General features: G+C 28.4%; 1 protein-coding gene across 1 annotated transcript; it reads left to right on the top strand.

Moving 5' to 3' along the window:
* Window positions 1–35,065: 35,065 nt before the first annotated feature.
* On the top strand, window positions 35,066–142,433 carry Tnks (tankyrase). The gene is made up of 28 exons (XM_067287967.1): window positions 35,066–35,372; window positions 47,738–47,962; window positions 52,026–52,234; window positions 52,965–53,059; window positions 53,727–53,793; window positions 57,567–57,753; window positions 57,851–57,972; window positions 58,433–58,524; window positions 63,157–63,235; window positions 65,644–65,815; window positions 67,119–67,195; window positions 71,651–71,802; window positions 73,299–73,365; window positions 74,422–74,520; window positions 74,634–74,727; window positions 75,353–75,478; window positions 86,239–86,348; window positions 93,837–93,959; window positions 97,855–97,920; window positions 97,993–98,102; window positions 119,723–119,978; window positions 136,864–136,981; window positions 137,796–137,884; window positions 137,972–138,046; window positions 138,251–138,434; window positions 140,434–140,542; window positions 140,976–141,132; window positions 141,249–142,433. The coding sequence occupies exons 1-28, from the start codon at window positions 35,183–35,185 to the stop codon at window positions 141,312–141,314; spliced, it is 3,516 nt and encodes a 1,171-aa protein (XP_067144068.1). The 5' UTR covers window positions 35,066–35,182; the 3' UTR covers window positions 141,315–142,433.
* The last annotated feature ends 1,746 nt before the right edge of the window (window positions 142,434–144,179 follow it).

The raw sequence follows: 144,179 nt of genomic DNA, 5'->3' as shown, positions 1-144,179 counted from the left end.
GAGAATTCGAGGTTCAGTGTCTTATCCCGGTACCGTTTTTCCTGTTAACAAAGAAGTCAATTACAGTGCACAATGGTTGTGACCCTGTTGAAACCTGACTTTCGAATTGCTAGATTGACAACAATCCACGTAGGGGTCATTTTCTACCCGGTCGAAACAACACGCGCTCCTTTATTCGGCCGAGAAACAACAAAAAGTTTTATCTCAAACAACGATGATGTGTTTAAAAACAATTGCCCACGTTCATGCCGGAGATTTTGCTTTATTTATTTACATTTTAAAATTATTCTACGAGTCTAGAATCGAAACACAGTAGAATAAAATCGTAGTTACGTTCCGAAGCGCTAGAGGGAGTCGTAGATTTGGATCCGAGTAGCGAGAGAGAGAGAAAAAAAGAGTACTTTACACCCCTTGGAAACGATTGTAATAACTTAATATCTCTAAGCACGTGGTCAAATACAGGACGTGACGAAAGGCAACGCCGAAAGGACGATTTCTAAAATTAACGAGAGGGGAAAAAACCTGTAGCGGATCCAGAATGATGGTTTGATATTCCTTAATTGTTGCGTCACTGCCGGAAGGTTGAGAGAAAAATGGCGGGCGTGGAACGATAGTCTAGCGATACTACTTAACGAGGTGTTGGCAGCTCGCGCTATCTCGCAGTCGATCGGTCGGCCATAATGGCGAAGGCTTAGAGTTTGCTTCTTGACCTCCTTCCTTACACGTATGGTCATGTGATTTGACTGATGGCGGTTGAATATCTGATGGAAATGGAGGCGAACACGTCGCGAAAGGCGGGAAGATTCGCAGTTCCCACGAATTACAGCAATCTAGACGTCAAAAAGTGATGTTTATCATTAAAAAAAGCGAACAATGCATCATTCAATGAACGAACAAAGATCTTTTTTCTCTTCTTCCGCAGTTGAAATGATGGAAACAAACTGTTTAATGCCCAGATTATTAAGTGTAGTAGCGATTAGCCTTTTATTTGTTTATTTAGGATGTGTTCTCTAAATCGTGAAATCATCTACAATAGCTTTGTTTATGTCAATAGATAATCCGTTTTTAAAAAGGGAGTGATGATTTATATCCTATTGTTTTCATTTTCTGCTTATATATATCACTAATAAACGATTATAAGGCGCATTAAAGTTCTTATCCCCTTATTTTAAGCGATCGTATTTAAACTGTACAACTTTAAATTAACTATATTATCGATCAGGGATGTAAAAATTTATTGTTTAATCGTGATTAAGTGAGTTTACTATGTTCTCCCCTGTATTCATATAACACAAGCTCTTGCCACAGATCTTAAAGAACATTAACCTCACCACAGTGGCGTTATCCTATGAGCAAAAAGGGCCTCCTGTGATGGGGCCCAAACCGATATTTTATAAGAAGACATTCCCCTAAAAATTCCCCCGAAGAAAAATGCCTGAAGTCAACACTGTACAGTACAAGGGGCCACATTATCAAATTAATTATTAAAATATTCATATTTTTAATTACTTCCTATAATTAGGAAAATGAAGGCCACGTGTCAGGCTTTGTTTATTTTAGGCCATATTCACAGATATCTGCTAATTAAATTAATTTTTAACTAATGCATTTTTAATTAATATATATTTGGGCATTCTGGAATCAATTTTAACTTTCATTTCATAATCATAAACACAGCCTAAGTTATAAACAATATTACTAGTTAACAATTCTTATCAGATGATCAGCAATTAAATTTACTTTATAACTTAATTAAGAGTAATTCGAGGCAGCAGCCATTAATTAAAAACATGTATTTAATTGTGACTTCAATAGGCTATTTCTCCTCTTAGCATACGCTAAGCTGAGAATATACATAATTTGATCTTGAATAATACATTACTGGCCACTTTTGTGTATTACAATTTCAATAATTCCTAAGTCCTCACTTAGAATAAGTCCAAAAGTAAAGAAAATAATTTCAATTTTGTATAATTATAAATGGATAAACTGTGTATTAACAGAAGAAAGAAAAGATTTAAGACAAAGGTGTAGCCTTTAATTGTATAAAGTGTGATTCATCTCTTATAATAAACATAATTTAAAGACAAAACACTGAAATTTGGAGTCTTCTTAGGATATTTTTTCGTACACTTTTGAAAGCAATTTTATATAATTAAACGAGGAAAAGACCTTTGAAAAAAGACAATGACTCCATTAGTGTTTAATTGTTTTCTTGTGTATTAAGAAAACTCCTAATTATTTTTGTGTCTTGCAAATGTTGTATATTTTCAATTTAAATTTTCATTATTATATATATATATAATAATGAAAATTCAATACGAAAATATTAATTAAGCCGTGTGTTAAGCCGTGTTATATATATATATATATATATATATAATACATCTTCACACATAAACACAAACAGACATACATATGTCTGTATTTAAATCCTTTAAACAGAAGTTAACAATCTATATTAGGGAAATTTTATTAGTTGTTCATTAATAACAACCGTTAATTAAACTGTAGGCCTATTTAATCTCTGGCGGCGGCACAAACATTTATAAAAATTATACATTTAAAGCAGATATTGCGTGTTGACGAGAAACCTGTAAATAAAGGTCGACTCCTAGTGAAATTGTACATAATACTGTACTTAATATGGATCTTGTATTCATAAAATTCGCATAAAATGCCCACTTTACCCCTACAATAATGTAAATAACTTTTAAATTCTTCACTAAAATTATTTTGACACATTTCACACTTCTCACGTCTTTCAAATTTACATTGTACTTTACTTTATAATGCACAATTATCAAGTTTAAGGTATTCATGCACAAGGACGTTTCGATTGTACGTAATTCTCACGGAAAACAACGTACAATAGTGGTCCATAATACAAAAGATGAAACATGGACGGAGAAACGAGTGCCAAAAACGCTTAACACATTTTTCCAGGGTGAATATCAGGTGAAAAACTTCGTATAATAGTGAAGGAAACTTAAAGAACAGTTATTAAAACTGCACTTCTGTATCCTTCACCATTATCTGAAGTTTCTCGTTTAATTTAATTTTATTGTTTATTATTTATTTTTTTTATAAAAATATATTTAAAATGGCCTAGAACTGAGAAAAATGTGTTTTAAATTTTATCTTAATTTTTTTCCTATTGTGTAAAAATTTCACCTTTCTGTGGGAAAATTTTTTCCGATGGCGCCATCTTCCGGAATAAAAATTTATTATTATTGATAATATTTAATTTAAATACGTGAGAACATACTGAACTGAGAGATAAAATTATATATTAAAAGTTTTTATCATAATTTTTTACTGGTTTTATATTTTTAAATATTAATTTATTTTCCTTCCTTCATTGTAAATTGTAATAAGTTAAATAAATAAAATGAAAATTTATCGTTTTTGTTTTCGGTCATATTTAATTTATAGATTTAAATTTTATACATTTTTCTTAAAATTGATTACGTGGCGCCATCTGAAAAGCAACAGCGGAGTTATTGACATAAAGGGCCAATTACACTTCTGACATCTATCGGCAGAAATGTAAAGTACACATATATTTTTATTGAAAAAATAATATATACAGTATATACATATATTATTTTCTAACTAATAATAATCTCTTTGAAGTTAATAATTATTTACGTTGTCTGCATTGATAGTGTTAAAGCTTTATTTGTGTTCTATAGGCTCTCTATAGCTCTGTTAAGGTCCCAACAGCGTCATTCACATTGCAATTGTACTCGAAATGTCTGGTATTTGTTTAGAAAAACCATATAATACCAAACAGCCTGGTTCTCTAACTTAATTAAAGTTTAAAAATTATATTGTGTTACAGATATGAAGTAGGTTTAAATAGCAATACAGACATATTAAAATATAATAAATTTTAAAAATTAAAAAAACTTACTCAAAGAAAAATGACATCGTCGGCGATTTTCCTTTAAATCAACGTCCTTATATTTATTATTTTTTCTTTTTTTTGTTAAACAAAAATGCAGCCTTGTTCATATCCATAGAAAAAGCCTCAACATCATAATTTGAACGTGCAAACTTCGCCGTTACCATCTTGATACTCCCTTTCTCGTATGTATTGCGGGTTTCTTCTGTATCTACGGGTATTAGTGGGTGCCCGGGGCATGATTTTGTCCACCCTCTTTGAAGTTTAATACAGAGGTTGCGGCCGTCGTTTTCAGCCCAAAACGTGTACGTCGGACGTTCGAGCGCCGCCATCTAGCAATTCTAGAAGGTTGATAATGGCTTTGGTACGTATAGCCTGCGAGTAGAAGATCGGCTTAAACTTCTTCATTTTTTTGTGTTTGGGGTTAAAATTATGACGTATTTTATTAAAATAATGATTATTTAAGCATTTACGGATAATATTGTAAAGAAACAGACGATTTTAATCCAGAAATTATTTAATTATTCAAGTTTTTTGCAAGTGATGTGAAGTGCCTATAGAATTTATATATATTTGTCTTCATAATAGCTTATCATAATTTTGTAGGAGTAGGTTTGTTTTTTCGCAGCATCTTCTACCATCAAACAGCGTAATACGTTTGTAAATTTTCTAAAAATAATTTTCCGAGCTGCTTTCGGATTTCCATAAGCACTACAGTAGAGCATCGATTATCCGACCCCCGATCAACCGTCACATCGATTAACCGACCGCGTTCTAGTCGGCAAATTCAAATGTCCGCTAGTGATGTGGCGCTACAATATTTGGCTGTCTTGGCTACTTTAATATTATTTTTGTTAAATTTTTGCATGTTTTAGCTGGCAACACTGGCTCGACCATGAAAGGGAGGCCAGTATTTAAACCAGGCTTGATTTTCTATTTTTGACTTTATTTTTGTATTTATTTCGTTCAAATAAAGAAATAATTTAACGATGATTATTATTTTTAAAAAAATTGTTAGGCTTAACATTAATGAAAATTCAACGCGAAGTAGGTTAATAGCGATATACTAATATACTAATACACTATACTAATAATGTGTTTTTTCATACTTTTCGGTTATCCGTTTTTTCAGTTATCCGACCAACCTCAGTCCCCAATTGAGTCGGATAATCGATGCTTTACTGTACTTCCCTCGACAACAGTATGAAGTAGTCCTATCGTACGGTAGGAGACACGACGCTAATTAAAAATAATTACTTAGTGTTATTAAACATCCTATAATAGGATCCTTTAAAATAGTTTAATTTGTTTATTTACCTTCGCCGGTTACATTCCTCGTCGTTTAACGTTTCCACCATTTTTCAACAATATCCCATGAGTCAGTGCGCGATGTTCACGCCGCGCATTGAGTCATGGGATATTGTTGCGAACGTGAGCCGCAACGTATTTTACTGGGATTCAAACATCAAACGTGTACTTTTGTTTGCCGTACAAGTTCAACTTTTGAACATCCGCCGCAATCTCTCTAATAGCTACTGCACCTTTTCTTGAAAATTTTCTGAAATTTTGCAGGGAGGTTTGCGTATTAGGATATTGATGTTATTAAATTTTGGTGGTTAAAGGTTAAACTTCAAAGAGGTGGAAAGATAGAGGATGATCACTTGTCATATTTTGAATGGGGTCGGACTTAATGAAGATTTTACTTCTTATTAGCATTTGCAATTTGTTATTTACATATATAGAATTTACATATATTTGCCTTCATAATAGCTTATCATAATTTTGTACCCCAAAATTATGCTTTTTTCATTTTAAATAATTAATAATGTAAAAGGTTTCTAAATAGATTCTCATACTGATAGCACCATATACAATTTTAAACTTTACCCGGAAAAGTTATGCAACTCGTTGCTGGAGTTTTTTATCCTTACAAACGTGAGACTGCTACGTAAGACTTCGTATTAAGACCGTAAATGATGTTTTAATAAAATCATAAACATCTCAAAATAATAATAATAATTTTTTCCACAAAATGAATAAAAATTTAATAAGAGCCAACTATTCAAACCAATCCGGATAAACGGGTTTTGACTGTAATTATAATTGCCAATAATCATTCATTCTCGTCCTATCTTTAGATAAAAAAATAGCTTTTTAATAGTTTAATGTCTTAAAGACGAGTTAATAAATAAACTTTAAAAATTGTATATTATCTTTACATTAATTAATGCATAGTACCAATAATTTTATAACGAGGAAATTCACATAAACATAAACTGGATCGGGTTTTAAGGAGTTTAAACTCCACCGGGTACATTACTGCCTCGATGTGCCTCGAAAATTAAATCTATGGAGTTGTGTGCTGCGTAAATTCCCGTAAGTTGTGTTTGGATTTGCAAATTCAGTTTAGCAACACATTTGTTTTTAGATGCCAATATTGCTCTCTCGTATATCCATTTGTGGGTTATGAATTGAGTGTTATCAAATTAGTATCCGGATCTTCATTCAATTTGCCATCACCGAGACGCAAAAGTTGTTAACAAAATACTCTGCATATCTATTTCCCAATGGATAAGCCCTGGTATTCGTTGAAAGGGACAACTTTTTAGGGATGATGCCTTTAGGCACACACTAATTAAGATTAAATTTAATAACTCCTGATTAGTTTATTAATTTAATTAATTGAATGCCATAAATATGCATATTTTTATGGCCTTTTAAGGTCGTGACATTATGTAAGGGCCGAAGAGTGGGAGATTTTTCCCGTACACGAAGAAAACTTAGGGGATCGTCGTGGTTCCTATCCCTATAAATTAATGTTTTTTTATTTTTTAAAAATAAAAAATAAAATTTTAAGGCTGTTTTTTATTAATAAAGAAACATTCTTTCATCTGTTCAAGAAAAAATAATAATAATAAAAGGAAAAAGAGCATACTCTAGCCCTGGTCCATACATAGGCTACTCTCTATGGCACTTCCTAATGCCCATTACTAAAGATAGCGCTATTAAGATAACAAATAAATAAACAAATGCATTTTCAAATATATACACAGTATTTTATTTCACAAATTTATACAAAAATTTCTTATAAGCTAAATTAATCTTAATTTATGAAATTACGAACAACAACAACAAAAATATTGATGTGACTACCTTACAGTTATAATGAAATTATTACAGAAATTGCTTTTAGCTTTAGGTATAATTAAATTAAAGTATCTACAACCGTGAAGCAGATAATAGCCCTGTTGTAGATATTTTAATTAATTTAATTATAATGAAGTTTGTACTGTACAAATTATCTTCCTTATTAAAACATTTATCAATCATGGAATTAATTTTTCAAATTAGAAAAATCTATAAAAATAGTATAAATATGTCAAATTGATAAGAATATCCGAAGATAAACAGAACCACATCAAAAACCTTTGAAGTATTCAGTATATTTATTCATATTCCATGAAATTTATCTGATATAATTTATATCTTTTATTACAAATATTATTATATACACATTTATATATTCAATTTTATTTCAATAATGCACAGTTTTGTGATTAATATACATTTATCAATATATTATTCTAAGACGTAATAACCAAAACTTAAGGACTGACGACATTTGTACGGGAATAAAACTGTAAATGAATGCAGACAAATGTGGCAAAAACTGCATTACCCGACGTCTAACACATAACAATACAAGACAACTTGCAGGATTCTACAAATTAAGGCATTAAAAGTAAGTCTTTAAAAAAAAGTAGAGAGCAAAAATGGGCAATTGCCTGGGTCTTCCACCAACAGGAAGCCCGAACCAATCTTTTATAAGATAATATTTTACCCGAAGAAAACTGCCTAAAATCAACACTGTATAAAGGGCTCCCAATTCAAATCTGCCTGGGTACCATAAAGCTAAAATGCGCCACTGTGAAAATGATACATAAAGCAGTTGGATATGGTTTATGAATGGATGCTTATCAGTATCCAGGCAGAGAGACCTGTCAATTTGGAATAGGTCCACTTCCAATTGTAATGCTGCCCTCGTGAGTCGTTATCAAGACTTTTTCTAGTTACCGCCGCTAGTAATTGTGTTCGTCCTTAGATTATGGACATGTATGTAATTAATTGCCTTATAAAATATCGATTTTTGAAATTTCAAGTAATTCTCTTTCATGCGTTTTAATTACCTTAGAATAATTTATCTTTGTCCTATAAGCAGAAGTATTGAATAATTAATTGCTGGATTACATCTCGTGTCATTTTCATAAAAGATTAATTTCTCAAATCAAGTAGAAATCTATTTATTTTGCACCAATATAATTAAGTAAGTTGTCACTATACTTATCAAGGTTAAAATCAAACCCCTTTTTAATACAAATGCTTTCCAAGCCGTAATTTCGGGTAAACGATCCGTCAACGCTATGAGTATATTTTGAAAAACTTCTTGCTTCGATGGATAAAAATTGATTTCTTTAAAGAGTTTGCAAAGTCTTGCATTGCCATTCTGAGCAGAAATCGTAATATTACCCGCTGCTACAGTTAAAACGAAAAATTGAGCTAGATCGAATATGGTTTTGATCATTATAAATACAGCTAAATCCGAACAGGCCCATTGAACTTCTAAAATTAAACCATAGATATTAAATACGGTGTCGAATAAAAAGGTGCCACACCACCAAAATATCAATCCAGAGTAAAATTCTTCGATTCTTCCGGTTATTTCTTTTAATTTAAAATAACGTTTCAAATAACTTTCCATGACTTTAACTGCTTGCGATTTATCTAAAAATGCTGCTTCTAACCTCATACGATTCCTATCAAATAACTTGCTTAAAATCATGCATAAAGACACAAATATTAGGCAAAGATGTGCTCGACCTATTAAGAACCAATAAACGTACCACGTGACGTCTAGAGTAAAGACAACAACGTAAATCACGTTAAATTCGTCTACGGTGATATTCATGTGAAAAAAACATCCATTTGAGCCATAACGAACGAAATTCAATATGGCTTTGGATGCAGCTCCAATCAACGCTATGCCAAAGCACCAAATGATTATAATTAATTTCATCAATGTCATACGTACAGAGATGTATTCAGAATGAAGAAGATCGTGATGGCGATTAAAAATGTCTTTAAGAAAAAGCCATATAAATTGGCGATTGTTCCTAAAATGCAAGTAAGAACAGAAAACGACTAGCGTGACAAATTTTTCTGAAAAAATTTCTAGCCACATATTTAAAGGGAATTTTGCTAATGATGCTAATCCAATTACCTCAGCGCACGAACGTGCAATAATTATGATGCCAACGGCATAAATACATTTCGAATTTGACGAACATTCAAAGTTTAATCTAAGCATTTTTAAAGACTGCAACATTGGACTCAACACGACTTTAATTATACTTTTCTGTACGTCTTCTGAGATCTCTCCTTCCATAGAAACGGATACAGAAGAGCCCCAGTCATTGTCAATTCTATTCATTTCCATTCTCAAGATTTTTTTTACGTATCTAAACCACGTTTTATCCAATTAAGATTTTCAAATAAATTTTTCTTCTAAAATAGAAATTTTGAGTGAAACTCCAATATAATCGAGTCACAATTCTTATAGAAGGCTCTTTGGCACGATATGCGTAAATTCGAGACAAATTTAATATGCCTAGGAAAATAAAAAAAAATCTGCTACAAACTAGAAATATAATTACATATTTATATTATTTATTCATTTAAAAATATAGTATTAAATATTTAATGTTTTTTTAGATAACATAACTAATTACTCTCTATTCCAATAAATCGACGCCCTGAAAGCCCTCTTGCAATTGGTTATATAACAGCACAAGGAAGAACATGGAACATCATGGAAGAAGTTTCATCACAAATGCTATATGTTACTGTAAAGCTATCTCTAAGCTGTAAATTTGTAAAGTCATCTTTATCTATCTGACATTGATCAATTACCACACTCAATTTGTGATTTGCGAAGAAACTGTTCTTCAATGTTGTGACATCGTAATTCCGCGTGCTAAATTTAATTACCACAGCACTCTGGCTTTAAGATCCGTCGATTTCTTTCGCAACAGAATATATTTTCTAAAATGTATTTTCAAAAAATCTCACCTTCGTAAGTACCAGGCCAGAAAGTTTTTGTAATGTCAGATTTTACAACTGATATCCACGACAACGTACAGATAAAAGACTAATTACGTAAATTATTAACTATCCATTATCGATTTCTTTAATATTGATTATCGATATAGCACTCGAGTCTAAATAAGACACTTGTTTCACTTATATTTAATTATTTTTTAAAAAATGCAAGCATAAAATCGATTAATTCTTGATTTTTTATTTACAGTACTTAAATATATAAAGATCTGTTTATATTAAATATATTTGAAGCGTTGTTAAATTTAAAATAATAAATTTTACATTACAAATATATATTATTTATTAATTATAACAAATAGAGTAAAATAACTTAATATTTCAAAAAAGTAAACTGTTTGCAATGATTATTAACCATTAAAATACTATTTAATATGAAATACTAATGATAAAATCAGTATTCGTTTTGACATGTAATCAATACTTCATACTCGTTGCTTGAAGTATTCATAATCGAATGTTTACAATTGATTATATTGTTACTACTATACAAGGTGCATAGGAAAGTCCCTTTAACCAGAAAATTCTTGCGAACGGAGAGAGCTACAGCTATGCAAGTGAGGTAACGGTATAATAAAGCGACTATGCCCGACCAAATGCTAACGACAGCAACGCCACTAGTGGCAAAATTTGGAAGATAGGTAGTGCAAATCGAAAATGAAAACAGGTTGTCAATGAGCCTTCGCAATGTTTCCGGACAGATGATAAAACGAAGCTTAAAGTCTCTTAGTTATCTTTAATATAAACTGAATCAATACAAACTGGACAGGTACAAATCGTCATCACAACGTGTAATACGTAGACGCCATTACCCTTTTTCCCTCCAGCCCCGATCCAAAAACGTTACATACGCGCCCCTGCCAAACATACACTTTTTTTTCTGCACTAATACGATTGATACCGAACACAGGTAGAGCAAACTTCCCAATTAGAAAGTTTTAGAGCATCAATCTGTTTTCGATTTGCACTGCCTATCTTTCAAATTTCGCCACTAGGGGCGCTGCTGTCGTTTGCATTAGGTCGGGCATAGTCGCTTTACTATACCGTTACCTCACTTGCATAACTGTAGCTCTCTCCGTTCGCAAGAATTTTCTGGTTAATGGGACTTTCCTATGCACCCTGTATAGCTGTAAGCGTAAAAATTTAATAAAATATTAATATTACACAAATTTTTTATGTTTGTACAAATATACAGTACTTTTGTCAATATTTGACCTGTTGAAGGTATTTAAAAAAGCGTCGTGTAGACCTTTGATATAGAAAATTTCCCGGCTGTTTTAGGACATAACAAGTAAAAAGATGGCCAAGTTTTTTACAATTTTGGACTCAGAGGATCTTGAAACGTCGAGAAATACAAAACATTCGGGGTTTTTCTTTGTACAGTACGTATGGATGTTAGTGTGTGCGGGGGGGGCACGATTTCGTTTCCCACATTGAAACTTAATAACTCCTGTGTCTTTTGTCGAAAATTTCTGAAATTTTGCAGGGAGGTTTGCGTATTAGGAGATTGATGTTATTAAATTTCGGTGGTTGGTTAAAGAAGATGAAAAGATAGAGGATGGTCACTTATCATATTTTGAATGGGGTCGGACTTAATGAAGATTTTATTCCTTATTAGCATTTGCAATTTGTTAATTAAACTCATCAGTACCCCAAAATTATGCTTTTTTCATTTTAAATAATTAATAATGTAAAAAGTTTTTAAATTAATTCTCATACTGATAGCACCATACACACATTTAAACTTTACCCGAAAAAGTTATGCAACGCGTTGCTGGAGTTTTTTTTTTATCCTTACAAACGTGAGATTGCTACGTAAGACTGTACGTATTAAGACCGTAAATGATGTTTTAATAAAATCATAAACATCGCAAAATAATAATAATAATTTTTTCCACAAAATGAATAAAAATTTAATAAGAGCCGACTATTCAAACCAATCCGGATAAACTGGTTTTGACTGTATTTACAATTGCCAATAATTATTCATTCTCGTCCTATCTTTAGATAAAAATATAGCTTTGTAATAGTTTATTGTCTTAAAGACGAGTTAATAATATACAATTTTTAAAGTTATTTATCTTTACATTAATTAATGGATAGTATCAATAATTTTATAACGAGGAAATTCACATAAACATAAACTGGATCGGGTTTTAAGGAGTTTAAACTCCACCGGGTACATTACTGCCTCGATGTGCCTCGAAAATTAAATCTATGGAGTTGTGTGCTGCGTAAATTCCCGTAAGTTGTGTTTGGATTTGCAAATTCAGTTTAGCAACACATTTGTTTTTAGATGCCAATATTGCTCTCTCGTATATCCATTTGTGGGTTATGAATTGAGTGTTATCAAATTAGTATCCGGATATTCATTCAATTTGCCATCACCGAGACACAAAAGTTGTTAACAAAATACTCTGCATATCTATTTCCCAATGGATAAGCCCTGGTATTCGTTGAAAGGGACAACTTTTTAGGGATGACGCCTTTAGGCACACACTAATTAAGTTAATCGACAGGTGTCGGCAAGCTAACCAACAACAATCAGTATTTATTTATGATTTTTGCTAACAAGATGATGCTAGATGTAAAGGCAGCAAGTCGGATGCAGAAGCTCTATATTATCCCAACATTTCGGAGTACTATATAGCTTAGTGTCTATTCTAAGATCTAAATAAACTTTGGTCCAGATCGGTTTAAAAACAAAGATTTATATAAAGGACAAACTAACAAGAATTGATTTTTATTTTAATATATTTTATATAGGTTAATAAGTTCAAATAAATTTCTGATGACTGCTCCTCATTCATTTTGTCAGACAAATCTAATGCATTCTATACTTAGACTTATATTTTAATATTATATAACTAGCAGATAAGTCCGGCGTTTCTCGGGCAAAACGTAACGATAGCGAAAGTTAAGATTATTACATTATAGCCAATCTTACCCGTTTTTACAGAATGCAAAAATTAGGCCCCCCTGTTTCCAGACTGACTAGAGAATTTTTAGATGGGTCTAAAAATATGTTCGATTTCCCGCAAAAACGCAAAAAACCACATCTGCACCTGTAAATCTTGCACGTCGCTTTCTCTTAACACTTTCATTCTTAACACTTCAATTGTTAACTCTTCCATTGTTAAGGAATACACTTTTTTCATTCCCACGTGGTACCCTACTAAAATGCAGTTAAAAATAAAAAAAATTGCATCTAAAATAGTACAGTAGAAGCTGAGTTCTTTAGGATAAGCCTTAATCCTTTCTCTCGCCCCCGCAGGGGGGAATTTCGAAAAATTCCTTCTTAGTATACATTCTCGTGATGTACTCTATTAAAACGCAGAAAGCCTCATCTAAAATAGTATAATAGAAGCCGAGTTATTCACGGTAAGCCTTACTCCTGTCCCTCTCCCCGCGGGGGGGGAATTTCGACATCTATACAATAATAGGTATATAAAAACACGCGCATATTCGAATGAAACGTTGTGTCAAAATTTCAAAGCAATCGGAGAAAAACTTTCGGAGATTTAAGATTTTGAACAAATGAACATTTACATTTTTATTTATATAGATGTTACCGCTAAAGCTCGAAAGCCGTTAATGTGTACTGTACATTACTTAGTTAATCTCCAGATTAACTAGGGTGATCCGTTAAAGTTGCAAAAATTGTTCCATTTCTCAAATTACCTAGGTAATGTGCAGAGTATCTAGGTAATCCGCGCATTACCTACCAGGCACTCGGTAAAGTGAAAATAAGATCTTTGCTGGAACAACCGCAATGTTTCTGTACGCTTAAATTAACATAATGTTATTTATTTAATTTTCGATATCTAAAGAATCAAGTTAATAGAATCAAACAATCAACAAATCAGTTGATAGAATCAATCATCAATCAATCATCAAAAAACTGGGTTAAATTTGAGATACGTATACAGTCATTGCCGCACAGTGGGGACCCACGTTCTAACTTAACCTAATCTATTCTAATAAATTACCAATGATTTGTTAATTTATTAGAATAGGTTAGGTTAGGTTAGAACGTGGGTCCCTACTGTGCGGCAATGACTGTATACATATCTGAAATTTAACCAAAAACTGTAATACAAAAAAATCAAACGGTTTAAAATATTATTACAATTAGGGAAATGTATTTGCAAAACATATGATAATATTGTGCTTACTTATTAGCGCAATCTAAAGATTGGTGACACTTTGAATTGCATAGCAATTGTGTTCCAGCAAAGATCTTATTTTCACTTTACCGAGTGCCTGGTAGGTAATGCGCGGATTACCTAGATACTCTGCACATTACTCAGGTAATTTGAGAAATGGAACAATTTTTGCAACTTTAACGGATCACCCTAATTAATCTGGAGATTAGCTAGGTAATGTACACATTAACGGCTTTCGAGCTTTAACGGTAACAATGCAATTTATGCAGAATTTAATTTAACAAGATTTCATTTATGCTTTTTAATATAATAATTAATTTCCAAACTGTATGATATTCTAAAATAAATTTTAAGAAATATAAAAATGTCTGTATGTATCAGATTAATAAATAATAATAACGTTAACATTAATTTTCAAAAATTTAATGTAAAAATATGCATATTTATGACCTTTTAAAGTCTAGACATTACGTTACGGTCGGAGAGTGGGGATTTTTCCCGAAAACTTAGAGGCTCGTCGTGGTTCCTATCCCTATAAATTAATGTTGTTTTTTCTAATAAAAAATAAACATTTTAAGTCTGTTTTTTATTAATAAAGAAACATAAATGCATTTTGAGATTTATATATGGTATTTTATTTCACGAATTTATACAAAAATTTCTTATAAGTTAGATTAATCTTAATTTATAAAATTACAAACTACAACAACAAAAATGTTGATGTGACTACCTTACAGTTATAATAAAGTTTGTTTTGTACTGTACAAATTATCTTCCTTATTAAAACATTTATCAATCATGGAATTAATTTTTCAAATTAGAAAAATCTATAAAAATAGTATAAATATGTCAAATTGATAAGAATATCCGAAGATAAACAGAACCACATCAAAAACCTTTGAAGTATTCAGTATATTTATTCATATTCCATGAAATTTATCTGATATAATTTATATCTTTTATTAAAAATATTATTATATACACATTTATATATTCAATTTTATTTCAATAATGCATAGTTTTGTGATTAATATACATTTATCAATATATTATTCTAAGACGTAATATACACATGTGACCAAAACTTAAGAACTGACGACATTTGTACGGGAATAAAACTTAAATGAATGCAGACAAATGTGGCAAAAACTGCATTACCCGACGTCTAACACATAACAATACAAGACAACTTGCAGGATTCTACAAATTAAGGCATTAAAAGTAAGTGCTTTAAAAAAAAGTAGAGAGCAAAAATGGGCAATTGCCTGGGTCTTCCACCAACAGGAAGCCCGAACCAATCTTTTATAAGATAATATTTTACCCGAAGAAAACTGCCTAAAATCAACACTGTATAAATGGTCCCCAATTCAAATCTGCCTGGGTACCATGAAGCTAAAATGCGCCACTGTGAAAATGATACATAAAGCAGTTGGATATGGTTGATGAATGGATACTTGTCAGTATCCAGGCAGAGAGACCTGTCAATTTGGAATAGGTCCACTTCCAATTGCAATGTTGCCCTCGTGAGTCGTTGTCAAGACTTTTTCTAGTTACCACCGCTAGTAATTGTGTTCGTCCTTAGATTATGGACATGTATGTAATTAATTGCCTTATAAAATATCGATTTTTGAAATTTCAAGTAATTCTCTTTCATGCGTTTTAATTACCTTAGAATAATTTATCTTTGTCCTATAAGCAGAAGTATTGAATAATTAATTGCTGGATTACATCTCGTGTCATTTTCATAAAAGATTAATTTCTCAAATCAAGTAGAAATCTATTTATTTTGCACCAATATAATTAAGTAAGTTGTCACTATACTTATCAAGGTTAAAATCAAACCCCTTTTTAATACAAATGCTTTCCAAGCCGTAATTTCGGGTAAACGATCCGTCAACGCTATGAGTATATTTTGAAAAACTTCTTGCTTCGATGGATAAAAATTGATTTCTTTAAAGAGTTTGCAAAGTCTTGCATTGCCATTTTGAGCAGAAATCGTAATATTACCCGCTGCTACAGTTAAAACGAAAAATTGAGCTAGATCGAATATGGTTTTGATCATTATAAATGGAAATAAATCCGAACAGGCCCATTTAACTTGTAAAATTAGACCATAGATGTTAAATACGGTGCCGAATAAAAAGGTGCCACACCACCAAAATATTAATCCAGAGTAAAATTCTTCGATTCTTTCGGTTATTTCTTTTAATTTAAAATAACGTTTCAAATAACTTTCCATGACTTTAATTGCTTGCGATTTATCTAAAAATGCTGCTTCTAACCTCATACGATTCCTATCAAATAATTTGCTTAAAATTATGCACAAAGACACAAATATCAGGCAAAGGTGTGCTCGACCTATTAAGAACCAATAGACGTACCACGTGAAGTCTAGAGTAAAGACAACAACGAAATACACCTCGTTAAGTTCGTCTACGGTGATATTCATATGATAAAAACATCCATTTGAGCCATAACGAACGAAATTCGATATGGCTTTGGATGCAGCTCCAATCAACGCTATGCCAAAGCACCAAATGATTATAATTAATTTCATCAATGTCATGCGTACAGAGATGTATTCGGAATGAAGAAGATCGTGATGGCGATTAAAAATGTCTTTAAGAAAAAGCCATATAAATTGACGATTGTTCATAAAATGCAAATAAGAACAGAAAACGACTAGCGTGAAAAATATTTCTGAAAAAATTCCCAGCCACATATTTAAAGTGAATTTTGCTAATGATGCTAATCCAATTACCTCAGCGCACGAACGTGCAATAATTATGATGCCAACGGCATAAATGCATTTCGAATTTGACGAACATTCAAAGTTTAATCTAAGCATTTTTAAAGACTGCAACATTGGACTCAACACGACTTTAATTATACTTTTCTGTACGTCTGAGATCTCTCCTTCCATAGAAACGGATACAGAAGAGCCCCAGTCATTGTCAATTCTATTCATTTCCATTCTCAAGATTTTTTTTACGTATCTAAATCACGTTTTATCCAATTAAGATTTTCAAATAAATTTTTCTTCTAAAATACAAATATTGAATGAAACTCCAATATAATCGAGTCACAATTCTTATAGAAGGCTCTTTGGCACGATATGCGTAAATTCGAGACAAATTTAATATGCCTAGGAAAATAAAAAAAAATCTGCTACAAACTAGAAATATAATTACATATTTATATTATTTATTCATTTAAAAATATAATATTAAATACAGTGAATTCCTCTTAATTGGAACACCGGTTAATCGAGGCAGCCGCTTTATTGGGCCAAATCTTAAAGAATGGAAACCAAACTAATAAATTAATACATAATCGCTTAATTGGGACAGTAGCAGAAAACGAATTTAGCAATTTTTGATATATCTTAGGGATCTTCGGAAAATATGTAGGCGTTACGTACACTAATGTCGTGTAGGCCTAACGATTGGCGATTTTGTCTTGCTCGGGGAGTTCGGTTTTTCCGGAGGGGGTCAGCATAGCGGGATGTATCACACGGAGGTTTCGTCTAAGACGGACCTGAATGCGAGTTACTGACCCTGCTCTGGATTGGACCGGACGATCCCGTTAAGAGCGAAGAAACAAAGGTCGCCGGACAATTTTTCGAGGTCTCTCCACTGAGTTGGAAGACAGCTAGACTTCCCTTGGAAGATATTGTGTTCATAATTACGTCTAGATTCAGACAGCAACCATCCGATTGTTGAGACCAGCATCGAGCTGGCGGATTCTACGGATACTCCCGCCGAAGTGTCCAATCTCCAAGTAAAGGAATCTGCGCAAAGGAAGACCGTAAAATGACTTTTGGACGAACCCTTTTTTCATCTCCATTTTTAGTTAGAATGTGTTCTAACTAAAAAGAAAGAAAGGAAAAATTGTTCGATCAGGAATGAATCGAATGCTCAACTCTTGTATACGTCACTGCTAATATTTGACAACATTAGCATTATGCGAAACAGTTATCTATCGTCGTGAGTCTGGCAAATTTATAGTACAAATATTTTCTGTATTTTGGTTTAATAAAGCATTGAAATAGGTACCTACTTATTTATTTACCTACGTATTACATATTTTATTGTAGAATTTATTATTAGTTCGTTTAATTGGGGAAGCCGCGTAATTGTGCCAAAATGGATTAGTCCCAACGTGTCCCAATTAAGCGGAATCCACTATATTTAATATTTTTGAGATAATATAACTAATTACACTCTAATCCAATATATCGACGTCCTGAAAGCCCCTTTTGCAATTGGTTATATCCAGTGGTGATATTCAGCGGGTTCGCACAGGTTCGCCCGAACCCGTTGTTAAAATTTTCAGTTTTCCGAACCTTGTTAAACACACGGAACATTTCTCAGTGGTTTTGTTTTTTTTTTAATATATTAAAATATACGTATTATACTCCGTAATACTACTAGAGCCTTATACCCCGTTCGCACCGAGCATTTCAATCTAGATTGTGAGCAAGGTCGGGGACTATGCCTTGGTACGATCTCTCTCGACCGTTTCAATCTCGACCGAAACGAGGTTTAATCGCAATCGATTCAAGAGAGTTCTTGAAACTAGATCCAGTCGTAAGAGAGATCTCATAATCTCACGCGCGCGAGATAATACAAGATGGCTGTGGAATACGTGTAGGGCTATGGCCAGCGAAATAAAAAGAATATTGTATTTCGAGAGATGATGACATCTGTCTATTATCAGCAGTGCCAGTCGGGGTGAAAAATTTCTCTGCCTAAAATAAAAAAAAAAGAAAAAAGGTCGACAGCACTAATATACTATTGTTACCTGGTCTTCGCCCAGGGCCCCTTACGTTCCAAATACGCCACTGATTATTAGATATATCGCAAGAAAAGGTATTGTATTTATTTCTAGCCAAAACTTCCATTTCGTTTGTTGGTGATTGTCAGGGAAAAATTTTCTGCTAGCGAACCCTTTGTTAACTATTTCGAATATCACCACTGGTTATATCACACACATCATGGAAGAAGATTCGTCACAAATGCTACATGTTACTGTAAAGCTATCTCTATTTACTTGACATTGATAAGTTTGCACTAATTGCCAGACTCATCTTCCATTTTCTGATTTGAAATCCTACTTGCAATAGTGATCAAAAGACAAAAACTTTATTACTTCACAACACAAGATGTACAGTTTCGTCACAAATGTTGCGTATTAGTAAGTATAAAGCTATCTCTAAGCTGTAAATTTGTAAAGTCATCTTTATCTATCTGACATTGATCAATTACCATACTCAATTTGTGATTTGTGAAGAAACTGTTCTTCAATGTTGTGACATCGTAATTTCGCGTGCTAAATTTAATTACCACAGCACTCTGGCTTTAAGATCCGTCGATTTCTTTCGCAACAGAATATATTTTCTAAAATGTATTTTCAAAAAATCTCACCTTCGTAAGTACCAGGCCAGAAATTTTTTGTAATGTCAGATTTTACAACTGATATCCACGACAACGTACAGATAAAAGACTAATTACGTAAATTATTAACTATCCATTATCGATTCTTTAATATTGATTATCGATATAAGTAGTAATCAAATGAGTAGCACGAATCACAAAATTTTCGAGTAAATAATTTTTAGACTTACCTTTTATAATTTTTCAGATTATTTCGATTGTCAAGTAATTATTTCGATCACAAAATCGTGAATAACAATCGTGAATAACAAATATTTCCTCCGTCCACCCGGGCAGATATCCACGACTAAATGTTTTACGTATTTTCGAAATTCGAACGAAATCACCAATATTAAATTTAAATTTACTTTTTCTTTTTATACCATACAGCCTATCAAAAATTGAACCGTAATGCAAAAGACCGACTTTAGATGGAGCAATCCCGATACTTCTATGAAAACTATTATTTTATAAACTATTATTATATCCTTTTACAATATCGTTATCAATATATTGATTAGGGTTTCCCATTTCCCGGTCTTTTGCTTGTCCCGCGATTCCGGGATAAAAGTGAACTGTTTCCCGGGATCCCGGGACAAAATTAATTATTTTTAAGATATACAAAATATCATGAAATCAAATGATATAATTATTTTTCGTTTTTTAAAGTAATTTAATACGTTCTGCAACCTCCAAAATCATATTAATAATGCTGTGCAAGATATATATTAAAAATTACCTTTGAGTTACGTAGAAATTTTCACAAATAGAAAAAATTTGGCTTTTAATGTTTGCTGGAAACTGCTATACAACAACAAAAAATGACTTTGAATTGAGTTGAAAATTTAAAGAAAAATGAATTTAGATCAAACTTCTAACTTAAAATGTAATTTTTAATTTTTTAAATAAAATATAATACAAAATATTGTAAATTTTTATAAGATTTTAAAAAGCAAAGATGGTCAATACTTCGATCACTCAATCTAATTTATATTTTAGTAATGAAAAGTCTTGCTAACGAGAATGCCTTTTCCGATTCAATTGATGTGATTGGAATCGTGTTTAATGCATTTAAGAGAAGACAAATATTATGTGTTTTTCACTTGTATCCTGAAAGATTTCTAGTTCGTTTTCGAGATTGTAGTACTTCTTTTGTTCTCTAGTGTTCTTGATTTGTCTACCTCGACTGCTTTAATAGAAACATCATAGCCTGATAATTCGGCAGTTCGTTTGTCTTTAATAATCAGATTATGAAGAAAAACTCCATACTTGCTGACTTCGTACTTGTTCGTATCCCTGCCCAATTTGCACAACTTGGCGTTACGCAGTCATTGAAGCTACTGGGCATGGTTAAAAATTAAGACAGCATAAGCACAATTATTCCAGATATTACTGGTAAAGAATTTTGAGAGTTCTGCCACAAATAAGCTACGTATTGATTATTGACCATTTGTGACGTGCCATAACGAGCAAAAATTAAAAAAAAAACTAATAAGTAGGTTTAAAATTAATAAATACGAATGTATTCTGACAGTTTATAAGTTAATTATACTTTCTATTTGCAAAATTTCCTCAACCTTAACGTAAAATAAGAAAAAAGTGAATTTTAAGAAATTTGAGAGATTTCCCGGATAAGAAAAATTTCCCAGGATATTTCCCGGGTTAAAAAGACAACCGTGATTCTGGGATCCTGGGATCCTGGTTGTCTTTTAGGGTTTCTCAAACGGGATCCCGGGATTCCGGAATCCCGTTTGAGAAACCCTAATATTGATAAGAATTACGATAAGCAAACAATCTATATATTTTATTTCGTAAAGTTTTATTTAATCTCTCAACCACTGAAGCTTTAGTATTCGAATAAGTCGAATAATGATAAATTTTATATTTTTTAAACAAATTTTTAACTAACCTATTATAAAATTCGGTTCCTTTATCAGTTTGAACATTTTTAGGAATATTTCGTTTAAAAATAATTTGAAATGCTTCCAAAACAGACTTAGGATTTTTATCCTTTATTGGTACAACGTAACAATATTTACTAAATACATTGATTATTGTTAATAAATATTTTATGCCGTTATTATATCTAGAAAATTGCTTTAACACAATTAAATCGGCTTGCCATAAGTCGTTTGGATAAAAAGCTTTAGTTTTTCTTCGCGAATATTTAACTCTTACAGGTTTATGCAATGAATAAGCAGGCTGAGAAGACAACCATTTTTCGACAGTAGATCTCGATAAATTAGAAGCTTTAACTAGTTTACTCACTCCTCCGAACGATGCAGAAGATTTAGGGTTATAGTATATTGATTTCAATAGTTTCTCCATTCGGGACTCTTCTTCCTCTTTTTCGATGACTTTTTCCACTGGTAAAATACTCTTGGAGAAATTGTAGAAAAAATTTCTTCGGGACATTCAACTTGTATCGGTTGATATCTCGGCTTTTCGCCGATTTCGGGTAGAGTTGCCAAACTTTTATTTCCTATCCACTCTCTAGGAAAATTTAATTTTCTTACAGCTTCCCAAAACACGTTAAAACCAACCGAAGAAAGAGGTGTTTTTCGATTTCTCATTAAATGGGATAACAGATCAATTATATGACTTCCTACAACTGGAGTGCCCCTAACTGTTAATTCACCTTTTGTATCCCATCCATAGTCATTTTGTCTCAGTTTGTCGATTAAATGAGGAATGTATTTTTGATATAGCTGCGGTACAGATATAGTTATTTGTTTAATAAATGCGTCCTCACCGTTATCGTCAGCAGCAGGTTTTTCTTCGGGTGGTTCCGGCGGTTTTTCATCGGGTATAACAGACACTCTGACCGGCTCTTTCGGCTTATGGACGGTTCTCCGATATCTCGAAATCAACTGACTTAATAATTTAATTTTACTATCGTCGGATAAATCGGTACTCTCGAGTAATTCTTCGATATTATTTCCAATTCTTATTTCAGGTTTAATTTGATACGCCGCTAACAATTCAGGAGGAACCAGAGCCATCTGTTTTGCCATTAGATTATTTTTACTATTACTTTACCAATTAATCTTCCTGCCATAGACAAAAGTGGTGCCAGTAGAAGGGGAAGAAATCCACCAGATTTTGATTAACCAAAATTTTTTTCTTGGTATTTAAAGGAACGTGTTTTTCACTTAATTTTCTAATTATTTTTTTATATTTTCGTAATTTATGAACATTAGCGGGTATATTTCCTCTCCGCAAATTATCGCATATTTCGCACAAAACTTTAACTTCTTTTAATATTGCTCTTTGTTGAGAGGGGGTAGTTTTGGCTAAAAGCGCCAGCATATGATAATTTTTGTTTACGTTCTTCATTTTATCGGTAAGTATATCCAAAAAATACCTTGTTTATCCGGAAAATACGAATCCCGCACCGAAAGTTTCTTGTCTGTTTTAGGGTGAAAATCCAATAACAAGTAACCAAAATCTTTTTCTGTCGCTTTTTTTATACGCGTCCATAAAAAAATTACATTTTCCTGCAGAAGTTTGCTTCCCCAAACAACTTACTTGACTTTCGTCACGATTATTTTTAAACAAAATCGAATAATGGGCATTTAAAGTTATATCTCTCATAATTCTATTTTTGGGAAACAGATTTTGCATTATCAAGATCACACTTACATTATAATGGTGAGACTCTGTCGCAAACAGGAACGCAGTTTTTGAACTAAGTTCGTGCATCAAATCATCAATTACTACTAAATCCCATCCTTGCACAGATTCAGGTAAGCCATACATAAATGTAATATCTTTTTCGTCTCGAAAAAACGGCAGATATTCAGAATAACACCATAAAATTTTCTTTAACTGTTTTTCATAAATTTTACAACGAATAATTTTTCTTACTAGCGTAGTCTTTCCACACTGCGAAGGTCCCGCAATTATACAGTTTCTCGGATGTTTAAAATACATATCAATCGATTTTATGAACTTTAGTAAATTTATAATGTCTCGATCCGCAATTTATCTCTCTAAATATTAGTATATTCTTTTTATTCTTTTCAACATAAACTTCTCTCATAACATCTGAACATTCTTCGAACGAATAATATAAATTATTACTAACTTCATTAATTTTTCCATCATCGTCCATAATTACAAAACCAAATTTTCCATCTCCTTTCCATATTTCTCCGTTAACTTTAAAATAACGCAAAACAATAGGAAAATTATCAGGAATATCGAAAGAAAAATTATTTACCGCAGCAATGCAGCTATCCAGTGACTTGTACAAACGAGGAGAAACAGAATAATTTCTGTTGCCGTCGTAGGTAATAATAAAACTGTATGCTTCCATGACCGATCCTGGCGTTAAAATAAATTCTAACATATCTTAAAAATTAATTTATATCAAAATCCCACCAATCGGAGTTTTTATAATCTGAAAAGATAAGTCTAAATATTATTTACTCGACAATTTTGTGATTCGTGCTACTCATACATGTTATCCTATGAGAATTTTTGTGATTAGTGCTACTCATACATTATATCGAATGGGAATTGTGATTCGTGCTACTCACACATGTTATCCTATGAGAATTTTTGTGATTAGTGCTACTCATACATTATATCGAATGGGAATTGTGATTCGTGCTACTCACACATGTTATCCTATGAGAATTTTTGTGATTAGTGCTACTCATACATTATATCGAATGGGAATTGTGATTCGTGCTACTCACACATGTTATCCTATGAGAATTTTGTGATTCGTGCTACTCATTTGACTACTACTGATATAGCATTCGAGTCTAAATAAGACACTTGTTTCACTTATGTTTGATTATTTTTTTTTTAAATGCAAGCATAAAATTGATTAATTCTTGTTTTTACAGTACTTAAATATATAAAGATCTGTTTATATTAAATATATTTGAAGCGTTATTAAATTTAAAATAATAAGTTTTACATTACAAATATATATTATTATTTATTAATTATAGTAAATAGAATAAAAATAACTTGATATTTTAAAAAATAAACCGATTGTAATGATTATTAACCATTAAAATACTAATTAATATACAGAATAACACCATAAAATTTTCTTTATATAATCAATATTCGTTAAATTTTTTTTTTATATAATCAATATAATCAGTATTCGTTTTGACATATAATCAATACTCCATACTCGTTGCTTGATGTATTCATAATCGAATGTTTACAACTAATTATATTGTTACTAATATATAGCTGTAAGCGTGAAAATTTAATAAAATATTAATATTACACAAATTTTTCATGTTTGTACAAATATTATTTTATCAATATTTGAACTGTTAAAGGTGTTTAAAAAAAGCGTCGATCATTATAACAGAAGTAAAAAGATAGCCAAGTTTTTTACAATTTTGGACTCAGAGGACCTTGAAACGTCGAGAAATACAAAAAATTCGGGTTTTTTTTTTTTCGTACGTATGGATGTTACTGGGTGCGGGGAGCACGATTTCGTTTCCCACATTGAAACTTAATAACTCCTGTGCCTTCTGTCGAAAATTTCTGAAAGTTTGCTGTTTATTAAAATGATTGATGCTATTAAAGTTTGCTGATTAAAGGTTGATGGAGTGAAGAGATAAAGGGGGTCGTGTGTATCTCCAGTAGGGTCAGACTTAATGACGATTTTACTTGTTATTAAAATGTACAATTTTTTATATAACCCATCCCTACCCTTAAAACTAAGATTTTTGCCATTTTATAATAGTTAAAAACATATCGTATTTTATTTAAAAACTTTTTAACAGATGGCGTCACCAAATGTTTCCGGGAAAGTTAAGCAACTGGTTGCTGGGTTTTTTAAAATGCTATATAAAAACTTTAGAAGATCAAGTTTTCTAAAATGTTATCTTTCATCGTTTCAGAAATTCGTTATCTTTTAAAAGATAATTAAATATGATCTACTTTGGTCTTTTCTCGCATTGATTAATATAAAATTTATAGGCTTATTAATTTACATCAAGTATAATTCACTCGTTATATTTCCTGTATAAACAGTTGGAAATAGCCTACAAGTAGTCAATTAGAAAAACCACTGAATACTGGTAGTTTGATTCGCGGATTCCCGCTTGATCAGCTGGCTAGCCTCATGGAATTTCTCTAGTTTTCTTCACGTGTCTAGCACATAAATAAAGGCCAGTTTTCCATAGAAAGTCTTCTCGAGTGGCCCCTTCTTGGCAGATCGTTTATGTGTTGCTTTGTCATATAGACTTGTACCATCAATCTAATCCTGTCACGGATATGGGTTCCGTCACTCACCACCTGGCTGCTTCAATATGGGCATGATAGAACACACGATGGACCTGAAAAAAGTCATGGTGCCCACAGGTTGTAAGTAGTAAATAATACGTATATGTTTTAAAATAATATTTAAGTTTCTGCATATTAAAAATTGTAGACAGTACTGTACAATGAATTATTTTTTCAACAAGTTTTCGAGTTTAATCATGGATAATTATCAAATTTTCTTATATATAAATAGCGCTTGACCATTTTATACATAAAAAGATTATGAAGAACGCTACAAATTTTTTCACTTATTCACAATTGAATTTTTTATTCAATGATTCTATTATAATTATAATTACTGTATAATTAAATTATGAGTAACCAGCTATCAAATTATCATTCATCAAGCAATTTTTTTCTGAATTAATCATGTTTATTTTTCTATATCGTCATTATTATGAATAAATTCCAATGAAGTTGTAAATTTTATTACAATTTTGTTAATTTATATTAATAGTCAAATTGTAGATAAAATGACAAATTCTTTCAAAATTAAGAACTATCATTTCTCTAAGTAGAAATGATAGTTTGATAATTCACGTGAATACAAATTAGAATAATAAAAAATACCAGGACTTGTTTTTAAAATTTTTTATCACAGAGAAATTAATATGAGTTCTTCTTGAAATCGTAGTTACCAATATGTTTGTACTGTACTGTACATGCTCTGTACTTCTAGAGTAGAATTAAGTCCCGAGACTGTTCCATAAATATTACCTTAAACTTAAAATTGGATCTGCAAATGAAACAACTACGTGGCAGGTTGTTAAAGCGTAAACATTAGATAATTGAAATAATATTTAATTCTAGTAATTTCGTTCGTCCGATGGCTATTTTATGTTTAATAATTTGAAGACAGTTCGCTCAAACAGAGATCACCATTTTTAATTCCGTGTTTAAGACAATACAGTTTCGGCGACCGACCTTTCCTTAGAGGCTACTAGCCGCCGTAATCGCTAAAAAAGTCTTTTTTAAAACACAAATTTTCCAATTAAAAATATAAATTTTTAAAAAATAGGAATTGGTGACATACGAACATCTTGTTTAATCCATCTAACCTTCTTGGGAAGTTTTCAGCTTTATATCCACTAAGTAGTAAGCGCTGGAAAATGTAGATGCTGGAAAACCTCCCTCTGGTGACGATATTTTACATTTTCTTTCGTAATTTCGTTCGTCCGATGGCTATTTTTATGTTTAATAATTTGAAGACAGTTCGCTCAAACAGAGATCACCATTTTTAATTCCGTGTTTAAGACAATACAGTTTCGGCGACCGACCTTTCCTTAGAGGCTACTAGCCGCCGTAATCGCTAAAAAAGTCTTTTTTAAAACACAAATTTTCCAATTAAAAATATAAATTTTTAAAAAATAGGAATTGGTGACATACGAACATCTTGTTTAATCCATCTAACCTTCTTGGGAAGTTTTCAGCTTTATATCCACTAAGTAGTAAGCGCTGGAAAATGTAGATGCTGGAAAACCTCCCTCTGGTGACGATATTTTACATTTTCTTTCGTAATTTCGTTCGTCCGATGGCTATTTTTATGTTTAATAATTTGAAGACAGTTCGCTCAAACAGAGATCACCATTTTTAATTCCGTGTTTAAGACAATACAGTTTCGGCGACCGACCTTTCCTTAGAGGCTACTAGCCGCCGTAATCGCTAAAAAAGTCTTTTTTAAAACACAAATTTTCCAATTAAAAATATAAATTTTTAAAAAATAGGAATTGGTGACATACGAACATCTTGTTTAATCCATCTAACCTTCTTGGGAAGTTTTCAGCTTTATATCCACTAAGTAGTAAGCGCTGGAAAATGTAGATGCTGGAAAACCTCCCTCTGGTGACGATATTTTACATTTTCTTTCGTAATTTCGTTCGTCCGATGGCTATTTTATGTTTAATAATTTGAAGACAGTTCGCTCAAACAGAGATCACCATTTTTAATTCCGTGTTTAAGACAATACAGTTTCGGCGACCGACCTTTCCTTAGAGGCTACTAGCCGCCGTAATCGCTAAAAAAGTCTTTTTTAAAACACAAATTTTCCAATTAAAAATATAAATTTTTAAAAAATAGGAATTGGTGACATACGAACATCTTGTTTAATCCATCTAACCTTCTTGGGAAGTTTTCAGCTTTATATCCACTAAGTAGTAAGCGCTGGAAAATGTAGATGCTGGAAAACCTCCCTCTGGTGACGATATTTTACATTTTCTTTCGTAATTTCGTTCGTCCGATGGCTATTTTTATGTTTAATAATTTGAAGACAGTTCGCTCAAACAGAGATCACCATTTTTAATTCCGTGTTTAAGACAATACAGTTTCGGCGACCGACCTTTCCTTAGAGGCTACTAGCCGCCGTAATCGCTAAAAAAGTCTTTTTTAAAACACAAATTTTAAACACGGAATTAAAAATGGTGATCTCTGTTTGAGCGAACTGTCTTCAAATTATTAAACATAAAAATAGCCATCGGACGAACGAAATTACGAAAGAAAATGTAAAATATCGTCACCAGAGGGAGGTTTTCCAGCATCTACATTTTCCAGCGCTTACTACTTAGTGGATATAAAGCTGAAAACTTCCCAAGAAGGTTAGATGGATTAAACAAGATGTTCGTATGTCACCAATTCCTATTTTTTAAAAATTTATATTTTTAATTGGAAAATTTGTGTTTTAAAAAAGACTTTTTTAGCGATTACGGCGGCTAGTAGCCTCTAAGGAAAGGTCGGTCGCCGAAACTGTATTGTCTTAAACACGGAATTAAAAATGGTGATCTCTGTTTGAGCGAACTGTCTTCAAATTATTAAACATAAAAATAGCCATCGGACGAACGAAATTACGAAAGAAAATGTAAAATATCGTCACCAGAGGGAGGTTTTCCAGCATCTACATTTTCCAGCGCTTACTACTTAGTGGATATAAAGCTGAAAACTTCCCAAGAAGGTTAGATGGATTAAACAAGATGTTCGTATGTCACCAATTCCTATTTTTTAAAAATTTATATTTTTAATTGGAAAATTTGTGTTTTAAAAAAGACTTTTTTAGCGATTACGGCGGCTAGTAGCCTCTAAGGAAAGGTCGGTCGCCGAAACTGTATTGTCTTAAACACGGAATTAAAAATGGTGATCTCTGTTTGAGCGAACTGTCTTCAAATTATTAAACATAAAAATAGCCATCGGACGAACGAAATTACGAAAGAAAATGTAAAATATCGTCACCAGAGGGAGGTTTTCCAGCATCTACATTTTCCAGCGCTTACTACTTAGTGGATATAAAGCTGAAAACTTCCCAAGAAGGTTAGATGGATTAAACAAGATGTTCGTATGTCACCAATTCCTATTTTTTAAAAATTTATATTTTTAATTGGAAAATTTGTGTTTTAAAAAAGACTTTTTTAGCGATTACGGCGGCTAGTAGCCTCTAAGGAAAGGTCGGTCGCCGAAACTGTATTGTCTTAAACACGGAATTAAAAATGGTGATCTCTGTTTGAGCGAACTGTCTTCAAATTATTAAATTTAATTCTAGATTAGTACAGAAGCAAAGTATTAGATGTAACTACTCACAAAAATTATAAACATAATTGTTCATTAAGTATATCAGAGTGCAATTCTCGAAGGATCACTCTTTGCAACGAATTCTCTGCACCCAACACTCGCCTGTCCGACTGTCTTAAAGCGTTTCATTGCGAACCAAAATCCCACCAGTGGACGAGTCGATAAACCATTGGCGATTCGCCTCGCCAGCAGGTGTTTTCCGGGTTTTCTTCACGATAGTAACACCTAAGTAGGGCCAGTTTCTCACAAAAGATCTCCCGGAAAGCGTACTGAAAAGTATACCTACTGAAGTCTCAGGCATTGAAGTAGGCATCGCCTAGATATCGTTTTCTGAGATCGGTATCTGCTCTAGTGGTAGGTTATTGAAGTCAGGAGTGAGAACTTCTGATACCATTAAATTTGAAGAAGTAGGGATTGATCTACATGGCTATATTGCAATTTAACCTTGACCAAATAATTACAAATATTTTAGCCAAACGACCTCAAATAGCATGATAATATACCCAAATCACCTTTTGACCGTAATCTCTCGTCAATTAATTTGCAATTTAATCGGAATAATTACGTTTCCACACCATCTACATTTGATAATTATAAGTGGGGCATGTTATAACGTGTTAAACTTAATGCATATTGTTGTCACCAGCCCACACTAAGCGTGCTGCTTTTCCAATTGCTGGAAATCTAATATACTGTACTTCTCAATAATCTTCAGTAATCGTCCTTTTACACTTGCCCAGATAAGACTCAACGTAAAAGACAAAAAAAATTTTTAAATGTTTACATATTTATCAATACTTACCTACCGTATATCAAAATTTTAAAATTTGCAACAACACATTAACCACAACGCATCTATCTATGACAAAACGGTGAGATATGTCATAGAAGTAAGTGCATGTAAAATTACAATGTTGCCAACTGACTAGTGTTACAACCTGCTACTGTTGCAACCAGTCTTGGTCTTTCTCCCTACAATTCCAAATAAAATCAATTGCTTTTAAAGATAAAAAGATCTTTAAATTAAATAAATCACATCTTTAAAAATATTAAAATATTTCGAACATTGTAATTTGAAAATTAAAAAAAGCCAGCAATGAGTTGCGTAACTTTCCCGGCTGTTATGAGATTTTATTTTTAAAAATAATTTTTATATTATTATTTTAATAAATAAAATTGTGCGTGGAGCTATCTGTTACGAAATTTTGTTATAAAGACCCTTTTATATTTATAATCGCTATAAAATGGCAAAAAGCATGATTTTGAGGGTAGAGACGAGTTTCATAAAAATTGTAAATATTAATAACGAGTAAATTCTTTCATACTGTCATCAGCTTTGTTTACTTAGCTGCTCGTCACCTAGCTGCGTCAATTGTATTTAGAATTCTATTGATATTAGTCTCCGATACTATCAGGATTTTATGCGTGTCTCCAAACACGGCAAACTTCAATAGAGTTTTGGATTCAGAGATCATAAATAGCAAAATTCAGCTATCTCTGAACTGCCCTCATAAATGATGAATAGAACAGTGTAGATTATTGTAAAAATATAAGATGTTTTATTATTGTATATTTTAAATTAAATATTAAACAGTGTCTCGCAGACTTAAGTAAGTATTTTTGTTTATTTTTATATGATCACGATTAAAAAGTAAAAATGAAAGTGATTTTATGATATGTTCTGATTTATTATTTAAAGCAAATGTCTAAAGATTTTTTCTAAAATAATTAGTTTTTCAGAGAATGATAGACATAGGTAAAAATATAAAAGTAATTAATAATAATATCATGTCTTTTCTATGACATTATTAACTCGTATTTCATAAAATAATGTAGAAACATCTGAACTGATTTTATCAATATTAAATAAATCGATTTTTTCAAAAATTATGCAAGAATGAAAGTAAATTAAATCATCTGTTTTTTTAAAAAAGTTCATTTCTAAACTGTATATTAGCTGTAATGTTATTAAATTTTTAATAATGCTCCAAACAAATCAAAAACTGTCTTATTCTTTAATTAACTTTTTTATAAAACTTTTTAAAAATAATAGTTAACCTTACCTATTCATTGTAACTTAACCAAAAAAAAACATCACTTAATACTTATGTTTACCTTGCTCTAAATAAATTACAGCGCTAAAAAAAGAATTTCTTCTCACGATGTTGTAACTAGGTCAGCATAAAAGCAAGTTTTTAAGTATTCACGCAAGTCTCTTATAGTCGTTATCACTTTCTTTAATCAAAACTTTACTGCTGGAAAGATCGACACATTTTTAATGGAAAGTATTTTAAAATATTTTAAAATATTTTCTATTAAAAATGTGTTTATTTTGATGATGTAATATTAAACTATTAACATTACAACTGTATTTTCATATATGTAACAATGCAGTATGTTATATAGCCTATATTTGAAAATACAGTAAGATATTAACTGTATAGCGTATACTATAGTTATATATAATTGAGGTTTGTAATACTTTTATTATAATTTACTATATATTTTTTTCATGCTTAAATCATTAAACAATGGACGAAACGAAACGAAAACTAAGTAAAGAACAATATTATATATTAAAAAAGATCTTACATGTAGTTAAATTGGTTCTAAAAATGCTTAGTTTGTGTTTACTAAACTATTTGATAACATTGTTGATAATTATTGTAATTATATTGTTGACAATTGAAAAATTAAATACTACTCCTGTTCCATAAGAACTAATTTACTACACGCTTGTATGAATGGTATTCTCCTCTCATAATAATAGAAAACAAGGCATATCGATATTCGATTTTTAACGATAGAATACGTATTTCATAATTATAGACAACATTAAAAGCCATATATAAATAAATAACTATAATTTTATATTGACAATTATTATTATTATTAGTCTATTAATACAAAGGAACAATAAACAAGATAAGTATAGAGCTAGATTGACATTTTAAAATAAATTTTCTTTGTAATTTGTTATAGAAGTATTTACATCAATGCTTCATATGAATTGTTTTTCTAAATTAGAGAAAAAAATCAAGTATTTATTTATTAAAATATCATGCTTTAGTATGTTTTAATCTGTACTTTTTTAAATTTATAAACTGTATTTTATAATTAGTGTAGTGTATGGTGTTTATACTTTATCAGGTGTAATTCAATCAGTATGTATATATTAAATTTTTAAAAACATGATAATGACTCATCTGAATAATACATTAAATGAAAAAAGTTGTAAAATTTATTATTCAGATTATGTAGTTAACATTGAGCTAAATACGCCTGTTTTAATGTTGATATCCTGTATGACGATTCTGAGATGAATGAGATAAAAACTGAAATAGGCTATGGTATAAAGAAGTTAATATTAATTTTAAAAAAAATTTAGACAGAGGTTTGTTAAAAATTAGTAAAAATAAATACAGTAATTACAATGTAATTAGAATAAGTATTTTTTGAGTTATTAACCATTACAAACTGGCTATAAAAAGAACAGTAAAACCTGTGTAAACTGAAATCTCACAGTATCAAAATTTTTTCAGTTCCGTTTAATAAATTACAATTATAAATAATCTTATTAAAATTCATTTAAAATTTATAAATTCATGTCAATGTAAACATTTTTAAACAGAACTCTACACAATCTTCTATTTATATCCGTTATCCGTTATCGTAATTTGATAGATGATAAGAGACATGCATACCTATCTGCATACGTGTGTCATACATCTCGAATTTTGTTTAATTCAATTGCAACTCGTAGATTCAGTTCGTGGCCAAGAATAAATTGGGAGATACAAGGCATGTTGAAAAAATGATGACTGACATTTTTCTCTTTTCCAGCCAGTACTACGCTTATTAGTTAACAGTAACCTAAGTTTACGTGATGAAAGCATTACATATGGACACTGCCAAGTATCAACTAAGCTGAGGAGGCTTAGTGGCTTAGCCTCCTTATACAGTAGTTTCTTCCTGGCTACAGCTCTGCATAGATTTATGCCATAGTAAAATTCCCTGTAATTTTTTAAATCACAGGCAGAATAGTTTAAATATTCAAACCATTTGATAATTGAAGAATGTAAACAATTTATTTTATCGTAAATTATCTTGCAATATGTAACAAAGACTAAACTGGTCATTTCAGAAAAGTGATAAAATATCAATAAACTGGAATATAGGCCTATTTTATCTGTCGAATAATACTTAAAAATTTTATTTTTAAACTGTAAAATAAGTAAATTTAAAATTTTATAATTCAAATAACAATCAAGTTTGTTTATTACTTTATTTTTAAATCACACTTAAAACTTATAGTACAACACATAAAAATTTTCCTATTGCGCGAGAAATTTTGTTAAAACTTCTAGACCTTTGCCTTATTTTTTGTGTAATAGAAGCTGATGTACTATTTTTATTTTCTCACATTATTGTGGTCTATTATTATTATTTTTTCCCTCCACCATTGCGTTAATGATTTGCTCTGTTTCCATTCTCTATTCTATTCGAAATTTCAGATGGAAACAATCAGCAGTTCTAATGTGTCTCATTAAGCAGCAAATGGAGCAATCAGTTATAGAAGGCCACAATGAGAATATTGAAATTAATGAAAAAATTACTTAAAAGATCTAAATAACAAAAAATTTATAATTTAATTTTCAGAAAATTCCTTAGTTTATTTCGGCCACAATATACAGTATATCATAATGAAATTTCAAAATGAACAAAAAAGAACTATTTCCAGGGGGCAAATTCCATTACTAATAAATATTATATAAATAAATAGCCTATATATGAAAAATATAGACTATAGCACACAATATTTACAGTAGTTAGTAAGTAATTATATACTGCACATATTTAAAAATCAAGGAAAATATAGATTATATACACTTATCTCTTCACATACTGTACATTTGTGGAGATGCATCCTTGGCATTCAGAATGCATAATAGAAACTTCAAAATAAAGCAGATTTGTGAATATATTCGCATATTTTTATTCTTAATACTTATTAGTAGGTATAAAATTTAGTCATACACGAATTGTAATTTTTATTGTTTATCAAAAACAGTTTCAAATTGTTTGCTGTTGGAAGTCACGCATCCCAAGAGCCATAGCTGGATTAACGATTAGACTAAATAAGCACGTTCTTAGGGCATCAAGGAAAGGCGAAACACAAATTTTTCATTGCCCGATTCACCATGGATTGTATGGTGCAGCTGAACCAGGGTCCACGAAAAGGAACCTCACAATAAACGAAAAAAATAGTGTTTGCTGACATCATGTTTATTATATTTTGAATTACATATGCAGTATATGGGAGTACCAAAATCTTTTAAGTGCTTAGGATCTTTAAAAGTCTTAATCAGGTAGCTATAAAAAAAAAAAACAAGAAAATACTTTAACCGATTATATAACACAACACACAACTTATGTCTGATTTATTCAATATTATAATATAAAATTTTAAATTAATTAAAAAGAATAACACTGTAATACGTCATCGATATACACGCCTAGAAGAAACAAAGGATATACAGGAACTATTGTCAGTGACGTCACACTTCAACGCTTGAACAGCTGAGATGTAGATCTCGCGATCTGCAACGCATGTACTGACCTCACGAGATCAAGGATGGATAATGGCGACGAGACGCTCGGTCTTGAACAGTACGAAAGAAATCGGCGCTAATATTACAGATATTGGACGCGAACTGTTCGATGCTTGCAGGAACGGAGACGTGGGACGTGTCAAGAAACTTGTCACCGTGCATAACGTCAATTCGAGAGATGCCACTGGAAGAAAATCCACTCCTTTACACTTCGCCGCAGGTAGGCCTAAATATGGCGACTGAGTTCGAATCCTTTAAACTTTCTCTTTTTGTTTTTAATCAATTGCGACGACCACGCCAAGCGAGGGAGCGTTTTAAAACACGTTTTAACGAAATCGTGTGACGTACGACAATGAAATGTAAACGACAATCGCTTCCATTCGTATAAAGATTGTCAAATTTTTAAGACTTTTGTCAATGGTAAACTTCCGGTCACGTGATTCCGTCTTTCCGTAAACATCAGTTGTATAGGACTAATTTAGTATTAAAACCGACGTATTACTGACCGAAATACTTAATCGATTTCAGAATTATGAGAGGTTTTTTTTAAAATAACATTTAAAATAAAAATATTTTTGATTTTATCTATATTTTTTATTATATAGTGTGTGTGTGTGTGTGTGTATTTAAAATTGGTGTGATTTATACATAAAAATACACACTGGATACAGACATTTAATGTTTTAGTTTCTGTTGTTGAAAAATTATATAGCCTGCTGTGTTTGGATAATTGCACAAAAAACACACAGTTTAAAAAATAATTCAACTGATATGCTAAGTTTAATTGTACGTGCTTTACTTCTATGCAATATACAAGAGATTTCACTTGTTTAGATGCATAAAATCAATTTACTCAAATTAAAACAACTTACGTATAGTTTTTAGACCTTTTTAAATTTTATCCTTTATATTTTTAATAAATAGTATATAAATCTACTGAGAAATGCAATGCTTAATATAAACACTCCAAAATACCTTAAAAATTGCATTAAATGCTTTAATTTCTAATGTTTTATGTCGTATTTAACCGAACTTCTTTGAGATAAACTTAAAAATGAACGACGATTGCATTCGTAATAAATAAATCTTTTTAATTTATTCCTGAGTTTAAACTATATTAAAATTCTGTGCTGGGATTACTTTAAGGTTTTTGTGGTGTTTTGTTTGTTGTTTATTCATACGGTTTTGAGGATAGATCTTTTAAATTTAAAATCTACTGTAAACTAAGAATGTAACACAAAATAATTATAAGTCTAATAATAAGTTTTAAGTATTAAATGCTTTGTATAAATAATATTTTATTTACATTTATATTGATACTTTTAATGGAAGAACATTTTTACAAAGATATAAAATATAAATGATCAATAATAAACAGTAAGAATTTTATATTTAGATTAATATATGAATATTTTTTAATGAAAGAAATGAATTTTCCGTATGTGATGATATAAATTTAATTGAATTAATATTCCCACGATAATTATTTTATTATACCTTATAAAATAACAGTACAATCAATTATTACAGTATGATAATTAAAAACTTTTTGCTCGTTATTTTCAATAGTAGGCCTAATTTGCAAATGTTAAAGAAAGTTTTGTATTATTGAATTTGTTCTAAGAACTTATGCTATGGATGAGTATTATAAATATTTATAACCAGTTATTATCTTGTAAATAGGTTTTGTTTTTATTATACTCTTTTCATCTATTATATTACTTTTCTTTGAACAATATCTCAAACAAATTAACAAAATTTTTATCTTTTTAAATTTTCTAATAAAGGGATAATTATTTAATTATTAATTAGGAATTGATATTGAAAAAAAAAATGGCTCTCCTCAGTATCCATGTAAATTAAATGCAGAATAACAAAATAGGATATTTACAAAATTAGAACATATTTATTATACATTGTAAATCGTATTTAATCATAGAATCAGTTTCTGAAGATTATTCTGAAGATGCAAATACTATTTTGTTTATACATATAAAAACTTAATTTTTTATTATTTTTCTTATATTAACATATATAAACATCTCTAAGTTCGATAGTTATTTTAAAGCAAATGAATAGTATTTAATTATTAATGGTAATGGTAATATAGCTCAATTTAATTTCTTATATTCATTCTTTAAAAAATTACATAAATAAAATACAAATAATTTTACAATTAAATATTTAGTAACATTTTTATTGAGTATTTTGATTGATTCATTATGCATGAATAGAGACCATTGTTACATAAAATATTCTACAAGGTGTTTGGAAAGTCATTGTGCATTTTTTTAATCATATTTTTGCATTATTTTGAAAGACGTGTGGTCCTCACACTGACCAGATCTAAATCCATCAGACTTTTATCTATGGGGAACAGCAAAATTTGCAGTGTATCGAGATCATTTACGCACACTGGATGACTTTAAAGCAGCGATAACAGCATTCATTCAGTCTGTTTCAAGCAAGCAACTGATGGTGGTGTTTAGAAACAAAAGAAAGATCCAAGCCTGTATTGAAGCTATCAGGGATCATTTTCAACATTATTTATAAATACACTTGATGAATGACATTCATAATTGTCATTCGTATTTATTTCCTGTATTCTATATTGAAACATGTCTGTTAATAAATATATAAATGCACAGTGACTTTCCAAACACCCTGTATAATTTGAGAAGATAAAAGAACAATAACATTAGTTGACCAGGAAAATTGTAACCATTAAGATTAAAATTTTATGACCAAAGATGAAAGTAGTAAATAAGTATGAATAGAAAAGGAAGACAACTAATATTTACAGTACTAAAATAAGCCATTTATGCAACACTTTAGAAGTAATTCATTGTACTCTGCACTTTACTGGAAAATTCATTTGGTTTCTTTGAGATCCTATTTTAAATTTTTAAAAATATTGTACAAATAAGGGCAAAATAAGAATTTGTATCATTATAAATTCTGTATTATGTACTTTTATTATATATAAGCCTACATATCTAATTTTTTTTCAAAAATTTATTATTTTTTAATTCTATTTATTACAAAATTTATATATGTTTACATGATTTTTAACAATTGATCATAAACAATATTTACAATAGATGAATTTAGATGACTAGATAAATAAAAATATATTTTGGGAATTTAGTAGATTTTTTAAAATTTAAAGCATCTTATTAATTACTAAAATGGCATGTGTCTATATAATTCAAAAATTTTGATTAAAAAAATATTATATATTTGATATTGTTTTTAATTAGATATATAAAATTTTTTTAAAAGTTATATGTAGTGGGTGATCAGTTAACGAACAAATTGGGTAACGAACACTTTTGCAAAAGATTTTTATGTTCGGACAGCGAACCAAGTTGAGGTTAATAGGCTTGGGATCTCTACAATTATAATGTTATTAATTACTTCTGGAAAATCCTGAAAAGAGAAAAGCAATCGACATTAGACAGATTCTTTAACCCCACAAATGGAAAAAACATGACTAATAAAAATGCAAGACTGTGTATATATGTATTTTTATTATTACATATAAATAAATGTAGTAAGAAAGTATATATATTTTATTTTTTGGGGTCTTCAGAATGAATTAATCAAATTCCCATAAAAACCTCTGGTAAATCGATAATTGGTTAACGAACAATTCGGATATCAAACAAAGTCTTGGAATGGATTATGTTCGTTAACCAATATCTAATATAGTATTTATGTTAATTCATTTTGTTATGCAAATAAATCCGAATGGAAAATCATCCATTTTGCAGAATAACAACAATCTACAGTCATCAGATTTGTAGTTAGTTATTCTGAGCATTGATGCACGTTTACATAATGTGCAAATATTTAGCCATTTTATAGAAATTTAAAAAAAACATAGCTTGAATTTCTTTGAATATATATAAAATTATTTACAATATTTCACATTTTTAGGTAATTGAATTTTTTATTTATTGTATACAATAGTCAACATTCTGAAAAAAAATCAGCAAATGGAAAAAGCATTTTGCTAAAATGAATTATTGGCAATTTCCACCAATAATTCATTTTTTGTTCATGCAGTTTTTGTTAATAGCTATAATGAAAGAGAAAATATTACAGTACCCAGTATAACCCAGTAATTTTTTATTTTAAATTTATATTTCATGAAAATTCATTTTAATTGGAATTTTTTGATAAATATAAATAAAACACTGATCAGTGCAAAACAAAAAGTAAAAACATTTTATATACCATTTTCACATGATTAAAATTCATTCTGAAATTATTTTATCAAATTTAAATAATTTTATCATTTTATCTTATCTTGTAGTAATGAATATTTTTTGATATTTAAACAAATAAAACATCAAAATGTGATATTCTGCTAATTGGCAGTCCTTATCTTGTGAGATTGTACCCATTTTTTTTTGTAATAAAAGTGGTACTTTTATCATTTCTTGTTTTACATTTTTTTAATATTTTTAAATTAAATATAATAGTTTTTTATTTGCTAAATGATTATTTTAATATTTATTGAAGTTTTTTCACTGTAAAATTGAATTATTCCTACTGTTTTTCTTCAAAATAATTTTGACATGCGGTATCGGAATTGTATGTTTCTGGCATTAGACTTGGTGTTTATTATTGTAAATACCTATATCTTCTGTATGTATTATAGCTTTCATTTTGGATACAATAGTACAAAAGTAAAAATCGGCATCACATGGTAATGAAAAATTTTTCAAATTTCTTTTTTATATTTGTATAGGTCAGAATTTTATATATTAATGTTTAAGGACAAAAATTTGCAAGCAGTCAGTTAGTCATATGTATTTTTTTCTTGTAATGACCAAAGAATAAGTTAGAATATCTTGCACATTTATATGTATATTTGATCATGATGCATGCTTTTCCACACATTAATTAATCACATTTTTACCTATATATTGTGTGACTGAATTTTTTGAGTTGTTAATGAATGGTCACTCGAATAAAGATATTTTTTAGTATCCAAATTATGCTTACTTTATGTAGTTTACATTTAATCATCATCAGTCAAAAATGTAATGGTTTCTTTTTTCTAATATTTTTATATGTACTGTACATTTTCTTCCAGATTTATTTCTATTTTTAAATAAAACAATTTTATATATTGTAAACCTTATCTAATCTGAAAATAAATAGGCATATCCCAGGTTATGTACAGTACATAATGCATTTCATCAAACTGGTTGTATCGTGAGTTGCCATTTTCCATATATTTACATACATTATTTTTTAATTTGTACACATGTCTTAAATTGAATTTTAAATAAATGCATATAACATCAATAAACAAATAAAACACAAGCTAAATAATTATTCTCAATTTCATTACCTCAGATCTATGTAAACATTATATCAGGTAACAATTATCATATCTTGTAAACTCTCTCAAGTTAGATCATATTCCATGATTAGGTTTGAGATCCTCTGATTGTATCGAATAACGACTTGCTTGTTTGATTCCATTTATAATTTACATGTAAATGGAATCAAACTTTAGTAATATATAATACTAAAGTCTTTACAGTGTTATGTATAAACTTTAGTAATATGAGGGTGGTTCTTTTCAAGCTCTGGTGGTCCATAAAACAAAGACAAGCGTAAATAACAAAATGAATTTATTATCAAAAGTTAGATACAACATGGTTACTTTTTAACATAATCACAGTGAAGATTCAGGAATTTGTCATATTATGTGGATGAGCTTTTCCATCCCCTTGTCATAGAATGTTGCCGCCAGTGAATTGAGATGGCCTTAACAACGTTGTTTTGAAGATTGTCATTAGTCTCAAACCTCTGCCCTGCTAGCCACATTATCAGTTCAGGAAAGAAGTGGAAGTCTTCATACATTAAAAAGTTTTAAGCTGGGTGGAAGTCTTCACCACCTTTAAACATCCAATGTATAGCCCCGATTTAGTGCCGAGCGACTTCCACCTCTTTCTTGAACAGAAAAAGTGACTGGAGAGCAGAGGTTCAAGACTAATGATGATCTTTAAAACGTTAGGGACCATCTTAAGTCATTGGCAGCAACATTCTATGACAAGGGAATGGAAAAGCTTGTCCACGTATATAACAAATGCCTCAATCTTCACGGTGATTATGTCAAAAAGTGACCATGTTTGTACCTAACTTCTGGTAATAAATTCATTTTGTTATTTACACTTGTCTTTTTTTTATGGACCATTGGAGCTTGAAAAAAAAACAGCCCACATAATTATGCTTAATAAATATATATTGTTATATTTTAAACTGTTTTCAGCACCTATTTAACACAACTTGGCGCATGCGCATTGTCATCATGTGCGCCTTAATTCAAATTCTTTATGTTTTTATTTTAAATTTGGTTTGTTCTAAAGGACTAAATATTGTTAATTTTAATTCAAAATATTTTGTTCGAAAGGTTTATTTGAGTTTATGTTCTGCCTGAGGATGATGAATTATAAAACATTGAAAGCGCTTGCAAAAACAGCTAAATCTATACATAATTAACGCCTTTGTGATAATTTCTTCCTTTCTTGCTTAAATAAAAGATCGGTGCGACATCTAACCCTCGAATCTCAGTTGTTAGAAATGACTTATTGCTTAATTCCATTGTCAATCTCACATAATCCATTGAGTAAACCCGTCTAAGTTTCCAGTTAGAGAGATTTATTTAAAATCTTCATCCACTCGGAAGATAAAGCAAAATTTTAACATATCTTAGTTTGCGTATATAACTAAGTAGTGTCAGGACCCTGATTAAAAAGGAAGATCTCAGTGATCTTTTCTAAACTCTAATAATTTACCATCCTGATAGTGAGAGGAGTAAAACTGGAACAAAACCCTGTTCTCACATGTATGTTAGATAAAGGGTTCTATACCATTCAATGTATCTGCAACAAATGTGGCATGTTTTTTGACATCCTAGAAAAAATACTATGGGAGTCTGGACACCAACTATCTCCAAAGCCCACCCCTCATAACTTTAGCCTGAATAATTTTTTTGTGTTTTGCAGTTTGATTATTGTAAATATTCTGGTCAATCGATGTACATTTTAGTTTCTGAGAGATGTTTATCAATCTCTCCCAATCCAATTTCATTAATCCACACCTCCTCAAAAGCCTAAAGCAACACTGGGCACATACAGCTAGTATTTTAAATTTGAAAATGAGCAGCTAGTTAAGTCATGTCATTATGGATACAAGGGGTGGTTGTAGCAGCAAAAGTAAAAAATGTCTATTAATTTAGAATACTCTAAAAGAAAAAACTTGAACCAGAGCAGGACTCAAACCCAAAACTTCCGCCTGCAGTGCAGATGCATTTCTATATCAATTAAAGTCAAACAAACTACTGGATTATTAGGATATATAAAGGCTAATTTTAATAAATAATTATAGCTGATTCTTTTCTTCCAGAACTTTCTAAATTAAAAATGAATTTATTTATAATTATTAAATTATCACGAGAGGTAGCCTAACCACTACCTCTAGGCAAATTACTTTATAATTAATTATTAAAATTAGCCTTAATATAGTCTAGTAATTTGATAGTTTGTTTGGCTTTAATTAAAAAATAAGATTATAGATTGAATGCTTATACACATATCAATTAATTTACAAGATATAACCACACAGAAAAACAAATAGAAAAGAAGCATCCACATCAGGTGGTACCCATTGAACAAATGCTCATACAGGAAACTAGACACTGAATTATAGACTTTGATAATAGATTCATATCGATTGATAAACAAATTGCTAAATATTTAAATGTCAGCTTATGCTTCTGTAGAAAATGCCACAATCTACAAATTGTTACATAATAGCAAAGATGAGATAGAAAACAATACCGCACTGGGTGTATATTCTATCTCAATAACAGATGCAAGATACAGTTGCCAACTTACATACATTGGGTCAACAATTAGATCTTTAAAATGCAGAATAAGTGAACACAAATACAACATAGATAACAACAAGTGTTTTAGCTCAATATTCAACAGAGTTTGGGGTGTCTGCAAATCTAAATGAAACAAGAATGATAAGAGTCTACAGTCAACATCACCTAAGAACATTAGAAACATTGAAAATATTCAAGACCACATTGAAAAATAGTTGTATTAACCATAAAGATTCAGAATCCCTATCTAATATGTGGCAATTGTTCTTTGATAACCCTACAAATCAATTATATGTAAATAAGACATAAGGAAATAATAGGAAAGGAATAAGGCATAGGTGTAAGGAATTCATATGGTTCATTGTATTTGTATTTTTTAATTTTATTATTTATATACATGTTATTTTATTAATATATAATGGTTCAATATATTTATGTATACACAGTTACAATGTTTAAAAATAATTTATAAGTAATGTCATTGAAAATTTAAAACATTCCATGTTGAAATTTGAATTTGTAAAACTTCAAACTTGAAGCAGGTTTATAAAATAAACTGAAAATGTTTGTTATACTAATTCTGCTTGCTGGAGATATATAAGCTATGGACTTTATTACTAGATAACAATTTTCCAGCTATAATCTTGAAATATAATTTAATATGAGATGGTGTCTAATGCTTCCCTCTAGAGACAAATTAATTAGTAATTAAAATTATAACTGTCAGAAAATAGCCCAATCTTAACAGTAGTTGGTGTGGCTTTATATTAATGAATCAGGTTTTCAGAGATGTTTATATATGTATATAATTTCCAAGTACTTTTGGACCATACTTTTAGTTATTATAAAAATTATAATAATAACCAAATTGCCATGAACTATGTTATTTCTATTATGACAGAAACTAGCAGGTAAGCTGGCATTGCCTGGACAAAAATAAATACAAACATTAATGTGGGGTTTCGACGAGTAACATTCCTAAACCATTAAGATTTATGAGGGGTTGTGGGGAGGCAAGGAGAGTGAGAACTAGTAAGAGGAGAAGTGGGGAAGACGACAGGAAGTGATGGCGCGAAAGTAAGAAAGGACAAAAGACATTACGAAGAAGATTATCATTCTATCAAGATGGTTGCAAGATGCTGAAAGACCACTGTCAATTCTGGTTTTCTATTTCAATCACTATTCCTACATTAAGATTATTAGATTATTTCATACTTCTAACCTTTATATTATATTATAGTACAGTAAGACTCTGCTTAATGCTGCCTCGCTTAATGCTGATTTGATATAACACGGTCTGCTTGAAGCCTAGAAAAAAGCTCAAAATTTCCGCCAATTTAAATTATTGCGGCATTTTATCGATTCATATATAATACAATTATTTACAAACCGGTTTGCACCGGTTATCGGTTTTAGAAGGTATTTAATTTTTTTGTTTACAACCCGGTGTGGGAGAAGTGTTAGTTTATTTACAAACACAAACCAATCAGAAAAAGGTGGCAAAAAGGTGTACTTTCTTTAAATCTATGTTTGTTTGGTGCAATTTTGGAAAAATTATAACATCAGGGATGCCATATGCAATATCGACTTTGCTTGGCAAGAATTAACTGATAAATGCGTGAACAAAGTGTTGAAGAAGTTATGGCTGAAGGCATCCAAGAATTCTCAATGAGAAAAGCCTATCGCTGTATCATTAGGTTGCCCAAAGTCAACCTAATCAATACAGCAGGACTAGGAGATGTAAAGGAGCAGGATATTGAAGAGTTACAGCGGGTTTCTGGTGAGAGCCTTACCAATGACGACCTTCAAGAACTGGCAGAACAGGAATTCATGTAGAACTAGAAAACAGGGATTCTGAAAATGAAGAATCCAAAAAATTTCTCTACAGATTTCCTTAGTAAAAGTTTGGTAATGATAACTGAAATTGTTGATCAAATTGTAGCGAATGATCTAGATTTTGAAAGGAGTGCAAAAGCAAAATGAGGCGTTTTGGATGTGATCTTCTGCTACTGACATTTGCTTAAGGAAAGAAAAAAAGCGACAAACGAAATTTCATGACTTTATTGCAAAAAACAGAAATTTCAGAAAAGTCAGGACCTTCATCACAAAAAATGAACTTTACATTTTTGTGTGCATGTTTGTGTTATTTAACATATATTATTATACAAATTTATATAAAAATAACTTAAAATTAAAGTAAAATTTGTTTATTTTTGGTCATGTGTTTCCCTATCCCTATTTATTCTATGTTAAAATGACCTCGTTTAACGCTGTTTCATTTAGCGCTTTGTTGTCTAGAAACGCATTTCCGTGGGGTCTTAACTATATTCGATTTATATAACTACAAAGATTATCTTAAGGGTTTACACGCCAAGTGACCAATCTAACACATTTTTTGAATTTTTTAAATTGTGTAGAGGAGTAAATAATTTTTAAAATGCATTAGATTGGTCACTTGGTATGATAAACCCTTACATAAAATAACGTTTGTAATTATATAAATCAAATACTATGATATATGAAATATTAAACTGAAAACCTTATAAAGAATTTGGTTATTTCAGCCTACTGTTGTCATGTTTATTGCTGCCAATGAATTAAATTTTGTAATAAATGGATCAAATATTTAAACTTGGCACTCTCAAAAACTACTTAAATCATATTTTGTGCAGCTGGTAACCTCGTATTATGTAATTTTCCTATTCGAATAATAATTCAAATGTAAGTTTACTTTGCCATCTTACTGCTGGGTCTGATAGGAAGAATGGACTGTTTATATGGGAAAACAAAAATTAAGCATTTGGAATGAAATTAAAATCAAACATAAAAATTCTTAATTATAAGATATTTTTACATAATTCTTCTTTTTTGGTGAAATTACTGTTTAAGTTTACAGCAATAAAAATTTAATCAAGTAGTAATTGAATATAAATGAAGTTTTATTCAAATACTTCATGCTTCCCATAAGTAAAATGTTGCTATTTTCATTATTAAATACCTCAACTCAAATAAATAAATAATATAAACAATGTTAATAAATAAAAAATTTTAATATAGAGGAGGTATTTACAGTACAAGGTGTCCATAAAGTCCATATGCAATTCAAAAAATTTATAACTTTATTAGTATTTGTGATAGAAAAATATGTAAAAAGTATATAAAAGCTTAATGTATCTAGTTTTAAGTAAAATTATTTCATAACTCAACACACTAGCAATTTTTTGAAACTTTAAAAATACTTTTTCAGAATTATGTATGACCCATAGCTTCAACTGAAGAAAAAGTAAACTGTGTCCTTTGGTTGGCTGAACTTGGCTACAATAAAACAATAAAAAAATATAGATGTTTTTTTTTTATTTTCAATACATTCTACATAATTTCTCTATCACAAATACTAATAAAGTTATAAATTTTGTTTTTAATTTTAAATTGCACATGGACTTTATGGAAACCCTGCATAATGCAAATGTTTTTGATAGAAATTTTATCTTTTTTTCAGACATTTCAAAAATATTCATTTATAAAAAGTGTTGTTCGAAAATTCGAAAATTTTACTTTAATAAAAATATTGGGCTGAAATTCGAAAAAATTGTAGACTTATAAATTCCCATTCTCATCTGTCTGTCTTTCCTTAATCTTAAGAATGGAGTTAGATAGACGAAAGATGACACCGGATATGGAAACCTTAGGAGCAAGAGGCCCCAATTAACTATATATGAATGTCCAATGCAAGCTGGAAGTCACGTTATTTCAATCAAAAGTTTTCTTTTAAATGGAGTTAATGGATGACTGGCATGACTATTGTTAAAAGACAAGTATGATGTACAGGGAAAAGTCACTACTAATTTGAGATGGAGAGCATATATCGTAAATCAAACAGATTAAAAATTGCAGCCCGACATTGTGACGATGTCACAATAAATAATTGCTCGTTGTTATATCATTTTAAATTACTGAAATAATTCATAATGGCTATTACTATAAACTTTTAACTGAAGAGGGCTTTAAGTAAGTGATGCCAAAATGCATTTTGTTAATTTATAAAGAAAATAATTTTAAATAAAGGCATTTTATTGTTTCCAATTTGTCTTAATTATCTTCAGATAAACCAGTGGTTCCCAACTGGTGTTCCGTAAGCATCTCCCAAGTGTTTCGCAGATTTACTCGCAAATCAGAAAGTGTACAATCATATTCGAACCGCTGAATATCAAAAAATTAAAATCATAAAATTTTCATAAACTTAAATATATATGTATGACTCGTACTTGTGGAGTGTACTACTGTTTCGAATAAGATAAAGGCAATGATAAAAACTGAATGAAATATGTAAAAAACATCAGGCACAAGTTTCCCATTAAAGTTATTTAGGTATATTTTTTCCTGTCTTAGAATTGGCATTAATAATATGAGTAGAGATTTTGAATTATAACTGCTCAATTCTAATAAAATAACTGATGACAAGCTTATGTATTTCATATTAACTTAAGTAAGTGTTCTGCTAAAGAAAATTGCTCACAAAAGTGTTCCGCATCCTAGAAAAGGTTGGGAACCACTGAGATAGACAGTGGCAATTGAAGCATATTTGACAAGTTTGTCATATTAAATATATGTAAATTAACTTTTTCATAATGGTTTTCATTTTGTTATTTAATCATTTCAAAATATTATTACAGGTTTTGGTCGTAGAGACGTTGTAGAACATTTGTTACAGAATGGAGCTAATGTTCATGCAAGAGACGATGGTGGTTTGATTCCCCTGCATAATGCCTGTTCATTTGGCCATGCTGAAGTAGTTCAGTTGTTATTGAAACATGGTGCAGATCCCAATGCTAGAGATAATTGGAATTATACACCTTTACATGAAGCAGCTATAAAAGGAAAAACAGATGTTTGTATAGGTACGTAACATATTTAATGTGGAAAAACAATAAAAATTAATTTTGTTGATTATATAAAGTGAGATTTAAAAGTTCATTGACTGGATCTAATTTTATAAATGCATTCTGTTTTTAAATTTAAATACTGTACTTTCCGGCGTATAAGACTACTGGGCATATAAGATGACCCCCAACTTTTGAGATTTTCTTGGGTTAAAAAGTCGTCTTATATGCTGGAAAATATGATATATTATGATTAGATGACAAGAAAATGTGTTTGTACTTGCACAAAAAAATACTTTACTGTTTAATTTGCTGTGCTGTTATTACATAATTAGCAATTAAATGCAATTATAATTATCTGTGTGAGAACTTTAAATTTTGAGAAAATTTGCATCAGATTTTGTTATATGCTTGCAAATATTACTATGGATTTACTAGAAATGTAAAAAAGAACTTATATTTAGACAAGTTTAATATGTGTAACCAGAATTTTTTTAAATGTTAGGTTCTAATGTTTCTTAAATTTCTTTATTTTCTAGACTATGAAAAAATTAATTTAGTTAGTTAATTTAATATTTGAATATTTTTAAAGTCATTATTAGAGTTATACACTTTAGACACAACATTCAAAATCTTTAAACATTCTAAAATTATCAGGTCAGTCCATAAGTTCATGCGTATTTTTATCTACAAAAAAAAGCAGCAAAAAATTTTAATTAAATTTTATTTCAATCTACAATGTATTCACCATTATTTTGTACAATTTCTTGCCATCTTGATGGTAGCTTTTTAACCTCGTCTTCATAAAATGATTTCGGTTTTGAATCAAAATATTTAGAAATAGCCTTTTTTACATTGTTCTCATCCTCAAAAGTTTTCCCTTTTAAAAAATTCTGCAAACTGCAAAAAAGATGATAATCACTGGGAGCACTATTTGGCGAATATGGTGGATGAGGTAAAATTTCCCAGTTGTAGCTTTTAAGTTTCTGTACAGTTATTTTTGCAGCGTGTGGTCTGGCATTGTTATGCTGCAAGAGAACCTGCTTTTTGTTTACTAACGACAGTCGATTTTTTTTCAATTTTTCATTTAAACGCTCTAATTGTTCACAATACATTTGAGCTGTAATTGTTTGATTAGGTTCTAACAGCTCAAAGTGAATTACACCTGACATATCCCACCAAACAGACAAAAGAATTTTTTTTTTTTGGATGCAACCCACCTTTTGCAGTCGGTTTTGGCTGCTTGTCGCGATCCATCCATTGTCTTTTTCTCGTCACATTGTTATAGAGGATCCATTTTTCGTCTCCAGTAACCAGCCTACTAAGAAAAGGTTCTAAAGCAATATGGGATAAAAGAGACATGCAAATGTTTACACGTTGTTGTCGGTTAGCTATTGACAGTTCATGTGGTATCCAATTTCCTAGCTTTGAAACTTTTCTGATTTGTTGTAAGTGTCTATGAACAGTTCCATGGGATGAATTTAAACATTCCACAATTTCATCAACTGTTAAAGATGGTTCTGCTTCAACTAGTGCAGAGAGAACATCATCATCAAAGTCAACGGGTCTTCCAGTATGAGCCTTATCCTCCACACTAAAATCATTGTTTCTAAATCTTTCAACCACTTCTGCGCAGTCCTTGCACTAATTACAATTTGATTATGTACAGTATTTATTTTTTTGGCTGCATTTGTAGCATTCTCACCACTTAAAAATAAAAAGTATAAAACATGTCTTTTTATATTCATCGGTTACTTCCATTTTAACGAAAATAAACAACTGAAATGTTCACAATTCTGAACAGTATTATATGAATGAGATCCAATTTAACACTTCAGTGTAAAAATTATCACATTAGACTGACATTTTTAACAGCAAAACAAGATTTTTCTCAAGGTCATAAAAATGTGCATGGACTTATGGACTGACCTGATACAAATATCTTCTGTTCCTTAAGATTAGGTCATTACTTATAATTTAATATTTTAAGATGAGCTAAGAAAAACCAAAAACATTTGGATATCTGATTTTTAAGAAAATGTTCTATTTATAAGTGTGAGTTGATTTTTTTTTTCTCTGTATTCTGAGAAAGCAAACATTAGTTGATTGTATTTAATAATTGCTTTAGTTTGGAATTCGAAATGTTTTATTATGTTTTGATTTACTGCTAAGCATTTTGTATTTCTTTCCAAAAGTAAAGATTGCCACATAAAATCAAATGCATTTTGGAGAGAAACAGCAATAACTAATTATGCAATTGTTGCTTAGAAATTAGATAATTTAGGGATATCAAAAATTTCCTTTAAATCTTTTGGAAACTTTGGCTTCCATTGTAAGAGCTTTGCCAGCTCTATAAGCAGGTAGAGCTCTTACATAACATAATTGGAGCCACGTTTGTACTTTACAACAATTTGTGACTTCAAATATCTATGTTCTTCTATCAAGATTGAGTTTTGCTTCTGTATGTTTCAAGATTTTGTATTTATACATATAAGAGATGCAAGCAAACATCATAAGGACAGCTTGTAATTTGTTTTTTTTTCCAATTTGAAGGTACCATTTATTTTTAAGACAGAGGTGTTCTCACAGGAAACCCCTTTTGGGGACTTTATGTGAAATTGTATCTGACATCTTGAAAATGTTCCAGCTTCTTCCAGCTTTTAAACACAACATCACTTAGTACTCAAGATATGTTGATGACATCTTAATTGTTTGGAGAAGTAAGCTGAACATGCATCTCTTCTAAGCTCCGTTAACAACAACAACAACAATCCCTCTGTGGACTTCATCTAAATCTGGAACAGGAACTTCCTTCCAGAATTCATTTTCTGGATATCAATATCACTCTTGAAGATCAGTATATGTCCCCCTTTGTTTATTATAAACGTACTTACCATTCTATTTTTATTATAGCCTTTTCTGTTTTGTTATAACTGTTTTTAAATGTACCCTAAAGTTCTATGAGGAATGCTAAACCTGCTAGCTACATTTCTCTGACTGACTTCTTTTTTCACAGTATTCAGGGCCTTGGTCATATCTCTCTTATTTTTCCTTTAGCAAGCATAGTTAATCCTGCAAGATAGTTTTGCTATGACAGTTTTTCAAATTTTGTATTGTTTTTAATAAAATCCACCATTATTGCAGTGTCTTATTAGGAACGCCCTTAATGTCATAAATAACAGTAATATACGTTAGCTTCAACAAATATGGCATGTCCTCTTCACATATACATAACTATCCTTTTCTTTAATATCATTCACAGCTCTGATATTTTATGACCTCTCCTAAATATATTAGAAATAATTTTCCAGGCAGATATTTTTATAACAGCCAGCCAAAACTTTGATTAAATGTAGACAGTTGCCTGTTCTTCAAACAATAATAAAACTTCCACAAAGCAACCCATCTTTGACAAATGAAGACTCTACAGTATCATCTGGCTAGCAGAAGAGTAACATATTAATGCCATCTAGACTTTTTTTGGAACTGGGGTCTTGTTAGGACAACCTGTTTTAGTTAATAAAGGGATATGAGAAAAAATAATTATAGTCCTATTAAAATTTTTCAGAAAAGAAAATAGTTTTTCACTAACTTTACTACAAGTACATTCATATTTTCTTCCATTTTCTATAACATCATCACAAAAATGCCAATTGTTTAAAAATTTCAAAGTATTATGGAACAGCAACTTTAAATGTAATGTCATCTATTAAGCTATGGTTGCTACTTGTTTGTAAAAAATAATTTAAGCCATGTGTCAGTGAGATTGTGATTGTTGTCTTAGATTCAGGCTAGTCTTCCTTTCTGTAATTGGCCCAAAGAGGTCTTGGAAATGTTAATCTTTTAAAGTTTTTGCATTGTAAAATTTGTAAAGCTAAAAGAAAATTATTAAACAATTTAAAATAGTATGCCAGATAAGTTGAAGTTACTAAAATGGAAAGATACTGTATAGTAATATACTAACATTGAATTAAATAAATATTTAAAAATTTAATTTTGAAGACGTAGTTTTGACTCATTACTTATATAATTTTATGAATAAAATTTTGAAAAATTTTTTTTACATATTTACTATTTTTAGTGTTATTGCAACATAATGCAGATCCTACTATCAGAAACACTGATGGGAAAACACCAATAGATTTGGCTGATCCTTCTGCTAGAGCAGTTTTAACTGGGGAATATCATAAAGATGAACTTTTAGAAGCTGCAAGGAGTGGAAATGAAGAAAAATTAATGGCTTTATTTACTCCTCTAAATGTAAATTGTCATGCTAGTGATGGAAGGAAGGTATGAAGGATTTTGATTATCTTTTATAGTTATCTTTGATTGTTCAAAATTTAATAAATCTGATAATCACATTTTAAAAATTAGATATTATAAAATATTATCTTCAAACTAATTTCTTGTTCACTATGAGAAAATCTTTTATATAGTTATGACCATATTCAGAAATTTTATCAATTGATGATAATTTAATTAAATTGAAAGATGAATGTTTATATTATAATAAAGAAAATTTCCTAAAACACTTTTTGAGCAATTGTTTGAAGTTGATTAAATTACTAATAGCTAAAAATCAAAACAAGTACAAAAATTAGTTAAGAAGTTTATAATGGCAGTGAATGTTTTCAATACTTCTTTAATTTCAATATCAGATTATTTGAAATTTGTTTGAACACTGTAGGAACATTTCAGTATAGTGTAAAAAGAATGAGTTATTAAATTGAAATTATTCAAATTTTTAAATGTTAGACAATATTATTTCCTAAGTGGAAATCTTAAAATTTGAGCAGTTTTTCTTACAGACTTTGAAGCAAAGTACATTCTAGGAAGGATTGCTTAGATATCAAGATATTTAACTTGATAATTTTACATTATTTTATTTGCCAGGGAAAATAATGTAACTTAAATTAGTTTCAAATAATTTATAATTTTCATTATCAGCCTGTTTGTTTTTTGAATGTATTAATTTACAAAGTAAAAAAAGATAAATTAATCAATATATTTATTGTTTTAGTCAACTCCTCTCCATTTGGCGGCTGGATATAATCGTATTAGGATTGTTCAGTTATTATTGGAACATGGAGCAGATGTTCATGCCAAAGATAAAGGGTAAATGCTTAATTTGGTATACTTTTTAATTTAGTTTTTTGAAGTTCAATTTTATGCTAATAAATTAATGAAAAATTAGTATTTAATTTAATGATTTTAATATAGTAGATGTTTGACTATTGACAGAGATATTTCTAAAGTTTTGTAAAACCTTGTTTAAGTCCCACATCAATAAAATATTCTAATTTCTTATTTTGTAGTTTGTCACCTCTAGAAAAAATTATCATTGAGCATAAAAGATTCTGTTAAATGAACATAAAACTGAACTGAAAATTTAGTTTTTTTCAGCTTTGCCTATCAGTGAAACCAAATCAATTGCTAGCTATATTCACAATTCAAAATATGTCTTTTTTAAAGAAATCATAGAATTTAGATTTTTAATGAGTATATGAAATATTATTTGATATTTAGGAGCCATTGATCAATATCTTAGAATTATTAAAAATTGCTTTTTGTTTGTATTAAAAGAAATTAAAAAAAATGACTGTGTATTATCAAAAAAATACAAAAATAAATACTTTAAAGTTAAATAAAAATATACTATACTGTTGATTTTTCATAAATCAATAAATTTAATTATATTAGTATATATTATATCAGTATATTACATTAAGAATATAATATATTGTGATGTTTAGTGTTCTTATTAATATTTATTATATTTCAGAGGTTTGGTTCCTTTACATAATGCTTGTTCTTATGGTCATTTTGAAGTGACTGAAATGCTGATTAAGGTAAGTAAGAATTTTAAAATAGTAAATAATGTAAACTATTTGGCTAAGACTTTAATTTTTTAATTTTTAAACCTAGAGGAAAATAATCTTTTAGCAATTACAAAATGATCAAAAAATTTGTTAACTAATGATCTTTTATTTCCTATAAACATAAATTTTTTCAAAATTATGTTTTATGCAATAGCTGTCAAATTGTTAAAATTTAACAATGTTATAAAATTAATAGAGTAGTTAAAGATGATGGTGACATTGGATTAGTGAATGTGAAAAATAAAAGAAGTTTGTAATTTAGAGTCGCAAGCTTGAAATTTCAAGATGTGTTTTTGATCTGAAATATTGTTAATAAATGTAGCTGTAATTCAAATAATTTAAATTGAATTTTATATTTAGATTATAAAATTATAGACTATGATTAATAATTAAATGACAAATTTATATAACAGATAAAAGATTTAAAATTATGGAAAATGCATATAAATTGTTAAATATATGAGTATGATGTAAATGTATGTAGAATCATGTATGTAATATTTATTTTTGTGTGTTTTCACAATACTTTTATTCTTCACATGATTCAATAATCTTAAATATGAAATATAAAAATATTTTGAAAACATAAGTAATTCTCATTATGAACTCATTTGAATATTTAGATTGGAAAGTATAGAATACGAACAGGAAATTATTCTATTGAATGATAATGTTGTAACTTATACATTATGCACTGGTGGGAAAAGTACAACAATTTTATTATCACCCTTGGTATAAGGTTATTTTGGACTATTCTATTCAGACTGGTTACTTCAAACTAATTCTGTTCACTGTGAAAAAATCTTTTATACAGTTACGACTACATTTAGAAATTTTATTAATAGGTAATAATTTAATTAAATTGAAAAATGAATGTTTATATTATAACAAATAAATTTCCCTAAAACATGTTTTGTGCAATTGTTTAAAGTTGACTAAATTATCTGATAAAAAGTGATAAAAAGTTTATAGAAAAACTTCCACAGTGATGAAATTGGATAATATATACATATACATAAAGAACCTTTTTGGATTAATAATCTCAAGATTAATTAGATTTATAAGATTGCTAATAAATTATAATTAAACTGCTTAATTTAAATAGATATAATTACATAACAGGGTAATATGAACCTTAACATGAATAAACTGATTTGATTGTTTGGTTATTTAAAAATACATTTAAGGATGTATTTTTGAAAGGTCAGCAGGGCTCCCTTGGGTCAGGCCTGACACCACCTGTGACTTCTGTTTCTTAGGAGTCTTTTCATAAATGTGTGAGTGGTTGCATATGAGGGACTGACGGGTAAAGGATGGAAGGCTGGTTAACAATTAAACAACAAACATTTATTTCACTAAGTCTTATCCTAAATACAAATAAAACAGGTGGAGTTAGTTTAAAGCTACTTTATGTGCCTATCCTTGAGAGAGAGCCATTAAGTGATTTACCATTAAGCACATGGTAATAAATCACTATGATTTCTGGTGATCTCTGGCTGGATGTGTCACTGAGAGGAGAATCTCTATTTTGTCATTGGGATCGAGTTCCTTGTTCTGGGTGGAGCTATCCATAGAATTGGTACAACTGTAGATGGTCTGCTTTTTCCTTGGTACTTGAATAGTCTTGTTGTAGGGGTTGATTGCAAATAGTTCTTAAAATTCAATGGTCCTCTAGTACAGATTGTCAAAGATCTGGTAAGTAAGGTGGGCAACCAAGAAGAACCAGTGGCAGAGTTCTGGTGAATGGTCAAAATGAGAAGACAAACAGATGAACTTTCTCTTCATGTCTCCCTGTATGACCTTCTCTCACCTCTCTTTTTATTTGGGGTCTTGTGCCGTCCATTCTTATACCCAAATTTGGTGAACTTATGAAGGGAGCAGGGTGCTAGTCCAATCTCCGATTTTTGGCAAAATTTTCTTTAATAAGTGGTTTTTTTGCCAGATGCGTCATTTACAAAGGAAACATTATCAAAGAGAAAATCTTATGACCTTTCTCTGTTATATTTATCATCTCAGGCTTAAATAATTTTTTCTCTTTGAACAAATATTAAATAATTAAAATTGCCTAAATTACCAAAATGCTAGCCTTGGTTCTCACTAAAGTATTTGAAAAAAGAAGAAAAATTGATAATTTACATCTTTTGTTTATTAATCCTGGCTATATTGTTTAATAATAATTGATTTTATTTTTGATTTAAATTTAGAAACTATTTTCTATAACTATCAGTAATGGAGAAAACGTTGATTTAAATGTTTTCAAAAGCTTTTTTATTTAGTAAACTGTATTGAATTTTTAAATTATTCTTAAAAGTCCTAAAAATGAAAAAAAATAGATTGTACTAAAAAGTCAAAACTAATAAAATATGTACTTTTTACTTTTATTCATACTTAAGATATGATTTTTAAAAAAGCAATCTGTAAACCATCAGGCTGCTGCAGTGTATATTGTAAAAACAAAAATTTACATATATATATGTTACCGGCCAAATCCAATTTCAGGCCAAACTGATTTATGTACTATAAATAGGTGCCAGTGTAAAAAAAAATGATTTTGTGTAATTCAAAATGCCACCACAGTACACCCTGTAAAAATAAATAAAAGATAAAATATTTTATATGTTACGCTAAGAAGCACAAATAAGTTCATTTTTAATTTTAGTTTGACTCTAAAAGTTATTTTTATTATTTCATTTAAATTTTTGAAAATATTTTCGAAAGTGAATTACCTTTAAAAGTGCCTGACTTAATAAAAAAAATACAAACTGATAAGTACTGATTAGTTTATTTTTATTTTATAGTTTTGTACATGTGTTGTGTCACTTCTAATCAATACCGTTTTTGGTTAATGTTACCCTAGGTATCGAAGATGGCGGCTCGTCTCTGATTCCAGCAATCAGAAGACAGGGAACAGTGGGGATGCATGTTCTAACCTAACCTAACCTATACTAATAATTATGGTAATTTATTAGAATAGGTTAGGTTAGGTTAGAACATGCGTCCCCACTGTTCCCTGTCTTCTGATTGCTGGAATTGGAGACGAGCCGTCATCTTCGATACCTAGGGTAACATTAACCTTGTTTTTTTTATAATTAAGTAGACTATGTTTGAATAAATATTGTTCATCTAATTGATTGCCTTTTAATTTTATTTTAACCGTTAATATACTTGAATAATAATTCTAAATCAGTTTGGCCTGAAATCGGGTTTGGCCGGTAACATATATATGTATAAAATTATAATTATAATAAAGAAGAATTTATAAATATTTAACCCACATATGTATTTTTATTTTGAAATAAAAAAATAATAATTTCCTTAAAAGTTTATAATTCACAAATAAATGTTATCAATGTATTGTTCCAAAATAATAATTGTTACTTTCTAAAATCAGATATAGTAATGTGTTCAAGTCTGCATAAATAACTATGGTACAGTTACATTTCATAGAAGTAAGAAACCAAAAATAATTTGTAGTTTCAAAATGAGATGAGTTAAAAAAGCAATAGAATTATGCTGAAAAATTGATCCAATAAGCACAAATTTGAATATTGTTTGATTATGAATAATGCTAGAATATTGTGATTTCATTGTATATTTCTTTCTCCTTGTTTCTTTTTGAAGATGAATATTTATAATTGAATTTATTAATCACTTTAATATTAAATATTTTGAAATATAAAAGTTATTTACACAGATTTTTCTTAATTATATATTTATATAATTGATATACTCTTTGTTTTTAGCATGGAGCAAATGTGAATGCAATGGATCTTTGGCAATTTACACCATTACATGAAGCAGCTTCAAAATCTAGAGTAGAAGTATGTTCATTATTGCTTAGTCATGGTGCTGATCCTACTCTATTGAATTGTCATTCCAAAAGTGCAATTGATGTTGCACCTACAAGAGAATTGCAGGATAGATTATCATGTAAGCTTTATATATTAAAATGAATAATTTGGATATTTTTAAAGGTCATTATTTAATGATAAAAAAATCTTTCTTACAATAAAAACAATTATTACAGATGAATTTAAAGGTCATTGCCTATTAGAAGCATCACGTCAAGCTGATCCAGCCAGAGTAAAAAAATACCTCACTGTAGAAACAGTTAATTTCAAACATCCTTTCACTGGTGATACTGCTTTAGTAAGTTATTTATTCTTAACAAACAGAAATATTTTTGATATTGAAAACTTATAAAAAATATAATAATAAATCTGAAAATCTGCACTTTTAGAAGTACAGAAAAAATACATTTCTGTCTTAAATTCATTAACTTAAGTTTTTACTTTTTCTGAATATTTTTGAATAATTCTTGTAGATTTTATTTTATTGTATTATGTTGTTATGAGTTTGTTTCTGTGTTTAGCAGATTTATAGCAGAGAATATGTATTTTTTTAATACTAATATAATAATTTTCATAATTTTAATTTCTTATTTTTAAAATAAAGTATGTTTGACTGAAATATCATATTGTAATTAATAATTCTTGTTAATGTTTCATTTTTCTATAAAATTGATATTTCTATAGTTATAAGATAATATATTATTATTTTGTTTTAATAGTTTTAGTAAAATATTTTTATTTATTTAATATTTATATAGCATTGTGGAATAAGTTCACCTTATCCAAAAAGAAAACAAGTAACTGAAGCATTAATTAGGAAAGGAGCTAATCTGAACGAAAAGAATAAAGAGTATGTATTTATTATGCTTATTTCATTTAATTAAAATATAGTGAACAATTATTCATTGATAGATGATAATCATACTATGTGATCATATATTCTTTCCACACCACAAAAACTCATTTTGAAACTCTCATTTCATACTAAAAACTTAAATTTTTAAATAAAAGTCACAACATTGCCAGGAACTCGGGTAGAGGGTTGATTTGCTCTTGTTATAAGGTAGTGTGTTTTTTGGAGGATTATAGTGTGTAATGATGGAATCAGAGAGGAATGGGGAGTCTGAGCTTTATGATAGTCCATGTTTCCCATAGGGTACCTAAAATTGAATAGATAAGTTTAAGAAAGCCAACCAGGTAGTAATGTTCAAAATAACCACTCAGTCGGTTTGACGAAAAACACAAATTTTATATTTACAGTAAATGTACAAAATAATCCAAATTAGAGTTACAATTAATTATGCACAAACACTAGTCTGAACAACAACCGACTATTCCCGTACAAATTCGTCGAAAGAACTCCTTACGAACAAACAGACTTGTAATTAACAAAACCTCCGAGTCAAGAACAAGTTCATACACAAACACGTAACTTCCAACGAGAGAGTTAGTTAGCACCTCGATAACGACGATCTCCCTTGATCCGATCACCTCCGATACGATCACACCCGATCCGAACTCCCGATACGAGCTCGATCCGAGCTTAAATAGTCGACGGCGTTCGAACCCTGCTCCAATCAAATTTGAATGTTCCCGCAACGGCCGCCAACGGTCACTTCCCGCCGGCCAATCGTCCGATGGTTGACGATTCGAAACTTAACGGTTCTTCCCACGGAGGTTCCTAACGGTTGTTTCCAACGGCCGATCCTAACGACTTTTCCGTTATGACAGTTCGTTATAACAAACAGGTGGGAATCGCGCGTCTTGGCGATTCCATACCTTACACCTCCGCGGCCAAGGATCAAACTGAGCTTAGCCCAAGCCTGTTTGATCCAACAACACTCAGCAATTTTACACATGTCCGTTGGTGCGGACTGACCCTTACCTCCGGTACAACCGGGCAAACTCGCTATAACCCGCGCACAGAGATGCCTCGCGATAGTGTAGGACCCCTTGGATCCCCGAGACCTATCCGTGCGGGTCCCCCTACGAGGAGGTCGTCCCCGTCGCCTTCGGCGCGTCATCCGGTTTTGTTGGTCACCAGATGTTGCTCGGCCCTTCTCACTGAATTTGGGTTTCTTACCGCGAGCTCGGTTGTGACCGTTGTCCATCGTTTTCCGGACCGGCGATATGCCTCCCTCCGGACTTAGCACGTGTGTGGGTGGTTCCGATTGGCCACTGGCCGCGCCCGCCGTGGCTCGAGACCTCCGGGTCTCTTCACCTCTGTGTTTTCTTTGAACCCGAGTGACTGTCGCCACGATCACGTTCGCCTGTTGCCCAATCAATCCGGCCAAGTCGTTCACGGAATAACACTCCTTCGTAGCATCCAGAGGTTCATCCCGTGTCGTATTCGGTAACCCTAGCAGCGGTTCGCTAGTTTCCCCGATCGCTCGTCTTTGGTCATCGGCGTGTTGCGCCAACTGCGTTGCGGGTTCCCGGCCGATATCTCCCAAGTCGATTATTTCCCCGACGCCACAATTTTGCCCCTGAGGCGTCCCAGCTACCCCATTCTTTACTGCTCTGACTCCCGGCCTCCCTTCATCAGCGTCCTCGTCCTCCAGTTTCCTGTTCGCGGTGGGTCGTTCGCTTCGGCTATCCGATTCGCTACCGGAATATCTCCTCGCAATAGGAATCGCGTCCCCTGCTTTATTTTGCTCAGACTGCGCCCTCCGCTCACACTGGGCCGTGCGCTGCCGCTCTTGTGTCTGGTCAAGCGGTCCTATGACCATCCCCCGGTTTTTGTCGTCGGGCGGCTCTCGTTTAACCCCCTCGCTCGCTTCCACGAACATCCCCGCTACCGCACTTAATATACTCTGCTCCTCAGCTAATTCCCTTTTTCTTGCCTCGGAATTCGCTTTCTCTCTCGCTTCTACCAGCGCTCGGAAGTCCCTTTCCGTTAAGAGGGCGTCTGTCGCTTTCCCTAACCTATTGGTGATCGCACACGTCACCCGTGCCGCTCCTGGCGTTTCTTCGCGTCCTTCCTCCCACAATCCAAGCGGTACTGACGCTAGGCCTGCCTCTACCTGGTGACCGAAGGCTCCAACGAGTTGGCTTCCCTCCTTCGTTCCCGTCACCGCTTTAGGGACCCATGACTCCCTTGGCCCCGACGCTTTCGTTCCCGAACCGTCCTTAACTGGGGGACCATTTCTGCCGCTTACTGTCTCAGCTTCCTTCAGCGACCTCCCGACTTCGGGTTGGATATTATGCACTGCCTCCTCTCGTCCCGCCGCGACTCCACTAGGCTCCCTAATGTCCCGGTCTACCTGTGAGCTGTGCCTACTTTCTACTCTTAGCATGGGGACTTTGGCCACCCTGACCCCAGCGGTTCCCGTCCTCGATCCGGCTACGTACGTGGGCCTCCCTTCTCCCCGCATTGCCTTGACCCGATCCTTTGCTTCCCCGCTCCTTGGTGGGCAAGAGAGTTTGGATGCTCTCACCTCCACCACCACGCGGTCCGTTGCCTTGGGTCGCATGCGTTCGGCCTCGTCGTCTACCCGTCTATCAGGACACCCTCTTTTCTGCCGGTCAGTTTCCCTTGGCCTATCCCATTCCACCCGCGGCCTGTTTCCCAACAAGCTTGTTCTATCCCCGAAGTCGTGATTCCCCTCGACTTTAAGTCCTTCGGATCGTGTTTGCTGTTCCTGCCGCTTCGTATCGTCTAATTTCCCGGTGATCCCCAGCCGTAACTTAAGTCGTTCTAACTCTATCTCTGCTCTCCTCGCCGCTTCTGCCTTTGCTTTTGCTTTGCTCGCCGCCTCGATTTCCGCTCTTCTCGCCGCTTCTGCCTCTGCTTTTGCTTTGCTTGCCGCCTCGATTTTCGCGAGCTCGGCCCGTAACCTACGTGCTTCGAGTTCACGACTCGACCTGCTTGTCCTACGCGCCATTCCCTGCTCGTCATCCTCCCCATCTCTAGCCTCTAGCTGCCGCGATTTCGCGCGTCTAGGCATCTCTGTGTGCTAGCGAGAAACAAAAAATTTACCTGGGTCTAATTGCTGGTGATGTTCTGTACGTATGTCTGCTTCTCTGTCGTAGCTCAGTTCTTCCGATTCTTTGAAGTGTAATCCAGGACAATTCGACGTAATCCAACGTATCCAAGTATCCTGTCGAGACTGCGCCAGTAATGTTCAAAATAACCACTCAGTCGGTTTGACGAAAAACAAAAATTTTATATTTACAGTAAATGTACAAAATAATCCAAATTAGAGTTACAATTAATTATGCACAAACACTAGTCTGAACAACAACCGACTATTCCCGTACAAATTCGTCGAAAGAACTCCTTACGAACAAACAGACTTGTAATTAACAAAACCTCCGAGTCAAGAACAAGTTCATACACAAACACGTAACTTCCAACGAGAGAGTTAGTTAGCACCTCGATAACGACGATCTCCCTTGATCCGATCACACCCGATCCGAACTCCCGATACGAGCTCGATCCGAGCTTAAATAGTCGACGGCGTTCGAACCCTGCTCCAATCAAATTTGAATGTTCCCGCAACGGCCGCCAACGGTCACTTCCCGCCGGCCAATCGTCCGATGGTTGACGATTCGAAACTTAACGGTTCTTCCCACGGAGGTTCCTAACGGTCGTTTCCAACGGCCGATCCTAACGACTTTTCCGTTATGACAGTTCGTTATAACAAACAGGTGGGAATCGCGCGTCTTGGCGATTCCATACCTTACACAGGTGAAGGAGGAGATTGATCTTGAACAGAGCAGACAAAGGACAATGTGATGATGATGATGATGATGATGATGATGATGATGATGATGATGATGAGAGACAAATGCTGCAGTAAAAACATCTTTCTCATTTTTCTTTTTTTTAATATGAAAATACTAAATATTCTGTGGTTATCTGGAAGGAATAAACTGTACAATGGCATAATCTGTTTTAAAAAAAATCGGTTTAGTAGATTTCAAGATTACCTCCAGCAAACACACAAACAAAATATTCTCTCTTTATATATTAATATAAATTAAAGTAAATTATTTTAAACAGTGTTATTAGTTGATATATTCAAAATTAATTTTTTGAGCTATAAAAATTACATTTTGGTATTACAGTAGAGCATCGATTATCCTATTTAATTGGGAACTGGGGTTGGTCGGATAACTGAAAAGTCGGTAACCGAAAAGTGTGAAAAAATACATTATTAGTATAGTGTATTAGGCCTGGTTTAAATACTATCCTCCCTTTCATGGTCGAGCCAGTGCTGCCAGCTAAAACATGCAAAAATTTAACAAAAATAATATTAAAGTAGCCAAGACATAACCAAATATTGTAGTGCCACATCACTAGCGGACATTTGAATTTGCCGACTAGAACGCGGTCGGTTAACCGATAAATCGGTTAATCGGGGGTCGGATAATCAATGCTCTACTGTATTTTATATAATATTATTATTAATAAGAAAACATAAATATTTTAAAAAGTAATCTGTATAGTAATAAATTGATTAATGTATTTTTGTTTTAGATTTTTGACTCCACTTCACATAGCTGCAGATAAATCACATTTTGATGTCATGGATTTATTATTAAAGCATGGTGCCAAGGTAAAAAGATTTTTATTTTATTTTCTAAAAGTGTATAATTGTTTCAGGTTTAATGTACCATTTTTCAAGCATGAATGAATATAGAACTAATCAAGATGGGAAATAGTTTACAGAGTTATTAAATTTACTTTATTAATAGTAGTTATCAACAGTTAAAATAGCATGAAATATTCTTGATTATAATTAATTGACATGAAAGTTGAGTTACTAAGATATAAGATGCAATTCATAAATTTAGAAACGGTTAATTAATAAATCACTACTGGAACTAAATAAACTATAAAAACGATATAAATAACACTTTTTTTTAACAATCCAGCAAAAAGTTTAATCCGATAAAAATGTTTTCGACCAATTTTTAGTGGTCTTTATCAGTTATTCTAACATTAAAAAGAACAAAGCATTTGAATTTATGAAATACAAAAATAAACTCAAACCGTGGTTGTGCAGATTAATGGAAATGTGCTTATGGGTTATTCAAAATTACAAAAAACATAAAAATAAATAAAAGAAAATACAACTAAATATAAATAAATACAGTGCCGTCCAAGGAGATACATATGTTAACTTGTATTATTATAAAAGGACTTCCAAGCAGTGGATAATCCATCAGCCCCTGTGATTAATGCATTCCGTGGTTATATGTGCTTTGTGTATCTTCATTTTTATCAGATTAAACTTTTTGCTGGATTATTAAAAAAGATAGTTATTTATATCGTTTTTATAGTAAGGTTAAATTTTTAAATATAAAAAATACAAAAGAATTCAAATGATTTAAATTAATAAACTTATAATACACTTTAATTTATACATTAATCAGCTTCCACAGATACATATTGTATCAGTCTTAACCTTTTAGCAGTGGGAGAGTCAGGTATGGTTCTATCCCTTAGTAGTGGAGAATATACCTGAAAAATTTTTAAAGTATTTTTTCACACAATTTTTCTCATTTCTGTTTCAGAAAAAGTATTTGTAAACTGTTATGTCTAGTAAAGAAAAGTCTTTTTTTATTCTTACACAATTCATTTTTTATGTGAATTTTTTTTTTTGTGGTAGTTTTTGGCTAGATTTTGGTGATATATACGTCCCTCACCAATGCCACATGATCACCCTCGACGTATATATACGTCCCTCACTACTGAGGGGTTAAGAAGTTTAAAAAGTATTTAAATTTGATAAAAATTAGCTGATTTATAAGTATATAGACTACACATTTTATATAGAAAAAAAATTAAATTTTTGACACGGTAGCAGGGATGCAAGGGCCTTATGTTCATACAATGATTAACTAAAATGGTTGCTATGGAAACATAAAAAATTAGAAAAAGTTTGTCTTCTATGCTGTTTGTTGTTGTTGAGTATTCATTTTGAAAAGAAATTGGTCAAAATTTTTGTCATTTGAATAGTTTTACTGTAGTAATAACAAGTCACCTGTAAAATGTGATGAAAAGTAAATAATATTTGCTTTCATTCAAAGTAAAAATTTTTAAACTACTTTTTAAATACAAAATCAGTTTGAAACTTCTTATTTTGAGGTTGAAATTAGTTTTAAGCAATTATGCTAGAGATCTAGCTCAAAGTTTTAAAATTTATATGAAATACTTACTTACCTAAAAATATAAAAGTTTATAAAGGAATGATTGCATGAAAACCACATCTTGTTCTGTAAATCTAAAGTAAAAAATATGTAAAAAGAAAAATAAATGCATAAATACAATATGTTATGCACTGTTAATATACTCTTCTCGGTGGGAATGAAAATAATAATATATTATTTATTATATAATAATATTATTATTATTAATGAAAATAATAATATATTAACAAATATTATTATTATTATTATTATTTTCATTAAATTAATTTATTAAATTAATTCTAATTAAATTAATTGTTTACACAAATCTATCATTCTGTATAATTTGTGTAAACAATTAATTTAATTAGATTGTTAACTTCACATCTCATCTTACATATTTATATAATATTTGAATAAAAAAAATCATTACTTGTGCTCGGTTTTTAATTTGAAATAAAACTCTTCATCTTGCTATACATCTCCATAGTTTAGTGATAGATTGTTTCTATGCAAAGCATTCTTATTTCAGAAAAATAGTTTATAGAAAACACTTTGCTCAACAGTTTTATTTTTAAAACTAATTATGCCTCTCACTCATACAATTTCAAAGTGTTGTAAATTTGCAAAATTAAAAAGATATAATTTCAATTTTTTTTCTTAAATATCATATCTTGTAGAAGTTAAAATCAATAAAAAGTTATAATGAAATGCATAAAATATTTGACATTTATTTTTGTGTAAAGTGATAAAAGTATTTTCAAAGTACTTTGAAACTAAATTATTTCATTACTGTTTATTTTAATAACTAGTATCTGTCTAATATTTTCAGGTAAATGGTCTTGATGGATTAGGACAGACTTCATTGCATAGATGTGCAAGAGAAGGCAATATACAAGCATGTAGGATCATGCTCTCTTATGGAGTGGACCCCACTATTGTTAGTTTACAAGGATATACTGCAGCCCAGGTTGCTAATGAAAGTGTTCAGAAAATTCTTAATGGTAATTATTATTATATATTATTAGTTTACATTAAACATTTATATAATAATTGTATTTTAACTTTAATTTTTGCAGAATTTCAGTAAATTAAGCATTATATTTGTGTATTTAAGAATATTTCAAATGTATTATTTTCATTTAACTTGAAATCAAAATTTATCATTTATTCATTTAAAAGTCAATCATTTATTCTGAGTGATTGACTTAATTCATTTTTTAAATAAAAATTTACAATCATAAGTTATTTTATTTTCTGTATAAAGCTTAAAAATACATATTTATAAGATGTTTCTATGTCACTTTAGCCTGTGTGCAGGGCCAGATTTAGACATTTTGAGGCCTTACCAACCCTTTACAATTTTAGAAGTCAATCATAAAAAGAAGAGAATTAACATAAACATAAATTTTAATGATAAATGTTTTATTGTTAAAAAGTATTTTCAACATTTAAAATAAGATACAATTTAAAAAGGAAAACATTAAAATTTTGTTTTTGTAATTTTTTTTGACTGCAAAAAATAAGCTACTTAAAGCTAAGAAAAGCTACCTATAAAAATCAGATGAATTTTATATTAGAAGGAAAAAATCACTGAAAATGTAATATAAACAATATTGGTTATTAATATAATTAAATACTACACAAAATAAAAAGTAAAGTATATTTTATTGGTTTGTAAAAACAATTTTATTACAAAATTTGACTTTAATTTTCTTCTTTGTAGAAATTTTTGAGGCTCCATAAACTCAAGATCCTAAGCTACAGCTTACATAGCTTACTTGTAAATCTGGTCCTGTCATATGATTCAACTGAGAAAATTGTTTCTGTATTTTTCACTTTCAATAATTGTTTTTTAGTATTGTAAGTTTTTCAAAATAGTTAATGATGTGGTTAATGATAGTATTCTTTGGCATTTGGATAATGATACTTTGGCATTATAAGCTTTTATTTTTGGGCATTTGTTGTTGTTTTAGCTGATTGATATTTTATCTAAGTACTTGCATAATAATTTTTCGTATATGAATACTTTTTCTCAATGTTGTTAGAATAGATTTTAAATAGGTATTTTAATTTTTTATATTCGTATATGATTTACTTTATAATTTTTAATATTACTTTATTTTTATCTTTATTGCTATTGTTATATTATTAAAAGTTATTAATTCAGATTATGTAAAATAAATAGTATTTATAATTGATTATTTAACAATATAGGATGAATAATAGTTAATAATAAATTAACAAATTACTTAAATATAATTTATATTTAAATGATTTCATTTGAACGTTGTATTTTATATATAGATCCACCTTCAGCTGGAGTTGATATTGAATATCAATTATTAGAATCTTCTAAAGCTGGAGATGTGGAGGTTGTAAAGGTCTGTATAAACATATTACAGTTTAGGATTGAAATGTCATATAACAAAATTATTAAAAATTAAATGTAATTTAAAAGAGAGAGGACATCTTTATTAAAATGTTGTAAAGTTGAAAGTAGTATCATAGTTGATTTCATAGTGGGATTAAGCAGTTTATAAATTAACTATATTTAATTTAGGATTTTCTTGATATATTCTATTTTTTTATCAAATTAAATCATTTTAATTAAATTATATTAAATGAAAATATTAGTGGGAAATAATAGAAAAATTTGAATATATTGGAATTAAATTATATTTGAATTTAGAATCTCTAAGATATTGTTTTATAGGTTTTTAGAATTTCTGAAATGGATAATTTAAAAAATTTATTCAAAAATAATTTTATTTTAATGACTATTTGTTTCTAATAAGAATAAAAATTTTTTCACATAGAAATCAGATACTTTAAGTACAGTGGAACCTTGCTTAATGAGCATAATTCTTTCCAGAGTCTTACTCGTAATGCAAAACACTCATTAAGTGAAACAATTTTTCCCATATAAATTAATGTAAAATATGATAATGTGATGCTGGAAAAAAATACATAAATATTTTATGTATTATGTTTATTCAAAGAAAATTATACAATATACATTGTTAAGGAGCGTGAATCACCATCTTTTCTTCTAGCATGGAATGAATCAACCTAAATGCGAATTTGATTTGCAGAAAAAAAAAATCAGATAATTTGTTCGATAAACACACCAAACGATATGCCAAAATCTTGGGCTATATAAAGGCTATAATTAGAAATTAATTAATTTGACTAGAGGTAGGCAGTTATGCTGCCATCTTGAATTAAATTTAATGAACAATTCTGAATTAAATTCCAAAAATGTCTAAATTAAAAATTAATTATTTATAATAATTTAATTTAATATTTATTAAATTTAATAATTATAAATAATTAATTTTTAATTTGGACTTTTCCTTTCCTCGTCATTCGTTATGCGAAATGTTGCTCGTTAAGTGTGTCAAATTTTTACAATTTGTTTTGCTTGTTCTGTGAGGTGCTAGTTAAGCCAGATTCCACTGTACAGGGTAATTTAATTAAACAGGATGTGTTTAGAGCTTTGTATAGAAAGAACTATTGGATCAAATTCAACCACATTTGGGGCTCATTAATTTCCTGACTGTGGGGTTTCAATTTTGTAAGTTTAGTTCCAAAATTTTCCAATAGGGAAAATTTGGCACTGCTATACAGGTTGTCAAAGAAATCCAGGCAAACCGGATATTGAGATACAAAGTGCAATCATTTTATTGCAATCTAGTGTGGTGATTACAGATTCCATGAGTTGTGACTCTCTATAGGTTATGTCACATATAGTAATTTTACACATGTTAAATTTCACACATGGAAATGTTCAAGCAACCAATAAATCAGACTAACAGTTTCATTATATGTGCCCTTTTCATCTCTCTATTCTGAAGCATTTGATGAACAATACACTTGACAGTGGAACAAAGCTGACTTAAGTGCAATTGTCTTAGATATAACAAAATTCTGCCTTTTAAGACAAGTTAAAAACATTGCCTTAATAAAAAAGGCTCTTCAAGTATTTCCATAACTAAAAATCACCAATCTTGTGACTATGATGTTTAAGTTGTTGGAATTGGCTTATCATTCTTTCATTTGTGAAATGTTGATGCAGTAACCTTTGAATGTTGATACCAAAATGAGGGGTGATTCAGCATGCGTAAAGATGATGGTATCTAAACAACTTCATTATTGAAGCATGTTTCCATACTTAGTGGCATTGACAGAACATGTCATTGGCCATATGTCATATTTTCTTCAAAAAATATTGTTCAGTAATGACAGATGCTGTGAACTTGTGTCATACTGTAATAGGTGGGATTTTCTCCAAAACAAATATGGTAGTTGTAAGTGTTTACCATATTATATAAATAGAAATGGGTTTCATGACTCCATAGATTCTAAAATAGATATTTCAATGTTTATACTTGTATATGATTTACTTTATATCATTTTCTAAAGCATGCATTTGATATATTATTATACATAAAATGCATGCTTATATATTATATATAATTTAATCATAAGTCAAACGAACATCAAACAAAAAAACTGGATAAATGCACTTCATCTAACATAACCTTAATTGTTCCAGTTAATCACGTTCATACTTGTTCAAACATTTTCAACCCAACTCTGAGTCATCTTCAGGAAATCGTTGTAATAAAATAAATCAACGTGCGGAATTGGAACATTCAAATCGAATCCAGTCCGATTCAAATTACTATCAAACGGTTAAGCTTGCTAATGGAACGATTAATTTAACGATTATGCAGCAAATTTACACCAAGATCTTCTCACGTGCCATATCGTCATCATAGCATGAGAGAATCATTCCATTAGCAAGCTTAACCATTTGATAATAATTTGAATCGGATTGGATTCGATTTGAACGTTCCAATTCTGCACGTTGGTTTATTTTATTACAACGATTTCCTGAAGATGACCCAGAGTTGGGTCGAAAATGTTTGAACAAGTATGAACGTGATTAACTGGAACAATTAAGGTTATGTTAGATGAAGTTAATCATAAGTCAAACTAAAATAAATAAAATAAAATAATAACTCAAACTAGCAGTTCTACTGTACATGCCCTTCATTTCCCTATTCTAAAACATGCATTTGATATATTATTATACAAACAAAACTACAAAAACCAGATACATTATATTACTAAAGCCAACCACTGCCGTATGCCTTCAGGCTATATAACGGTTATAATATTAATAAATTGCCAACAATTTGACACTAGGGGGAGGTGTTAGGTGCCATCTCGTAATAAATTAAATAATTATAATTTTTAATTAAATAATTTAGATTAAACTGGAAGAAAGTTTAGTGTCAAATTGTTTGTTAATTTATTAATATTATAGCTGTTATATAGTCCAATAGCATATGGCAGTGGTTGGCTTTAGTGGTATATTATTATGACATAGCAAATAATTTTCACTAATTATACTCACCAAGTAGCAATTTATGATTTTGAGATATTTTGTAAGGTTAAAACTGCAATATTTGCTATAGAATTTTCTGCACTGTAGGATCACAATCACAACATATCTAATTGTTGTGATATTACACATACACTTCATCTCTTTTGAGAAGTCTCCATTTGCTGCTTTATTAAGCAGTTGCAACTTCCTCTGTTTTCACCAGTTCCACCAGTCTCTCTCTCTCTCTCTCCTCATTTTACACTGAAAGTTTGTTTCTTTGTAATGCAAAATCATTTTCCAGAGATTAGTAAAAGTCAGAGGATCTTTTTGCAAGGACTTTAAATATTGGAATTTCTTGAGTGCAGCACTAGAATTGCTATGTCTTTGATAACAAAGTTTAAATAGGTAATGTGCAATTAGGAAATGTATCATGACTTGTCACTAATCCACATTGAACTTGCTTTGCAACCTTAGATAAACTTTAAAGTTTTTCCACAACTTACATAATATTCAGTGACATTAACACCGAATTTCTTCCATCAGGAAATTTTGAAACTAAACTTTTTATTTTCAAAACTGAAATCCCACAGTGAGGAAAGTATGCACATCAAATTTCGTTGAATTTGGTCTATAGTTCTTTCTATACAGAGCTCTGAGTACTATCTGTTTAGTTAAAACAGTGGTTCCCAACCTTTTCTAGGATGCGGAACACTTTTGTGAGCAATTTTCTTTAGCGGAACACTTACTTAAGTTAATATGAAATACATAAGCTTGTCATCAGTTATTTTATTAGAATTGAGCAGTTATAATTCAAAATCTCTACTCATATTATTAATGCCAATTCTAAGACAGGAAAAAATATACCTAAATAACTTTAATGGGAAACTTGTGCCTGATGTTTTTTACATATTTCATTCAGTTTTTATCATTGCCTTTATCTTATTCGAAACAGTAGTACACTCCACAAGTACGAGTTGTACATATATATTTAAGTTTATGAAAATTTTATGATTTTAATTTTTTGATATTCGGCGGCTCGAATACGATTGTACACTTTCCGATTTGCAACTAAATCTGCGGAACACTTGGGAGGTGCTTACGGAACACCGGTTGGGAACCACTGAGTTATAACCATCCTATATATTATTTTATTATTGAAGCATTTATTAACTAAAATTGCTTGGATCATAAATCACTATATTTTGTAATATATTAAATAAATTTGTTTTATATAATAATTGTATTTAAGATCTAGTTAATAATTTATTCACCATAATTATTTTTTTTTTTTTTTTTTTTATGGGGAAGTGAAGTGTTTCTCTCTCCAATTTTGAAATTATAACATTTATGAAATTATAGTACTTAATTTTATTGATTATCTTATTTTGTAAAAGTGTAGTATTTATCTTCACGTTAAATAATAAGTAATTGAAAAATATTTTAGAGGATTTTACATGATCATCCTCATGTTGTGAACTGTCGTGATGTGGATGGAAGACAATCTACTGCATTACATTTTGCTGCTGGTTATAATAGGGTTGCTGTTGTTGAACATCTTTTACAACATGGTGCTGATGTTCATGCTAAAGATAAAGGGTAAGTAAAATTTGAAAACATTTTAAAATTTTAATATTGATATTATAATTTCATAATATTTTTAAACAAAAAATTCATATTTATGTATTATTTCATACAACTTCAAGATGTTTGAATATACAAGTGATTTTATTATTTCTTTTAGTACGTGAATATTTATTATATCTCTCATGAGTACTTAAAAAAAATCTATTAAAATTACTAAGAAACACATTAAACAAGTTTTTTTTACAGAAGTTTAACTATTTATTGTATAAAATATTTTTTAAAGCCAATTGCTTATTTTTTTATATTTTTTTTATATTTTAGAAAATATGAGTATAGAATAAGGCATAATAAACTTTTATTAATTTATATAGCTTTAATGATAAGGAAAAAATGGAATAAACAGGCTGGCTAGTTATATTATATAGGATATTAATCAGAAAGAAAAAATAATTAAGATTTAATAAAATAATATTGGTTAGAATTTGTAAAAAAAAAAAGAAGTATGAAAGAGGAAAAGGGAACATAAAGATTATAAAGAAACTATTATATCCATATTTCAAAAATTAGATCTTATTGAAATAATAGATTATTTTTCTCCTCTTCTTAGGAACTTTGCATTATTTAACATTTCTACAGCTTGTCTATCAGAAATAACAGATTAAAACTTTGAAGGAAGTGATTTTTTTTTTAAATGTAACAATTGATGTCAGGTTGATAATTCACAATCAGAATATGATATAAAATACTGTATATCATTATTTATATGAAATATATATTTTGGGATATATACAAGTATTTAATCATATCACAAATCTTTAACAATGTATATGCTTAAATAGAAAACAATATTTATTGTACAGTGAATTGAAATTCTAGAGAGAACTTTGAAAACATATTTTTTGTTTTTTATATTTTACAGACACATTTAAACACATTTATCACAGGATATGAATACTAAATATTTTATAAAATTATATTTTATTAAAAATATGTTTTCTTTAAAAAATATTGATATGAAAGCAAAAACATTTATTTTAGTATATTGTTTATTCTAGCTAATAACATAATTGTATAAATTTGTTAATTTAAATAAATAAAACAATCTGTAGAATATATCAATTTGTTTTAGTATAATTTAAAAATTACAATATGTTAACAGAATTAATTGATTTAGTATACAAATAATTCATGCATTGAATGTCATTTGGTTAAAAAAAAATAGAGAGAGAGAGAGAGATAAAACAGGTAATGTCAGTTATGTTTTCTTTGTGCATTATTTTTTTCATTGGTGCAATTCTCATAGATTCTTTTAATGTTATATATTCAAGTAATGAATTTTTTCAATATTATGTAATGTAAAATTGTAATATAAACTATTATCAATTAGAAATAAAACTTTTATGTAATATGTAATATAATATGAATAGATTTTTATATTATGATAAAAGTTTTAATTTATTATATTATTTTTAATTAATTATGCATATTTGAAAATTATTTCATTACAGTGGTTTAGTTCCTTTACATAATGCATGTTCTTATGGACATTATGAAGTTGCAGAATTACTAGTAAAGGTAAAATACAAATAGTTATAAAAAAATTAAACTTTTTAAAAATAATTTTAAAGGTTTCATTGTAATTAAAAAGTACTTTACACAGGTTTCCCTCACTAAAGTAGTGTGTTCCTATAAAATTTTTTGTAAGTTGAAATGGCATAAAGCAAAGAAGCAATAGCATTAATTTACATGGAAAGAATTTCTGAGTAACTTACTAAATCATACCAAATAATAATAATAATATATATTAAAAATAGGAATTATATGATAAATACACAGTCTATATAAAGTAGAAATGTAAGTACATTTCTACTTTATATAAATGTAAGTACAGTGTAGTTGGTGAAACTACACCCAAAAGTACTCTCTCTACTAAGATACAAAATAAGCTATGAAACTATCCTGGTCTCAAAAAACCAATCAAACCATCCATGACTACATTTAAATTTGTCATTGGCAATACTTTTATCACTATTGTCCATTTTTATGTTTTAGCTTATTGAAAAGATTGGCTGTTTTAAATAGTACAAATGATGGATGTGGCAAGTTCAATGCACACACAATGTCTTCATTTTATTCACCACAATTGAAACACAATTACATCCAGTTTAAATGTAACACTCCTAAGAACTCTCCTAGGTTTTTTGCACCTTAAGACATATTTAATGTATGCACAAAATAAATTGTAGATTAAGCACGGATACTCACAGATGGTTCATGGTTATGACTGTATGTTGCTTAATGTAGTACTCAGGGATAAGCTTAGAGATAACTTTCACTACTTGGAGTGTACAATACCTCCAAAATGGCTCACTGAAAAACAAATGCTAAATGCTAGTTTTGCTTATTGTTTTTTTTTTCTTTTTTTTTTATAAAAGCAAAAATCTTTCTTGAATTTTTTTCAGTTAGTGAAAACATACTAAGTGGGTCTTTTGTAAAAATGAAGCTGTGTAAAGCAAACTTTCATAAAGTGGGGAATACTTGTACATGTTCTTTATTGAATTCACTTAATATATGAACAATTTAATAACATGTTATATATCAGTTATAAAAAATTATTTATTTTGGTTTTAGCATGGTGCAAATGTCAATGTTGCTGATTTATGGAAATTCACACCATTACATGAAGCATCTGCTAAAGGAAAATATGAAATTGTCAAACTGCTTTTGAAAGTTAGTACTTATCAATAATTATAAATTTAAATACTTCATAATTACAATTAATATAAATAATTTTGTAAAATATAGTTCTTATATATATACATTTAACAAATTTATTGTTATAGCATGGAGCTGATCCTAACAAAAAAAATAGAGATGGTCATATGCCTTTAGATCTCGTTAAAGAAGGGGATCAAGATGTTGCTGATTTATTAAGAGGTAAAATATAGTGAAAAATTATATATTTATAATAGATTAAATGTATTTGTAATAACTATGTGTTTTAGTTGTATTATTAATTTCTTGATGCAAAAGTCATTATTTTAGACTAGCTTGTAAATTATGAACCAACTGTTAAGTTAATTTGTAATCTGATTTCAATTAATTTCTTGAAAAATATTGCATTAAACATAATGATTATTTTTTTTATTTAAAGTAACTTTACTTAATTTGTTTTTATAACATTTTAAATTTATTGTTATTACTGATACTGTAACAAAGTAATTAGTTAAACATTTCTACTAACTCAAACCAGTTATTTATGTTAGGGCTTATCACACCAGTGAATATGAACACAAAATTTCTTAAATTTTTTATATATTTAAGTTTACAAAACAAAGAGATTTTATAATAATTAAAACTAATATGTATAAAATATATAAATACACCCAATTTTACAAGATGTTTTAAAATGATAAAATTAATTTCTGTGTATTTTTCTACAATACAATTACATAAGATTGGAAAATTAATTTGACTCCATCGTTTTAAGTAATCTATTTTTTAAAAATTAATTTTGTTTCTTATCAGTGTTAATAAAATGCAACAATTTATATTTGTTTAGGAGATGCTGCATTATTAGATGCTGCTAAAAAGGGAAATTTAGCAAGAGTTATGAAATTAGTAGGACCAGAAAATATCAACTGTAGAGATTCTCAGGGAAGAAACTCAACTCCTCTGCATTTAGCAGGTAACATCATTTAATTAAGAGTTGTTTATGTATAGATTCACTAGGAGGCTTAATCCTCCTGCTTACTTGTCCCATGTACAAGTAAGCAAACAAAACTTTTGAACAAGCTCACAAATCATAAATTAATTAAAATAATAGAAACCTATTTGTGATGCCATTGTTTCTATTCTTTATATATGTAAAAAGAATAGAAACAGTGGCATCACAAGCTATATGTGGAAGATATGTTTATGTAATAACATTATTCTTTTTTATTTGAAAATAGATTAAAATATTTATTTATATTGGTTATAACTAAATTTTAGTAAACATTAGCATTTTGTGCCTTATTTATAATGTGTATTTATTTGCTACTGTTTCCATAAAAATATTAGAGGTGGATATTATTTAGAGTTTAGAATAGTCCCTTAACATTCATTTTTTCAATCTAGAACTCTTCCAGTGTTTTCAATGAAATTTTACGTTCTTTTATTTTGTTGTAACAAATACTTGTATATAACAAGAAATACAGTCTAGGACTATAACTATTATTATTCAAGTTTTCTTTTTACACTCTATTTGTTCTACGGGCACTAAAACAGTTTTTTATTCATTGTGGACCTAGCTAAACCCAAGGTGACTGTGACCATGTAGTGAAGAACAGGGCTAGACACATCTGGAATGAATTGCCTATGAAAAATTTCTGGGTGATCCAAGAGAGAGACTGTAGTAATTTGTTTATTACTGTCACTGAAAAATCAGTAAAAATTATAAGCTTCCAAAAACAGTATTATCTGGTAATTTATTCAGGAATTTATAATTACTGTTATTATAATATAATTATTGCAATAGAAATTATAAAAAAGACATCACAAGGAATTAAATGAGAAAGTTTGACAATTAAATAAAATAAATCTTTACAGAAATTTCCATTTGAGCTTTAAAATTATTAAAGATTGCATTCAAATATATTTTATACATGCATCAATATTAACTATTTATTCTTTTTAATGTGTATTGCAAATATTCTCAAAATGTTTTTGTTGCTTAAAATAATAGAAAAACTATTTTATCTATTGTCAAAAATGATAAATTTAATAATGGGGGTGTGTCTCGACCAGCGAAGGTGTTGGCGCATTTATCGCAAGAGATTTTTGATACTACTTTCTCTGATAGTGGTTTGTTCGTAGGTGAATATGCAATCTCAATCGAAATGGATCTACAAAAAAAGACTATCCCTGATAGTGATATTATATTTATTGTTCATTTCGGGAATAGAATCTAATCCAGGTTCGTTGTCTATATCACCCCAATATGGTGGCCATACAGATATGCAAAAGAATGGGCGGGGGAGACCTCGCAATGTTCATCCTAAAGTACCAAAAAAATGAATATAGCTGAAAATGTGCTCAGTCAGGAAATTCATCTAGAAGAACAAGATTATGATAGAGATGAACGAATCGACGCGAGATCTCCTAAAATACAAGGTTACTTTCACACCGTCCGAGGAATAGACACTTCAACAGCAGAAGAACCAAGATACTCGTTGAAATCCATTTATGAGTTAATTCAAGAAAAATTCACTCAACTAAATACCGAATTACAAAATATTAAAACAGAAGTCAATATACTGAAAGAAGAAAATAGAGCTTATCAACTGGAATCCAAAAAAATGGCACAGAAATGGGAAGAAATTGACTTACTAACTAAGGATAATTCTCACACTAAAGGTATGCTAGAGTTTGAAATAGATCAATTATTAAATGAGAAAATGAACAAAAACTTAGTTATTATAAATTTTCCTTTTAAAACTACTGATTACCTAAATGAAATAGAACAATTCATTAGAATAGAACTAGGAATAACAAATAGTTCTATAGATAGTTGTATTCAATTATTTGTTAATTTAATTAAAGCCCATGGTGAAAATTGTATTATCTTCAACTTATGACAGAAATTTAATACTTAAGGAATTTTAGTCTAAGATACCTAAAATTAATTTACAAGAACAGAAAAAAATAATATTCAAAACAGATCTTTGTAGAAGATCGAGACTGAGGAGAAAAAAGTTGATTCCAATAGCTCAATAAGAAAAAGCTAAAGGTATCAAAATAATAATTAGAGATGACTACTACATAAATAAAGAGACTATTTACTCATATGATCTTAATCTAGAAAAAGTAATACAACTAAAGAGTATTTTAGGACTAAGTTAAATGGTTCATTGCATGTGTGCACAATAAAATCTTATACTCCCATAGAACCTGGAGAACAGATGATATTGCTAGCCAAGAAATAATAGAAAATAGTAATCAAAATAGGCATAGTTTAGACCAGACGAATATAGTTATAGATTGGCAACTCGAAGTAAGGTCTAATACTAAAAGCAATAATTCTAATATTCTCATTGGTTTCTGGAATATACAAGGACTCCATAGAAAACTATATTTGAACATATTTCATAGTTATGTAGAATCTAATGCAGTAATTTGTCTCTCTGAAACTTGGTCAATCCAGCTAAAAACAGAAGACAAAACATATTTAGAGCGAACATTCCTGGTAATAGAAAGTAAAGGTCAAAGAAATAGTAAATTCGGTCGTCCTTCTGGAGGACTATTGTTGTTAATTAAGAAAATTTAGAATTGAAGTTCTGGAATGTTGGTAATAATTACATCCTGGCTGAATTAGAACTTTGTCAGCGATTATCTACACTCTGGGGAGAAACACGGTTAGGACTTATTCTTATATATTTACCATCAGATACTGACAAAAAGAATATCTTACTAGAAATCCAAAATATGATATTACAGAGAACTAATATGACAGATCTGTGGATAATAGATGGAGACGCTAATAGCCGAATAGGCGAAATAATGGATACAAAAATTAACAATAATAATGGAATAATTGATAATATTAGAATGTCTAAAGATAAAGAAATTAACTCAGGAGGACAATTATTTTTACAATTTGTACAAGATAATAGTTTATATATACTCAATGGAAGATCCCCTATTGATTGCCCTGCAGAATATGCCTTTCTGTCTAATGTTGGCAAATCCACAATCGATTATATAATTTGTTCGGAATTCGTCCTAAATAAGATCAAGGTTTTAGACGACAATATTTCAGACCATTTTCCTGTGCAACTAGAATTAGTTGGTCTTCCGCACGATAACAAGGATGGCCAAACTAAAAAAAACAGTCGAACCTCTAAAAAAGAGTCGAGAAGATTTAATTTGACAAAATTTAAAAATGAATTCAATAACAAACTCAGAAATGTTAGACAGTGATAGTAATTTAACGACTATACAGAAATACAACAGCTTAGTGGAAATAATAGACCAGTTCCATTATAAAATCTCCAGGAATAATAAAAGAATACAACCTAAACAAACTTGGTTTGATAAGAGTTGCTACCTTCACAAGATTAAAAAACAATGTAGCTTACAATACTTTAGAAAAAATAACATGGAATCAGCATTGAAAGAATATATAAGGAACAAAAAAATTTATCAAAATCTAATTAAAGCAAAAAAGAAGAAATACTATTCTGAAATAAGTGACCAACTATTGAAGGCCAGGAATACGAAAAAATTTTGGAGTACTATTAATCAAGTTCGAAAGAAACCGCAAGCTGCAGATCCCAGGTATTATGTGACGTTTGACAATTGGAAACAATATCTAGAAAAATTTTCCATTACTTATAAAAATAAATACAAAGAGCATAAACTACAAATTATTACGACCACGATTCAACCAATATCAGAAATATTCAATGTAGAAAATTTATACAGTTGTATTAAAAAATTAAGAGAGAAAACGGTTCCTGGTGCTGACTCCATTACCAACTTGATGATCAAAAACTTGTCTATAGAAGGTATTCACGTATTGGCTAACCTATATAATAAATTTTACTATACAGGTACAATACCTGATGATTGGAATAGAGTCGTTTTTCAAATGATATTCAAAAAGGAAGCAAGAAACTGCCCAGCCAATTATTGGCCTATGCTCTTTTGTCTGGATTCTGCAAACTGTTTACAGCAGTATTAATGGAAAAGTTTAATGAATGGATTAATACTAATAAATTTCTCAATTATACACAGTTTGCATTCACAAAAAAAAGGAGGCACTCAAATCGCATTATTTACATTGACAGCTTTAGTACAATTGCAATTATGTAAAAAGAGACACAAAGTTTACGCTTTGTTTTTGCATATTGAGAAAGCGTATGACTCAGTGGCTATTGCAGTGCTACTAGATAAATTGAGTAAATATAGAGCAGATACTTGTATGATTAGAATAATAAACCAATTGTTTGGAGACTACAAAGTAATAATAAAGCAATATGACAAGAAATAGCCATCATTACAAGTGAACAGAGGTCTACTACAGGGTGACCCATGGTCCCCACATCTTTTTAATTTTTTCCTATCTGATATAAATGAATGTTTTGAGATAGAAGATGATGGTTTTTATATAGATGGTCAAGTTATTCATTCCATAGCATATGCTGATGATATTGTAATAGTAGCACCCACAGCAGCAGGACTCCGTAGAAAAATTATTAAAGTTCAAGAATATTTTGATAGACTAAAATTAACGATTAATCCAAACAAGTCATCAATTATGATATTTCGAAATGGTTCCAGACTTGCCAAAAAAAGTACATCATTTTACCTGAACAAAGTACAACTTAAGATAACACAAGAAGTCAAATTTTTGGGAATTTTACTGACTCCTACATTAACCTTTGAAAAGCAATACAAAGAAGCCGTTCATAAATCAAATCGACTGATAAATAACATGGTAAAACTTTTTGCTCAAATCAAGTTAAAAAACATATATTGCCATTTTAGATTATTTACTTCCATAATTCTTAATGCGGTAGTCTACGCTTCACCAATTTGGAGTCTAACAACTTATAAAAAATTTGAAATAATCCAAAACAAATTCATTCGAAGAATTTTTACTCTGGACTATAACATAGCTGGTTATGCACTAAGAATAGAACTCAATAGATTCAAATTAACTCCCTTCCTTGTAAAAAGATTTATTAACTTTCTTTATAAAATTAAAGACAATGGCAACCTACCAACAAAATTGTTATACTTGCTGTATAAAAGATCTTGTCAAAATCCCCAAAAAAGTTCCTGGATTAGCCAAATGAGAAATATTGTCAAGGAATATGGAGTCTCTATAACGCCATTGCTAGAAAATCTAGAAATTAGCGACCTAATTAGAAAACAACTAATCCAAAATACATTGGAAATTACATTAGCTCAAGACATTGAAGAAATGCATAGAAGAAAAGAACCTAAATGATATAATATTATATTGGATTACCCTTTTAATAATAATTATATGTTATTTAATATGCCATTTACAATCAAGAAATTTTTTATACAACTTAGACTAAATAGCAAAATGATAATAGTTAATAATAGAATTTACGAATTTACAAAAATGACCTGTCCAAGATGCCAAGAATTATTTACCAAATTTCACATGTTCTGTGAGTGTATAATGGGACTCGAACTAAGAAACAAAGCCAACCTAAATCAGCTAAATTTCCTTAAAGAAGAAAATCAACTTTATCGTTTATTTCATGAAGCAAATATTATAATGATTTATAAACTATACAATTATGCAAAAAACTTTTGTACTCACCCTACTTAAAATTATATGTACTGAAACTAATCCTACAAAAGAAGATAATATGATGAATCAAAGTTACCAATGTTAATAATAATGTTATGATTTATATAATTTAATGTTATAACACCCTGTAATAACAGGCTATGGCCTAATATAATTAATAAATTTATTATTTATTATTATTATTATAAATTTAATAATTATAATATTTTTTGTATTTGGAGATGTTTTAAAAATTAAAAAAAAAATCTATTAATAAATGTGTATTAATCATTGAATGTAATGATTATAATTGTTAAATTTTTACTTATAGTATTAAAAATGATAGTTACAATCATTAAAGTATTTACATATTTAAATATTCAGTTCATTTTTACATGAAATGAACTCAAAATAATTGATTATACTATTTATTAACTAATGATTTGAAAATAAAGCGAATAAAAAATATTTTAAAAGCTGGCAAAAGTTCATGCTTGACTTTTCTTACACTCAAACAGGGTTAAGGGGACCAGGAAGGGAGTATGAAAATTCTTGATTATACTGTGATATAAAATTTAAGCATAAGGTGGTTATGAAAATTTGTTTACTATTTCTCACTGCTGACTTTGATTTTGATTGTTATAAAATAAAAAATAACGAAAACTTAAGAGGAGTAATTTTGTTGAATTATGAGAAATTTCTTTATTTAAAAGAATATTTAAATTTTTAAAGCACTAAGATGTACTAGCACAAAGTTAAAATTGTATAGTGTCATCTGTTATGAGATTTTATTAAAAAGTAATTTTTATATTATTACAAAAAAGGCAAAAGGCTCTTAATTTTGAGGGCGGAGATGAATTTCTAAAAAAATTGTAAATGCCAATAATTAGCAAAATTTTCATTAAATTTGATCTCACTTGAGATATGACACATGATCCCCCCTCTGTTTCTCCACTTCCCAGATTTCCACTTCACCAAAATTTAATAGCATCAATGTCCTGTATATAGAAATAACCTTGTCAAGTTTCAAAATTTATGGTTCTATCTAGTTCTGAGATATAATGCAAAGTAGACACTGACACAAACACACACACAGAATTTTGTAAGGTTTTTCTTTTAATTTTCGGGCTTTTTAAGTGTCAAATCATCAAGAAGTGTAAAAAAAACCAGGGGATCAAAATTTGATCAATTACATACTTTTCCTATTTTATATTCTATAACAGTTAGGAAAGTAAAATGACAAATAACAATATATTTTTTTTACTTTAAAAGTATTACATACAATAACAATATCAAATAGCTAGCTGGTTATTTATTCTTAATATCTAAAAAATGTATAAGGTTGAACCAAATGTTTCAAAATTTTTACAAAATGAAATGCAAATGCTTGAAATGCTTGTCAAAATAGCCACTGAAGATTGCTTAAATTTTATATTCTACATTTGGAATCTGATAGTTTTGGGTAAAAACATGACATGATAGAACAGTTTGAAAAATATATGTAAGATTGCCAGATTTTGCCTTTTAACTAGAAGTATCTTAATTTTTAACTGCAATTTTTTAGACTAAACTTCTGTCTTTTATCATGTTGAAACACAGACATTTAAATATTTTTAGTAATCTTTTGTTCTGATTTATTTCCATATTATGAGTAATCATATTTCATCACCTAAATAAATAAATAAATTAATTAATTAATAATGAAACTAATTTCAAAAAATAGTTTAAATAAATAAATAAGCCAGTAAAGAAAGAGTAATTGAGCATCTCAAGATGATAGAAGCAATAAATTAAGGAAAATAACTCAAAATGAGTCTGATGACTGTTTGTTATTGAGTATAAATAAAATATGCTGAAAATAAATCATCATATTGAAAAATAAGATAATTATTTTTATTGACATGATGAAAATAAACTTCACTACAGAGGAGAAGTTTTTCAATGGGTTATTTCTGTAATTTATTAATTTTAATATTTAAAATGGTAAAAGTTGTTATTTCTATGTTTAGAAACTCATAAATAAAAATGTTGGCAATGTTGTTGCTGGACTTTCCTGGCATTCTTTATTACCATATTTTCTGGCATATAAGACAACTTTTTAACCCAGGAAAGGAAGTCGGGGGTCGTCTTAAATGCTGGGTGTTGTCTTATAGGGCAAGTATATCCCAAATTCTATATTTTAACTGTAAAAGTCAGGGGTCATCTATATGCCCAGTCGTCTTATACGCCAGAAAATATGGTAGTTTTATTTTGTTTACATTATATGATTTTTAATAATTTTATAAAACATAATCATTATTTTTAATATATGAATTAAATTGTATCTTTAAATTGATTAATATCATTATATCTTAAACATTTTTCCTTTTTGTTTTAGTATAAAAGTAGGATGGCAAAGTAATATAACATATTTAGTTTATGGTTAGTTTCTTGTAATCTTAACAACATTGAATTAGTAATATGACAATATGTATGAAAGCCAATACAATTTGAATAGATTTATCTTGGCAATTTGACAATGAATATATGAATTTTCAATTGCAAAACTTTTCTCATTACTTTAAGCTCAACATAAAACCTTTTTTCATTTTTTGAATTGAAAAGAAAATGTAAAATGTTGATTTCTGTGATGAAATAGATTTCACTATTCAAATTGCAAGAGAAAATTTAAACAAATGTTTCTTCTTTGAACAATGTGGAAAAAGATTTATTTCCTGTAACTCATACATTAGATTTCATGTATATTTAGTATCATTAATAAAACCAAAATTAATAAAAATATGAGTATTTATTTATATTTTTTAATCTTTCTCTGCAGAAATCAATATTTTACATTTTGTTACTGAAAGTAATAAATACACACTTGTACAATTTATTATTGACAAGACTATGTCTTGTTTATAAAATTGTGGTGCTGTAATGGCCGGACACCTTAGAGATATGAAGGAATACATGTCAGGAGTTGCATTTTGGCACAGAGTATTTGGTACCCAAACCATGCGCACAAAAAAAAAGCCAGACTTTTAGGTACTCGGGGGACTGAGAACCAAGTCAAAATAAAATACAAAATGGCGACACTCTTTCTACAAACAGGCGCTAGTGTGAGATTTGCGCATGCATTTCTTGTTGGGAAGTTGGAAATGTAAACGTTGTGCGTTTTTGAAACTAGATGGTACTAGTTGTATAATTTTATATTAAAACTAACTTCTGAAATATAATATTTTTTGTTCTTGCATTTATTAATGTATTTATTTTGTTTGTGCAAAATACATAACCACGATTATTTTTTCAAAAACGGGAAATTTTTGTTAGGCATTGACAAAAATTCAATCTGTGGCGACATGCAATGAAGAGAAATTTTGATATTGGATAGGTTAATTTCACCAAAAATGCATTGTGGACGACCTCGTGGCCATGGCCGAGGCAGGCAAAGTTTGAATAATCATGCTTAAAACCAGCAATACCAAAGATTGGAGAATGAGAACATGACCTGCCATGAGTGTTGAAGCGATCCTGCTTAGTAGTGAGTCTCCGAGACATAGTCTTGTCCCAAAAATGGCCTTGCTGTTTTACTTGTTTATAAGTTAAAAAAAAGAAAAATGAATCATTAAGACACTCAAAAAGACTTCTTAGTTCTAGGAGTCAAACTTCAAGACGACAAATGATTTTGGATAAAATTTATTTATTTTTTTAGAATTTCATTATTTCTTTATTGAGTAATTAGTTAGATGCTGGGAAGTAAGATTATATTTTATATACATATATATATATTAAATGATAAAGTTTTGATTTATTTGAGAATTATTTTGAATATATTTTATAAATTTGTTTTTTAAAAATAATATATTCTGTGTAAAATTAATTTGTAGATTTTTGGATATTTTTAATTTGATTGGTTTTTATTTCTTTATAATTGTGTTTGACTTTATGTAATGACATTTAACAGTTTGTTACTAGAACAAAAGTTTTCTTTTCTGACACCAAGCCCAACGATTATCAGGCTATTAATGTGCTATAATTATTTTCTACAGTTAATTTATACTTAGGCTGCAATTTTCAAAAATTTCTGATCTATAAATTCCCACAGTTGTCCTCTTTGTCTGTCGTACCTTAATCTCGAGAATGGAGTTAGGTAGATTAAAGTCAAGACCAAACATGGAAAGTTTAGGGGCAGGATGCCTCAATTAATTATATATGAATTTCCAGTTTGAACCGGAAATCATGTTATTTTAGTTCAGAAATTTAGTTAGTTAGAGTTAGATAGATGACTGGCAAGACCATTGTTAACAGGAAAAGTATGATGTACAGAGGCAAGATACTACTAAAATTGAAAGCATTGTGATGAAAAATTGCAGCTTGGCATTGTGACCGTATCACAATAAATATCTCATTATACGGTACAATCTCAATAATGCAATGTATATGGGACTGAAACAGTGTTGGATTAAGGAGATTTTTGGTTTATTGGAAGTTAGGTGGATTGGTAATTTAATCATTTGGAAAGAAAATATTTGTTTATTTGCATGATATCAGTACATTGTATTAATCAAAACAAATAGAATATCAAGAAAATATGAAAGGACAGCAATCATATGTTACTGTATTTTAGCATTTTTAAACTAATCATCATTCCTTTCAAAATAATTTTCAATTATCTTCTGTTGTTTTGTCATCTGAATGTGCTATTGTTGCCAATAATCAGTTCCAAGTTGGTGGGATTCCCACTAAATTTTGTGGAAAATTGAAGCAACTGTAGGAAATTTAGTGGGAGGTACAGTATTTTTGGTGGGAAATTTCAGTGAACTGATTTTTATATTTATACAGTATTGTGTTATTAGATACTGTATTTTTTTCTTTTGAGTAACCTAAAATAATATGCCTGACAGTCTTTAATATCATATTCAACTTTGAAAATTTAAGCTTAGACTCAATGCCATGCTACGTTTAGTGAGAGTTTAAATTAGTGGAAAGCTGATAATACTTAAGAGTTGGCTAGTGTCAGATTACTAGATGTGTCAAATTAGCCAAATGGTACATTACTGAGATTGTACTGCAATTAAAATAACTTGATTTTTTCATAATTTATATGAAATTTGAATATATCAATACATTATAAAATAAGATCATTATTTTTCCAGCTGGATACAATAATTTAGATGTTGCTGAATTTCTTCTGGAACATGGAGCAGATGTTAATTCACAAGATAAAGGTGGCTTAATACCTTTGCATAATGCATCTTCATATGGAGTAAGTTACATTAGTTATTATTAAATTATTAATTTTTTAAAATTTATTTAATAAGATTCTTAACTTTTAAGTAATCAGAGATGATGTAAATAAATATTAAATAAAATTAATTTTTATTAAAAGATGAAATACAATCTGTTAATTAAAAAATTATTTATGGTTTATTTGCTGTAGTTTAAATTTTCAGTTATAGCACATGGTTCATTACAGAAAAGATGATGATAAAAACAATTTACAATTATTAAAATTAAAATATGAAATGTTGCAATTTATCTGAAATGTTATGTAAGCCATACATCACTACTCTTTGAATGTGTGTGTGAAGATTAACTATTTCAAACTTGTATGAAAATTTTTAACTAATTCCAAATAAATTATAACATATAAGTGTATATAATTAAATGAGTAAAAGAATTCTAATTACTCTATTAAATTTCCTTTACAGATGCTAAATACTAGTTGATTATGGTGTGTAGCATTAATTTAAAGAAAAAAGTTTAGAATTTTCACTTTCTTGGATAGTGATATATAAAATGATCTTTAGGATGCAGTTGAAAAATTTTAAAATTAAAACATTTAATTAGAAAGATTTAGTGTTTACATTATTTAATCAAACTTAAGTAATTTTAATAATAATCTTTTTATAATAATTTGATACACTTTCAGGGATTAAAAATAGAATTCCTGTTATATATTTCTTATATATTATAACTATAGATTATAATAGCTAAATACAGCTACATTACAAATAATAAAGATAATATAGAATCATTAGTAAAAGTAATATATAGTATTCTTAGAATCGTAAGGAATCTATAAAATAAAATATAGTAAAAGGTCATACTTTAGTTCATTTAGGAATAACTCAAAAAAAATCTATTGAAAGAAATAAATCTGGAAAAAAATAAATGTATATAAAATATCTCTTCTAAGTACTTCTTTCACCTTCTGTTTCATTACATATACAATTAATAACATTTTAAATGAAATTTAACTATCAAAATTTAGAACTGTGAGAAAGGCAATGAATTTTAGTTTAATAAAATTTTTTATTTGTTGTATATTTGTATTTTTATCAAATATGCATCATGCAAATGTTTCATCATTATCTTCAAAAATTGTATTATGTGTTAATTTGCAACAGTTACAGATTTTTAAACAGATCTTTATGCAGTTTTTAAATGATATCTATTAACAATAAGGATTCCTGTAGCCTTAGCGCTATCCAATTTTATAACTGAAGATATTAATGAATTTAATTCCTGAGGAGTGTGTTGAGTAACAGTAGAAATATTAGAAATCAAATTTATAATAGAGTTTGAGATTCTTTAGATTTAGATTTAAAATGAAAGTTTTTAATTCTTTTATTATCCCTCTTCTTCTATATGATGCTGAAATATACAATGTTTAAAAGAAATTAAGGATAAGTGACAAGATTTGAAAGTAAATGTCTTTTGATAGTTTTATATATAAATAGTATGATTATATAATAGAAAAAGAGGTTAAAGAGAGTAGTATTCAGTTGCTAAGTGATAAGAAAATTAGAATTAGAAGGTAGAAATGTTATGATACAGAGCACAACTCTATACATCAAGATTCCGTGACTTTTAAAGCAATGTCTTAATTGGAGGCCAGAAGGAAAAAAGAAATAGGATAAACCTAAAGAAATTTGGAAAAATTATTTTTTAAAGATGTTTTATACTTTTTAGAATAAAAATTAGATAAAAATTGCTTTAAATGACAGAAGGTATTAGTGAAACATTGTTCCTGTCCTATGGATCTGATAAGGCTGTGGACGGATGGATGGATAGGTAGATATTAAAATTTTTCTTCCTGTAGATCAGTGCTGCTTAAAGTTATGCAGTCCTGTGGATCATTTAAACTGAGCCATAAATTTAACAGACCACTTCTTCTGTAAAAATTACTTTAGATGCATGCAAAAAAAAAATTGTCTATTCAGTAACCCAAAATATCAATAGAATTGTATTTTACAAAATGACTTTCTATCTGGGAACCACCTGGCAAGTGCTTGTGGACCACCATTGGTCAAAGGATTAATCATATATTGAGAGCTACTGCTACAGATATTTACAAATAGAAAGATTGTCATTTTGTTGATAATCTTTCTATTTGTATGACAATTAGTGATATTATTATATTAATGTTTTTATTTCTTTATTGTCTTTATGCATTAACAGTACAGTGAAACTTTGTTAATATGGACTGCATCAATCTGAATGTCATTAGATTAATGAGATCTATATTTGTTATCCAAATAAATTTTTTTACAAAAAAATATTAAATTAATTTTTAAAAATTTTCACAGCTATTTAATAAAGTTCAGTTTAATGAACAATTTTCATTAGTGATCTGTTTGGCTGACTAGGACCCAATCTTACTTTCATGTTTAATATTTATTTAGACATATTCTGAAAAGGTATGTGTTATATCTTAAATTATTAGTTATATTACATATTAAAAATGGTATGTGATATGACTAATAGTTTTTGTTTGGCAGATGTTAACATCTCATTGAAAATTACCCAGAAGTTTGACAGATATAGAATTTATTTTTCTTTCTTCATTTATAACAAATCTAATTTATTTATTTTACTTTAATTATTAAAAAAGAAATAAAATACAAAATATTTTGGCTAAACAAAATTTACTGTCATACGATAAACAAAAACTTTTTGATTAAGGTTACCAAAAATAGTTTAACACAAAATATTTCTAATCAATGTTTTTTCATTGTATGTACGGTACATGATGATGCCAAGTTTCATATATTTTCATTTAATATTCTATTTAGAAAAATAGAATATTAATTGAAAATGTAAGACATTTCCTAAAACTAAATTTTAGTAAAATATGTTATTATTATTAGTCCATCTTAACTTCTGAATGATAAAGATTTATTCAGTAAGAAATATTAACAATCTTATTTGTTGCAACAAAATATTTGAAGAATGTTTTTGATTCATGAAAATAGCCTCTTTGCAACAAATACTTGTTAGATATTTTTCAAATTTGTTTTTCATTTATTACTCTAAAGTAGAAAAAAATGGAAGTAATATTTTTAAGTAAACTAATGATTTTATCTAAATTTTATTGTTTTGCTTGTCATACCTGTATCTGTGAAATAAATAAATAAATTAATGTAGTTAAATATTTTTGTAGTTTCTATTTAACAGATTAATTTTAGAGAAATAGAGATTATATCTGAATATTTATAATTTTTCTCTCAATAATATTTTATTATGTACTTCATTTAGTAGGCTAATAATTAATATACATATGCTATGATATCACTATACTAAGAATTTTTTATGCTTGATTCACTGTCTAGTATCAGAAAAAAAGCCGTAGTGGAGAACATGTTTATTAAACTAGGCAAGTTAATGTTATTACTTAGTAGAATTTTCATTAATTTTCAAAAGTTCATTAAGTTTAAAGTCATTAATTACAAACAAAATTTTAATATAATAATATATTGAACATTTTTGATAACTTGCTTTCATCAAAAACAGAATAATTGCACAGTCAATTACCATTTCATTAAAGAGTTTATAAAAATTATGGCTTCTATGAGATGATAATTTACCAATTAATTATTTGCAGGTCTGTAATGAAGGAAATTTGCCAAAAAGTATCAAAAATACATTTAATTTTCTTTTGTTTTATATTTGATTGTCTAAAGTCAAATATTAAAATAATTTTCCTTTTATAATATGCCCAATTGGTTGATTAGATTATGAATGATATTTATATCAGAGTAGAATAATGTAGTATTATTATTTTTTTTATTATGGTAGAATTTTTAAAAAAATACAAAATTTATCTACATTATTATCATATGTGTATGGTGTTTTAAATAATTACATTTAAAAACTTTAAAAATTAAAATAAATTTAAACAGTAGTTCTATAATTCAGATTTATTTCTTTTATTTTTATAAATACACATGTTTACAAGAATTAAAACACATGTATTATAGCAACATTTTTGCTAATACATTATTTTTTATTCTCTTTAGGAGAATTATTTTCAGTTAAATGAAATTTCATTTAAATAAATTGAAAAATTTTAAAAATACATTTGTGATTATTATATATTCTAACAAAATAATTCTGTTTTATTGAAAAATAATAATAATGTCAGCAGCACTGACTATAACTATACTATATTGACTATGAATAAAACTGATTAGATGTGTTGATAACTTGTTATCCATTGTTGTGAAATTCAGTTGCAACAGCATTGGATAATACAACAGATGCAATCCTCTAATACAGATCTTTCTACTATTCATCATCATCATCATCATCTGGAATAGAGATTACATGATTTCTCAGTTCAGTAGAACTGAAAACTGTCTTTAGATTGAATAGAATATTGAAAAAAAAAAAAATGCTATTAGTGATGTAAGCAAAAAACTTTATTCTATTAGACTGTTGCTCTTTAATTTCCATGCTAGAGATAAAATATTAACGTAAAAGATTGCAATAGTTTATTTCCAGCGTGGAAACTTTTGTTAATAACAGTAGTCCAATTGCATAAGTTTTTTATGTTTACATTGTTAATTTAAATTTTATTTTTATCTTCTAAATTTGAATTTAAACAAAGCTTTGTATTATTTTATTTAATGCATTCAGTATTTAGTGTCCTATGCCGCTTAAAGATGGTTTTATAAAGAAAGCCAAAACTATTTATTTTAATTAAATACCACTAAAATATTAATAGCTCTTAATGTTTTTTTTTTTTTTTTTTTAGTTTATCTTTCCAACATCATTTTGTATCTATATATTACTATTCTAGATATTTGTAATTGAGTTTTATTTGAATAAAAATAATAACTGCATGACTTACTTTGATCAAAGTATAAAATATGGCCACATTGAAATGTAGTAATCTCAGTTTTATATTATAAATGGAAATATTTGCTGGATTAATTATTTTTAATATTTAATGAAATAAAGTTGAATCTGCATAAGTCGACACCCCAAGGGGAAGTGGAAATGCGTCGAGTTATCCAATATGATGACTAAAACAAAGTTGAAAAAACCACAAAACTACAATTAGGAAAATACAGTAGTTCTTTATACAGTATATGCAATGTATCTCTTGACCATTCATTACTGGCACTAAAGTTGGATTCTACTCCAAGTATCTCAGTGATTCCCATTGCTTTTTGTTTCAGTATCATCCTGAAACAGGAAGATCTGATGAATGAATTTGCTTTAGCCAATGTACCAGAGAATCTTTGAAATCTTTGTATGGCAACTTTATCTGGAATTTTCGAGACAGCCATGACGAAGAACCAAGAAAAAATTTCTTAATTTCTTCTTTTTTCTTGAGAATTCCCACCAACGTTATTTTTGGAAGGTTTTCTTGTTTTGCAAATTTGGCTTGCAAAGTTTCATTACATTCAAATTCAGATAAAAGTTCATATTTTTCCTTCAGAGTAAGTGTTGTTAGGTTTCGTATACTCATTTCTAACAGAAATGTGAAATGCTGCAAATAACGCATGAATGAAAGGTGAAAAAATCCAAAATTGAATTTTATTGTGACGTTAAGCTGTGTGGTATAAACTCATTTTTCAGAAGGGGAGTCGACTTATCAGTCATCTAAATGAATGTGGAACAGAAAAAGTATGTCGATTTATCCAGTGGTGATGAGTTAAATGATGTCAAGTAAACCAGTTTTTTAAAAACATTAATCTCTATGTAAGTCAGCTGGGACCACAGAAAACTGACTACTTAACCAACGGTGTCTAATTATACTTATGACAACTTATGCGGACTTGACCTGTAGTTATCATTTTTAATGTCTCACTTTAGACATTAAATTATTATTTCAGATTTGTAAAATGTTTTATATTTTTATATAATTTTATTTTTTAATTAGTTTTATTTATTTTTTGAGTAAAATTTAGAATTTTTTTTTTTGTAATTAAAATAATTTAAGTATGTTTTTATATCATTGATTTTGAAATTTGAATTTTTACAATACTCATATTTAAAATCTTCTGTTTTAAATATTCTTTTTTAATCTCTGTTTATTATATAATATAATTTGCAAGATTGTAATCAACTTGAAAATTTACTTTTTTTGAAAAGGAGCAATTAATTAGTGTTAAAATAACATATTACAGCAATAAAAATATTCACAGTTGTAATGACTCTCTTAAATCTTCAAATGTAAAAAGAACGGAAAATTAAGTATTACGTATTATTTAATAATGTGTATACTTGATTTCTGTTATATAATTTAATTATTTACAATTATTTACAGATGTATAATTTAAATAAAATAAGATACATATAAATGTTTAATTAATGTAATCATACTCATACTTTATGCATGCAGAAACAGGACAAAATGCAACAGAGATTTTCAAAGTGTGACTTTAAAAATATTTTTTCTGTTTTGTCCTGTTTTTGCATTTTTAAATTTGTATAATTTTTATTATTCGTAATAAAATCTCTTTTCAATTGTTTAATATGTATAAAATTGCAATTAAGAAAATCTGTTAATTATAATTACTGTGTCCCCGTATATTTACATACTTGAAAAGTTCATTACTGTTCAATATTTTAATACTAACATGATTTAATTAATTAAATTTTGAAGAATGATCTGAATTTTATTATTTTTGTAATTAATTCTCTATACGTTTTTAATTATAAAATTTTAAATTTATTGATTAGATTTACATTAATATAATTTTATGATTAAAATATTTATTAATTGATTTAAAATTATAATAAAAATTATTGTCATTATTTAAATTTATATATATAATTTATATATATATATATATATATATAAGAAAATATGCAAATTAATCATCCATGGGTAACCACATGAAAAATTTATGATCTTGCAGTTTGACTAAACCTTGAGATATTTTTTTCCCTAATATTTTAGTTTAGAGGAAATAGCTTGGGGGTTTTTAACTGTTGTTCAGGAAATCATTTATCAAGCACTGGCAGTTTCATTTAGATGGTGTAATGGAGTGCCAGGAGGAGAGTTTAGACATCATTTTATCATTAGAGAAATTACTACACTGATACTGCAAGTTAACTTTTTCTTTCGTCGTAGCAAGAGGATAGTTAACATTGAATATTAATTTATTAATTGTTGTCTCTTCCCTCTTCTCTTTTGATCAATATGAAAGCTTATAATTGGAAGAGAAATGATTTTCAAAAATGTAATTAAACTGATTTACTAAATACAATGTTAAATAAAATGTCTACAAATTTATTTAAGCTTTGCAAAGTCTTTTTAAGATAAAATTATATAGATGATAATACAACCCTAATTTTAATATGTTATAAAAATGTTGAAATGATGTATCAATAAATAAAATTTGAATTTGTTATATCATATTATACATATTATAACTCTCATAAGTTTTAAATATTTTAAATTTCTATTCGAAACAAAATATTTATTAACAAATAATAATTTTAATTTTATTTACAGCATTTGGATATCGCTGCTCTTTTGATCAAATATAATACGGTTGTAAATGCCACCGACCGCTGGGGGTTTACCCCTCTTCACGAAGCAGCTCAGAAAGGAAGGACACAGCTGTGTGCATTACTAGTGAGTATTATGTCATATAAGAAAAGAGTATAGCCTTGGGAGATGAGAGAAGTTTGCAATCGCTTGTCATAAATACTGTATCATCAAACAAATGTTCCTGCTGAATAAAGAAATCAATCTCTTTATATGCATCCATTTGTTTCTTTCTGCTTTCCATCTTATCATTGCATATATCTTTAGAACATAATTTTTTTCAGTTCTCTTAGACTTCAGTACAATAGCTTGATCAGATAACAGGCAGAAGTGATTACTAATGTCAATGTAATGGTTTGCATTTGTGATATGATGTTGAATGTCTGTATTTGACAGATATAGAATTTTCTGAAATTGATAGGGAATTCATATGTGAATGTTACATTTTTTCTAATGTATTTTCTTTTGGTCTTTTTATTCTTGCATTTTGGATTTCAATTTTCTGAATGTTACTATGTTGTTGGTATTTCATCTTATTCTAATTTATATATTTTTTTATTTTTTTTTTGTGAACATCTATGAATGCTTTTATACAATAGAATTTATAAATTAATATGCAATTTTATTTACAATTTTTAAATTTTGCGTGCAAAATGAATATATATTTCAAATTATTCAATTGAATAATTTATCTAAGTATTAAAATATTGATTTTACCTATTATGTAATTAAATAGTAATAAGCAATTTTAAAAATTCTTAGTAAAGAAGCAAAATATCTTAAATATAGCTATGAATTAGAAGAATAACTGATACAGTTGTAACCTTTCATAGATTTAAATATTCTTTTTTTTATGTTTTTGTATATTATTTCTATATGGTGTTTTTCTTTTACTTTCTTATCGTAATTATTAACTTTGATCCGACCTTAACACCCCACTCCCATCCATTCACACCTTCGCACTCCTGATTGGTTCATTCGCATTTATAATCTATTCAAATTTATTGATATAAATTTGAATTTTGCAGATGTTCCTCTTGAAACATTTTGTATCAGACCTCAGGAGGAGGTCGAAAATGTTTGTATTTTGTTAAAGTGTTATTTTACTGGAAGGACTTAGGTTTCTGTAGTGTATTTAGTATTATAATTATTTGGTTATTATAAATTTAATGATTCATTTTTATGTTTAAAATTGTATTTACCTCTACTGCTTTTGGTTAAAAAATTTTTGATATCATTAATAATGAAGGTATATTCATGCTTGGCAAGAAAATATGATAAGAATTTTATTAATGAAAACAAAGTTTAAAATGATTAATGCTTTAAAATTAAATAATTGAACAGATTAAACAATTACTTTGACAATAGTTATGTATTAAAATAAATTTAGTAAATGTTGTTGGGTCAGAAAATAGTTGTGGTTTTTAATTAATTATTTTTGGCTAAACACATTTTATCACAGGAAATTTTGCTCAAATACTACAGTTAAATCTTACAAAATAAAATTTTATATTAAGAATTCTAGATTGCAGGATATAATCTATCATTGCAAATTAAAAAACAAATATATTACTTAACATAATACTAAAACTACTGGATTATTTTTCAGACTATAGTAAGGGTAATTTTTAATTGATTGATTAACAGAATTTGACTAAAAATAGCATTTAGTGACTATCTTGTTGGGCTGCAATTTTCAAATTTCAGACCTATACATTCTCCACTATCATCCATCTGTCTATCTGTCCTTCATTTATCTCTAGAATGGAGTTAGAAAGATGAAAACTGAGACCAAATATGGAAAGCCTAGTTGCTGCAGACTCCAATTAATTATAAGCAAACTGTTAGTCTGGACCAGAAGTAATGTGATTTTTTTAAAATTAAACATTATTAAAAATTTCAGCTTGGCATTATGATAATGTCATTTCTATATTAATAATTAGAAAATAATTAAGTAATTTAGAAAATTTTGAGAGAAAAGATTAGTCCAGAGTAATCCTTGAACTTGCAATTCCTGTATACTGGATAGACATGTTAATCAGGTTTACACAACTAAGATCTTTATCTTCTCTTTGCTTCTAAACCTATATTACACTTATTTAGATCAAACATGTATTTCTATTGTGCCAACTGGGGATATTCAATGTTTACTAGCCTACAATAGTTCTTAACTATTGAAATAAGAAATTAGTTAAATAATTTTCTAAATAAATTCTTATTAATTAATTTTTATTCAAGATGGTGATACAACAATCTATCTTTAGATCAAATTATGCTAATTAATTCAAGAATGTATTTAATGCATCCAAAAATAATCTGGCACTTTTAGTTTTATTGATTTTGAGTTTAATTATATTGTATGTAATTTTGAAATTATGTTCTACAGTCAAAAATTTATAAATTTTCCTCATAATTTAACTATTAATATCAATTATGATAACAAATCAATGAAGTCATAAAAGTATATCTATGCTTCATTTTGAAGGAAAAATATATAGTTATTATAAGATCATTTTCTTAATAACCTTACATAATAGTCATGTTTAATGTTAAATTTTTAAATATTTAATGAAGTAAGAGAAAGATAAATTAATTTTTTTAAATTACACTCCATAAATGTTGAGTTTATGGTTAAAATTTCAAATAAAATTAATGTATACTTACTTATAATTCACTTTTAGATTAATTGAAAACTGATTCATTTAGTATGATAATACATTTAATGAAGTCTGTTAAGTCATTATAATGAACCTTCAGAAAATTATTAAAATGCATAGATAAGTGAAAAGCTTTGCAGATGATCACAAGACCTTTTTAATATTTGTGTGTCTAATATTTAAAGCAGTCAATTAAATTTACAAAATAAAGTGTTTCTTGCAATAATATAACAATAAATGTTGAGCAGATATATATATATATATATATGGTTACATTCATTTGACATATATATATTAGTTTTTTTTTCTGTATTAATGGCAAATATTATCAGAAAATACTTTCCAGTTATTAAAATTCAGTTTTATGTTTTTATTCGTAATGTGTAGAATTGTAAAATGTATCGTATTAACATAAATGCTAAGGAAAGAAGTCAGACAATTTATACCTTCATTGTAAACATTTAGCATCAGCATTAAAAGGAAGATAAGCAGATCAAAAATTTGTGAATTTTTACCTGTTCCTTCACCTCCAAAATGATCAGAATAATAATCATAGAACAATAATTTTATATTAGTGTCTGAACTTAGAAGTTTAATTTTTGAAATTGAATAATGATCATATTGATGTTTCTAATTTCATAAATAAAGACATTGTATTTTTAAATAAATAATGATTATGTTGCAAAATATTATAAAGCCATAAAACTAAAAGATATATTGGTTAGTATTAGGTATATCTGTGAATAATAATTGATTTTTATATTTAATTGTAAATACTTTGTAGATCAGTGATTCTCAAACTTTTTCGATCCACCGCCCCCTTTGTTTCATAAAGTTATACCCAATGCCCCTTGTGTGAGAAAGGATTGGAAATATTGTTAGGAAAACTTTTCTATGAATCTCACACTTTGTGCCCTTACCGTACATTGTTCTCGACATCTGGAAACCATTAAATGCAATGTTTCCTATTATCTGTTTGACAGAGGAAAAGGAACTTTTATCTTTGATCACCGTAGGGGGACGCTGAAGGCAGGGTACTGCCTTCAGCGTCCCCCTAGATTTACTCACCGCCCACGAGAGGGCGTTATCGCCCACTTTGAGAAACGCTGTTGTAGATAAATATGATTAAGTTTGTGTTTGTAATGATAAATATTTAGTAAATAAAGTTAAAAATTAAAAATTAATTTTCAATTATTTAATCATATAAAATTAATAATTTAGTTATTTTATAGAAATCTATAATATTTATTGTTTAATATATATTTTTAAAAAATAAATTACAATATTTTTTGAATTGTTATTTATGACTTTATAATTTTTATTAGCTTGCTCATGGTGCAGATCCTACAATGAAAAATCATGAAGGACAAACACCTTTGGATTTAGCATCTGTATGTTGTTTTCAACTATTCTTATTATATTTAAATTATATATATTCTAAGTTAACTAATTTATTTAAATAGGCAGAAGATGTTAGATGTTTATTATCAGATGCAATGCCACCACAAACATTTCCGCCTACAGCCAAAAGTAATTCTTTGTCCGGAAATATTTCGCCTATTCCACCCACAAAGTATGATTTTAAATATTATTTTTTTCAAACTGTTATACATTTTTTGAATTTCATTTAAATGGTATTTAAAAACACTATTTAATATTTTGAAAAAGTTAAATATATAATTATTATGTTATGTGTATATTCAAAAATTTTTGAGTAAATACATAACATTTGTGTATTTGAACAAGAAAAATAAAAGAGTATAAATTATTTTTCTTGTCTATAGAATGTTTAACATCAGTAAAATATATGAAGTATTTCATCAAGCATGCATTATGATTATATTTGATTTTATAATTTTTAAGCAAAGCTTGTTTGTTTTGAATAAACTTTTAAATCAGCGAATTAAACATTAACCTATTCCACGTTGAAATTTTTCTCTGATGCGTGTCACTTTACGTTGAATTTTTGTCATTGTTAAGTTTAATGAAAATTACACATTCTAGAAAAAAAATAATTGTGGCTATTGTATTATTTAAAATTATTTTTTTTTTATTTTGCACAAACAAAATAGACATATTTAAAAATGTAAGAACAAAAATTAATATAAAAATTATAACGACTAGCAACATTTAGAGTCAAAAATGTTCTGATACAGAAACGAGATATGTCAGGTCCACCGGTCAAAGTTATTATGTTTCGACCTGAGATATTTTGGGAAGACCACTGGTCAGATTAATGTTTATAGTTATTAAATTTTTTATTTTATTTTAAAGTCTGCAGAGTTGATGCATTTTTGTGAAAATAACCTGTAGCAGCATTAAGTGGCCCAAAAAGTAGTAAGTTACCCAAATGTAGTAGCCTAGAGCCCTACAAATATCTAAATCTGCTACTTGTAGCTCAATCTTGCATTCCTGAAATCCAGCCATATTTTATTAACCAGCCATATTTTTCTTTGAGATGAGAGAAAAAAAAAAATAGGGTAGTCCATGGGTAAGGTGACACCCAGAAATGTGTTACTGTAAAAGCAAAGTCATATTTGATCAGATTAGAGTTGTTCTTGGTCTGTTGTTCCCATATAGCACGGAGGCACTTTAATCTAAATGAATGAGTTAACATATGCATATCACAGTTCGGGCAGAATTTTGACTTTGAATTTCAAAGTAGCCATATTTCAAACTAACTGAATTCCTTAATGTGTAAATTTGTATATCACCTATCAGGACAAAAGTACAAACTAATGGGATTTCAAACTATATGAGTTTGAATTAATGAGGATTTCTTATGTTACATTTCTTTAAAGATTATAAACTTATAAAACATTAAAATTGCATTTTTTAAATTAAAAAAAAAAAAAAAAGAAGAAACTTACCATAATCATGTGAATGCCCATGAGAATGCAAATGTGAATGACTAGAATGACCATATGAGTCATGCAAATGTCCATGACCTAAATAAGTATATAATTTGCAATTGGAAATTTACAGGATATATATGAAATATATATTGGGCAGTTTTTCATATCCTTAAATTTATCTTAGAAAAGAAACTAAATTAACCAAGTTCTGAAATATATGCTAAATATAAGCTATAAGCATAAAATTTCACTTTAATTCCTTTGTTTTTATTTATAAATTAAATATTATTTATTGTTGTGTCTTAACTTTTTAACTGACATTCTTATATTTTTGGGTAAATTTTTCAGGAGAATAAGTCAAAATGCTTAAAATTGAGCATGTACAATAAGAAAATTGACATTTAAACATTCCAATTTGAATATAAATAAGATAAAGATACACAAACATATATTTGTAAGTAAACATTCCAAAGCAATTCTTAGATTATGTGACAAGAAGACAACCATAATAAACTCCAACATAAATGTTTAATAAAACTGACAAATATTTTTGGCCTCTTTAAACTTGCAGTGGTGTCTAACCTGCAGAAAATTGCTAGAATAAAATAAGCAAGTTAAGCAAAGTTTTTATCATAAACCCTGTGCTTCTAAAGCAGTAATTGCTTCATAGGTGCACATTCATAATCAAAATTTAAAATTTGCATATAACTCAAACTATTACATAATCTTCACTGCCTTTTAAATGCAGATGGTAGGTACACAATTAAAAATATGGTAATTGATTTTTTTAATGTGAAATTCATCTGTTTAATTTTAAGTAATGAAACAGTAAAAAATAAATGTTTGCTAATTTTATCATCTTTTTTTTAATATTTGTTTTGACATCATTAAATTGATGTTGAATTTCTCTATATTTTTATCATCGTCATGCATTCAATTTTAGCTTCGTATATAAAGCATTTAATTATTTAAGATACTTTTATGTAAATGCAATAGTAATATAATTTCTGAAAAAACTTATAAAACCAATTTAAATACAGTCAAACCTATTTTTATGCGCTCTTTTTATGTGCGATTTTTATTTGTGCGATTTTTTTAATGCGAATTTTTAATTTGTGCGGTATAGTTGGCGACTAGTCTCGTGCGATTCGTCATGTCTTACGTTGACTTATTATAGCTAAATAAACTTATTATAGCATAAATGCACTTATTATAGTAATATTATTGCATGAATATGCGAAAAATGAAATAATTTACTTTTTAAGTCAACAAAACACCACCTGGACAAAAATATGTAAAACAGACGATAGACCAGACGATGCAGTCAAGTGCTGACATCTGTTGTCAATAAATTCTATTTCGTACGGTTTTGAGTTATTTTCTATGTGAGACTTTTTTTATGCGGTCCCTGTTGACCGCATAAAAAAAATATTTTTTAATTGTGTCGCGAAAACTATTATTTACAGCCATTCGTGAAGTTTCGTGAGATTTTTTTTAATGCGTTTTTTTTAATGCGGTCCCTATCCCCCGCATAAAAACAGGTTTGACTGTAGTTATTTTTGAATATTTTGTTTTGTTTATAGACAGTGAAGCAGATAATGATAAACAACTTTCTTATTGAAAAGAGAGCAACTAATTAAGTTGAATTTTAAATTTAAAAAAAGCAGTAATAAATAATCTCAGTAGCTGTGAATGCCATAAAAAATTTAATTTGGTGTTGAACATTTATCTAAATAAAACAGATTACTTAGGATTTTATTGAAAATTATAATATCAAATATAGCTGTAATAACCTCATGTGTATTAAACAATTGAATGGTGAATTAATTAAAATACAGTAAACTTTGCTTATTGTAATCACAAATATTAGTCTTGTGATTAGTCAGTCTTTTCATATTATCAGAATTAGAAAGTCCCAAACTTAATAGTAAAAATACACTCATAAAATTTTGCTTATTGTAATCGAAATTTAGTCAGTTATATCACCACCCTCAGATAAATAAGCATTTTTAAGATGTTTTTATACAACCAGTCTCAACATATAGCTGATAATGTACAATTGTTATCAGCTGTCGTTATGTTTTACCATTGCTTTTAATGCTGTGTGTTAATTATTTTAATTTTAAGTTGCTTGCATATAGTTTAAATTGCTGAAATTTTTTACTTCAGTTATATGCTAGATGAATTATTATTAATTAATAATAATAATAATATAAAATGAATAAATCTTTGTTATACAATTCTTAATTGTTTTAATTTGTCCTTCTAATGTCATAGTATGACATTAGAAGGACAAATTAAAGAAAACCAGAATTTTCACTAATTCTAACTTTATTTACATGCTCACTTAATGCTATTGGTTAGTTATTGTTATCATATAAACAGTTTCAAAGTGATTATAATATGCAGATTCTATTATATATATGTGTGATTCTGTTGTATTATACATACAACAGAATCTGCTTATTGTAATCACTATGCTTTTCAAATTCCATAAAGTTTTTTCTTTTATAACTTTTGTGTTTGTTTGCTATAAAAATGAAATTATGATTCTAAAATATTCTATATGAAAAAATAATTTGATTCAAATTATAGTTGTAATATTAATTGGTAAATTTCATGTGAGTGTAAAATTATAATTTGCTTAATCAAATTATTACTGATTAAAAATTAAAAATGAAGATACAAAATGACAGATGTATGAAGACATTTTGTATCCAATACATTTTTTACATTTCAAATTATTACTTTATATATAAATTTTAATGTTTCAATGGTTAGCTTATACACTGAATATTACAGTATTATACTTAATATTTATCAAAAGTGTAATACTTTTGATAAATATTATAACAGAATCACAAAGTTAATTATAATTTTGACAGCTAGGCATCAGTTTTATATGTTGTATTTCATGAAATATTGACAATAGTTTCTCTTTCTACTGGAAAATAATCCATTTTAATAGAGAATTTTAAAATTGTTTTATCGTTAACTTTATATAATAATATATTGTTAATTAAATTTAAAACTATCTGTATAATAATAATCATCAAAATATAATTATGTTTAAATTGAACAGATTAATTTATTGATTCAATCTATTTCATCATATGGTAAAAGGATGGAATGATTTTGTAGTTTAGTTAATGTAATTTATTAATGATTACATTAATGCATTAATGCTTTATTGCTAAATTTATAGTAAGTCATGCTTACACTAGCTAGTAATAAAAATTTGATGCAATATAGTAGAAACCTATTTTATGGTCACTTGTTTTACAACCTCCTGCTTTTATGACTGGTATAAATTTTCTGTTATGATTATATGAAATACCATATTTATCATATTTTTTTCCTGTTAACTATTTATAGTTCAAAATTCATTTTCAGGAATACAACTTCAATTTATAATATTGATCCTGTAAGAAATTAGAGTGATTTTACATTTTACTTAATTAAGAATAATTTTTTAGGGACAAATTATATTTATATTGTAGAAATGGCATCTACTGCATAAAAATAAAAGTTATAATAATAATAATAATTTTTTTCAAATCAAATCAAATGTTTATTAACACATTAGGGAGTTTTTCCTGTTAGAAGGAGATTTACATATTTATGTTTATATATATTTATTAATTAACTAAACAACATAAGTTAATTTATTTGTTAATGTCTTTTTTTAACATTACATTTTTTAAAAATACTTTCATTGAATTAAGAAGAATTAATATAATTTGGTTATTAACCAAACAGTAATATCATTTAAGTTTGAATTTTATAATGTTAAGCCATATTTTGTCTTAGATCCTGATATTTAGTATAGTTACAAAATCAATTTAGTATAGTTACAAAATCACCATACGAACATAAACATTTATCCATTTACAAAAATTTCTTCATTATTTGTTAAATAGAAACTATTTAATCTCGACTATGTAATAAATTTCTTTATCTTAAATGGGATTTGAAAATATATATAGGTAATAAATAGATGAAGGGGAAGAAATTATACTTTGATACCATGATAGACTCATTTAGACACTTTTTCTTGTATTGTCATATTATTGACCACATTGTCCATCAGATTTAGATACCTAAATTTCCAAACTTCAAATGACAATGAAAATAAAATTAGCAATAGTAAATAGCTAGATAACATAAATATTATCTAGCTACTTACTATAGATAGATAATAAGAACCATAATCTCCCAAGAAATTTTTATACTAGTTGTTTTTATACTTATTCTTCTACTTATCCAGTATTTCTAGCTAATACAAGTAATAATTTGTGAATTTATGTCATTTATTCATTTGTGAAATTTGACAATTTGAGAAACTAAATATGATTCTAACTTTGTTCTATTTTACTCATGTCTCATTGCATAATCTAGAACAGCCCTATCCAAATTAAACAATCTTTTTAAAAATATAACTTAAATTATCTTCATTCTTATTCATTCTATTCCCCAAATAGACAGATTTTAGCAGACAGCATTCATTCACTGTAGAATTAAATAATTTACAATGGGTCTGAATTTTATTTATTTTTAATTATTAGTCATTAAAAAAATTAGATTATTTGTGATTTTCAAAGCTTTAACTCTCCGCCCTTGGAATTGTTTTGAAAATGATAGAATTGGAATTGAAGTTATACTTAAATATGAAAATTTATTTACTACTGTTAATCTCATATTCTTTAAATAGAAATTGGATTCATTTTTAGACAAAGCTCCACCATTAAGGAAAATTGCAATCTTTGAATATGAAAAAATATAGAGACTCTCTTTCAAAAATATGAGTTTACCAGGTCAATTTTCTCTGTAAACCAACCTTTGAGGATGATACCAGCATCACATCATCCACATATTGCACTGAATGTGCAATTTTATCCCCACCAGGATTTCATCTTTTCAAATATTTTATCAAAATCATAAAATTGAACAAATAAGGAGATGGAGGATCTTCCTGTGCAGACTCTATTAAATAAAAGATCTATATTGAAATCTCCCATATTATTATTTTATAGAATCCAAACAATTGGCTAATTACATTTACAAACCTTTTGTCAACTTTATTATTTTTTAATTTATGGCAAACTTTCTTAATAGAGATTGAATCAAATGCCTTTTGTAAATCCAAAAATGCTAGATTCTACACAGTTGTATCTGAATCAGATATTAATGCAAAAATATATTCAGTTTAATTCCACTATTCTTAATGAATGCAAATTGCTATAGTGAAAATATTTTTTGTTTCAATCCATTGACAAAATCTTTTAACTAATACTACCATAAATAATTTTCTTAGAACAGATAGACTAGCAATGGGTCTATAGTTAGCTGGATTTGATTTTTCATGTCTTATACAGCATTAAAAAATAGCTAAATTCTACATCTTTGGAATGTCCATTTTTTTGTAGATTAAATTGTAACATTCTATTAATAATTCAATTGCATTTTCTGGTAATTTTTTTTAAAGTTTAGTGGGAATTAAATCTATTTCTGGAGCTGTTTTATCTTTCATATTTTTAATTTCTCTCTGTAATTATACTAAAGAAAGTAGTTCATTCATTACTAGATCATCAGTTTTTTCTTTTAATGAATGTATTCATTAAAGGAAGAAATTGACATTATTTATTTTTACATTCCTTTTTTTTCAAATTGATAAATAAGAAATTGATACCCTTATTCAAAGGAGATGTATTCAAATGCCTCTTCTCTGTAGTTAAAGTGATAATTATTTACTATAAAGCAAAAGTGGACTGAAATATTTTTATACTTTGTATAAGTTTATTATATATCTTTTTATTATTAAGCTACTTTATTAGCTAATCATCAGATTTCCATTTCTGAAATTTAGCTAAACTTCACAATTTTTGACTTCACCCTCTGAAATAATCATTATTGAACCATTTTTTTTTAAACCTTTTCTTATTTTGTCTTAAATTGTAATTAGTAATAGGATAAATATATTTATTGATTCACAAAATCATACATCACTTCTTAATTGATTAACCTTATCTTAAATTTCTGCATCAAAAGCACTCTGTTGTTATATTTATACAACTCTATTTGACTGTCATCTTTTAACTTTGTGCATTTTTCTCTATTCTCATCTGTTAAGTTAACCAACAAACTTACCTAAATGGGAAAGTGATCAGACAGGTCTTTATTTTTTACTATTGATTTATCACTCAAATCTAAGGAAATTCTAAACAAATTATATAATTTATTGTTGATTTATCAGAAAAAAGGCAAATGTATATTTTCTAGGATAATTACCTTTAATGTGATTGATTAGTACAAAATTACAATTTATATGTTTAAATTTTATTAAATTTCTTCCTCTAGTATTTGCTGTTACATCATTACTGTACCAAACATTATATAGTATATTAAGTTACAGAATATTTTTGGTCTAAGTTTGTACGATGATTTATTGGTTGTAAATACATTGGTGTGCAAAACTTAAGCAGTGATGTAATTTTTAAGCAGACAGTCATGAAATTGTAGAAAAGGCCTTGTTGCCATCAATACAATGAACATCCAATTCAGTAGAAAGATGATTCATATGCAGGAAGAAGACATCATAGGTTATGGGAGGGGATGCAAAATGCACGCAGTCACTGTGCTTAGAGCAAGACTACAATAAACAGAAGGCTTTGATTCCATTCTATTCATTTTTGCACTAGTATGCTTTCTTCATCTTTTAGGTACAAAATACTGTCTCTGTATTCTGAATTTCATGTCTCCTAGGTGATTTCTTGCAGAGTTGTGGCAAGATAATTGTTGTTTAAGTTTTGCACACCAGTGTAATCATACTGTTAGGAGAGGTGATTACAAAATATTCCTAGTGTATTTAAGTATTAATTAAAGTTTAAAGTATCATAAATAATTGTAATTAATGATATTGACACTGTACTTCAAAAAGATTGTCTATATAGAGAATTATATGAAATATTCAGTAGTAATTAATTTATGTATATTAATTTTTAATAGGTTTAAAAATAATTGGAGTGTTTTATATTAGATTTCAACCAGAATATATAATTTATAATCTTTATACAGTGGAACCTGGTTAACTCAAAGTCACATTTACTTAGGGTCATTTTCTTTTCCTGATCATTTGGCATAGGGATTTTCCTGATCATTACATGTTAAATCGAACTGTTTAACTTGAATGGGGTTTTAATACAGTATTTTTATAAATTCTTCAGTATTTTAATTTAAATAAAATACTTAACATTTATTTATTAAATAAACTAATCAAAAACTTTCTATAAAGTGCGAGAATCACATACGACTAAAAATGAACATTGTGTCACATGATGACAGGTGGGGATGTTGACTTCTAGACAGCATGTGTAACCTAGATATTGTAACTACTATTCAAACTGCTTTTCTCAAACTTTTTTTTTGTTTTACTTGATTGTTGCAGATTTCTCTGATTAGCTGACATAATAAATAAATGGATTTTTGATACATTAATTTAAAAAAATTATTATAGTCCAATTTTATGTAGTGTTTTTTCGAGTTTATGGACATCATCAAGATGTTTACATTGACACAACAATTCTGCATAATAAGACCCAAGACCCACAGAAATATCACATGAATAGTTATTATGGGTCACCAATAAACCAATGCACAAAATCTTGATTTTTAGCCAAACTTCTGTAACTGGAAACCTTTTAGCTCAAAGTCCACATTTTTTTCCTCTGACTGATTTGAGTTAATCAGATGCCACTGTAATTTGTATTATGGAAGAAAAAGGTAAAGGAGGAAACTGTTTGATGATTTGGAGTATATATTTATCAGATATTCAATAACTATTGAGTCATTTGTTAACAAAAATCTGTTAACATATATTCTTTCTTTTTAGAATAAATGATAAATATAAAATTATGATTTCTACAAAAAAAGCACATATTGAATATTCAATTATAATACAACAATGAATATTATTTTGAGATCATTAAAATGATCTTAAAATAAAAGGAAAAGGATGCTGAATATAAAATATACTCATATACATTTATGTGTATATTTTCTACTGACAAAAGCAAAACTTCTTTCTAACTATGTGTGTTCTAAGCAAAACATCTTTCTGTTTTCACACTGAAAATGAAGTATTTTAGATGCTATCTTAATGATTTACTTGCCTGAATTCCAGTTTCAAGAGAGAACTCAAATTCAATAGTTGAGTCTTGAGAAAAATGCAGAGACATTTTGATCTTAGTCAACTCTACTTTTGTCATATTTAATGAGAAAGTAGTCAACATTTTTCGTAACATTATTTTAAAACTATGTTAATGCATTGGGAAAGCAGAGCAATCTTCCTGTTGTTTTAAAAGCAAGATGGACTTAGACCATGAACACAAATACATAAAATATACCATCAGTGTGGATGTAAACAGAAAACATATTTGTTGTGTTCTCATAATTGAGCTACAGTTTGAAAAACCTATAAATTTCTACTGTTGTCCATCTGTCTTTCCTTAATCTGGAGAATGGAGTTACATAGATGAAAGTCAAGACCAGATATGGAAATCTTAGGCACAGGAGTCTCTGATTAACTATATACAGACTTTTGATGTTAACTGGAAGTCATGTTATTTCAATTCAAAAATTTTTCCCTGAAAGAAGTTAATAGACCACTGGCATTACTTGGTTGCTAACGGAAAAGGATAATGTATAGGGGCAAGACACTACAGTACTAATTTGAGATGGAGAGCAAATATTTTAAATTAAATAAATTAAAAATATGATTAAAAATTACAGTCCAGCATTGTGACAATGCCACAATAAATATTTGCTCATTTATTTATATATTCTTATAAGGCAGTATATTAAGTGTTTGTGTTGGCAGTATATTAAGTGTTTGTATATAAAAGTTTGTGTTCAGATATTCATTGTTGTGTGCAAGTATTTTATTTTGTTTCTATTGCAGTTAACGTATATATGGCTATAATTTACTTTCCTTTGTTGGGATGGCACTGACTTACTCTGGTCTTTGATACATAATGGTGGCATTCTAATCATGTAATGGGAAGGGAGGTGAGAATTGGTGGTCAGTCTAGAGAGTCTTGTATGTGTCATCATTGTGTTAAGTTCATTTTTCTTTGTTAAATATATTTGAGTACAAAAAAAAAAAATATTCATTTATCAACAAGAATATTAGTATTTGCTAAAATTTCTGCCATAATAAGCACAAAAAAAGTATAGCCAAAGGAGAAATCTCTCACAGTGACATTCATTCTAATCAAGAGTTTTATCTCAATTTGAAAATGGCATAAACTCTTCTTTGACAGATGTAGGAACAAAAAAGATGTTTAAATTCAAGTTTGTCATAAGATTTAATGTTTATATTTGAGATTACTTATTAAAGTTTACTAATTTTTGTCATATTTCATTTCATTATTTAATACTAGGCTCTTGACAATCATATTAACTGCAATTTGTGTATTGGTATGTTGTTAGACTTAAATTACAAATTTTGAATCTTCAGAAGAATTTACTAATTTAATAATATCAATTATAATATTTAACTAAACTATTATCTTATAAGCAAAATAAATATCAGTAGACATGATTTTATTCCTAAGGTTTTGTATAAAACCTTCCATTTGATTCTTGTAAGTTTTCTTCTTTTTCAGATTATACTTAATGCAAACTAATAACAGAGGTATAACATATATTGCTTTCTATTCATGCCTCTTCATTTCTCTCAGGTTTAACTTAGACAGGTAATGCCAGAATAACTCAGTTTTCTGGCTTTCACAAGACCCTTAGCATGTTTTGGCCCATGCAGCTTTTATTTTATTATTCTAAACATGTACAGAAATAATGTGTATGAATTTGAGAGTAGTAAAAGTAAGGAATGTAGACAAAAATGAGAATCAGACATTCCATATCTGCTTAACAAATTGAAGACATTGAAGCAATATTACAGAGAAACTGATGTTTATTTCTTAAGTTGTTAAAACATCTGTCACAAAACACATTATCAGGAATTATTCATGAGTATGTAGTTACCAAAGTTTCTAGCATCAAGCTGAATTTCTAAATTTACCATAAATTCAACAACAACACAAAACACCGGGATGTGTTAAAAATTGTACTCCTAGAACCTATATCCGGTGTGACAAAAAAAACAAAAGAAAAAGTTCACCACAAATGTTTTAGAACTGCTGTGAGTTCTTCTTCAGGTGTAAAATAGAGTTTCTGATGGGACGGATAAATTAAAAATATGATTAAAAATTACAGTCCAGCATTGTGACAATTTGTTAATGAAATATGAGAAAAAACATTCAAATCTGTAACATGAGTTGTGCATGCGTGTTTGTAGGGCTACCAGATCTTAACAATTAAAGTTTGGAGTCCATAAATGCCTGCCAGGCTACAGACAGAACTAACTCATCTTAAAAATTGATGCACGTGTCGTTAAGGGTCGATTTATAAATGTGAATGGCCTCTAGCCATTTTAAAGTTCCATGTGACATAGAGCAGACTAGCTTCACAAGGTTAAAGGCCGCCATGATGTCGGGATTGGAAGCGTAAGTGGCGAGGGCGGTGGAATTTTTCTTATGTTGAATGTCCGCTATGTGCTCCTGCAATCTGACTTCCAAGGAGCATTTGGTTGATCCAGTGTAAATGAGGTCCTTATCAAATCTGTTGTCTCTAATGGGGATACTATACACACCTGGTAGTCTGTTCTGGTTGGGGGTCTTTCCCATTGCGTATGGAGAATGTCAAACATGGTGGGACATCTCCTATACATGATCTGAATTTGGCACTTCTTGGTGATCTCAGTGTAAAGCATTTTAACATACAGATTGAACGTGATAGGGACTCATTGAACAACATCAGGACAGTTGTCACTCTGCATGTCAGCCGTGACAGTGTATTGTGAGTGCTTGCGGTGATAGCGTTCAATCAATTTATGAGTGAGCCTTGGGAAACCGTGGGTGGATGCAACATGGTGTATATGAATTAGCTCAGCGGCAAGTGCTTGTGTAGAAGATGAATGGGAAAATGCTCTCCTGATTAAAATGTTGTATGCTGCTAACTTATATGAGAAAGAGTCACATGACTCCATATGTATGTGGATATGTATGTGGTATGTATGTGGATGTAAACTCCGGTTTGTGGTAGACGGATGTGAGGATGCTTTTCTCCTCCACTCTGATATTTATGTCAAGGAAGTGGAGTGTCAAGGAAGTTTTTTTTACCATAAATGATCTGAATTGCTGTCAAATGGAATATTGATATTATACAATAATCATGAGCCATATATTTATAAAATTTTAATGAAACTGTATGTTTGATGCTGGAAATTCTTCATATTCTTACATTCTGATTTTTTTGTTTATTATAAATTTATTTATTTTCCACATTGAATAGAATGTTTAAGCTGTATGCTTCAAAATATTTAAAAGTATTAAAAAAGAGAATGTAATGAATGTGCATGCTTTTTATTGTTGTTTTATAGCTGTTTGTTTGTTTTAGCAAGCTCACTCTTTAGTCCGGTGCTCCCAAACTTTTTGATTGATGGGCCAAATTGTACATAAGTTGTAAGTAGGCAGGCCACAGATCTTTTGTATATTCCATATACTGTATATAAAAATCTGGCTTATTTCTATCATTTATAAGTGATCTGTCAAATATGTTTGTAGACTAAATTTGATCATATTTTGTCCATCGCTGCTTTATTCAATTACTGTGATAAATCAGACTCAGCAATTGTTAAAAATATATTAAATGTAATCATATCTAACACTTGTATGTGTTAATAATTATTTGTTTAAATTCACAAGTAAAAATACAGAGCTCATTTTCTGACCTTCTATTTATTAACAGGTTTTTTTTAAAATGAAATTTATATTTATATTTTTATATATTTTACTCGGACAAGTTAGTAGTAGTAGTAGTATTGTTTTAAGGAATAAATTTTTTTAAATTTTGAAGTCAGTTTAAAAACTTTCATATTTATCTTGTAAATGAAATTTTCTTTTTGTTTTGATTACATAATACTTAAGATTATTTTTCAAATAAAATATTCCAAACATTTTAATTTAAATTAAAACTGTTTTATAAAAAAAAAAAACTTTAATATGCCGATTAAGTTTTTCAATATCAAAATTCAAAATGTAAAATCTATTAATAAAAATATACACACAAAGAATTAATATGAAAATATAAGTAGATATTTAAAATTACATTATTTGAATTTTTAAAATATTTTTTACAATTATATATGGTAGTTCTTGAACATTTCTATCCAATTCTCTTCCAGTGTGTTTTAAGAGTGTATATTCAACTTTCAAAGCTATTCTGAAAATGTTAAGTCTTTCACTGTTATACTTTTGAAATAATTGCATTTTGATAGATAAAATGTTTTACGTTCTTATATTTTTAAATTGTTAAGAATTTCGTTGCCGTATATATGAATTTTTTAGAGATATTTTAATTAATATATATTATAATCTGTGAAGTATTCATAATCAAATAAATTAATTTTCTCTAAATTAAATTGCAATATAGTAATTATTAATATAGATGTTGTTTTAAAATTTTATTTAATTTATTCAATTTTTTTTGTTTTAAAATTTCCTTTTATTTTGTTAAAAATTAAATTTAAATTATTTTCAGTTATTTTAATTATCTTCATTACCTATATTAATTGTTTATTTAACATTCTTTGACAATTGAATAATTTCAACTTTTGTAATATCAGAGTTATAATAAGTCCAATTAGGAATATGAAGCAGCTTTTCTATACTAGTTAAATTATATTCATTGAATGTAAGTAATTGACAATAGACAAGTCTTGAGTAATTAACTGTAGCTAGAGAAAGATATCAGGGTCATGAATGGTCAGTATTTGGCACCACATCGTCTGCAGATTCATGGTCATGCTACATTAATCACATAGCAATTACATCACTCGGACAGTGTTCATATCCAACCCCTATAGTCAAATCATTACTCAACACTGGTTCCATGGTTGAATTGTTTTAATTAGTGTTGTTGGAACTGGTGACTGTAGTCAATACTAGCCATATGATTTCCACATCTGCTATCTTCAATAGGTTAATTATGATAATTGTAATGTTATACATTTTGAAGCTAACTAATCTTAAAGAGGTACACTTATATATAATTACTTTAAAGTAGTTAGTATTTGAAACAAATTTAAATTGACTTTACTAATTTTACTGAAATGAAGATAAAATAGGCATCGCTCTTTAATTAATTGCATTGTTTAAGTATCCGAAGTTTAATCTGGAAAAATTTGCTTGGGATATTTATTATTATTGAAGTTTATAAATTACTGTAATTATATTAGAGAAAAGGAAGAGCTTTAAAGTGTAATATTAGTATATTAAATAAAATTCTAGAATTAAAACTTATTTTCATATACAGCTTATTTTTTTACTGTTACTAATTATACAATGCATTTCCATCTATTCAGATTCGCTTCCATAAAAAGACGCATAAACAGGTTACTGTACTTAATTAAATATTCATAACTGTTTATAATTATGAATGTTAATATTTAATGTAGATAAATGTTACATAGATGTTTTTTAATTGACAGAATATAATAATATAAACTATTTTATGTTTAATTTTCTATTAATTTAGAAATTTTATACACACACATTTTCCATTGTTAGAATTAATTAATACAAAGGAAATTTTGTTCTATGGAAATAAAACTTTAATTTTAAACTATTAAGCTATGTGTAGGATCTAGAATATAAATAAAATTCAATATGCATGATTATAGGAAAATTTTCAATGTATCATTACTAATTAAATTGGTTTTTGAAGAATATAAATATTGGATACAAGATTGGTAGCATCACCTTTCTAAAAGGAAGACAAGCATAATCATTTAAATAATGGAAGAATATAAATAATGGGATGAGGTACATGTCATCTCACTGTCCATACTTATTTTAAATGGATATCCTACCAGTGAGATCGTCTCTGTATGGCTATGATATTTTATATTTTATTTGTCAGTTGTAGAGTTTCACTGAGGAGATAAATTATTGAAAATGAATTAATATTAAACCTCTTTCTAGTTACATAAATAATTCTTATTTTAGCTGATAATTCAGTCTTAGGTGGTGATCCTTTTTCTAACGTGTATACTATATATCTAGTTGACAATTCTTTGTCACATTATCCTTGCTGTGACTGTCTTTTCATATTTCATGATATTTTCCAACTAAATGCTAAATCATTCATCACTTTCAACTGAGAAAACCACAAACAGAGGTAGTCAATTGATAAAAGCAACCACTGACTTCAAGAATGTACCTTTTTAGATTATATTTAATATCTGTTGTTTCATTGTTTAATTATTATTTAAAGATACTGCAGTATAAATTCAGTTATTTTTATTATTATTTTGAAATTTAAAAAAATAGTTCAGGTTTTTTAAATTTCAGACTTTTTTTTTTGTTTAAACTGAACAAACAGTATTCTTTAAGACTTAAATTGTCTAAAATGCTTTTTTTTAATTAATCAGATAAATTAATCAGTAAAAATTATTATAGCCGATTATAATTTTTATGAATAAGCAACTGTTGGAAAATTTTTAAACTATTACATCATTTGAAACATAAAAAAAATCTGTTGACTTTAATTTTGATAGCTAATTTATGAGAAAAGAATAAAAATTAATAATAAACAGATTATTTATTTTTGATTGATGCATCTATAGATAATTCTAATCTAAAAGTTGACAGCTGGATGGCAAGCAGTTAAAGTGACAGCCTGCCGCTCTGGAGATCGGGGATTGAATCTGGACAGGTTGAAAAACCCCAGGAATCTTTTGGGGCGGCCCATCCAGATATGTCGGGGCACATTCCTCACTTCTCATTTGTCCCATTGTGGGCTTGGACAAACACATAGTGGGCTTGCTAAAAAGATCTCTTAGTGCCCACAAGGCAAAAAGAGTTAAGAAAAAAAATCTAAAAAGTCAAAATGCTATTGATAATATTGGAGATTTTAAATTATTGTATTATCATAATAATTTCATCATGGATGACAGTTCGAGAAATCAGTTTATCAGTATAAATTATCAATTGTTTTTTCCGTTCTTGTAAGTTTCTTATTAACAGTTATTTTAAGTAGAAAAATGAAGATTATAAACATTGTGTTTAAAATTCCACAAATTTTCAAATTAACTTCTAATTTAAAAATTAAATTAACATCTTTTGTTCTATTATTGTGAAATTTGATGCATTGAATTTGTTTTCAATCATTTCTTAATGGCTAACATTTGAAATTGTAAACCCAAAGATATACACAAAAGATTAAGAATTTTTATAAAAGAATATTATACATGATAACATCAATAAAGTAATGCAGTGAAATGTCAGTATAACAATTGAGGGGACCATCGAAATATTTTTGTTATATTGAAATACAGCCAAAAATTCAAGGATAAAAGAAATTTATTGATAAGAAAAAATTGCTTACATTTTGAAGTAAGAAAGTTTTTAAAAATACAATTTGTCGATTAGTATTTATATGGAACCAAATTTCACATTTTCAGAATGTAAGTTATACTAAATTAGAATAAAAATTAATCCATAATAAAAATATTATCAAAAAATACCATGAGTGAACAACTAAAATAATGATATAGTAGTACCGATTAGTTAAAATCCTGCCTCTTTAATTGTTATTTCTGCTCGAAGCTATTATTTTGAGGTAAACAAAGTCTAATATTTTATTATCTTTCAAAGAAAATTGTTTTCATTTTTTTGTTTTTCTCCATTTTTTGTCGTAAACTTAAAAAAAAATAAATTGTAGAGTAATAATATGAAAACGAAACCATAACTAAGGATTAAAATACAATATACAATATAAATGTAGTCTAGTTTCTAATACTTATTAAGCTAAATATGTTTGGTGAATAACTTAAGAAAAGTAGGCAAATCATGGTTTTAGAAGATTATTGCAGATCAGTTTGTAAAAATGAAATGAAGAATGCCCAAATTACTTATAATAAAGAAAACAAAAAAAAAAAGATATATTAATAGGAATGATTAAAAAATTTTCTCATACAAATAAGGCAACTTTAGAAATAAGAATCAACCCAAAAAGAGTATATTTCAAGAAATTAGAATGATGATTGGTACAAAACATAAAGAATGAAAAAATATATAATACTAAGAATACATTAGCATGCATTCAATAATTACAAATATCTATATATATACAGAAACATGCTCTAAACCAGCAACCAGTGTAAAAAGTATTAATAGCAGGCCTGCAGAATGTTGGTAAAAACAATCGTACATATTCAGTTATCATATATGTGTACTGGCAGTAATCTTTTTTGGAAAAATTGCACTGCACATATATATATATAAATGTAATTTGCAATTAAAAGAATTATTAAAGAATAATACATTAATCATTAATAATTTTAATGTCTAGTTAAAAGATTAATAGAGCAGCAATTTTAAATAAAAGGCTATTATTATAAATAACAGTTTAATCAAACATATTTCTGCTGTGATAATAGCTAGTAAATGTCATTACATTGAAATTAGTCTCAATTATGAAAGACTAGAATTGAAAAACAAAATAAGAACAACAAATAAAAGTTTAATGATAAAAATTTATAACAATACCTATTGTTAAATTTAAAACATTTTAAAACCAGAAAGTAATCATTTCTAAATTTTTTTTTTTTACACTTTTTCATATTTTTATTATAAAATTACTTTTAAATTTTGTTTTAATAAACATAATAGAAGTTTCTGTTGTCCACAAAAAGCAGTTTGTTTAATTATAAATTATATAATTTGTCTCTTTCATTACATGGAAAAATAAATTGTTATTTCTTTTTTCCCTGTAACTTTCATTATTTTAATTGTACTTTCGTTAATCTCTATATTTATATTCTGTCATTCATGTCATAAATATTGAGATTATTTGTTACAAAATTTTATTAATTTATTAAGAAAATAATTTATTAATCTTAATAAATTAAGAGAATTTTATGATTAATCAAAGATTATCTGCAAATAGAAGACTGTTAACACTAATATTTCCATTATTCAATTGCTGTCAGTTAGAAATAATTCATTTTGTCTTATTGAAATTGTTACTGAGAAATTTATACTACTATTGACATTATGTAAAGTAAGTTTAATTTTTTTAGCTATGCATAGTTCTACTATAATATATTTCAAAAATGTTTAAATTAAACTTAGGAAGTTATGATCCATTTTCTTTTATTATTATAATTCAGAAATTTTCTCTTATTGTGTTGGTATGTTATTTTTAACCTTCATTAAAGTTTATAGAAATATATTTAAAAATAATTTTAAATTAAGCAATTAAAACAAGCAGTTTATTTCACTTAATGAAACATCAAACACCTATCGCTGAGAAATGTCTAGCAGTTTATTTCGTTAAAAATGTCTCATTCATATACAGTAGAATGCATTCGGGAATCTTTGTATAATAACAATTAACAACACAAAAACAAAAATTTTATCAGCAATAATTATTTGATCTGGAATCATTTTTATCTATTTAATTTCATTTTAAGAAATTTTCATTATTCTATTCATACCTAAGCCAAACGATTGCCGTAATTAATCAGGATATTAATATGCTATAATTAATAATTAGAAACTAAGTAATTTGGTACTAGAGGTAGATGTTAGGCACCATCTCTTATCTAAATTAATAATTATAATAATTTAATAATTTATTAAATAGTTTAGAACATTCTGGAAGAAAAGAACCAACCAATTAATCACAGTGATCACTTGGCTTACTATCAATACGTCGGGTTTTGGGAAGTTGATATATTCTACTCATAATTTCTACTTTCAAAAATTAAAAGTTTGACTCTGAATAACATAATACTGTATTATAATAATGTTTTCAATTAAACAAGTTTAAATTGGAATTTAAAAAAATGATTATCATTCTGATGAGATTCAATTTAGATATAATTAAAAATAATTTAGCAAAATACAATTTTCATTTTATTATTGGTTGTTTATATATTCTATTATTGAATATAATTAATTCCTATTTCACAGTCATCATTTAAAATCTAGATTTCACATATTAAAATAATTTTGTTATAGAAAGAAAGTTATTGTGTAAGTAAAATTTATTAAATACAAAAGAGATTTAGAATGCATGTGATTTGTATATTATTGGATGAAGCATGATATTTGTTAGAAAATACATTTCATCAGTTTTGTAATCTAATAAGTATGAAAGTCCAACTTCCATAGATATCAACAGAAAAAATGATATACATTAATATTTCTTCAGAAGCTATTTAATAAAATAAGCAATTATTTTTTGTGACATCATCACAATTACCAGGCTGCAGTTTTTAATTGTATTTTTAATTTATTTAATTTAAAATATATGTTCTTCACCTCAAATTGGTAGTGTCTTGCCCCTATACATCATACTTTTCCTGTTAGCAACAGTCGTGCTGGTCATCTATCTAACTTCGTTCTCGAGATTAAGGAAGGACATACAGACAACAGACAGATGACAGCGGGAATTTATAAGTCTACAATTTTTTCAAATTTCAGTCCAATAATCTATGTAGGAAATCTTGTAAATTCTTAAAAGAAACAAAATAACTCAGTGTTGTCCAAACTTTTCTTTTGGTAGTCCAAATTACATTTAAGTTGTGTAGTTGGGCCAGAAAAATTTTGTGTATTCCATATATACAAAAGTAGACTTATTTCTATCATTTATAAGTGATTTGTAAAATGTATTTGTGAACAAAATTAATGTGTGCCATGATCTGGATTTGACTGGAGGTCATAGTTTGGGTATAATGAAATAACTTAATGCATTATCACAGCAACATCAATAAAATGCAATAACATTAATTTTGTTCCTTTTAAGAATTTATGAACAATTATTTTAAAATTAATTCACTCAGAAATTTGTCTTATAAGAATTTCTAAATTACATTTATTAATTTAAAATAAATTCAAGCATAATAAAATCCGAATTGTGCTTAAAAATGTTACAATGACAATAATTTGAATAAGAAGGAAAAAAAAAAAATTGGAAGATAAAAAGAGGATGGAATTGGTACTACTGTAGTAATATTTGATTATTTATTTTTTTAAATAATAATTATTCTTAAATATTAAAAGAGACGTTGCCCAAAAGTTATTTGAATGTAATTTATCATGTAATACATTTCCATTGTTTCATAAATAAAAATGAAATTTAGATTTAGAAATTTTAGCCAGGAATAATGCATTCTAGTAAAGTTGAAAATTTTTATTTAATTTTTGGGGGGTTTTTTTTACAAATAGATTATAGAATACAGTGTTGCATCAAACTGTTTCATTGCCAAGTGTGTAATATTACATATCTAATATGTATCACTAATGTTTTCAACCCAATTTTTAGGATCTTCTTCAGGTGTTCTATAAATATTTTCTGGTTTTATTCTAATTTTCAAATTTCCCGTTTCCAATGTTTTCTATCCTCGAATTTTTACCTGCAAAGCTGTACAAGGTTAGTGAGATGTATTTGTATTATCGCTTTTGTTTATTGGATGGAGTTGATATTACAGATCTCAATTACTTTTACAATTTAATTTGTGGAATGTTTTATGCAATTGCAGTGAGGGCAAGTGCCCTATATTCCCCCCACTGCCGACCACCCATGTATGCACAAATGTTTCTTATGGATTGTAATGTTGAATAGAGATGATATGCTGTTTAATTCTAGTCTGCAATATTTCAACTTTAATACAACATAATGTGTTATGGTAGTTATTCTTATGATGTAATGGAACAACTTAAGTCTTTCGTGTTTTATTTTATTTTTATTATTATGAAAGCATCTATAATAATTTATCACTAGATCATAATTGTACTTTATTTATTTAAATTCACTATTAAAACAGGTATTGTCTTTTGAGAGCCATTAGTTTTTTAATATAGTACACTTGTCCAATAATTTCTGTATTGTATTTTATTTTATTTTGTATTCTGCTACAAATTTTTTGAATTTAAAATAATTATAATGAAAATATTTAAAAAATTTTAAATATAATTTTTATTTATATTATGTATACAACATTTGAAAAATAGTTCTGTATTTATCATAATTCTTATTGGACTCTTGTTAGTTATATAATTATCAAATTATAATATATTTTTTGAAAATTATTAATATTTATGTTTGGTCTAATCATAATGATACAACATTATTAATTTAGAACTGTTTAATATTTATGACTTTTTTAAAATTCATTTGTTTATATTATTCACATTTAAAAATCTCTTTGTAGTTTTCCTTCGTCAACACCGCCATCTCATACAAGTATGAGAATCGAAAGTGATTTTTCACCGACCATAAATCTTATGAATAATCAAAGATCGTCCACTATCATTGCCAATGTTACGGCATCACAACATGGAGATGGTTGTATTGACTTTGACAGGACCGAAATATCTGAATCTACGACATTACACAATATGACGGTCACTGCTTTCCTTTCTAGTCTTAATCTCGAACATCTTAGAGATTTGTTTGAAAAAGAACAGGTTAGTTTGATTAAAATTAATTCCTAAGAAAATTATATATCACTTTAAAATAAAATAATTATTTTTAAAAAGCTACTTATTTCAAAAATAAACTGTTTTAAATAAGTAAGTTTGAATATAATCTATATAATCTATAGATAGCAAAGTAAATATAACTATAAAATACAGGTATCCCTTTATCAATGCGGTTAATTAATCTCGATGCTACCGTGTATATCAAAATTGTATTAATCAAATACAGTATCTATGTTAAGTAAAGATAGCTGGTAAAATCACATAAATTAAAATTTCTGCCATGTGTATAAAGGGATTGCCGCAAGTAATTTTGTGCATTAATCAAATCTTGCATTAAGCAAAACTGCATTAAGGGATATCTGTATATATAAGATGTTTTCATGAAAAAATTTTGAAAAAAGTCTTTTTACTGCTGATGATAATTTTTTAATATATATATATTTATTTATTTATTTATTTATGTATTTATATTTAAAACCCTTAAAACATTTGTGATATTTTTTTGACACAGTTAATTTTCATAGTAGTAATTACATAACAGTAGTGAACAAAATGACATTTTAATGGTAAACGAAAGCAAAATAATAAACAAAGCTATAATTTTATTTTTACTTTTAAATAAAAATCAAAAAATAAATGAACTACTTATTTAAAGAAGCCAAAAAATATTTTTAGTTTCTTTAAATAAAACAAACTTTTTGACTTCTTTAAATAAATAGTACATTTAAAGCCAGATGATTTGCCAAATTATTGGGCTATAATATGGGCTAAAGTTAATAACTATATATGAAATAATTTGTCTATTATATATTATAGCTCAATAATTTGACTGATCATCTGGCTTTATTCAAAAATCAGGTTTGTGGAGTTGTTTACATGTAAATAGTACATTTATTTTTTGAATTTTAACATGATGCCAAGTTTATCTGTTTTCAAGATGCTTTTCTTGAAAAGCTTATCTGTTGTTAATTTTAACTAAAATAATAACTCAGTTGCAACTGGTTTACATGATTTTAGAAACAAATGTGGTTTTATAGCCATTTCTCAAATTATTTAAAACATATACAGTAAAACCTGTATAAACCAGAATTGCATTGTACTGAATATTTTTTTCATCTAGGCAGGTTTCCTTTTTATTTGGGTACAATTTTGGACAGGTTTTATTGTATATTTTTAAAATATGTATATATTTGTTATATTTTGCATGAAATGATTAATCTCGAAATTAAAAACATATAACAATTCAATTAGCTGTAAAATTCTGCCAGGTGTTCATGTGAGAATAACTATACAAACAAGGAACCACAATTAAAAACTACATACACGATGTAGTTTATGAAATGAAAAAAATTATGCCAAAACATCGAAGATATTTTTTAATAAACATCAAATTTATTTCTTATAATTTTATAGTAAAGCAATAAGACAATCTCATATTGTTAAGTATATGCAAAGTTTTTATCAAAGTTTTTAGGTAAAACTTTGTTTACATTTGTCTTAAACTTATATTGATTTCAATTGTTTATTAAAAAATTTGAAATAATAAAATTATAAATTTAAATGAAAATGTTGCTTCATTATAGCATATTTGTGTAATGGATGACAAACTCTTAATTTAGATAGCATGATATTCTATCAGTCATATATCTTCTCTACATGTTGTAGATTCATGGTACCTAAACTGCAGCTCCTTCAGACCCTTATTGTGACTCCCACATATTGGACTCCCATACCCCTTATTACTTTGGGTAAGGGTTCAACTTTGATGCTGCTCCTTTACACCCACATGTCTGTGTGTATGTATATATATACGAGTATATAGATTATACAGGGTGTTTATAAATGAATGATGCAGTTTTAAAAATTAATAATAAATCTATTTATTACCTTATATGGGGAAAACCTTACAGCATAAGCAGTGACAACTGTCCAAGTTTTTTATGCATTACCTGTTTATCGCTTGTTGTGTTAATCGTGTTCTTCACCAACACTGGATGGGATGTGGTGCAACAGCAGACAACAACTTGCTCCCCTGGCCACCCTGTTTGCCAGATTTAACACCCTGTGATTTCTTTTTGTGGGGGTTTGTTAAAGATCGAGTTTATGTACCGTCAATGCCTGTGTCCCTTGAGGAACTGTGTGATTGGATAAAGTATGCACTACAGACTATCACGGAGGACATGCTACACCACGTATGGGAAGAATTTGATTACCGTGTAGATGTGTGTCGTGTGACCATGGGTGCATGTATTGAAGGATTGTGATTAATGCATTAAAAACTTGGATATTTGCTGCTGCTTATGCTGTAAGGTTTGCCCATATAAGGTAATAAATAGATTTATTATTTATTTTTTAAACCGCACCATTCATTTATAAACACCCTGTATATAAAATAACATTCTAATATAGGATGCAGTTATTGCATGTTTCTGATATGTGGTATATTGCTCCTATTGTGACAAGATTTGCTGTCCCTGTTATAGACTATATTATAAGATGTCAAATTCCTGTACTAGGGGAAACTTGCTTAATTCGTACTTCGCTTATATCTCGACTCTGATAATAGCTATTAGTGCCTTTAGTGACAAAAAAAGTAAATAACAGTCAGCCATATTACCATCTGACAGACAACACGCTGTTACGCTGCTTCCGACAAAAATATTGAAAAGGTAAGTTTTTTCAACTTTTTCTGCAATATTTTTGCACATTTCGTAAGAACGTTCTTCAAATTGGATCGTGTATAAGTTTTTTAACTATCTGTGACGTATTAATGCGTATTTTTGTGATTTCACCTGATGTGATGATATATGAGTATTTGTTGTCAAATTTCTTGGAGGCAAATGTAAAACTTGTTCGACTCTTGCGCCTATTTCGTACTCCAGGCAAGTTCTTAAAACGTACTGGTACGATTTAGGAAAACCATTTTAGATGAATGTCACAATAAGCTATTACCGATTCGTAAACTGTTATTTTTTTACTAAGTTACTGATTTCAAAAATAACCACAAAAGTATGATCAAATGCACACGATGTGAGATATGGCTATATGAACTTTGCGCAGGAACCAATAAAAAGCAACGGATTACAACTGCAATGACTGCCAAGAATTGGCGAAGACCATCAGCCGAATCTACACACGTATTAATACATTATTGATTAAGATTTTGATTCTTAAGATGCAAACCAATGATAGGATTTCAAAGTACGATTTAAGAATATATCAGTACGATTTAAGATGAATGGGTCTAAATCGTACTTTTTTAGTGTTTTTTTAAATGTTTATTTCTCAGAAGTTTATAAGATTTATGCTAAATTTGATTATGGTAGTAATAAAATATTTCTCAAATAAAAGTTACTTAAAATGAAAAACAATTTTTGTTTATTAATTTTGATAATATGATGGTTTTTCCTTAAGGGGTACGAATTAGGCAAGTTTACCCTAGCAAGTTTTGAAGTTTTAGCAATTGGAGTAACTTTTATTAAAAAACTTAGCTTGATTTTGTCACTTATGTTTTTTATTTGACCACTATAAGTCTCTATCAATTTTATTTTTATATTTGAATTGTTGTACAATATGATTGTCATTATATGTAATAACTATTAATCAATAATCTGTATTTTCCATTAAAAGTTAAATTTAGTGATAATAAATGATACTAGGAATTTTCAAATCATCATAGATCATATTGCTTATTGAAAATTTTATTTTTTATAATTTGTTTTATAAACTAATAAAATTGATTGATAACATTAAATAACTTTATTTTTATTTTACTATTTCTAATGAATTAGATATAAGAAATTTTTTTTCATAAAAATGTCATCAAAAGTTTTCAACAATGTATTACATTAATGAAAATTACTTGTTCAATGTTATTTAAAGATTATATTTTATGATAAGTTTAATATAACTTTTAACTATAGCAATATATCCTCATAATTAACATATTCTTTTACTACATAAGCAAAAATATTTTGTGAGAAAACAAAATTTTTTTGAGAAATGGACTTTTTTACTGAGATATTTATTTACATTATGGAAACATAAGTATATTAGATTATAGTATCAAAATTTTTAGAAGTTTTTAAAAGATATTTGCAGTCAAATTTAAAAATACATTTATACACAAAAAGATTGTTTACTGTTGACAAATATGCCACAATTTTTGTTATAACAGAAAATTAAAATTGTAAACATTAAAAGTCAAACATTTTTTTTTTTTGGAAAAGACCTAGAGGCACTTGTAGAGAAGCTTGATAAATTAGGTCCAATATACAAATTGTTAAATTATTTTTGTTTTATAATGATTATATTTCTTTAACAGCCATAATTAAAATAATATTGTAATAAATATAAATTAAAATAGCCTCATTAATGTTTAAATGAAATAAATGTTTTGAAAGTGAAGTGAAATTCGAAGATTTCTAAAATTTATTGGTTTGTGAGAATGTTATGGTTCTAGAAATTACAGGTGATGAATATCCAACATTAGCATAATTTTAATCTTATTTTAATTTGATAACCCAAATTTTAGAAGTCAATATTTAGTGAGTCATTTTAAGATATTTTTTGTCATCATATATCAGCATAAAAAGTTTTGTAAGCAAAAGATGAAGAACATATCACAAAAAATATTTATAAATCAGTTTTTAAGAAAATCCTCTGAAAGTGTTACTAAAAAGAGTCTCATAGTTTGATTTAATTGTAAGTTCTAAAATATACTAATACGGCATCATTATAATTGTTCACAACTTTTATCTTTATTGCTACTATTCCTGATAAATTATAATCTGATAGAATAATTACAAATTAAATTATCATTAAATTAAGTTTTCAACATCAAAAAAAAAATTAATTTTGATGTTGAAAACTTTATTAAATTTTTCTTAAGCCTGTCATATTATTCCACTAAATTTTCATTTGTGTTTTGAGAGATATTAGTAACTCTTACATCTGCAACATTTCATTATCATTATAAAGATTTGGTTAATGTTACAATACAAGATGATATTGAAATATTTAGTGTTTTTAATAAGTTTTATCGGGGAAAAACAAAAATTTAAAAAATTTTTATTACAAAGAATTGTTATCTTTCAATGAAAAGAATACAAATAAAAATGAAAAGAATTTGTGCATTCCATATGCTTATAAAAAGTAAATACTATAAAATAATCGTTATACATAATTATAATTTATATATATATATAATTATAATTATGTATAAATTATATATTTATATAATTTATACATAATTTATTACATCTTTGATCGTTACTACACACTGGAGATATTCAATTTTTTGAATTTCAAAAGCGTTTATATATTGGATTAAATATATCTTGTTTTATTTTATATGAAAATGTAAAATGATAATATTAAAAAATTCTAATCTGTTATCAATCCCAAAAAGTTTGAAATATATACACTTATGATGTGTTATTATAATAGTTATAACTTTTTACATTATATGTATGTTAATAATTATATTTCATTGTACAAAAATAGTTTGACAAACATCTATAAAGACTGATTAAATCTCTTTTTCTAGACTGACATTTTAAAAGTTATTTGACTCATTCTTAGTCATTCCTAAAATTACATTTTTGAAATCATTTATCTATAATGTTTTAAAACTGTTAATTTTATATTTCAGAACATCTTTTAAAGATAGTTTTTCTTTTATTTGCAAACTGTAGACTGTAGACTTAGAATAGAGAGATGACAAAAATATAGAGTTTACAAAATTTGTTACACAAATTAAAATGCAATAAATACACAAACTTATATTTATCAGCAACAGCTGTTTAGTGCAAAAGCAGAAGTGATTTTTTGTAGAGTTATTAATTCAGAAATATATGATTATCATCTGCTTGATAATCATGTGATGACTGTAAGAAATGTCTTACAGATTGATAAATACTTTCAACCCAATATTTATCATTGTTTATTTTTACAGTATTTTTAAGAAGTTTGTCATATAGTTTTTATACAAGCTGTGCAAAATTACTGTTATCTATTTTCAGAATTTTAACTCAGTATACATAGTGTATTTACTCGAATCTAAGACGCACCTTAATTTCTACACGCTCACCCACTGATTTTCTTTAATAGCCAACTGGAGACAAACTTATGCCAACAGAACTGATTCTGTTGACATAAATCTGTTCAGTATTTAGTTCAAGTAAAGTAAATTATACATTATTGTCTTTGATGGTATTGAAGTTGGAAACCCTCTTCACTTTCTGTGTTAAGCTTTCTGAATCAACACTGGAGACAATACTGACATCTTCCCACTTGCATCCTCACTGCCATTTAAAACATTTCTTGAAAGTAACATTGTCTTAGTTTTGTTTTAGTGGTCCTGTAGTTTTACTTTTGGTTTTAGTGAACTAAATTATTCTACTTGAAAGGGTACTGCACAACTTTTTTGGGGTAGTCATCTAAATAGTTATGATGTTAGTGTAAGGATGTGTCTATACACATTCGGTATTCATTTTTTGCCAAACCATTTACTGAACTGTTTGTCACTTGGCAAGCACACAGTTACACAGATACAATTATTTGTTGAGTGTCAGTCCATTGTGGGAATGATAAATGTTTGTCTGAAATTTAGAAAATAGGACAGTTCTCAAATAATATTTTGTCCTGCCACTTTTATAGTTATGAGTAATTCATATCTGTTAATGAAGCAAGCCTAAAAGATGCCGATGATGGATAGCATCACTTTACCAAAGCAGAAAAATATGAACATTAAAAAAAAAAGAAATTAAAAGGGTAAAAAACCTAATAAAACTCTATTGCAAAGAACACGATCAGAAAAATTTACATTTAAAAAATAATAATAATTATTATTTAAACTATAAATCAAATAAAAAAAAACTAAACTAAATTCAAAAATAAAAAAAACTAGATCTAATTTTAAAAAGCTAAAATAACAATATTGATAATCGAAAATAAGAAATTACACAAATGTGTGGATGAAAATACAAATGCACGGAGGCAAATATTCATCGTCTCTGGTTTGGCACAATTTACCAGCAAGAATTGAAAAATGGCAAATACTGAACATTCATCATGAGTAAACTGTTCACAACACTCAATATTTGCCAAATGTTTGTTTGGCATTCAATAAATAGCAACTGTGTGGACACACCCTAATAGACTAATAAGATTGAGATAAGTTGAACTCTTAAATATTTGTTATTACAAATATTGGTCTAATAAAGTCATTAAAATGGCACAATAGAATTAGATGCAGAGAATTAAGATGCGTGGTACTAGTGGTTGCTAATTATGACATGTTACATTGAATCGAAGAGGTACTCTTATTTTCAGAGATAATAAAATCCGAAAAAATAAATATGGTGTATACATTTGATATAATTTTCATTTGATTAAATATGGTATGTATGTGTATATATATATATATACATATATATATTTTTATGATGTGATGTGATGTGATGTGATGTTTTATGATGTGATGTAAAAATGTGTATATATATATATATACACATTTTTACTATATATATATATATACATATAGTAAAAATGGATAAATTTATATATTAAATTATTCTTTTCCTTTAATTTAATAAATATTTTAATTTATAATTATTGCTACTTCATAGTTATTCAGAATATTAATATTATTGAAGTAGCAAAAGTTACTTAGTTAAGATAATTGTCTGATAGCATGATTATTTATTTTCAAATAATTTATAATAATAACAAGCAATTACAGCAGAACCTCGCTTAACAAGCATAATTCGTTTCAGAGTCTTACTTGTAGTGCGAAGCACTTGTTAAGCAAAACAATTTTTCCCATAGAAATTAATGTAAAATACGATAATGTGTTCCACACTGAAAAAATGCTCAAATGTTTTATGTATAACGTTTATTCAAAGAAAATTATACAATATACATTGTTAAGAAGCATGAATCATCATCATCTTTTCTTCTAGTGCAGAATGAACCATCCTGGAATGAGAATTCAATTTGCAGAAAAAAAAAAAAAAAAAAAATCACAGCTAATATGTTTGATAAACACTCCAAACAATATACCAAATTCTTGGGTTATATAAAGGCTATAATTAAATATTAGAATTATTTTAAATATTAGAAATTAATTAATTTGACTAGAAGTAGGCAGTTATGTTTCCATCTCGTATTAAATTTAATAATTATAAATAGTTAATTTTTAATTTGGATATTTCTAAAATTTAATTTGGAATTGATCATTAAATTTAATGACCCAAGAATTTTGTTTGGCGTGTTTATTATATAACGGGCTATGGTTTTTGATGTTTATAAGTAATATGTGTGAACACAAGTTTGGAAAAATATGTGCTTACAAGCGACAGTAAGATGCTAGTGGAACGAGTGCTAAACACAGACTGATGGAGCATGCTGCATGTGCACAATTCGGGACTTCCCCTCTCCTCATCACTTGATATGCGAAACATAGCTCGTTAAGCGAGGCAAACTTTTACTATTTGTTTTGCTCGTTATGCAAAATATTCGCTGTGCAAGGTTCCACTGTATTTGTTGTGACATTGTCACATTGCCAGCTGCAATTTTTGTTACAATGTTCTTACTTTTTGTAGTGTCTTGCCCCCTGTATATCACGCTTTTCCTGTTAACAGTGGAGTCATATTAGTAATCTAACTAACTGCTTTCAGGAGAAAACTTTTGAATTAAAATAACATGACTTCCAGTTCAAATCAGAAGTTTGTATTTAGTTAATTGGGACCTCCTGCCCTTAACCTTTCTTTATCTGGTCTCAACTTTTTATCTATCTAACTCTGTTCTCAAGATTAAGGAAGGACAGACAGACAACACAACAGATGCCAGTGGGAATTTATAGATCTATAATTTTTGTAAATGGGAGCCCAATAATAATGTGAGAAGCTGATAATAAGTTAATTGAATGATTTAATTAATTAATTAATTGAATATTCCCATCTGATTTTAACCTTCCCCTCTCCAGAAAAGGGATGACAGAGCGAAAAACCCAAACCTACACACATCCTATTTCTCAAGATTTCTTGAAAGATAAAACAGTTTGAATATCAACAATTATTACTAAGGTCGCAAGGCAAATCCTGACCTTAGTCACCCCCGGCCATTTGTTCCGTGTGTTTGACAGCTGTTATCAATTTTATGAGGTAAAATGAGTAACAATACCAGATAGACAAAAGTAATAAATTTGACAAAATGTTTGATTTCTGACAATTAGCATAAACAAACTCTAGACTTGGAATGGGTTACATCACATATAGCAATATTCAGCTCCCCTGAAAGCGGGTATAAAAAGAGGTTGGACACAGTCCTCGGTGCGGACATCAACAGTGGGCACAGGACCTGTCCTGCCATCGTCCACAAACAGTCACCTCTGGTCGAGCCGCCTTAATCCACCAGCTCTCTGACGGACCTCCATACCGATTCTCAGGCGAAGGTCTCAGGACAACACATAATCCAGGATCCATGCACAGCGAGTAATCATCATGAGGTATTAACTTGGTCTGTAAACTCTCTCTCTCTCTGCTCGAATAGTTTATAAGTTAGACTAATATTAACTCCCAATATGGAAATCTAATCCGGTTGGACCGTGGAACCCGCAAAGAAGTGTCGACGAGACCACATGAATCAATGTTGCGCTAATAGAGTTATTAATCATTTAACCTACATTATATCTTTCATTTTTGTACTTTCTTTGTATAAATTTATCTGTTTATTAAATTCGTTTTATGTTCAATGCATGTCATCCTTGAGTACCGCCAACACCTTATCACGACCTCACCAACTCTTCCCACTACACTAAATTAATCTCATACGGCCATCCCCTGACAGGGAAGCCGATAAGTGGGGTCGAGCTTGCAGCTTAACCTCCTCGGTTCTCACAATAATAATAATACCAAAAATCAATTTTAATATTGTTCCAATAAAACAAAATAATTTTGAAATTAATGATTAGGTTCCAGATTATTAAATTTTAAGATGAATATTTTAGTAGTGTTTTTAACATCTTCAAATAAATATTCTCTTTTTTAAATATTTTCAAAAAATTGAGGATCTAAAATTCAGAATTTTAAAGATTTGTATGCATAAGTTTTTTCATGAAAACGACCTTGTTTTTTTTATTGAGACGAGAGTGCTTGCTTTGGAAAGATCTACGTATTTTATGAGTAAATGCACAACTCTAAAAAATATATGAAAAAATTATTATAAAAAGAACTAAAATTCTTATTTTTAAATAAAAAAAAACAATAAATTTATTTCTCATTTTTCATATTTATTTTATGTAGACTATGTAAGAATTTATTAAAAATTTACATAAATTACCAATTCTTTTAATAATTTAGCCTGATGATGATGATAACATTTTGTTTCTAATCTGAAAGTGTACTTAAATGACAGATGTATAATTCTAATTTTATATAAAAGTTAATCAGGTATCAATAAGAATTCATTTTTAATTTATTTGCTTTCTTTAAGAGTATAGTAAATATTTAGTTTATTTTTTCAGTTTAGAAAATTGGATGTACTGTAGATATGATTTTATTTTCAATTTATGTGATCCATTTAACACTGATGATATTTATTATAATTAGTGTACATTAAAAATATACATTTCCTATCAAAATAAATCCATATTAGGAAAAATTGTTTCTATATAATAGTCATGTAGATACTGTATATATGTAGTACGTTTTTCCATTACTTTTATATTAATTGATGTGTAGTAATAGCTGCAAAAAGTATAAATTTATATAAGTTGTTGGATATATTTTAATTTTATTTATCTAATAAATGTAAATGCAAATAATCTCATTATTTAAATATATTAATTAAAGTCTTGTTGTTAACATTACAGTTAATATATAACAAAATATAAGCATTATATTGAAAGAAAATTTGAAAGTTGAAAAATATAAAATTTAAAATTTTTTTCATGTTTTTATACAATGAAATATGCATTGGAATTTACAGATCAATGTGACTGTTTTCAAGTTAATATTTATCAAAATATTTTTGTTTCTCTGAATAGTTGAATTATTTCTAAAAGAAATAGAATAATAATATAAAATAAATTTGGAGATGATTATGATGCAGAATTTCAAAAGAATTTCATTTAACTGTCCTTTATTATATTGATAATCATATAATGCTTCTACATTGTTCAGATAACTGAATTTTTGTATATAATAACAATAACAATACATTTCTAAAAGAAATTCATTCATATTCACTGAAATATCTATTTTCAAATCTTCTGTTGCTGAAATTTTAATATTCTGTCTCTTTGTCAAGTTGTATGTATAAATTTAATTTGGATTCATTTGCTTGTGTTTGTTTATTTTAATTATAATTTATAAATTGAGATATAGCCTCTGAAGTTTGTACATTCATAGAAATAAAAATGAGAGTAAATATCAAAGAAAAATGAAATGATTTGATGTGTAAATAAAAGAAACCTTCTATTTTTGTAGAAAAAAGCTAAAGAAAAATTTTTTTCATTATGTAAATGTAAAACAAATACATTTTGTAACATGAAATGTAAATTAATTACTATTTATGTATTTTTTTGGGTACATTTATCTTTATAATAATTAATAATTTTAATTGATTTTAAAGTTTTAATTGTGTATATTTAACGAATACGAACCAAAGCCCAAAATGATTTGGTGAATACATACAGTAATTGTAACAGAGATAATAATAATATAAATATTATATTAAATTAATATCTCAATAGTTGAATTTATAAATATTACAGAATTTATATAATTATCAATGAATTTGAAATTAAATATTAATTAAATGTATACAGTTCATAATTTAATATTTAAGTTAAGCATTGAATGAAGTTTGTATCAGAAAAATTAGATTTGCTTTAATTAATTAATTTCTAGAGTTTAATTTATATAAAGAATTATTTTTTATCTATATAGCTTAGAGTCCATTTTAAAACTTTTAAATTATAATGAACATATTTTAAACAACCAATTTTAAAGTCTCTTTTTGATATTAATAAAGATGATGAAGGAAAATGTTTTCAGCAACTTTCAGGAAGATAATAAAAATTATACAGTACAAAATATTCATTCATTTCTTTAGGAAGCATGTTCCAAACATAAATATTCTTCTGCTAATTGATACTAGAAGACCGAATGTAAAGATATGTCTAAATTTTTTGTGATAAGAAATAAAATTAAAATATTTGCAGGAAATTTAGAAAGAAATAAATGAAACAGTCGGTAAACTGGATATTGGTATTCGTTATAGAGATTCTCTTTACGTGTCAATTTAAATTACTTAAATTGTGAAATAAAAGAGATTCAAAATTAGACACAGCATTTACAGTATGCATAAGATTGCCTAGATAAAAAAGGCAGAACACAGCATGAATTACAGGTATATCAGCATTTCTAATAACTCTATTTGAATATCTAAGAGTAAATAACTTGGGATTTAAAAGACCATTAAAATAGTTATAAAATAAAATTAAATTGATTTTACAGTGTTTATGAAATGATATCCAAAACTCTAAAAAATTCAACAGTTCATAGTGAGCAGTAGTCCCTAGACTTCAAGATTATGTGATTATGTGATTCAAATAAATCCTTTATTTCTAAGGAAGAAAATAATTATCGTTTTAGGAAGCTTTTAAAAGGCAAATATTGTCCGAAAACTTTGAAAACTTTTTAATACTGTTTCTGTACTTATGAAAAGTATTTTCTACGAATTTTAAAAGTAGAAAGTTAATTGTAAAATAGAAAGTTACTTTTTTTAGCATTGCTTATGCAGCAGACTTTATTTAATTGGAGATGTAATTGGCATTCATAAATTTATGTATGCAAAAAAAGATGCCAGTCAATAAATATAATACAACTCAAAAGCCCGATGCCAGTCACATTATTAATAAATATACTTGCATAAGTTAAATTTCTATTATTTATTTCAAACATAATTATTTAAATATTTATAATAAAAGTAAATTTTTGCATTTACTACAATATGAATTTTACTTGACAGTCTATACTTGAAAAATTTGGAACACATTAAGGTAGTTATTTAAATATTTATTTTATTTTTTAATAAACAGTAACTTTAAATATTCAGAAAAAAAATTAATATTTTGACATTTCACCATAGTGAAGAAATGCTTTATATTATTTAGAAATTAATAAAGGAATTTTTACAGAAAAATATAGTTTTTGTAAAGCTTAGTTAAACACAAAAATTTAATCTAAACATTTTAATTGACAAGAACAATTAGTAAACTTATAGAATAAATAGTCAACACACTGAATACTTAATTATTTACTCATGATCAGTTTCTGTTAAACTAATTCTTTTGTTTGTCAAAGGACTGTTTAATTTCTTTTTATAAAAAAAAAGGTATGATATAATTTCCTTTCTTTTCTTTTACTTAACTAAAGTACAATCATCATAAAAAAAATAATTCTTATTCATACTGTTTCCACTGAGTTATTTAATAGACTAATTACATATTAAATAAGATATCTAAAGCATATCATATTATATTCTTTGTGTATCATAAATAAATTTTATTTGCACAAGTTTTATTTATGGTACTGTACTTGTATAAAATCCTTTTATATAATGTAATCTATACTATTACAACTACCACTACAACAACTGCAAAATAAAAATATATTAAATGCCGTGCAATGCTTCTTTATAATTTGTTCTAGAATTCTACTTTTTTTTTTTTAAGTTGGATTATAATATTCTTCAAATAAAAGCAAGATTTTTATATTAGTTGTATTTTTTTTTGTTTGTTTTAAAGATGTAAATAAGTAAAAAACACTTTCTAAAAGTATAATTTAAAAAGAAAATTTAATGTAAGTCTTTGTTGTGATATAAATTCATTTGAAAAATTAATTGTGAAATTTTTTATATAAAATTCGGTGTGTTGTTGTTTTCAAAATGACAATTTTATTGTAAATTAAACATACATGCAAAACATCTGAAAATATTCTGTGGAACTAGATGATTTCATAGAACACAGTTTGAATAAAATTGGTGAATATCAAATTTAAAACAACTTATAATCCTAAGTTTGAATAATGTATAATAATATTTTTTGACATAGTAATGAGACCTTGTAAGAGTTGCTTTTCTGACATTTTAAAAGCATGCACTAAGATTGTTTAAGATAGGAACTATTAGATATGCTTACTGCAATCTTTAACATTACTGTTGCATTATTATTAAGTCACATACTGGAAAATATTCAACTTCTTTTGCCATAATGTATTTTATTTATTTATAGAAAGAGGGGGGACTCCAGGTATCACTTAAAGGTACGACCTGGAGGTTGGAGGGGAGAAAGATGATGAAATGATAAGTAAGGTGATGGACAGGATGTGAAAGCGGGTCAGAGTGAGGGGGGGGTTAAAGTTGGGAGCACATGGCACCCGCATTAATTAACAACGAATGAGTTCACAAGTACAAAACACAAAGTATAAGGTACATGATACAAAATAGGAATTACAGTATGACAGTAGGGTGTACCTGGTATGACAGGACAGCTAAACAAGCCAATTACATACTGATTATGCAATTGTTACAGAAAGCAGGAACATAGTTGATAAACAATTGCTTTTACGAGAAAAGAAGGGTAACAATTTGTGTACCGATGTGAGACGCGGGACATTTACAATGAGAGTACAATACAATGAAGAAGTAAAAATACAAGACAAGCAATTAGATATATTATACAGTTATATGCACGCACGACAGTGAAGCAGAGTTACAACAAAAGGCACCTATATATAGGCACAGAAAACACAGAAAGAGAAATTCTTGTGATTTTAGTAGTGAATTTAAACAATAAGTACAGATTGACGATTACCATTGGTTGCCATAATGTATGAGAGTCTAAAAAGAATAAAACATTTTAATATGAATACTTTTATATTAATCATCAGAAACAGATATGTGATAAAGAATAAAAGTAACCTGCTGTTATATTTAAATAATTATAGAAAAGTTTTGAAGATAACTATTTGTAAGTATAATCAACCCTTCATATCTATGGGTTCTGCAACTACAGATTCAACCAACTATAGATTGAAGATATTAAAAAAAAAATTTCAGTGTGTTTCAAAAAGCAAACCTTGAATTTGCTTGTATTTTAAATATTCTGTGTTTATCCTATGTATTTCTCTTTCAGGTCTGTACTGTACATACATGTACAGACTTTTTCCTTTTGTTTATTTCCTAAACAATACAGTATAACAGCTATTTACATATCATTTACTAAGCCATTTTATATAGGGACTTGAGTATTTGTAAAGTTTGATATCTGGAGGGGAGACTTGGAACCAGTTTCTGCCAAGGAATTTTATAATTTTATAAACACTTTCAAATATACAAATAAAAATTCTCAGTTTCATTATAGCTTGACCTTAGTTTAATTAGCTTAACTATTGTTTCTGTTTTCAAACTGAGAAATGAAAAGTTTCATCATCATCACTTAATTTTATAGATTGTAACTGCTAGTGATATGCATAAAAACATCATCAATACAATGCATAAGATTCTACGAATGATTATTGTATTTTGTCCATTCTATGCTGATTTTCAGTTTTATGGGAATAGGAAAAAGAAAAACAAATGAATTATTGTGTAAAGATTTTTTTCAAATTGAAAATAATTTCATATTTTTAGTATTTATGCTACAATAGTTACTATTATAAATAAAACTATTTATAACTAATTATTTATTCAGCGATATAATGAATGAATATAAATAAATTCCATAAAGTCTATGATATTCTAGAAGTTTATTAGAAATATTGGTTTAAAATTGTATAATTAGTCATCATCGAATTTCTCATAAAACTTTGTATATTTGAATTAAATTTGAGTTTAAATTAAATATTTTATATTTCCAATATTAATTTATAGTTATTTTGATTATGTGAATTTAATTACTTTACACAATGTAAAGATAATGTTGCTGTATTTTTTTTTCTTTGTTAATATTTTTAACACTGTTCTATACATTTTATATGCTGTTCAGTTTGTTTTTAGAACAAAAATTTAGAAAAAATTTGGAAATTAAAATTCAACATTTTATTGTAATAATTGACAGGTGAAATAATTTGTCAATTAAATAATCTAAATAATTTATGTACAGTTAAAATATAAATAAATGTCATATAAGTAGACTATCATTTTTATTATAGTGTATGTCATGAAATTTACAGAGTTTCCGTGCTACCTCATAATATGTGAAGATTTTGGAGGAAAGCATCAGCATTCATTAAAAGACAGGATTCTTAAACCAGAAATGTTATGTGTAACCCATCATTTTCTTTTCAGGTCACACTTGCATTTAAATTGCAAGATCCTCATACTCAATGCAGGTGCTTTGCATGAGAATCTTTACTTTTTTATTGAGAGCAAGTGCTTTCCTACAAGGCAAAAGGGGCACTCTGTAGATTTTGTGACACACATTGTTGACAGCCAGATAGCAGAGTGATTAAGGTGACAGCTTACTGCTCTGGGAATCTGGAACGGGTCAAAAAACCCCAGGAGTTTTTTTGAGAGGGGTCCATCTATAAATATTGTGTACCATCCCTCACACCTGGCTGCACAATTGTGAGGAATAATCAAACCAATAATCAACTTGCTAAAAAAGGCCCTCTTAGGGCTGACAGGGTGGAAAGAATTTAAAAAAAAAACAAAAAAAAAGAAACATGGTCCACGAAACAAAAATTAATATAGAAAGTGTAATAAACTAATAATTACATTATACCAAAAAAAATGTATTTAGTTTTTGTATTTTAGAAATACGATAATGAGAATTAAGTATTGTTTTTCTCCTTGTTAGATTACTCTTGATATCTTAGCCGAAATGGGACATGAAGAGTTAAAACAAATTGGCGTAAATGCTTACGGTCATCGTCATAAACTTATTAAAGGCATAGAAAAACTTTGTGGAAGTCATCGTAAGTATAATTTTTGTTTACGAAAAAATTTCACCCCATAATAATTTAATAATAATCTTGAAAGACATAATTTTGTTTTATTAATTATAATTAACATAATACAATTATAATTTTTTTAATTAGATTATTTTATTAATTATTATCATAGAGATATTAAAAAGATGATAAAATCTTTTTAAGGTCTTTATGTTTTAATAATGTGAAATTATTTAACCAAATTAAGAGTTTCACGGAAAAAAACGAAATGTATTCTATAATAGAAAGTGGCAATTTTAAGAAAATTTAACGTCAGTTATCATACGAAATGCATTCTAAGATCAGAATAGCGAAAGAGTAATTAAATGTTTATTCTAATTAAGGCTGCATTATATCAGATTAGCTTGAACTACTTCTATAAAACTGTCTGTGAATAAAAATTAGATTTATTTTTTGAATTATTATTTTATTTAAATGTCGGTTTAGAAATATTAATTATTTACAATTCTTGATTAAGATAATTTAACTTTATAATTAAATTTAAATTTACAATATTTAATTGTAAAAATAGACATTTTTTTTTTAAATTAAAAGAAACAAAGAATTTATGAATAATTAAGTAATTCTTATTTTATTTGAATAGAAAATATCCAGATAATAAGTATGCGTGAAATATTTTATATTTGTTATTTTATTATAGCTTTTTACAGTAGTAATTGTATTAAATGAGAATATATTATATTAATACATTTTTAGAGCATAAACATATTTTATAGAATAATTATTATCGTTATTTTTCATATCAAAAATATACATTGTGTAACAATATTTGTTTTAGCCTCTATTCAGTATCTCCCTAGTACTCCAGGTACAATTTTAATAGATTTATGCATGGAAGACAAGGAATATATTGCTGTTCAGGATGAGGTAATGATAATTACAACTATTTTTTGTGAAAAAAATATATCTTCAAACTTTAATACAGCAATATTTAATGAAACTTCTGATATCCAGATGCAAAGTTCAATCAGAGAGCATAGGGATAACGGACATGCGGGTGGCATATTCAATAAATATAATATATTAAAGGTAAGCTAAAAATTATCTGTATAAAATAACAATAAAGATATTTTTGAATTTTATTTTTATTTTAGAAAAATATAAATTTGGTTTACGATAGTTTTAAACTAACAAATTTCTCTGATTGATAGCATCAGTTTTTAATTTTTGATATCTAATGTTTTACTAATCTTTAATTTTTTTAATCTGTTTTGTTGTTGTTACTGTTTTTAGATCCAAAAAATTGCCAATAAGAAATTATGGGAAAGATATTGTCATAGAAGAGGAGAAGTTGCAGAAGAAAATCACAGGCAGTCTAACGAACGCATGCTTTTTCATGGTTCACCATTTATTAATGCAATTGTTCAAAAGGGATTTGATGAAAGACATGCATATATAGGTGGAATGTTTGGTGCAGGTATGTTTTATGTATATATTTATATAATAATTTCTGTAATAGACTGTAACAAATTAAAATATATGAAATAATAATTAATTTTTATCAATTAAATATTGAGATAATAAAATTAACAATAAATTTTTTGCAGTAATTTCTAATGATAAAACAATTTAATTAAATTAATAAATTAATTAGTTTTATGTATATAATAATGATATATTTTAGAATTCTTTGTAGTCATTATTTTAAAAAATCTTCTTATTTTATTTTTTGTTAGTTTATAAACTACATAGTAAATTACATAATTCCTAATGCTGTCTGAGAATTTTCAGCAATACATTGAATGAAAGTATTAAACTGATCAAAGCACACTTCTTTTTTCAAATTGAAGAAGACAATGAAAATGAGGGGAAAAACTTTACAGAGTCATTGTGCGAACGAAAAATAGTGCCAGTGACAGTGATAGATGGCCATTTGTCTGATACATTGGAACTTGACCCCTTATTGTTTTTAAATAAACTTTAGAGCTACTACTTTGACAAGCACCAGCAAGTAGGCAACCCTATAGGTTTACAGGAAACCTCCTGCCAAAATGTTCAGATAGTTGTTACATATTTCATGAGAGGTACTTTCAGTCAGAAAGGAAGGGGGATAAATTCAATTTTCAACACAATTGGGGTACTACTATTACTAGCATGATTGTTATGTCTAGAGAATTGTCAATTGAGCAACCTCAATTTAAAGTGATGCTGAAGTGACATATTTTATGAAACATTTTTATCTCATGGGTATATTAAGGAATGAAACTAAAAATTGCAACTCATCTTCCATTTTTAGCTTGTAATATTAGTTTTTACCTAACCTTGAAGAGATTATCTTATGATTTCACAAATAGATTATGATCTATTATTTAAAAAAAAGTTATTTGTTTAAGATTTGATGGGAAAAAGTGGTAATTTTTTTTAGATTATTTTTGTAAGGAAAACTGTATTCCTAGATGAACATTATCCTTTTATATATCTATTTAATACAGAACCAATAAAGATATAGAAATGTGTGAATAAAAATAAGGAGCACAGGTATGGGTGCAAATTTATTGCCACTCGCTACCACCACTACCATCAACACACATAATTTCAGGGTGGGCGTATTACTCCTGCCGTAATGGATGTTATATGTTGCTAGCATCGATAACGGTTAGAAACAGTAATTGGCAAGGGGGAGGCAGGCACTTCATTAAGCCCATAGAATCTGGGTGTGTCTGCCAGTGTTGGTAATTAAGGATGATTATCCTTGGAAGTAATGGCTGACTGGTGTAATTATCCCACAAACTTTTTACTTCTGTGACTGTAAACTTTGATCTAACTAAGCGGATGGGTCATGCAATGAATCCAAGGTGTCAATGAGTATAAAGAGTAAGAGGTGTGCACAACTGCATCATTTATATCATTTTATGATCTCCTTATCATAAGAGAATCAGTTAAAATTGTTAGTAAAAATGATATTAGATTAAACTGACAAATTGTCCTTTCATTAAATAAATGAATGATTTCTTATTTACTCCAGAATTTGTTCATCCAAAATTATCTGCTAATAAAGATATTTTTTTATCGTACTCTATCGATATCAAAATGTGTCTAGAGAATTTAATTTTTAAGAATTTATTTCAATAAATAGAGAAAGTTTTCAATGAGAAGTTTAATTAAGCTTGATGAAAGTTTAACGAAGTTTTGATGAAGGTCGCCCAGGGGGCTAAGCACACAGCGTTGGGTGGACTGCTGTATTAATTACTTGATCAAATTAGTCAATCTTTACACATTTCTTTTCTGTATTGTAATATAAGTATTACATATATATATATATAAATTATATTACACTGAAAAGTATAAAAAGTATAAATTTATAAATACTTTTAAATAAAATTTTAAAATTTTTATATATATTTAATAAAAGAAATTTATCATGTATTTTTTAAAATAATATTCTCAGCTTTTACATTTACGTTTTAATTATTTAGGAATATATTTTGCCGAGAATTCCTCTAAAAGTAATCAATATGTTTATGGTATTGGAGGAGGCACAGGTTGTCCAATTCATAAAGATAGATCATGCTATATATGTCATAGGTAATTGTTATAATTTTTTAAAATAAAATAATAAGTTTGAGTATTTTTAATATGCGTACATTTTCATTTATTACATTATTGTTTTAAGGAATGCTTCATATTTTAAGTAGCGATAAATAACCAATTTCAATATTCATAATATTGTAAAGTTGATATTCATATCAACTTAACAACTTAATACATCAGCTCCAGGTAAAAAGACAAGGCATTTTAATCTGTCAAATGGATTGCTTGCTGTCTTTGTTTTATGTTAGTATGACAGGCAACATTCAATATCATGATTCACTTTCCAAAAAGTACATTTTAAGAAATGCCATTGTTACTGTGTTGTTTAGTCTGTAAATGTTTGAATACCATCTGAAACAAATACTAACAAAACAAGAAATCAATTGGCTACAAAACAATTTAACCAAGAGGTTCTCTTTTCTTTCAGACAAATGCTTTTATGTCGAGTGACTCTAGGCAAATCTTTCCTGCAGTTCAGCGCGATGAAAATGGCGCACGCTCCTCCGGGGCATCATTCCGTAATAGGTCGCCCCAGCGTGGGCGGCCTGTCCTATCCCGAATATGTCGTCTACAGAGGGGAACAGGTGAGAATATACAGTTTTCGTAAACATCTTCAAAAATATAATTATTAATTAATTACAAAACGTTAGATAAGAATTAATGTCCGTAAAAACTGAATGTTTACTTTATCTTTTTCCAGGCTTTTCCAGAATACCTCATTTCCTATCAAATTGTAAAGCCAGAAATAGAACATCCATCATCATGATGACAGTTTTCACCTCCAAAACAATTTTCATCTGTTTTGGGGGTTTGTACAGATAGCAAGTTTTGTGTGTGCTGCTCATTTTTTATTGTTTTGTGCATACCCATGTGTTACAGAATTTTTTGATGAAATACCATAGTTTCCATAAAGAAGCAAATGTTATTTGCATTCACTTAATATGACAATATCAAAGCAAGATAAAATTGAAAAACAAAAAAAATCTATATTTTTTTCCTTCAAAAATTGTTCTATCATTTGAAAGAAACATTATTTTTTAGAAGGAAAAAAAATTATTTAAGAAGACTTTAAAAGTATTTCTTTTTTTATCAAAGAAATTCTCCAGATCTGTGATATTTATTTTTTTCTCTTTCAATTATATAAAAAACAAAATTTAGATATTTAAAGCGTACTCGGACTTAGTGTGAAGGTTTTAATTTAAGAAATTGATATTCGCAACAGCAGTTTTGATTGCCATTCGAAGTAGTCTTCCAAAGAAGCAAGGATAGTAAAACGAACTTTATTTTAATGCCATATATTTTAATTTAATTTTTTTTTCTTGTTTCTTTTTAATATCAAATGAAATTGTAAACCTGCCTTGTAATGTTGATCAAAAAAGAAAAAAAAAGTAGATAAAACACCTATTATTTTTGGTATTTACTCAGCGCACTTTGAATAATAACAAATAAGGAGGAATCGTTCATAAGTTTAGTTAATCATCATCACTTTCAAGATATCATATTGTAAATATAATTGTATAAGCATAGAATTATGTCACATTTCCATTTTTTCATCTAATAAATTAAGAATTAATATTAAACAATATAAGCTCATCCCAAGCATTCCAAGTTCCTGTATAATTTTTATATATATTATATATATATATATATATATTTTGAATTTTTATTTGCAATATTGTATAAAATGGATGAATAAACCAAAAATTGAACTTTACCATAATAATCAAACCGTGGTTTATAATTGTCCCCCCGTAAAATATATACAAGTCCCGCAGGAGTAAAGACCACACAACCCAGTAATTATCTTCCTTCCAAATTTTAATTTGTACTCATAACATTGTTACGCTGTACAATATCCCAACAATAAAAAAAATTATTTGGAAAAGGTTTTTTTATTATTTTTTTTTTTTCCATCTCCTCTATCTCCCCTCTTTCCTTTTTGGCTTCCTTTGGCTACTGGGAATAACAAAAATCAATTAATATTCATAGGGCATAGCGAAAATTAAAGAACTCAGATTGAGACAAATGCATCATTTGTAATGCAAAACAGAAGAGGGAGAGAGCAAGTCGGATTATGCAGCTAAAGGTGGAATTAAAGAGGATGCTAACAAAACTCTTTACCTCTGCTTTTCTAATTCCAAGAATGGTGATATTACTTGTTGAAGAATTGTTAAAATTCCATTAAACAATTAATTCTTTTTTCTTTTTTCTTTTTTTTCTTCTTCCTCCTCCCCTCTTTTTTTTATTATTTGTCAGTTTTTGTTTTGAAATAGAAAATTTGATATTCTTAAAAGCTAAATTAGAATTTTTCTTCTCTAATTTCCCCCCCCCCACTTCTCTCTATAGATAACAAAATTAATCAAACAGTTATCTCGTTTACTAATTACAGAAAAGAGAGTAATTGTCCAGAGATAATTATGTGTTTTAATAACGTTCCAGTTAAAATATTTTTGAGTTTTTCCAACGGGGGAGAAGGGCCGTTACATAAAAATTCGACAACGGGAAGTGGGGAGGAGTTTAACGGAACGGAACAGTGTCGAATTTTCTAATTACAGAACGGTGGGAGCGGAGGAAACGAAACGAAAACCGGTAATCCTAATTAAATGCCAAATGAAAAATTTAAGTACCAAGAAAAAAATCAACCGTTTGTTCTTTTTTTAAGGTCAGTTTATTTAAGAAAGTCGCCATGGTAAACAAAAGTTTCCTCCATTTTTTTTATTATTTTAAATCGACCAGAAAAAGAATTTAAGTAAAGAAAAAAAAAACGGTAATTTATCAATTTGAGTTACTGATTAATATCGGATCAGACGATTAATTTCTCGCCCACCTCGGTAATGAAACTAAATGAAGTTGCCGGTGAGGACGGACGTTTGCCAGAAATTAACTTCCTGTTAATGCATGCTAAATAGATTGTGATTTGGAAACCGGCGGTTAATCAAATCAAGAGGATTCTCTGGCGTTCGGCCGTTGGAGATGCCAAAAAAATATATATGAATAAATAGACTAAAAAAAAAATGGCGGCTGTATTGCCTATCTCCATTGGAATTTTTAATTAGCAAGATAAACGCGGAGGAAGAGGAGGAAATAATTAGCGATCCAGGTGCGAAACGGAAGATTTTCGCCGTTTTGGAAGTAAAAGATGTTATCCGATATGGAAGCGAAGCGAAGAGGAAAGAAGAAGAAGAAGAAAAGTCAAAGATTGATCCGCGCTTCTCCGTTTTAAACACGAGATTTTTTGAATCAGTGAACAGGAAACATTTCCCGCAGATAAAGCTTCGGAGCCACGGCAGATGGCGCAACAGTTATAAAAGTGGCGCGGACGTCGGGGGTATCGATCGGGTGGAGGGGGCAGAACATTCACTTATCCCGCCGGGGGGAGGAATTCTCTGCTTAATTACCTGTAAACACCAGTTTGTTTTCCCGTCCGAGTCTGCACGGATGATATCGGGCCGCCAGGTGCAACTGCACCGTGACAATGTTAGCGACCAATGATGAATTTTGTATTAGCCTATCTCCGGTTTCGTTTCTCGCTAACGGGAGATTAATAGTGTTGGGGATCCACTGGCCCGTGTTGATGCCAATTAATAACTACCTCCTCTCCCACATCCGCCATTTTTATAAGCTCCCTCTT

Source organism: Centruroides vittatus, unplaced genomic scaffold (genome assembly GCF_030686945.1).
Source record: "Centruroides vittatus isolate TY-2023 unplaced genomic scaffold, ASM3068694v2 scaffold_752, whole genome shotgun sequence".
Taxonomy (NCBI): domain Eukaryota; kingdom Metazoa; phylum Arthropoda; class Arachnida; order Scorpiones; family Buthidae; genus Centruroides; species Centruroides vittatus.
This window is presented reverse-complemented; position numbering and strand designations above follow the sequence as displayed.

Excerpts from the sequence above, each read along its gene's own strand:
- Tnks (XM_067287967.1), top strand. The coding sequence starts at position 35,183 with ATGGCGACGAGACGCTCGGTCTTGAACAGTACGAAAGAAATCGGCGCT. Across the intron at positions 71,803-73,298 it reads GTTCATGCTAAAGATAAAGG|TGGTTTAGTTCCTTTACATA; the intron begins GTAAGTAAAATT and ends ATTTCATTACAG. Across the intron at positions 138,047-138,250 it reads ATAAATATAATATATTAAAG|ATCCAAAAAATTGCCAATAA; the intron begins GTAAGCTAAAAA and ends TACTGTTTTTAG.